This window comes from Lactuca virosa, chromosome 9, assembly GCF_052849685.1.
Source record: "Lactuca virosa cultivar CGN04683 chromosome 9, Lactuca_virosa_CGN04683_v6, whole genome shotgun sequence".
Classification (NCBI taxonomy): domain Eukaryota; kingdom Viridiplantae; phylum Streptophyta; class Magnoliopsida; order Asterales; family Asteraceae; genus Lactuca; species Lactuca virosa.
In genome coordinates, this window is record NC_136434.1 from 131,778,241 (window position 1) to 131,922,419 (window position 144,179).

General features: G+C 34.5%; 6 protein-coding genes, 1 long non-coding RNA gene and 2 other non-coding genes across 11 annotated transcripts; 5 read left to right on the forward strand and 4 right to left on the reverse strand.

Annotated features, from left to right (window-relative positions):
- The first annotated feature begins 29,455 nt into the window (after window positions 1-29,455).
- Window positions 29,456-31,399, forward strand: LOC145138296 (serine/threonine-protein phosphatase PP1 isozyme 3). 2 transcript variants are annotated; one of them, XM_079072392.1, is made up of 4 exons: window positions 29,457-29,884; window positions 30,087-30,646; window positions 30,758-30,991; window positions 31,101-31,399. In XM_079072392.1, exons 1-3 carry the CDS (start codon window positions 29,707-29,709, stop codon window positions 30,944-30,946), a joined length of 927 nt encoding a protein of 308 aa, XP_078928518.1. In that variant the 5' UTR covers window positions 29,457-29,706; the 3' UTR covers window positions 30,947-30,991; window positions 31,101-31,399. The 2 variants fall into 2 exon arrangements, with proteins under 2 accessions (XP_078928519.1, XP_078928518.1); XM_079072393.1 differs by lacking the exon at window positions 31,101-31,399 and having other exon boundaries at window positions 29,456-29,884; window positions 30,087-30,678; window positions 30,758-30,867.
- A 382-nt stretch (window positions 31,400-31,781) lies between these two features.
- LOC145138295 (folylpolyglutamate synthase-like) lies at window positions 31,782-36,375 on the reverse strand. Its single transcript, XM_079072391.1, has 16 exons — window positions 36,103-36,375; window positions 35,749-35,894; window positions 35,577-35,642; window positions 35,361-35,470; window positions 35,179-35,239; window positions 34,918-35,007; window positions 34,755-34,811; window positions 34,579-34,639; window positions 34,450-34,496; window positions 34,269-34,346; window positions 34,021-34,185; window positions 32,832-33,083; window positions 32,680-32,758; window positions 32,439-32,597; window positions 32,213-32,358; window positions 31,782-32,101 (listed from the first exon to the last, which is right to left on the reverse strand). Exons 1-16 carry the CDS (start codon window positions 36,110-36,112, stop codon window positions 32,042-32,044), a joined length of 1,587 nt encoding a protein of 528 aa, XP_078928517.1. The 5' UTR covers window positions 36,113-36,375; the 3' UTR covers window positions 31,782-32,041.
- A 2,334-nt stretch (window positions 36,376-38,709) lies between these two features.
- Window positions 38,710-38,783, forward strand: TRNAV-CAC (transfer RNA valine (anticodon CAC)). The gene has a single exon. It is a non-coding gene; the product is annotated as a tRNA-Val (tRNA).
- A 500-nt stretch (window positions 38,784-39,283) lies between these two features.
- Window positions 39,284-40,415, forward strand: LOC145136292 (uncharacterized). The gene has a single exon (XM_079070436.1). The coding sequence runs from the start codon at window positions 39,335-39,337 to the stop codon at window positions 40,262-40,264; it is 930 nt and encodes a 309-aa protein (XP_078926562.1). The 5' UTR covers window positions 39,284-39,334; the 3' UTR covers window positions 40,265-40,415.
- Window positions 40,416-45,916: 5,501 nt separating this feature from the next.
- Window positions 45,917-45,990, forward strand: TRNAV-CAC (transfer RNA valine (anticodon CAC)). Its single transcript has one exon. It is a non-coding gene; the product is annotated as a tRNA-Val (tRNA).
- Window positions 45,991-46,821: 831 nt separating this feature from the next.
- On the forward strand, window positions 46,822-51,431 carry LOC145136620 (delta-1-pyrroline-5-carboxylate synthase-like). 2 transcript variants are annotated; one of them, XM_079070730.1, is made up of 20 exons: window positions 46,823-47,023; window positions 47,481-47,552; window positions 47,649-47,752; window positions 47,860-47,962; window positions 48,053-48,214; window positions 48,305-48,582; window positions 48,666-48,816; window positions 49,017-49,181; window positions 49,292-49,369; window positions 49,459-49,548; window positions 49,659-49,745; window positions 49,829-49,915; window positions 49,984-50,080; window positions 50,162-50,265; window positions 50,353-50,428; window positions 50,493-50,643; window positions 50,721-50,789; window positions 50,883-50,949; window positions 51,037-51,107; window positions 51,241-51,431. In XM_079070730.1, exons 1-20 carry the CDS (start codon window positions 46,964-46,966, stop codon window positions 51,320-51,322), a joined length of 2,154 nt encoding a protein of 717 aa, XP_078926856.1. In that variant the 5' UTR covers window positions 46,823-46,963; the 3' UTR covers window positions 51,323-51,431. The 2 variants fall into 2 exon arrangements, with proteins under 2 accessions (XP_078926857.1, XP_078926856.1); XM_079070731.1 differs by lacking the exons at window positions 51,037-51,107; window positions 51,241-51,431 and having other exon boundaries at window positions 46,822-47,023; window positions 50,747-50,789; window positions 50,883-50,945.
- A 640-nt stretch (window positions 51,432-52,071) lies between these two features.
- LOC145141005 (uncharacterized protein At2g39795, mitochondrial-like) lies at window positions 52,072-53,675 on the reverse strand. Its single transcript, XM_079074369.1, has 3 exons — window positions 53,299-53,675; window positions 52,483-52,829; window positions 52,072-52,411 (listed from the first exon to the last, which is right to left on the reverse strand). The coding sequence occupies exons 1-3, from the start codon at window positions 53,578-53,580 to the stop codon at window positions 52,252-52,254; spliced, it is 789 nt and encodes a 262-aa protein (XP_078930495.1). The 5' UTR covers window positions 53,581-53,675; the 3' UTR covers window positions 52,072-52,251.
- A 38,926-nt stretch (window positions 53,676-92,601) lies between these two features.
- On the reverse strand, window positions 92,602-96,651 carry LOC145136937 (mannose-1-phosphate guanylyltransferase 1-like). The gene is made up of 5 exons (XM_079071050.1): window positions 96,514-96,651; window positions 95,123-95,248; window positions 94,967-95,029; window positions 94,549-94,788; window positions 92,602-93,502 (listed from the first exon to the last, which is right to left on the reverse strand). The coding sequence occupies exons 2-5, from the start codon at window positions 95,231-95,233 to the stop codon at window positions 92,831-92,833; spliced, it is 1,086 nt and encodes a 361-aa protein (XP_078927176.1). The 5' UTR covers window positions 95,234-95,248; window positions 96,514-96,651; the 3' UTR covers window positions 92,602-92,830.
- An 11,310-nt stretch (window positions 96,652-107,961) lies between these two features.
- Window positions 107,962-108,282, reverse strand: LOC145136494 (uncharacterized). The gene is made up of 3 exons (XR_013720489.1): window positions 108,209-108,282; window positions 108,085-108,142; window positions 107,962-107,978 (listed from the first exon to the last, which is right to left on the reverse strand). It is a non-coding gene; the product is annotated as an uncharacterized LOC145136494 (long non-coding RNA).
- Window positions 108,283-144,179: the final 35,897 nt, after the last annotated feature.

A 144,179-nucleotide genomic window follows, 5' to 3' on the forward strand; every position in this document is an offset into this window, starting at 1 on the left:
TTAGACACCTAATCCAACAGGTTTCTCCCAAGAGGTTGTAGATATGATGGAGGCTAAGAACATATCCTAAACCATGAATCCTTACCTTTAAATACCTTGAAAACTCTAAAAAATCTATGGGCTTTGGGCTGCATAGTTCTCACATTGTGAGAATATATTCTCACCTTGTAAGGACTTTCACGCCGTGAGAATTACTTCTCACCTCGTGAGAATGGGTTTTTACCAAATTTCATTCCAACTTCAAACAATCATAACTTCTTCGTTTCAACTCTATTTTCGGCGTTCTTTATATGCACAGAATGGTATTAAGGAGCCCCACAATTCTATCTAATTACATTTGACTTAAAACACATCGAACTAAAATCTTTAATTCATGAAAGAAGTCTGAAACATCACTACTCCCATTTGACCCTTTGACTCCAAGACACAAACAAAGGGCTTAGATCGCATAATCAATATTATCAACATCCAATAGGGCCTAAACCCTATTCCCTTGAAGCACAATGCCTTTACTTGATCCATTTATTGTCCACAATCACGAAATAAGAAACTTCTCGAAATAGTATTAAGATATATTAATTAGACTAATCAATAATCACCCACAGACCCTCATCAAACATGACAAGTATGCATGAAATAACACATAATTTTTATTTTGCAACTTAGTAAATAATATATTCTTACATTTGTATTCAAAGGTCATGTTTTATTTAGTTTTTCAGAAAAAAAAACATTTTTGTTTCAAAATATTACTACTTGAAATGTTCTCATATGAAATAAAAAGAAATAACTTTAGGTTTGAAATTAAATGTAACGACCCAATTTTTTTCAAAGAAAATTTTCATTTTTGAATAATTAAACACATTTCCAATATCAAGACATCCAGTTATAATTGTTTTCAAAACATAATTCAAACACAACTTTTATTCCAAACATCAGAGTGTCCCACAAAAGTACGAGAGAGTGCATGCCGCGCCATCAAGCTTTGCCCTTGCCCTTGGGCTCCAATGTACCTGAAACAAATCCACAAACTATAAGTTGATGCTTAGTGAGTTCCCCAAAGCATACCACACACAAACCACATACACCACATCATACTAGCTATAGCAGCTATACATATCACATAAGCCATGCATACAACCGATAAGGATGTCGTGGGCTCGTCCCTAGGGTCTTACACCAGGATGCCATGGGCTCTCCACATGGTCTTACACCTAAGTGCCATGAGCTCTCCCATGGTCTTTGATAGGAAAGCCATGGGCTCTCCACATGGTCTTACATCCAAGTGTCATGGGCTCTCCCATGGTCTTCCATACAACATACCACATATATCAATCGCATACTTCCTATCTCATGCCAACTAACACGTCACATAATGAAATCTCATCTAAGATACGACACATCATAAAATGGGCCGGCCTTGGTGCCTTAGACCCATTGGTATGGCGAGGAGATTCACCTCTCAAAGGCTGAATTGGTAAGCTGAAGTCAAATATATCCCACACACTGCTCCTTATCAACTGCCTATAATCATCCAGTGATTAACTTAACACCATCCCATAAATACTCCCAGATCAACCCTGGTCAAAATCAAGGTCAAGGTTAAAGTTCACAGTCAAGGTCAACAGTTCATGTTAACGTCGACTAGCCGAGTCACTAGAGTGACTCGTCGAGTTCCCCCCCGATGTTTGCGGTCGTGAACCCTCAGTCGCGAACTCCTGACCGCAAACCCATCCAGTCGTAAACCCCTTGGTCGTAAACTCCTTGACCGACTCGTCGAGTTGATAGGGAAACTCGTCGAGTCCCCCTTCCTGTTTGCTGGACGTGATCATACAGGGATTCCAGGGCTTAGATCTGAAGCCCTAAGGTGCTTAGAAGGATAAAGTTTTCAACTTTACCTTCTAGAACCATTGCAAACGCTCTAAGGTCCTTAATAAAGGTTGGAAAGCTCCAAAGCTTTGCCATATGATCCAAAACTCTAGGGATCTGAAATCCCTCCTTTCCAGAAAGGTTCCTAGTCCTCAAAACGTCCTAAAGATGGAAGCTTTATGGACATGCATGTCCAATACATGTCCCTAAGTCAAGATGGCCAAAAAGAGGGAAATATGACCTAAAACCCTTACATGGCGTCCTTACACGACCAAAAGCCATATCTAGCCCACCTTGGGACCATTTTGCTCTGGAGATTCATAAAGTTGCCAACTTTATGAATCCCATGCATGCATTCAACAAGAAGGGTAGGAAATGAGGAGTAAACTAAAGATCTAGCCTTATTCTTTGATAAAAATCGAGTCTTGAAGACTTACAACAGTCCCCAAGATGATTAAGCTCAAGGATAGGTGCTTGCCTTGCTGGATCTCCTCACTATCTCCTTCTTCTTGAGCTTCAAAGGTTACTCTAGCTCACAAAATGGAAGAGAATGGGGATTAGGGTTAGCACCGACGTTCTTAGCGTTTGGAGGCTGATGGGAGGTCAGCCTCAAGGCTCATAAGGAGATTATATAGGGTGCACACCCTAAAATTAGGGTTTTGTCTTAACAACGCCTACTCGCCGAGTCGAAATTCCAACTCGTCGAGTAGGGTGTAGATCCCGCGATCCTGAAATGACTTCTACTCGATGAGTTGGACTCCCAACTCGCCGAGTCCACACACCAAAACCCTAGATCTTACATAAATTAAGTAATACCTGGAACAGGTGTTACATTAAAACTTATAAAAGAAATAAGGCTAGACAAAGACGTCTCAACAGTACCTCGGCAAGAGTAAGGTGGACTCGGTAAACGCCCTTCCGTGAACTCGACATGTCGAGCCTGAAGCCCAAACTCGGTAATGGCAAGTCGAGTCTTTTTCTTCTTCCTCTCTTCATCACCATTTCTTCTCCCCCACTCAGCAACCCACACTCTCTCTTCTTCTTCCTTCATTCTTCCCCTCGTTCTTCTTTGTTGAAGCTAAGGTGGAGCTTGGTTTGGCTGACACCACTCCCCTCAGCCTTAAAAGTCCAAGACTTATTTGATTTGATTATGTACGGAATATGATTGTCTATATTTTGTATTATACAAAATCTAAAATAATGGTTTTCGATAACGAGAAGATTATGATAATAACTTCCCTTTAAGAAACGAACCCTTCAAAATAAAAAACGGACCTTTAAAAGTTGCTAAATTTCAAAAAAGAATGAATATTTTTTAATAACAAATTTCAAGGTATTAATTAAATTATAATATTATTTTTAAAATAACTGAAAAATATATATTTGATTATAATCTATTTTAATTTTTAATAAACATCATTAAGTTTACTTTTTTATTTTTGTACATTATTTTTTTGATAATTATAATCAGCTAATGTATAAAGTAGAGTTACAATTATAATTTATAATTGTATCTGTTAATGTTAGAAAATGGTTATTAATAAATTTGTTTTTAAGTAATTAATTTTTTAATTGTATTTAATAGACCTATAAATTTTTCTATATATTATATTATATTATTATAGTGGTTTCAACATTATATGGCGTTAACTGTGGGGTTGTTATTATCGAGTTTTGATATGTCCTAAAAAGGATAAAACGATTACATGAATATAAAGGAACAAATTCTATCATATTGATACCGTTGTGGACACAACACAAGATCTTTAATACCATGTTACCAGGACGAAATCTACTCAAATGATGTAATCAAACACATAATAAAGATTATTAGCATGTGAATACAAAGTAGGAGCAATTACTAATCTAGTCAAATTAAGGAAGTGATTAGCAATTTTTAGCCAAAAATTAGTAAATGTCCAAATATAGCCCACGAAACCGTAGGTTCTATATTCGTCTACTGTTTCGCCAATTCGTCTATTGTTTCGTGTTTTGTATAAATTTTTTTTTTTTTCATTTCTAAGATACAAAACTGTAGGTTTTTTTAAAACCTACGGTTTCCTCTCGTTTTAGCTACGGTTTGGGTACGGTTTCCCAAACCGTAGCCTACGGTTTTGGGTAAAAAATCCGTTTTTTTTTTTTTTTTTTTTTTAAGTCTACAGTTTTGTCAAAAAAGCTACGGTTTTTTTTTTTTTTTTTTTTTTGTGATATAGAGTATTAAAAAAAGTGTTTATAAAATGTAGAATTATTTTAACAATTATTTTATTAAAATTTGTTGAGAATTCAAAACAATACACTTGAAAAAAAAAACGTATTTTTTTCCCAAATCCTTAGGCTACGGTTTGGGAAACCGTAGCTAAAACGAGAGGAAACCGTAGGTTTTAAAAAACCTACAGGTTTGTATCTTAGAAATGAAATATATATATATATATATATATATATATATATATATATATATATATATATACAAAACACGAAACAGTAGACGAATTAGCGAAACAATAGATGAATTACCACAAAAGAGTAGTCAACGCCCGTTGACTACTATAGTCAACGGGCGTTGACTACTCTTTTGTGGGCTATTTTTGGCTAAGAGATTTTTTTGGCTATTATATGATAAGTAATTAGCAATTATGGCTAGTATTTGATAAGTATTTTCCCTACAAAGAATTAGCTACTCAATTATGGTTGGAGTTATTTGTTTCAGAATCACTTTCCGATTCCTTTGATGCAGATTTTATTGTCAAGCTCCTTGATAATGTTTTTTTATTTATTTATTTATTTATTTATTTTTTTTTATTAAATAAACTTAATCTTTCAATCGTTAAAAAAAGGATGAGCCGCTTGAAAAAACAAATTGAAAGTTATTGGTTGTATTTATATGACATTAACCCATCACTTTAGGATATAAAAATTCATGTGAATTTAGTCATTCTTAACAAATAACCCAAACATAACCATCGAATATAAAAACTCAAACTCTTTCTATTATCATATCCATTCCTTTTCCAGCTCCATTCCATCTAACTAAAAAGTAAAAACCCACTTTCCAACCTCTTACATTCAAAGTTAAACTTTCTTTAATTTAAGTTGCATTTTATGCTTCTTTACACTATGTTTACATATTTATCAATTTATGGGCCCCGTTTGTAGTTGCACCCTACCTAATGAATCTCCGAATATTTTGCTATAGAACATGTGGTGCGTGTTCTTATGTGTTTATGAAGTTGTTGAAATGAAACTATCATCTATTATTATTATCTAAATGATAATGAAACCAACACCTATGGCATATTTTTACACATAACACCTATTATTATTTAACAAAATTGTAATTACTAGTTGAAATTACTTATTTGTCCATGATCATGAACTTGTTCCATATTATTATTCAAATACTTTCATGTTACCCAAACTGCCAAACCTTCCTTCCTTATGGTGCTTTTGATTTTATAGAATTTTTGTAAGGTCTAATTGATTTTCAATTTTCAAAGAAGAAAAGTAAAGACGTTGAAGACGAAGATAAAGTTGCATAAGTGAGAATATCACCTTTGTCTGGTTGCATCATGGCATATTGGCATGTTGCCATTAACAAGACACATGGCTTTTTAAATAGTTATTTTTAAACAAATAAAATAAAAACAATATGAAATGATTGTTTAAATTAAAGTTGCAAAATGTTCTCAACGTAATACAAGCTTTTCAATTTACATTTCGTTTTTCTAAAGTTGCAAGATTTGTTTTGTCTAAGTTATTTAAGAGGGAAATCTACAGAAAAGTTCTAAATTTTTAGGAAAAGTTTTAAAAAAGTCTTATTATTATTTTTTTTTTAATAGAAAAGTCTTATTATTATGAGAAAATCACATAATCTGTCATTTGCTGTTCAAATATAAAAAATGATTTTTTCGTTAATTTTGGCAAAATGTTAAATAATCGGGACTTTTCTGTTAAAAAAAACTTTTAGAACTTTATTAAAAAATTTCCTAAAATAATGGGACTTTTCTGCATTAATCTCTTATTTAAGAATGCAACATATTTCTTGAAAAAGTATTTCGTGGATTTGTCTGTTCACGATTAACAATTATTGCAACGCATTGATGATGTAATTTTTTAAATTATCAAATGTTAATCCAAGATTGACTATATTTTGATGGAATTCTAAACTACATGTACGGATGCAAAAGGAACCGACAAAAACCGAGCATTAAACGGATGAAGTAAAGTTTAAGAAGTATTGTCTGACATTTTAAGAGTTGTTCTATAGGACGTCTTAGACCCTGATGTCAAACTTTGGTGAAAGGATGAAAAAATGTTTTGAATATCACGAGTAAACCATAGAGAGAAGAGATTGCACAAGAAGCTCATTATATGATGTTGAGTTGCTATATATGAATCTGTATGATATGAAGCAATTGTTTATTTTTATTTATTTATTTACTTTTTTTGTGAAAAGATGTAAATTGTAAGGAGTATAGAGAAATTTAGGGTAACGTTACAAAAATATTGAAAGAGTACATTCCATGTATCGAAAGCAGCTATGGAATTGACAAAAACATAACGGAGTTGAAAGTTTCATTGTAGAAGTATAGAGAATTTTAGGGTAACGTTAGAAAAATATTGAAAGATTACATTCCATGTATCGAAAGCAGCTATGGAATTGGCAAAAAAACATAACGGAGTTGAAAGTTTCATTGTAGAAGCACCAAATACTACAATGTGTGTGTTGGAAATCATAACAATGGAACTATTACGAGGGAACTAGAACTTGATATTATCTATACATAAGAAGAAGTAAAGAAGATTCTCAAGTTGTCAAAGAACTCAAAAGTTTGATGATTTTGCTCTACATTACATGATAAATATGGTTTTAAGTGTTAAAAACTCGGATACATGTATAGTAATATGATTACTCATTGGTATAACTCTACTTTGAACATAAACTCAAGTGAATGGATCAAGGGATATAACAAGGTTCAAGGTTGTAGATTATTATGGATGTATATGTTTTTACTTAGGGATGGTGTAGTGAATTATGAGCATTTGATTTGACATGCAGAATTGTAAGAACACAATGAACATGGTGATTTGGGTGCTAAAAGATGTATTCGATTATCATGAGGAGATTGCAAAAATGAACTAGATCTAGTCTACATAATTAACTCACTCAAAACTCTCTATGAACTACATCTCTCAAGCACACTCTACTAGTGGTATGCAACCCATTATTTATAGAGGTGCTAACAAGTCTCTCTCTCTCTATCTCTCTCTCTCTCTCTCTCTCTCTATATATATATATATATATATATATATATATATATATATATCATGTCACAAGGCTCCAATCCCACATGCAAGTGGGTCTTCTCAAGTCAATCCATTACAAAGTCAATCTATGAATAACTTTGCACCCTAACAGATGGAGTGTTGAGAACGATGTTAGGCCCTAAATGGAATTATCCAATCATAAAATATCATCTAGTTGCTTCTAGAATCTCTAACCTTGAAGGTGTAACGTCCCAAAATTTCCAGCGAGAATTTTCTTTTTAAAAAATTAGAAGTAAACAAACTAAAACCCATTTCATAAATAGTTTAGGAAAACATCCTTCAAATCAAAACCATGAATCATGTCAAATGTATATCAAAATTGCAGGAAAACAAAACATAACGATCGAATGTGAATACAATCACGGCACACCCTTCCTTTTATCACTTGAAGCCTGAAGATATTTAATTGTAAAGAGTAAGCACAAACCTTACTGACTTCCCCAAGATACCACATATTCCATTATACATACAATGTATACCACCTAATGGATCATGGCCTCACATCGTTCTGCCAGACTCATAGTCTCACATTGTTCTGTCAACACGTAAAGACTCTCGGCCTCACACCAATCTGTCAATAGGTCAACGCACTCGAATCCTCAAGAAATCAACTACAAAAACCACCTAGATCAACCAAAGACCAGTCCTCAATCTAACATTCAAATCCATCAAAGTTTGACCAAAAGTCAAATCGGTCAAAAGGTCAATATGTTAACGCACCGCGACCCAACTCCTGGTCACTCCACGATCAGTAAGCGACAAAATAGTTGTGAATGACCTTCAAGCTTTGTGTCGCAACCATGACTTGACCGTGTCGCGCTTTCTGGGCAGATGTAAATCCTTTATCAAAGCACTTAATCCATAAAGATAGAGACCAATACTTCCAAGACCTCTTCAAATTAGTGACCTAGTGGATAAAGTTTCCAACTTTATCCATGTACTAGTCCCCAAACATCCAAACCACAACCCTAGATCCAAAAAGAGCCCTAAATGGATTGATTCCTTAGCATGGCTCCAAGGGAGACCAAACATGCACTCAAATAACCAAAAAAACGTCCAGAAACCATCCATGGACAAGTATAATGTTATGGATTTCTCCAAACTCCAAGAGTGTCATGAAAAGGGATCCTAAAAGACCAAAAACACATCCAACCTATGGATCTATGAATGAATCAACATAAATGGGAAACTTTAAGAATTACAAAGCTTGCAATTGGTTTAGAAGGTGGAATCTTCTGCTAGAATGAGCCATACAATGCACCAAAGGCTTCATTCTTCACCAAGAATCACTCAAAAGCTCAAAAACACACAGTGGGCTAGGGTTTTCTATAACATCCTGATGTAAAGGGAATCCTATTTCCAGTCCTTTAATTTAATTATATTTAAATTGGTCTTAAAGTTCAAGAGTTATAAGCATAAGGGCCTTAATGGCATTATGGTAATTATGGCTTCGGAGTACGTCATGCATACGAGGTGTACGCTAAGCGTTCTAGGGCGCGCCCTAGTATGATAGGCGTACATCTTGGTACGCTGAGCATACTTCCTAAAAGTGGAAACCTTAATTTTTAGGGTTTGGCAAGTATTTAAACATCCTTAAGTCTCATTTCTTCCATACTTTTCAGTCTGCATTAGCAAAAGTCGATTTCCTTGCATCCCTAGCCTCTCTTGATCCCTTGGAAGGTTGAGTGTGAGTTTGTGAGTGCTCCATATGAAGAAGAAGGTGGTGATAAAGCTTGGAAGCTTGAAGCAAGCTTTGGATTTGGAAGTTTTGCTCCTTTTTCCATCATCTCAAGGTATAAAGTTCATACATTGATGACTTGTTTGCTAGATCTCATTTTGGGTGTTTATGTTACTTTTTGGTCCCAAAAGTCCCATCTTGAGCATGACATATTCTAGATGTTTTGAGTTGTCCTTTCAGATCCTATGAGGGGTCCTTAGTCATAAAAATGAAGTCCATTTGGTTAGAACTGCTCCATGCATCTTGTAGAAGGTCTTAATGGATTAAGACCTTGTGTTAAGCACTTTATGGGCTTGTAAAGTCATAAAGTAGGAAACTATATGACTCTAGGGTGCATTCGGACCGTAGATCTGAAGTATGGGCTTAAGTGCTTAAGCCATTAAGCACTAAATGGAGATTGAAGGGTGCGAGGGTACGTCCCGTGTAGGTGGGAGTACGCCCCGCGTACTCGGTCAGCCACCCCATAAGGTGGTCAATGCGAGGCTTCGTGTACGCTAAGCGTACCTTTGGGTTACGCCCTGCGTACTCGCATGGGTCAGCCCTTGTTGAGTTGACTCGATTGAGTTGACTCGGCTGGGTTGACTCGGTTGGTTTAGTGGGTTTGACCAGTTGACTTTGACCTAGTTTGACTTTGAGGGCATTTTGGGTATTTTGGGATTTTGATGGAATTGGTCACTTGGTGGATATAGGTATTGTGTAGAGAGCTGAGATTTGGAGTCGGGCCTCATCAGTTCTGTTCAGTTGCGAGGTGAGTTTTCCTCACTGTACTTATGGGTCGAAGGCATCAAGGCCGACCCATTGGTTTGATAACATGATATTCGTTGGTATGTTGAGTATGGATAGATATGCATGCTAGTTCTGATATACTAGGTTGTAGATCTATAGGACTAGTTGTGGTATTGTTTGTATGATTATATGTATATGGTATTATCTGTTATATGTCGACATATTGTGCGGGTTGGGTTGAGGTTGTACTGCTTCGTGCGGTAGCCAACAAACCCTGGAGCAATCTAGATATGAGCTGAGGGTCGGGTAGGTCATGCCAGACTCATACTGAGGGGTCATGTGTATTCCAGATACGATCTGAGGGCTGGGTAAGGCAATCAAAACTCGTACTGAGGGCTCAGTAGTATTCAGTCCAGGGACTGATCTAGTCGGGGAGCAAGCCAGACATAAGTCGTGGGCCTGAGGGCAATCCAGACTTATGATGTGGGCTCAGGGGTAATCCAGTATGTTAGTTATAGACTCATTGCATGATGTTATTGTATATGTTTTATTTGTTGTGTGTTGGTGTTTTGGAGGAAATCACTAAGCTTTGTGCTTACAGTTTTAGGTTATGTTTCGGGTACTTCAGATGATTGCAGGAAGGCAAAGGCGTGATCGTGCACCTCCTCGTGTTTTGTTTTATGATTTTGGGAAAACTCTGATAATAAACATGTTTTGAAAACTATTTTGTAAACAATGATGGTTGTGGATTGGTTTTAAAAGTTTAAAATTTTTCATGAATTTTATCGACGTTACAAGTTGGGATCAAAGCCTTGGTTTGAGTGAATTGGGGGAACACTCATGTGAATCAAGTCTCAAACTAAGGAAAAAGATTTTAAAAACGATTTTTCAAATGGATTTCAAAATAATCAAGGAGGATGCGATGTGTACGATCAGTCGGAGCCAGTAAGTAGACCCCAAAATACCACACTGTTATTTGCTTTTGTGATATATTCGAAAAGCATGCTAGTGATAGGCTAGATATCTTCAGGAATTTGCATGATAGAATTGCCTGATTATATGATGACTGATAGCCTAGGGTTCGTCTTCAATGGAATTAACATCATTACTGTAGTTGCTTAGTGTATGCATCATGGTTATACATAACTAAGATTTTATAGCCTAAGAATGTTTGGTTTTGCCTTATTTTTTGTTCTTGTTTGATGAATGGATTAGAGTAGGATCAGATATTCGACTGTCTATAGGATCCAGTGTTATGTATGATTAGCATACACGAGTGCTGCAGGGCTGGTGGAAGTTTCATGGATGAGTTATGTGGGGTCAACCGGCCAGTTTCGAGATTATTATCCTTTCCGCTAGGGAGTGAGTATTGAATGTATGATTATGCTAGTGTGTATTGATAAGGTTGTTGTGATGATCCTCTGAGATAAATACGAGTAGGTGTGGAAGGTAGTATGGGTCCGTAATACTTAAAGCACAGGACCCGTACGCGTAACAGGGAAGTCACAACCCCTAGGGCTTTGTTAGGAGTTAGTTTCCCTGATATGATATGTGTTTTATCTGATATCCCCCTAGTTTATCTTCAGTATGGTGACGACGAGACGATTCGAGGCTGGGTCCGGATCGGGATCGGGAGCTGGCAGTTAGGTTGGGTCAGCTGTGTTGGATGACAGGATTAGGGAGATCCTACAAGAGGAAGTTTTTTCTCACTTCCGATCTCAGTTGCCAGAGATGTTTGGGTCTATTAAGACCACCATGATAGAGTACTTTGATGAGTGTTATGCTGCCTTGTCTGAGGCTGCTGCTGCAGCCGTTGCGGCTGCAGGGGTTCAATCGGGTCGGGTTTTTCAGTATCGGGACTTCGACAATACGAAGCCCCCGACTTTCGATGGAGTGCAGGATCCGATAATAGCCATGAGGTGGTTGTCTGATGTTGAGGGATTCTTTTTCACATGTTCTTGCCTAGCTGACCAGAAGTCTAGGTGCGCTCTGAACCTTCTAAGGTCCGGAGCGAAGGATTGGTGGAGACTTGCTACTAGTTCATTTTCTGCTGAGCAGAGAGCTGTTGTGTCTTGGGAGCAGTTCTCAAAGATGTTTCACGCTGGATATGTGCTTTTGGTGGAGCGTGAGAGGTTGGCCCAGGAGTACCTGGATTTGAGGCAGGGGACATAGATGGTGACGGAGATCACCAAGATATTCACGGAAAGGGCCATGTTTTGTCCTGAGTTTGTCGCTTCTGAGCAAGCTCAGATTACCCGTTAATTGAGCATGCTCAAGACGGAGATCCGTCACTTTGTATCCACCTAGCGCTGTGGTTCCTTGTTGGATTTGCAAGAGGCTGCTAGGTGGCGTGAGATTGAGATGGAACTGCAGACGAGAGAGCAGAGATCGGCCCCGACGCAGTCGCAGTATGCGCCGAAGCGGTTCAAGGCCGCTGATGTCAGATTTGGTGGTCGGAAGGGCCGCACTTGTGGGAAGTGTGGCAAGGCTCATGAGGGTTCTTGACGATCATCTTATGGGTGCCAGAATTGTGGCTAGCAGGGCCATATGACAAGGGATTGCCGCCAGTAGGCCCCAACACTCAGCTCTAGGATTTGTTATCATTGCAACCAGGTTGGCCATGTGAAGGCCAACTGTCCCTCGCTTGCTGCTAGGCAGGCTCAGGCTCCAACGTCGGCTACTTTGAGGATCACTGATGGGAGTCAGGGCAAGGTGGAGCCCCCGAGGGCTCGAGGTCGCACTTTCCAGCTCACTGTCGAGGAGGCCAGAGCAGCTCCAGATGTTGTGACTGGTATGTTTCTATCCATTATTTTGTTGATTATGTTTTATGTTATGCTTATTTATGTGTCTCTGTTAGATACATTCCTGGTGTACTCTTTGCCTGCTCTAGTGTTGTTTGACTCAGGTGTGAGTCGGTCCTTTATATCTCGATCGTTCAGTAGAGAGTTTGATATACCCATTGGGGAGTTAGAGTGTCTGTTGCGAGTTTCTATCACCAATGAACACAGAGTTTCTGCATCATCAGTGTATCAGGTTTGTGTTAATTATTGACATCTTCGGGGTGCCTTATCCGATCGATTTGGTCCCTATCCCTATGGGGGATATTTGCGTGATTATGGGTATGGATTGGCTGAGCTGGTTCGGTGCTATGATTGATTGTGAGGGCCAGCGCGTGGTAGTTTGAACCCCAAGTGGGGGAGAACTGATTATCTATGGAGAGGGCATCGAGATAGGTTTAGGGTTTTGTTTTGAAGCTAGGTTTGGACGATATATTCAGCATGGGTGTGCGAGCTACTTGGCTTATGTGGTGGATACGCATGTTGGGGATCAAACTTCAGTTTCAGAGGTCCCGGTTGTCAGGGAGTTCGCAGATGTGTTTCTGGAGGAGTTACCCGATGTGCCTCCGAGAGATAGGTCGATTTCAGGATCAACCTTGTGCCAGGTGCGGCCCCTATTTCCAAGGCGCCATACCGCTTGGAACCACCTGAGATGCAGGAGTTGTCATCTCAGCTGCAGGAGCTTCTAGGCAAGCAAATTATTAAACCGAGCAGTTCTCCGTGGGGAGCGCCGATTTTGTTCGTCAAGAAGAAGGATGGCTCACACCAGATGTGCATTGATTACCAGGAATTAAACAAGCTAACTGTGAAGAACCATTATCCCCTCCCGCAGATTGATGACCTCTTTCATCAGTTGCAGGGTGCATCTTGGTTCTCCAAGATATATCTGAGGTCTGGGTATCATCATGTCAGAGTGAGAGAGGATGACGTGGAGAAGACCGCGTTTCGGACTTGTTATGGGCATTACGAGTTCGTGGTGATGCCATTTGGGTTCACCAATGCGCCTGCAGTATTCATGGATTTGATGAATCGGGTATGCAGGCTGATGCTTGATCGTTTCGTTATTGTGTTCATTGATGATATCCTGGTGTATTCCAAGACCAGAGAGCAGCATGAGGAGCATTTCCGTGAGCTTCTAGGGGTTTTGAGGAGATAACGACTTTATGCTAAGTTCTCGAAGTGCGAGTTTTGGTTACGAGAGGTTCAGTTCCTTGGACACCTCGTTAACCAGAATGGGATATTGGTCGATCCGGCCAAGATCGAGGCCGTGATGCAGTGGGAGGTTCCGAAATCTCCCTTGGATATAAGGAGTTTCTTGGGTTTGGCAGGGTACTATAGGAGATTCATTCAGGATTTCTCCAAGATTGCAGTGCCCCTCACTCGTTTGACGAGGAAGCGGGTGGATTTCTGATGGGGCCCTGAGTAACAATCTGTATTTGAGACCCTTCGACAGAGATTATGCGAGGCCCCAGTATTGACCCTCCCGAAGGGAATTGAGGATTTTGTGGTATTCTGTGATGCATCCATCACTGGTTTGTGGGTGGTCCTCATGCAGAGAGGAAGGGTGATAGCTTATTCTTCGCGGCAGCTGAAGCCGCACAAGAAACGATATCCCACACATGATCGGGAGTTGGGGGCAGTGGTTTTTGCCCTCAAGATTTGGAGGCACTATCTTTATGGGGTTCGTTGTACTATCTACACGGATCACAAGAGTCTGATGCATATTATGGATCAGCCGAACCTGAACATGAGGCAACGTAGGTGGATGGACGTAGTCAAGGATTATGACTACGAGATCACCATCCGGGTAAAGCAAATGTAGTGGTGGATGCTTTGAGCCGCAAGTCAGCCAGGTCTTCAGATAGGGTGATGTGTATGAGGATATCAGTCGATTCCCCGCTTTTGGGATTCATCAAGGAGGCTCATACCGAGGGAGTTCGGAAATAGAACTAGAAGTAGGATAGGATCAGAGGTGAGATTTATAGGCTTGTCACGGATAGTCGTGGTCTGTTGGCCCTGTGTGGTCGGGTCTAGGTTCCAGTTTCTGGTGGGATCCGGCAGGCTGTGTTGGAGGAGGCTCATTAGTCTCATTTTTCCATTCATATGGGGGCCACCAAGATGTATCAATATTTGAGATTGAGCTATTGGTGGCCATGTATAAAGAGGGAGATAGCCTGGTATGTGGAGAGATGCTTGACCTGCAGGATGGTTAAGGCTGAGCATCAGAGGCCACATGGCAAGTTGCAGCCTCTGGAGGTTCCCATGTAGAAATGAGAGCAGATATCGATGGATTTTATCACCAATTTGCCAAAGACGACAAAGGGTTGTGATGCTATATGGGTCATCGTAGATCAATTGACCAAGAGTGACCACTTTCTGGCGATTCGGGAGAGTTCTTCGGCCGAGAAGTTGGCCGACGTGTATGTCCGCGAGATCGTTGCTCACCATAGGGTTCTGGTCTCCATTGTTTCAGACCGTGATGTTAGGTTCACCTCCCGTTTCTGGCAGAAGTTCCATGAGGAACTGGGTACGAGGTTGCACTTCCGCACAGCTTATCATCTGCAAACCTATGGCCATAGTGAGCGGATGATATAGACCCTTGAGGATATGTTGTGGCCCTGTGTTATCAATTTCAGTGGGAGCTGGGACTCCTACCTACCTCTTGTAGAGTTTTCCTACAACAACAGTTATCATCCCAGCATTGGTGCTCCGCCTTTCGATCTCTTATATGGGCGGAGATATCGTACCCCGGTTTGTTGGGGCTAGGTTGGTCACAGGTTTATGGGGCGGATTGAGGTGGTCCTTTAGACCACAGAGCTTATTCAGTAGATCCGGAAGAGACTACAGACTACTCAGAGTCGGCAGAAGAGCTATGCCGACCGGCACCGATCCGAGTTGGAGTTTCAGGTCGGCGATATGGTATTACTGAAGGTCTCGCCTTGGAAAGGTGTGATACGCTTTAGAAAGAGGGGGAAGTTGGGTCCCCGTTTTATTGGGCCTTTTGGGGTGATTGTCAGGGTTGGCAAGGTTTCTTACAGATTGGACCTTCCTGAGGAGCTCAATCAGATTCACATCACTTTCCATGTCTTGTAGTTGCGAAAGTGCGTAGTGGATGAGGATGCAGTGGTTTCCTTGGATGATATTCAGGTCGATGAGTGCCTGAACTATGTTGAGAGGCTGGTGGCTATCCTGGAGAGGAAAATAAAGGTTTTGCGCAACAAGGAGATACCTTTGGTAAAGGTATGGTGGCAACACCAGAGGTGATCCGAGTGGACCTGGGAGCCGGAGGCGGAGATGCGAGAGCATTATCTTGCATTGTTCACCGCAGCAGACTTCGAGGACGAAGTCTAAATCAAGTAGGGAAGAATTGTAACATCATGAGGTCAAGGTAATCCTATTTCCAGTCCTTTAATTTAATTATATTGCAATTGGTCTTAAAGTTCAAGAGTTATAAGAATACAATTATGGCTTCGGAGTACGTCATGCGTACGAGGTGTATGTTAAGCGTACTAGGGCGCGGACTAGTACGATGGGCGTACATCTTGGTATGCTGGGCGTACTTCCTAAAAGTGGAAACACTAATTTTTAGGGTTTGACAAGTATTTAAACATCCTTAAGTCTCATTTCTTCCATACTTTTCAGTCTGCATTAGCAAAAATCGATTTCCTTGCATCCCTAGCCTCTCTTGATCCCTTGGAAGGTTGAGTGTGAGTTTATGAGTGCTCCATAAGAAGAAGAAGGTGGTGATAAAGCTTGGATGCTTGAAGCAAGCTTTGGATTTGGAAGTTTTGCTCCTTTTTCCATCATCTCAAGGTATAAAGTTCATACCTTGATGACTTGTTTGCTAAATCTCATTTTGGGTGTTTATGTTACATTTTGGTCCCAAAAGTCCCATCTTGAGCATGACATATTCTAGATGTTTTGAGTTGTCCTTTCAGATCCTATGAGGGGTCCTTAGTCATAAAAATGAAGTCCATTTGGTTAGAACTGCTCCATGCATCTTGTAGAAGGTCTTAATGGATTAAGACCTTGTGTTAAGCACTTTATGGGCTTGTAAAGTCATAAAGTAGGAAACTATATGACTCTAGGGTGCATTCGGACCGTAGATCTGAAGTATGGGCTTAAGTGCTTAATCCATTAAGCACTAAATGGAGATTGAAGGGTGCGAGGGTACCCCCCACGTAGGTGGGAGTACGCCCCGCGTACTCGGTTAGCCACCCCGTAAGCTAGTCAGTGAGAGGATTCGTGTACGCTAAGCGTACCTCTGGGTTACGCCCCACGTACTCACATGAGTCAGTCCTTGTTGAGTTGACTCGGTTGGGTGACTTAGTTGGTTTAGTGGGTTTGACAAGTTGACTTTGACTTTGACCAAGTTTGACTTTGAGGTTATGTTGGGTTTTTTGGGATTTTGATGGAATTGGTCACTTGGTGGATATAGGTATTGTGTAGAGAGCTGAGATTCAGATTCAGGCCTCATTAGTTCTGTTCAGTTGTGAGGTGAATTTTCCTCACTGTACTTACGGGTCGAAGGCACCAAGGCCGACCCATTGGTTTGATAACTTGATATTCGTTGTTATGTTGAGTATGGATAGATATGCATGCTAGTTCTGATATGCTAGTTGGTAGATCTGTAGGACTACCTATGATATTGTTTGTATGATTATCTGTATATGGTATTATCTGTTATATGTCGACATGTTGTGTGGGTTGGGTTGAGGTTGTACTACTTTGTGCGGTAACCAACAAACCCTGGAGCAATCCATAATTGAGTTGAGGGTCGGGTAGGGAATGCAAGACTCATACTGAGGGCTCATGTCCATTCCAAATACAAGCTGAGGGTCGGGTAGGGCAATCCAGACTCGTACTTGGGGCTCAGTAGTATTCAGTCCAGGGACTGATCCGGTCGGGGAGCAAGACATAAGTTGTAGGCCCGAGGGCAAGCCAAACTTACATTGTGGGCTCAGGGGTAATCCAATATGTTAGTTATGGACCCATTGCATGCTGTTATTGTATATGTGTTATTTGCTGTGTGTTGGTGTTTTGGGGGAAATCACTAAGCTTTGGGCTTACAGTTTAAGGTTATGTTTCAGGTACTTCAGATGATCGTTGGAAGGCAAAGGAGTGATCGTGCACCTCCTCGTGTTTTGTATTATGATTTTGGGAAAACTCTGATAATAAACATGTTTTGAAAACTATTTTGTAAACAATGATGGTTGTGGATTGGTTTTAAAAGTTTAAAAATTTTCATGAATTTTATGAATGTTACATTTTCTCTATAATGGTGGAAACTAGAGAAAATGACCAACCATAGAAGTTAGTGCCTTTAAATAGGGCTTAAGGACCGATATTAAATTATGGTCTGATTGTGACGGCGTATCACGTCCCATACATGGTCGCATCACGAATTGTGATGTGGCACACCCCGTGTTTATCCCTTAAGCTCTCTACGAACTAGGGTTTTCTCAAAAAGTCTTTTACTCATTTTATTTTGAATTATTAATTAAACACATATAGAAAACAAGCGTTACAGAGGGATATGCATGGCCCCCTGCCATTCACCCAGGCAACATAATCTCCATGCACATGCATATTCACCCTACATGGAACGCATTACCCAAAAGGAGGAGCGCATTCAGCATCATAACAACATATCCTTGAGCCTCCATGATCAACACGGTGCATTCTCTGACCCAGCACCACATTCTCCACATCAGGAGCGCATTCTCCATGTCAGCAACATATTCTCCAAAGGAATGAGCGCATTCTCCATGCTTCGGCGCATTATCATCATGAGTAGTACATTCACCACGGGGGATCTCCTTTACCAAGTTCCCATAGTGCATTATGGACTTAGAATTATTTCATCAATGGAGAATTCTCTCTCTAGCCATTCACTTACCATGAGAGAATTCTCTCTCTGACCATTCTGATCAAGTCTTCACACCCTAAAATCTCCTACTAAGGACTTTCTTCATCTCAATAGTTCTTTTTATTAAGGACTTTCTTCAGCCCAACAACCTTTAGGTTCACCATCTTGAACTTTCTGGACAACTGCATCTTAAGCATGCAAATATTTTTCATATCACAACCATCAATCAATACATTGCCAATATTCATCATGAGGATGATGTAAGAGGAGCTAAAAGTATTCAACAGTTCTCTGTACTAAGGACTTTCTTCAGCTCAATAACCTTTAGGTTTACCATCTTGAACTTTCTGGACAACTGCATCTTAAGCGCGCCGATCTTTTTCAGTTCAGAACCATCAATCAATATGTTATCACTATTCAACATGAGGATGATGTAGGACGAGCTAAAAGTAATTAGGTAAAAATAGTGATCCATCCCACGTGTCGTGTACCTACTCCTCTTCATGAAGTTATCGAACTCTAAGTATCAATGCTTAGAAGTTTGCTTCATGCCATACAAACTTCTCTTCTTCTTGCACACCATATTTTTCTTATAAAATGTAGTAAAACCCTCTAGTTGTGTCGTTTAGGTTATCTTCCAGGTTATCATGGAGAAAGGTTGTATTCATAATTATCCGCTCTAGATTGAGGTTTTTAAAGGCTACCATATTAAGGACTTATCTGATTGTAGTTGTATTTGAAACTAGAGAATCAATATTTCCCTTTTGTTAGGATCCCTTGACCATCAAACTTGTCTCGAATGTCTTACTGAGCTCTTGATCAAGGACCTAATCTAGTTCTTGTCAAGTAAGCTCAACTCGTCTTCCATTACCTTTTCCTACTATCTGAAGTCTTATCCTTTCCCCACTATATGGAGTCTTCCATCATCAAGGCATCTGGATCTGACTCAAGTACACAATTCTCAGACAACAACAAATAATCAGTTGATGGAGAGTATCTGACTAGAGAACTTTGTTCTATAGTGGATATTTATATTGTAGGAATTTCAATCTCTTCATCATATATAACTTCACCCTCTGAACTACTATCACCTATGCTACCACTATCTCCAGGTTTATCGAAGCTCCTACTACTTCATGAACTTTCACTTATGTCTAGAGTAGTGACAGGTTTTACAATATCATCATCTAAGATATCTTCGAACTCAACTTGATTTTTTTCTTTCTCTTGTTGCTTATTTCTTCCAGATCATTCTGCAAGTCTTTCCTTATACAAGACACTCGTGTTGATGACACAATCCCAACTTTTGATAACCCTCTGATTTTTGTTATCACATAAGAAGTACCCATTGTCATCCAAGCCATAGCCTATAAAGGTGCGCTTCCTTCCCTTCACCTATAACTTGTATATCTATGAATCTTTAACCTTGGCATACGAGACACAACCAAAAACCTTCAAGTATCTAAGTGAAATCTCACGACCTTGCCATTTATCTTCTCAAATTTTGAACCCTATGGGAAATGAGGGTTCCTTGTTGATTAAATACATTGTTGTGTTGACCGGATTTTCCCAAAACATATTTGGTAAATCTTCATGAAATCTTATGCTCTTCGCCCTCTCGTTCAATGCACAGTTTATCATCTTAGCTGCTCCATTTTGCTAAGGTTTCTTTGAAACCAACCTTTGCATTTTGATTCCCTGGTCAGCACAATAATCAACAAACACTTTACTGCTATATTCTCCCCTATTGTCTGAACCGAAACACTTGACCCTTAATTTTGTTTCATTCTCCATAGAAGACTTCCATTTCTTGAATGCTAAAACCTCAAACTTTTTCTTAAAGAAATAAGCCCAAACCTTTCATGTGTAAAAGTACCATAGTACCGAGATCTCTTAATGAATAAACTGAAATGGGATCGTAAACACATGAATGAACTAATTATTAGGATTTTTATGCATCTAAACACATGATCATGGTGCAACAAAAATAAATCAAAATCCTATGTGTTCATGCAACCTAAGGATCTAAGTTTCATGTTATTACTGCTACCCTATTAAAATATAAAGAAGGAATAACTACATACCTCTTTTCCAGATAGTGACATCTTTTCTTGAGACCTTGTGCATGCCACCTTGTTTGGATGTAAGGATCCAAACCAGAATCCCTCTCTTGGTTCACACCCAATGAACTCCAAAGAGCATAATAAGATTAACTAAAGGGAGGATCCAATTCACAAACCCCAGGAGGGAGAGTAAACCGTCTACTATAGAGGGAGGAATAGAGTTGGCAAATTTGTTAATCCAATGTGCAAGGAATTATGAGATACCTAGAGCCCTATTTATAGCCTTGGATCCTTTCCTTAGATTTGTCTTCCATCTCATGTGGGATGGAGGACAAATTCGAATTTCACCTCCCATCCCATATGGGATGGAGTGAATTTCGTCCAACCCTATTTCCTTAAGGGTTCTGGAACATTCTAATTAACCAACTATTAATTAATTAATATTCAACCCTTTTAATTAATTAATCAGGATTCATCCCTCATATAAGTTATCAACTATTCCTCCATTTTACAAGACATATGTATGAATTTGAGACATGGATAATGATCAATCTTAGAATTCAAGATTATGTTTCCCGATAAAGATTTGTGATGACTATATCTGACTACAAAATTGAAGACATCAATTTCATTCAGGACCCGACCAGGTACTTAAGATGACTGCTTGATGAACAGGGTATTATCAATTGCACCTTATCAGTATCTGTTCTGAATAAGATAATTTGCCAGTGTATCATAACATGCTATGCGAGCTTGCTTTTGTCCATAGACTGCCTTGTCCAGACTATAAACATGATTAGGAAATTTATCAATTTCGAAACCAGGGGGTTGCTTAAGAAACACTTCTTCATGGAGATCCCCGTGTAGAAAAGCAGTCTTGACGTCCATTTGATACACTGTGAATTTCATATAGGATGCATAAGCAAGAAAGAGACGGATTGCTTCGAGTTTAGCAACAGTGGTAAACGTTTCATCGTAGTCTAGTCCTTCTAATTGGGTAAACCCTTGAGCCACCAAACGTGCCTTATTTCTTGTAACAATACCATCTTCATCCTCCTTTTTGCGAAACATCCAACGTGTGTCGATGATTGTTTTTTCTCAGGACGAGGAACAAGAGTCCATACTCTACGTTGTTCAAACACATTTAATTCATATTTCATCGCCTTAATCTAATCTACATCTTTGAGAGCTTCATTGACCTTCTTGGGCTCAATTAGTGAGAAAAAGTTGACAAACAAGCAAAATTTTTGTATCACTTGTCTTTGAGTGCGAACGCCTTCTGAGATATTTCTAATTGAGTAAACCCTTGAGCCACTAAATGTGCCTTATTTCTTGTAACAATACCATCTTCATCCACATTTTTGCAAAAACATCCAACGTGTGTCGATGATTGTTTTTTTTCTCAAGATGAGGAACAAGAGTCCATAATCCATGTCGTTCAAATGCATTTAATTCATCTTGCATCGCCTTGATCCATTCCACATCTTTGAGAGCTTCATTGACCTTCTTGGGCTCAATTAGTGAGACAAAGTTGACAAACAAGCAAAAGTTTTGTGTCACTTGTCTTTGAGTGCGAACGCCTTTTGAGATATTTCCAATGATTTGGTTACCAGTGTAACCAAGAATAATATGTAGATTAATCACCGATGAAGAACCTCTACTTGACTCCCTAGGAAGTTCTTCATCTTCACCTACAACAAGAGGAACATAGTCACTTATTTCTTCAACAACATATTCTTTAATTGGGGTAACGTATTTAGAGGGGCCAGATGATGAAGGAAGGAGATCAACGTCAAATGAAATAACTGGATTAGTGATCTCATAGTCTATAGATGGAAAGTGAGTGAGCTCTTCTAGAATAGATGTTGGATTATCATTCGGATCATTTTTACAAGTGTTATCATCAAACATGACATGGATTGATTATTTAGTGGTCTTGGAATTTATGTTGAACACTCCGAAGGCTTTAGACTCATTCAAATATACAAAAAAGAAACCTTCATCAGCTTTTGCTTCAAACTTCGAACGTTGATCCTTTTGATTTCGGATATAGCATATACACCCAAAAACATGGAAATAAGAGATATTTATCTTTCTTCTTTTAAGCATCTTATAGGATGTCTTCCCATGACGCTTAAAAATTATCGATTGGTCTTGAGAGTAGCATGTTGTGTTGACTGCTTCTGCCCAAAAGGAGAGTGGTAGACCAGCTTCTAAAACCATGGTGAGACCAACTTCTATCAACTTGCGATTACGTCTTTCAGTAATTCCATTTTATCGTGGAGTTCGGACAACCGAGAAGTTTTGAGTAATGCCCTTATCATCACAAATTTCCTCTAGTATGGAGTTTCTAAACTCAGTACCATGATCACTTCAGAGCTGCCTTATCTTTTGATCATATATTACTTCATTCCTTTTAACGAACGACATGATTTCATCAACGACATGACTCTTTTTCTGAAGAAACAACACCTAAGTAAATCTTGAGAACTCATCAACAATCACCAGTGTGAACCTTTTGCCAGACCTAGACTTGATTAGGACAGGGCCAAACAAATCAATGTGAAGAAGTTAAAATGGGTCAGTGATAGAGAAACATGGCCTTGTATTAAAGAAGGACTTGGTTTGTTTTCCTTTCACACACGTTAAGCAAAGCTTGTCCTTGTTGAATTTCATCTTAGGCATTCCTCTAACAAGCTGATCACCAGAAATCTTTGACAATGCTTTAAAATTCAGATGAGACAACTTCTTATGCCACAACCAATTCAAATGGGCTTGAGAACGAGAAAATAAGCAATGTATGAGAGCTGAATTAGCATAAAACATATCCAACACATAGATGCCATTTTTCCGGTTGGCAGTGAGTACGGTTGATTTCTTTGAATCAATGATGCTCCCTTCCTTCTTGTTGAAGTGAATGTCATAATCAGTGTCACAAAGTTGACTGATTGATATTAGGTTATGTCCGAGTCCCTTTATGTATGATACATTCTTGTATTCCACAGTCTTGCACTTTATCATTCCATATCCTTTAATTTTTCCCTTGTTATCGTCTCCGTAAGTCACCATATGGCCATCCCTTTTAACAAAATCATCCATGAGAGACTTAAATCATGTCATATGCTTGGAGCACCCACTATCAAGATACCCAACATGCTCTTGACCCTGCAGTGCTAAGAAAACAAATTGGAACACACTGGCCCATTTTTCAATGGTCTTTTCACTAAGGGTTTATCATTAAAAATGTTATAACAATCAACACAGATACAATTCAGAGAATTATTTTTTAAGCAATTTATTATTTCTTATACGAACATTTTCAACTCTTTTAGTGTTTTTTTTTTCAAATATACAGTCACTGATTTTATGAGATGTATATCCACATCGATAGCAAACTCATATACCATAATTTTTATTACACGTGTTTGTGTTTTTCAAAAATTTAGGTTTCCAGGGACTTAAAATTTTTTCATGTATCTTGTGAGCTTTTGAAAATACTCTAGAAGCAAATGATTTATCAGCGTGACACGTTGTGGAGATAGATGACTGATACATTGACGTACACAAAGATTCATCAGTGTCAAAAGAGATAGAGTCATCAATGTCACAGTCGCTAACAATACAATTTGGAGATACATTGAGTATTTTATGTGTGGAGTTAAATTCACAATTTGATATAGGATATTTAAGATACATGTCAGTTGTAGGAGTTGGATATTCAAAAGCAGGATTTTTAACAGTTGGATCCAAGACAGTTAAGCGAGTAGTACATACAGTGAGACTAGTGAGACTATCAGGGTTTGTTATGTAATGTTTATCTATGAGATTTTATTTTATGTATTTATTGTTGGGTTAGGATTAAATATGAATCACAACTACTGTGTGAATGTATGACCATTTTTGTTACATTAGATCAAAAAATGAATGGTTATTATGAATAATGGCATGATGTGAATTAATTGGAAAAATTTAATTCTTATCTATATTAAAAAACCAATAATGGTAAATTAAACAATTTGTTTCAAAACAAATTAGGAAGTTTTGGATATGAATGGATACATACCAAAATTTCAGGAAAATTTTTAAATCAAATTTTTAAAAAGAAATACAAATTAACATTTTTAAAAGTTAACTTTTCATGAACGTTTTCCAATAATACAATTAACTTTCATTCGTATCATTTTTTCTTATTCTTGAAGAATAAGACATAAATTAAAATTTCAAAACTAAAATTCTTTAAGAGTAATATTAACATTATTAAAATAAGAAAAGACATTCTTGAAAAATAAGTAATTAATTACAAATGCATAACTTAGATTTTTAAAGAATAATTTAACATTCTTAAAAAAATATAAAACATTCTTAAAAAATGGGACATGAAATAAACAAGAAGCTAAATTTCAAGTACAAAAACAAGACATTCTTGTAAGAATGAACATAAATTACAAGTGCAAAAATGATATTCTCATGAGAATTATACATAAATTACTAGTTCAATGAAATGAAACATTCTTTGAGAATGACATTGTGAAATTGACATTCTGTGAGAAAGTATGCAACGGAATCAAACTTTAAGGCTTCTTTCTTAAAGAGCATTGTTCATCGTCTTCTCCAAATGAATCTAATAACGTCGTCACCAAAAGCTTCCAAGATCATTGTTCTCTCCTTTTCCATTTTTCCTTTTACACAAATAAAAGTACTATTAGAAATTCAACATCAACATCATATAAATTAGAAAGTCACATTGTAAATAACAAAAGCGAAAACAAGTCAACAATTCAATGCATAAACATTACAAAAAGAAAGTCAATGATTAAATAATAAACTATTAAAGAATTGAACAAATTAAGCAACTAAGCAACAAAGCCATTAAGCAACTAAGCAACAAAGTGATTAAGACAAACAATTAAAGAATGTACAAAGTTAACCAACTAAGCAACAAAACCATTAAACCACTCAATAAGTCAACTGACTGTGAAGTATGAACAGACCAACATGCAACAACCTAAATTTCATATTAGTAGTTAACTATAAAATCACACTTCTTGTAAATTCCCATCGAAAGTGAATAGTCATTTTCAGAGGAATATGACCTTTCAGAACATGTTCAGTAAGCTTTTTAAGTTTGGCCTGAAATTTATCATTGTAACATTTCATGTAAGAAGACAGACTTGAGGATCACTGGAAATCACTAAATACAGGTAGGTAGCATGTTATAATTATAGGCCAGATATCTTAAAACGTTGGCCAACATATAAAGCCCAAACCTCCCTAATAGTAAATTCCTTGACCTTGGAGGAAACTTTGATGTAAGCTTCACAAGATTACAAACAAATGAGCATTAGAAACTTGGCAAAAAATGTAACTAGCACAAAACTTAATTTTTCTAAAACAATTAGCATATTAAACTAACTTGTAACAAGCACGTTAACATAATTTCCCAAACAAAATATATAATATATAATATGGATCCATCAAGCTATCATATGTTTCCATGATGTATTATGCATAAACGGATAATACACCTATAAAAAAATATCGACAATGAATCTAATTTATGAAGAAAAAATACATTTATTTATACTTATTAAAAAGGATAATTTCTGGAGGCATATTATGTCTTGGTTCAGTCCCATGAGCATTCTCATTGCCTTCCTTGGCTCATTGTGTAAGTAATATGTCAAGGTTGTATTCCTGATAAGCCTCTGTTTGTTGGCTCATGGATCAACTCATCATTAGTCTTAGCAAAAATTCCAACATATCTCTGGGTGTTCTTGGTAACTCGTCCTACATACTCCTTGTCTAAATCCTTCTACTGATCCAAAAGAATATGAAAAGGGTTTTAAGCATCAAATAGTAAAACTAACGTCGTAATTTACATCTAACATGTCAGCAATGTCAATTTTGATTGCTTTGACTATGTCATTCGTGACATTTTGGTGTGTAGTAAAAAAACAAAGGAAATAAGTATATAAAAATTCAAATAAATAATTATTTGCCCTAGACAATATGAAGAAACCTATAAGGATGTTAAATATATTTGGCTTCTCCCTCTCCATTAACAAACTTTTGAAGAAAATCTTTCTCTATTGAATTCGTTTAACAAATGCATCTCCCTCATGCATATGAAATTTCGGTGTTAAAAGGTTACAAATGCAAATCACCGTATAAAAACTTGCATCAATTTGGAACTATAAAGTATGAACAACGAAATGAGGGACGACCTCGCCTGCCCCCTTCTCGCTTTGTTGCTATCGGTGCATATGGTGGCGATGAACGACAAATACGAATGGTTTGAATGGCATATTGGTTCCCTAGATAACTAATTATAGGTGTCAATAACCCGTTACCTTAAATTTAGGAAAGCTTAAATCAGATAATAATTAATTTATTTATTAAAACTCCAAAATTACTCCTATAAAATGATTGGTCTAGAATCCACCATACATTCACACAATAATTAAAGATTATATATGATCCTAAATCATGTATTGTTAACAAACCTAGATTTAAAGTCATCTTCAAAATCACTAAGTGTAGAAAAATTTGGCTCAACTTCAATTTGTTTATAGATTTCTACGGCCTCATCAATCTTTCCACAAAGGATTTTCTCACAACGATCAGGTATCTGGGCATCAATTATTTTGTTTAGCTTATGTTGAGAGTGAGCCCAATTATTAACTATACCTTGTAATTCATTTTCATGCAATTCAGTGTTATCCTTTTTAGAGTGAAGGTCGATATTTGTAAGAGATACACTCGTGACATTAATGTTTGTTAGGGCAAGAATTTTCTCAGTTATATCAATTTATTTGTCAGTGTCTCAATTTCTAGTCTAAGTGAGTGATTTTCTTGGTTAACATTCATGAGATGAAGACACAAATAATCAAATATCATGCATTTTTCATTATTAGAATAGTTGGCAAATTTGTTGACCTGATACAGAGATGACGAGTCCCAATCTAGCATCTTTGAATCTTTAGTAGCTTTAGCAAGATCCGCTTCAAATGAACTTGAGTCGATGCTCCCTTCATCAGTGAAAAATGCATCAGTGTGTGCTATCAAACACTTGTCCTTTCCTTCATCTTCATCAAGTGATTCTTCATCATCCACCCGGTTTTCCACTTCTACTACCGACATTTTCACATCAATGTTTTTCCTCTTAGAGGGGCCAACAACTTCTTATACTTCACTTTATAATCTGCATTCGCGTCCACCTTCTTGGACTTGTACTCCATGGTGAAGTGATCAGTGCCTACAGAGTTGAAACACTTTGGTCCTTCCTTCTTCTCAACAATTGTCTTCTTACCAGCGACATAGCCTTTAGATGCCGATGAGTCAAACTTTGGTGGAAACCTTTTGGATCCAAATGGTTTCTTGTCACTTCGGCTAATTAACGTTTTACTATCAAAGTTTCACCTTTGGATTCATCAGAAAATTTGTTGTCACTATTAGGGAGTGACTTCTTTGAGTAGATGGCCACATATCTGTTCATGTGAGTGTCTCGCATAATTTCCTTGCATAAGAGCTTCGTTTCTTCATAGTTACGAAGATTGCCAAACAATGAAAATAGATCCATGGTTGCAATCTTCTCATTGCTCTTTAGAACATCAACATGATGTTCCTAGCTATCACTCAGTGAGTCCAGAAACTTGAGAACCAAGGAGTTTCTAGTTTTATTTATTCACCAAGCAATTAAAGCGATTGAAAGCTTGAGTAAGAGATTCATTTTTCTGCTGGAAAAAGTGCTCGTATCGTTGGTTTAGATTGTGTTGTTGACAGCCTTAACTTCATCAGTTCCTTCATACACTACTGTCAACGTATCCATCATCTCCTTGGTAGATTTGCAATTTTGAACAAAATGGTAGATGTCATAGGGAAGAGCGTTACCTATGGCAACACGAGCTTTGACGTCAAGAGCAACCAGACGCTTGTCGTCTTCATTGAACCCATGAGCAGGTTTTTCGACTTCTTCACCTTCCTTAATGTTATCCTTCATGGGCTGATACATAGGAACATGAGGATCGTATTTGATGATATCCATCATGGAATAGTTCATGGTTTCAAGGATCATCATGGATTTTGACTTCACATGGTGAAGTTTTTCTCATTAAACTGTGGGATTTATGACCAGAAGTGGTTTTAGAGTAACTGGATGAAGAAGAAGACATTGTTAATCGATATCAATGAACTGTTGTAATACCAGTTGTGAGATCCCCAATCAAGATCGATTAACAGAAAAGACAAAGAACAAAGGGTTTATCACAAATGTTTTTCACTAAGAATGTTCTCACCAAGAGAACAAGCACAAAGCTAGGGTTCGTGAATTGGTAAATTACATGAACCATGAATACATGATTTTATAGTAATAACTAGTCGGTGAAAATCCCTACAAATTAGGGATTTAACCTAATCTATGTAAATACAGAGTATATCTGATATCCCGAAGATATCAGATATGCTAACTAACTATATACGTATACATCTATAAAACATCATCATGCTGAAATTGGCTATGTCGGTTAAGTCTTCATGTTGGCGCTGATGAGACGCTTGCACTGATGGAAGTCAGCGTGACCTGGTTTTACCTCATCAGATTCTAAGGTTCGACTTTACAATAATGATGTGGAGTAGTTTTTTTTTTTTGAACGACAAATATAATATACTCATAAACTACTCCTTAAATCTACATATGTCAACGACGAGACTTGAACCCTCAACCTCAAGAACGAGGGCAACACCTGATACCTTTGGGCCAGAAGCCATTTGGTGATGTGGGGTAGTTAGTATGCCAAATTGGTAAAGTATGGGCGTTGTGATAAAATAAATCAATGACAATGTTTTGGTGTAATTGTATGGTGGATATACCTATGGCCTAAGAATTTCTCCTATATGATATAAAAGAGAGGCATGTGTAATTTTCTCAAAGTTTAGGGTAGTCTTTGAAATATTGACATATTATTTTAAAGGATCTAAATTTGCACGAAATAATCAACTACTACCCTCTTATATTTATATAACCAGTCACATCATGGCACACTTTTGTTGGCGAAGCCGTCACATTTGAGTCTCACCCTTCCTCAACTTGTTTCGTAAAATGGAGCGATAGTCGTCTTCTTCTTCTTCCACCTCTCTCTCACAACACAATTATCTACCAATTTCTTCGTCATTCTTAGATTAAACAAATTCAATTTCTAGTTGACCCGTTTCGATTCACGCAGTCTTTCAGCATTTCAAAGAAAATTTCTAGGGTTTTGATTCTTAAACAAACTTTTGATAATGGACCCGGTAGCCCTCGATAGGATAATCGAACGGTTAATTGAAGTTCGATCGACTAAACCAGGGAAGTTGGTGCAGCTCTCAGAGGCTGAAATCAAGCAGCTTTGTGTTGCCTCTCGTGAAATCTTTATGAAACAACCTAATCTTCTTGAACTCGAAGCCCCTATCAAGATTTGTGGTATTTTCTGAATCCATTTCTTTAATGCTCAAGCGTTTAATCATTCAACCGATCTTTGTTGTTTCCTTTTCTTAATTTTGTTTTTGATGCTTTGACTTTGCTTTACGCTTTATCTGATCGAGTGTTCGATTGAGGGTTTTCCGCTAAATGGGGGGATTTTATTTCTAACCCATAATTAACCCCCTTTTGTTTCTGGTTTCAGGCGACATTCATGGACAATACAGCGACCTATTACGACTCTTCGAATACGGAGGCTTTCCTCCCCAATCCAATTACCTTTTTCTCGGCGATTATGTCGATCGAGGCAAACAAAGTCTGGAAACAATATGTCTTTTGCTTGCTTACAAAATCCGGTACCCTGAAAACTTCTTTCTTCTCCGAGGAAACCATGAATGCGCTTCAATAAACCGGATTTATGGGTTTTACGATGAATGTAAGCGCCGATTCAATGTGAAGCTATGGAAAGCTTTCACAGAATGCTTCAACTGTCTCCCTGTCGCTGCACTTGTCGATGATAAGATCTTGTGTATGCATGGTGGACTCTCCCCCGATCTTTCCGATTTGGATCAAATCAGAAACTTACAGCGACCAACTGCCATTCCCGACACTGGATTGCTTTGTGATTTATTGTGGTCGGATCCTAGTAAAGATGTGAAAGGATGGGGGATGAATGATCGTGGGGTTTCTTATACTTTTGGTCCCGATAAGGTGTCAGAATTTTTGACAAAACATGATCTTGATCTTGTTTGTCGTGCTCACCAGGTTTTGTAGCTCATTCGTCTTTTGACTTATAGGTTAAATCAAGAAACATCAATTCATAAACATTTATTTGTTTATTCTGATTTGTTGAGTAAAAGTGTTATGGTGTTTTAGGTTGTGGAAGATGGGTATGAATTTTTTGCTGATAGGCAACTTGTTACAATATTTTCGGCTCCAAATTATTGTGGGGAGTTTGATAATGCGGGTGCAATGATGAGTGTGGATGAGAATTTGATGTGTTCATTTCAAATCCTTAAGCCAGCTGAAAAGAAAAACAAGTTCTTGATGTCTACAAAGATGTAAAATTCTTGCATTATTTCACTTCAATTGCCTAGTGTATTTCCCAAGGTTAGCTCAAATCTCAAATCTTATATCTTTTATAGTGTTAAGTGTTGGTTTTTGTTAGTATAAATAAAGTGGTGGAGATGATATGTTTAATTGAATTATGTTTTGGCAGATAATGTGTTGGTTTTAGAGAAGAAAAACAAAAAGTGGGTGTTGCTTTTAGTTTTAAGAAGATTCAATCAACCGTTGCATTTTATTTGTGTTGAAGCTTGAAAGAAATCATGAAGAATGAGGGAGAAGAGGAGAAAATTTGTGTTTTAAAATGCTACTACTTACTTTTACTCTATTGAATGTGTCTGTCTATATTTAGCTTTAGTAGACATTGTGAATGCTTTCATCATTTTGGAAAATTGCCATTAAAACCAACTTGTAGTTGTTTCATAAACTAATTCAGAGAGGGCAATTTGGGTATTCTTGGTTTATGTCATCTTGATTTTGTTCAATCTTTTGGGTACACCAAATAATAGGTTTTAAACTAAATCGAAAAGCTAATACAAAATATTCTATCCAATTCACAATAAAATTTATGATAAATACCAAAATGAAATTTTCCATAAATAAATATCACAAAAGACCGTTATTTTCCAAACAAGCCAAAATGACCATTTTCGAACTTCGTTACGAGTTAGTTACAAACTCAATGATTCTTTTAACAAAAAGCATGTCGAAAAATTGTTTTTTCTGACAGGATTTGAAAATTTGAATTCAAATATTAGTATCGAATCTACTTTTTTGACTCCAAAATTACAAAAAAAAAAAAAATTGAAAGAATTCTTTTTTCTTGCCAACCAAATTCAAATTCCCAGTAGATTTCAATTCATTCAAAATCAAATGTTACAGTAACAATTCAAATTTAATCTTACAACTTACAACAGCAATTCAAAGTTAAAAACAACAAGAACACGAAACTACCAATAAAAAAACCCCATCTTATACATGACATATATATAATAACTTTCAAAATCGTCCTTTTGCTGTGTATGTTTTTTCTCTCGAATAATTACCAAGTCTGTTAGAATTAAACATATGGAGACAACAAAAGCTTGTGAAAACTCATTTCTTGAGTAATTTAATGACGTCACCCACCAAATGCAATGAACCAGTTACAAGAACCTGATACACCCACAATACACATATTCAATCAATCGATCATTTTTTTATTATATATATATATATATATATATATATATATATATATATATATATATATATATATCTTATTACCTTGAGTCGAACAGATTTATTGTGTTTAGCAGTGTCTCTTAACCACTTAATAGCCAATGGAAGAGATGCAAACACCACACTATTTTCACAGCTTTTAACAACACTTATTTCACTATACTCCGCATTATCTGTAACACTACTATTCCCTGAGAATATCATCATTAATAAGAGCACAGTGGCATTTAAGTAATTTTCAAAACAATCAACTTTGTAAATGATATAATACCTCTTTCACTAGATACAATGTTTTCCCATACTCTTTGAAGTGTTAACTGCCATGACACATCCACTAGAGATTCGGTTTGTGGGAATGAAGAGGTGGTGGACCCCACTTTGGTGTAAAGTGACATATTTGGGACAAATAGCGCCTTATTGAAGTTGATACCTGAATATATCAACCTACTTTACTCTCTTTTTTTTTTCATCTACAAATAATGATTTTTAAGACAGAAAATTAAAATTATTACCATGACCAACACATGTTTTCAATAGTCGAGGAAGTAGCAACTGTGGGTCCCTCACTGACATACAATTGAACAATAATATCTGCATTTTTTTTATATGAGTTAAATATTTTTCAACAAATCAACAAATAAAATATTGTCATTTGTCACTTAACCTGTGCTGAGTTTTCACTAGGATTGATAGGGACAGTTTCAGCATTATTATTTTTCAACAAATTAGGTTCTTTGATTGCAAGAGAAAACCAATTTCCACAAGCTTCCATGCTTTCAGGGCTGTGGGCCCCATCCAAATAAAACACAATTGATCCCGGATTCTCAAAGTCAAGTGACGGGTCCTGCATGATCTGGGCCCGTCCTTGTAGGGTTGCGGTTGTCAGCCCTTTGATGAACTGTTGAGGGAGTGAACTCTGTATATCCAAACATAAATAATTGATTTTTTTTTTTGTAATAAAAAGGGTGAATCTCATAAAAGATCTTTTATTTTGTGCTTTTTTTCCGAATTAAACCTCAAATCTATTTTTTCTTGAAAAATACCTTGCATTTTTTCATTTTTTTTTACCCCGGTTAATCTCATAAAAGACCTTATATTTTGTGTTTTTTTTTTCTGGATTAAACCTCAAATTCATTTTTTACCAAAAAAAGACCTTGCATTTTTTTCATTTTTTCCAAAAAAGCCCTCAATCTTCTCAATGCTTCCAAATAAAACCTCAACTTTTTTAGTTTTCTCGAAAAACCCCTCACATTTTACAATTTTTTTTTGGGGGTAATCTAAAAAAAACGTATATTTTGTGTTTTTTCCGGATTAAACCTCAAATTTATTTTTTGCCTGAAAAGACCTTGCATTTTTTCATTTTTTCCAAAAAAGCCCTTAACTTTGTATTTTTTTCCAAAAAAAACGTTCAACCTTCTAAATGCTTCCAAATAAACCCTCAACTTTTTTAATTTTTCTTGAAAAAACCCTCACATTTTACAATTTTTTTCAGGCAAAAAATAAATTTGAGGTGTAATTTGGAAAAAACACAAAATATAAGGTCTTTTATGAGATTAACCATTTTTTTCGATTTGACCCTTTTAGTCATTTTTTTCTGAAAAAACTTGTAAAATGTGAGGTTTATTTTCGGAAAAAAACTAAAAAAGTTGAGGGTTTTTTCGGAAACAGTTACAAGGTTTTGGGTTTTTTTCGAAAATAATAATAATAATAATAATAATGTTTTTTTCAGAAAAAATGAAAAAATACAAGGTTTTTTTCAGGAAAAAATAAAGTTTAATCCAGAAAAAACATAAAATATAAGAGATTAACCGAAATAAAAAGCCCTAAACCCTGAACCCTAAAATCAGACTTACAGTCTGGTCAATGGAATCGAATTCCAAATGACCGGTTCTTTGGAGCCACGTTGAACATAACTTGATGGCAAGTCCAGCATTCAAATACTGGTGATCGCCTACAAGCCCAAGATCTAATCCATTCAATAACTTAACATCCAATGGATTTGCTACTTCAAGTGCCACCTGTTGTAATACCAATCAACTTTCATATTACATCCATAATTTCAAGTTTTAAATATGAAATATAAAAGATAGTATAAAATTACATCCAGCTGTGAAGCCTTTTCTATAAGTACTTCCATAGCTTCATCTGGTTGTGGAACAGTAAAAGCAGGAACACCTTTCTGCATAAAATAAGTACAGATTCAACTGTCAGCATCATGTTAGATGTAAATCAGGTACACAGTGGCCTGTTAGCTGACAAATGAATGAAAATTTGGGAAGTACCTTGAAGATACCAGCTTTTTCCCCTGCTATTAGTGCAAGAGTATCTCCTACTCAAATTTAATAAGACACATTTAATATGTATGTAGTATTTAAATTGAGGAATAAAATTAAAAAATGTCAAAAACTAACCTAGAATTTCAGTGTGGTCATACCCTAGAGATGAAATACCACATACAATTGGGTTTTGAACCTGAAAAGTGAAAAGTCATGTACCATATTTGGATTAGATTTTTACATGTATCTATTTATAACAAATCCCTTTTCAGTATTTAAAGTTTAAAGTTAGCATCTAAAAGAGTGCATACCACATTTGTTGCATCAAATTTTCCACCTAGTCCAACCTCCATAATGGCAACATCCACCTGGCATTCAAATGCAAGTTTTTGAGTATGAAATTATTATTTTTTGAAGTTGTTCTTTTGTTCTAGAAAAGGAATGGAGTTGATAAAAAAAAAAAAAGCTACCTACTTGTTCTGCTGCAAAAATCTTGAAACCAAGTAAAGCAAGAAAACGGAATAGATTTGGCATTGGTATATCCATATCATCATTGCATTTTTCCTGCATATATAAAACAGAATAAATTAAGAAAGAATTTGAGAAGAGAAGGGTACAGATAATGAAAGAATAAAGTAACTGGAACCATTAATAAAGGTCTGAAGAAGCAGAATGAGTAGTTAATATAAGATATAAATAATTACATTCAGAATGTTTATGAATCAGAAATCATGCCTTCAGTCTATCCCAACACCACCAGAAGTATGCCAAAAACTTCTCTTCAGATATGTCCACTCTGAAGCATATGACCAAAAATTATAAGTTAAAGAGATATAGAAGAAAAAAAAAAGCTTATACATTATAAGTTTATATCTGTGTGATGACTATTATGGAGTTGAAAAACTTGAAAAACTCACCCATCCAGCCGAAATCTTTCTCTAACATCAATAAGGTGTGGAGATGTGAAAAGCCCTGTTCTAAACCCACAATTGCGTAGTATTGCTTCAGTAAATGTGCATGTTGATCCCTACAGAAATTCCAAATATACACCAGCATTATTGATAAAATCGACCTTACATCTACTTTGAATTGGAGAAATTTTCAAAGTAAAATGGTTAATGATCAAAGATTACCTTTCCTTTTGTGCCTGCTACATGGATGATCTTCATCTTTGAAATTGACTCCTCCAAATCCAGAATCTGTAAGAGAAATCAGATTGCCTTAAATCAGGAGTGCTAATAAGTAATTAAACAGTAATTTCATATTCCAAAACGAATTTATGTGTTAGTAGCAACTAATATCCACCTTGACGTAATCGAAGAGTAGCTCAAATCTATGGCCGCTGTTGCTCGTATCAGCACGACTTTTCTGAGTAATCAGAGACGATAAAGCGTCCATTGCTTCATCATAAGCTGAGACGCTACTCGCTTCATTGGATCCACATTCACCATCTTCACCGACACCAAATAGTAAAACTTTTACTAACAACTCAAAAAATCATATAATTTTAAATCTAAAATTTTGAAATTGACAAAGTGTGGGATCGAAAACTCGACTTGATTTGCTAATTCGTCAACTGAATACATGTATTCAAATTGAAGGCTACAGCGATTGAATATCGAACAAATGAAGTGCGTAAGAACGAGATAGATAAATTACCTTGTGCCATGTTTGATTGGGCACTGGCTGAGCTTCCGAAACCTGGATTAAGAACAGAGTGATGTGATTCTGCTGATAATATATGCGAAGAGAGGAATTAATGGAAGTGAAGATAGGGAAATCAATGGAGGTGGAAGAGGAGAAGACTAGAGTGATAACAGAAACAAGACGACGATGAGATGTAGGGGTAAGACTGGTTGGTGGGTGGCTAGATTGCGGTTAGGGTGGTGGAAGATTGGCTTGGTGTGGAAGAGAGGAAGGAACGCACTTTATTTGTCCACTACCAAAATATAAAATTGTCACTTTGGATCCATAATGCTACAAAAAGTAGCAGAATTAACCCTAAAGTCCCTTTTTTTAATCAACAAAGTAAGGTAGCCACTTGTTTGGAACGAATATTTTACACATCAATAACCATTTTATGTTTCAAAAAAAATAATAATAACCATTTTATGTACTATCAAAGCTGGATTTTAGGTAGTGTTATTTGTATAGTTATAAGTTGTTATAAAACGAAATCTAGAATACACAGTGTTATGAGAGAAAATTGGTAATGATATTTAATATTTATTAAGATAAAAGCAAATATATATAGTCAAAATTTTAGTAGAATAAAAAAAAACCATAACTATAAACCCTAAATGAAAGGAATTTGGGCTTGACAATTAACCAAAAAAACTATAGGTTGCTTGTCATATCATTTAGCTCGACAAGACAAGTCATGTGGACATGTATAAAATATTAGTCTTGGGACTAGTCCAAAATACTGCATATGGACTAAACAAGTTATAAATTGGTCCAAACTGTCGATCAGATGTAGTCCAACATTTTTCAGAGTTTGTGAGCCCTAAGCCAGTCCCAATTCGTGGTATTCAGGTCTCAAACTAGAGTTGGTTGCAGCATGTGGTCCAAACTTGTCATAGACCGGTCCAAAATGTAAGAAATCAACAAGATTAGGCGGTCTGAACCGGCCTAAACCGATTGCTAATTAGCAAAGCATCAGCCAAGCCCAACGTCTCTCTACCTCTTGTCCTCTTCCAACTGCTAGTAGTTGAATTTATTTGTTTTTTTCCTTCTTTTTTCTTCCAAACTTCACCTATAAATATCCACCGCTACACAACTTATTTCTCGACACAATCTCTATTTCTCTAGAGGATCCTCTTTAAATCTCTCTGAAATTCCATCAACTTCTCTAAATTTCTCTACAATTCCATCGAAAAAATGCCATGGGTACAAGTGGTAAGTTTTTATCACGGACATCACCGTATGAGGGAGTTAGCTCATGATTTATAAATGTATGTATATGTAGGAAAATAGGAAAAAACTTGAAAAATATAAAAACCGGTTGACCAGGCGGTCGAACCAGAACCAGTCACCATACCGGTTCAACTAAAAAACCCGATTTTTAAAACATTGCAAACAAGTGACATGACCTTAAAACGCATTACAGTGAAAAATTAACAAAAAACCATGGGAATATTAGGAGTTCTTTGCTAGATTTGCGGGTAGAGTCTCATTAACTGATTAACTCCCGATGTTCGGACCGCTCCACAAAGTGTTGGCGTATCATATATTTGCATCATGGTACATTGCATCAATCTAAATATATGGTTAATGCCAAAACACATTTTTGCTTTTGAAACAGTCCCTTAGATGCACGTTGGTGACAAATATATGAGATTTTAATTAAAATAATGAACAGTTAAGCATGAAATATAAAATGCTTTCTATAACACATGAAAATGCTAATAATGATACTAACGTAAAGACCACGAGATTGGACAAAAAAATATAAAATGTTTTCTATAACTCATTCATATGAAGTCGGAATTACTTGATTTTTTTTATCATGTAATTTAGTGTTTGTACTTCAATTTAAAATGTAAAAAGTCACAATTTGGTTAAATATTAAATCATTTACAGGCTCCGGAAGATAACATATCATCTACAACATTTCAACTGATTTTAGCTTGAAAAATAACCGAAAAACCGGTACGGGAACTAGAACCGGCGCTAGAACCGACGGTTCGGTTCCCGATTCTTATAATATAAGAAAACCGGTCCGGTTCTAAAGCTCATCCTACAATCAACCCAAAATTGTTGACCGGACCCGGTCAGCCTTATATTAAACAACCCCTAAACTTAGTTGGATAGCTTCAAAATCCAACTCTTGTTTTTTTTTCTTTGGAATGGCTTATCTCTTGCTATTTTGTCATGTAATGTTTTGTATTCTTTATATAACACTTGCTAGTTAATAAAACTTCTATCCTTAAAAAACACAAATTCTTAAAGTAACAATGAACCAAAATTTAATGAGATTTAATAGCACAATGTTAGTTCAATACATAATTCAAAAACCAAAATAACACCTTATTTTTATTATCTTATTGGCTTTTGATGGAAGAAAAACGTTACATGGGGATTGGAGTGAAAACTGAAAAGTCTTTTAAACGATCATACATATAGTATAATGTAAGCAAATTATTGTATTTACTAAAGATATAAAACTTATAGTTATAGCCCAACAAACTAAGTGATTTTGACTTTTGATTTTATTTCTAACGATTGATCAAACAATATTGTATGACACAAACTAAATAACAAATTGTCTGGGTGGTGTAGTCGGTTATCACGCTAGTCTCACACACTAGAGGTCCCCGGTTCGAACCCGGGCTCAGACAAATGTTTTTACCATTTTTTAATTTAAATACTCAACCAATTCATCGACTAGATATTATTCAGTTTTTTAATTTTGATAACCATTTTGTTGACTACATATACTCTGATTGAGTGATTTCATTTTCGTATATATTCGAAAAAGACATTAACATGACTAGATCAAATGTTCCTACATTTTGTTTTTTTTTTCATTGACCTTGATTTACCATACATCACAAGTTGAGGAGTTGCTTTCACCCAATGCTTACACAAGTCGTCTATCAAAAAGTCCACCATTCAATTCCCAATAAATATATGAATAAATTTAAGGATATAATCTAAACCATAAATAATAAAATCAATTAAATGGATAATTTTCCTTTTTGGTTTTTCCTTGACCAAATCAATGTCTACTAGTCTACTACAATTGTATACTCCCTCATGCAATTAAACTAATCATTACATACGATTTGTACCACATGCATAAAGATTTGTATCTTCTTTTAAGTAATAAACCAACTTTTCATACATCATTTCCATAATTAGCATTCATCTTGCAGTCGAGAACAAAGATATGGCGCCATTGCAGAGATCGACGTCGGCAATCGCACCTCAACCTCAACGTCAACCCGATCAACTTCAGATCCACCACTTTACCCATCAACACCCTGTTCACAAACTATTCATGGCCTTCGAATTCACCTGCGACGGCTGCAAGACGCGAGGATACGGCGTAAGATACCGATGCTCCGCCTGCAATTTTGACCTCCATGAACATTGCGCCACCGCGCCCTACCGTCTCCAATCCCACGTCCACCCTCACCACCAGATCGTCCTCGTAAACCGCCCAGGAACCTCACACTTCTGCGACGTCTGCAAAGGCTTCACCGACGGGCTTAGCTACACCTGTCAGACGTGTGAGTTTGACGTTCACACACTCTGTACCCAGATCCCGGTGGCCACCGGAGTCCCGAAGTTGAAGGTGGATCCGTGTCAGCAGCAGCAAGGAGGCGTGCAGTGGGCCCAACCTACGACGGCGTTTGGTGGTCATCATCAAAATCAACCGGTGGTGATAATGAACCAGCATCAGCAAGGAGTACCTGCGTCGACGACGGCGTTTGTTGATTATCATGGAACGAATAATGGTAAACCTGTGCAGATGATGAACCACCAACAGTATCACCACCACCAGCAGCTGCAGCAACAAGGTGCATCTACGCCGGCGTTTGGTGGATATCAAGGAGTGAATAATAATAATCAAGCTGTGATGATCAACCACCACCACCAGCAACAACTGCAACAGCAGCAACAACAGCAGGCGTTTGGTGGTTATCAGAATCAGCAGTTCGGTGGTTATAATAATCAACCGGTGATGATCAATCAGCAGCAGCAGCAACAGCAAGGGAATAAGTCTAGTACTTTTGCGAATGTGGGGAAAATTGCTGCTAATGTTCTTATGACTTCTCTTATTGGTGTTCCTATAAATTTTAACTCGAGAAAGTGATCAGCTTTTGCGATGTTTAAGTCTATCGGAAGAGAGTTTTCATTGTAATTTCATTTACATTATTGAATGATCAATTGTATATCTGATAATCTGAATATCTATCGTAAGGTGTGACTGAACTTTTCATTTATTTTCACACTTTATCATCAAATATCACTGATTTATGATGAAATAATTCAACTGCTTCTTTTATAGTTTAATAAACTTGTTTCTTCATGTAATTACAGTAGAGTCGAGACCTGTAAAGATTTTGTGCTTGTAGCTGTTTTAAATTTGGACAATCTTTTGACATACTTGGAGGGTTACATAGCATTATGAAGATAGTTGAAGGTTACCTGACCTTTTATGAAATATAGAGGTGCTGGTTATGTAAATCGTTGTGATATAGATATGATCATATGAGCCTTCACCTAGGGTTTGGAAGATTAATAAGTTCTTCTCTCTTCACAAACCTAAATCTATCGGTTATGTTCTCTGTACTTTCTTGTCAGGTTCTTTCAGAAACTTTAAGTTTGTAACTTTTGAGAGATAGGTTAGTTTGATGTATAGGTTAGAGTGAGTTTTTCTGATTTGTAATTGTATCCAAGAATTCTTGACATAATATGAGAGTGTTTTTTTCTTCTTATTTATGGGTTGATTTTATGCATTTTGACAGATACCAATAGCGATCATCACACAAGATTGATCTCGAGTGTACGTATTATTAATCATTGGAGGGTTTCCGACTTGGTAACTGATAAGTACACATAAAATAGAGATTGTTAAGGTCGTCCCTTCTGAGAATAGCCTCCAACAATCAAATTAAATCACGTCTCTCTAGTGGGAGGGAGTCTCCCAGGGAGAAGTATGTATACGAGAGAGAGAGACTTGAATGACGAATAGAATTAAGTTTAGTGACAAAATCAAATTGACAACAAAATAGTTCGTTACCCAAATTGGAATGAATTGTTTAGTATCCTATCAAGAAAAAACAAATAATTTGTTAGCCTAATTTTGAACCAAACAATAGTTGTTACAACGAATGTGCTTGATAATAACTTATAAGTTTAATAACGTAACACTGGTTTGTGGGAGTAGGAGCTCTCGGTTGGAGAGGTTAGGTGCTATATTGATGCGGGTCGACTTTATCCACTCTTGACTTGACAGCTACCGCCTACCAGGTGGAACCGATACGTACCTATAAAAATCAATGTGTTACTGTGGCGGCTTTTGTTTAGACTAGTGGGTGTGGCAATTAGTTAATAGATGTTATTACACCTAAACATTGTCACCACATGTCATGTCACCCAATGTTGTTATAATACCAAGTGAGGAAATGGACAACATGTTATAACACTCCACTAATTTCCAATTTTCCATGTCTACGTTTATTTTCGATTTTTTTTCTTTTTTCAATTTTTTTTCAATTTTTCCAATTTGTTTTTTTTATTTACGTTATAATATTTATAAAAAAAATAAGAGATACAATTTAATTAAATCCTAAATTAAAACATAACATTTAAAAACTAAAAATAACATTTAAAAAAAACATTAAACGAAAAAATACGATAGTCCTAATTTAAAAACATAAAAACAATACAATAGTCATAATCCAAATATTTATTCTCAATCCTCTCATTCATCTTTCGGAGCACTTGCACTTGACGTTGTCTCATATTTTCCTCGCTAGTCTGAATAATTGTTAAATTCTTCGTCATTTGAACTTCCTGCGCTTGCTTACGAACGAACTCCAAGTGTTCACGTTGCATTTCAACCTTTTGTTGTGCGATTAGATTGTGTTGGTCGAACTTTTTCTTTCATATCCGCCAACTCTTATGCCCTTCCCCCGACTTTGTCTGTGTGTCGTTGAGTGCGTTTTGCTTTGTTGCGCCCAACCGGTCGACGTGGTGGTGGGGGGAGACTCTTCGATGTCGTTGGTGATGTCATTCGTGTCGACATTGAGGTCGATGTTAGTTCGTGCGTCGAAAACGTCAAACGAACTAGAATTGAGAGACCTCTTTAATTATGCCTCCAACGATGTTTGCGCTTTAATCTATTTTAGATTTTTTTCTCAAAATCTCTCATATTTTTCAAACTCGGAAGCGTGTCCCATTTCAACGTGATATTGTTCCCCCGCGGATTTGAACACGTCGAAATCATTCGCGTCACTTTGCTTTTGCGAAGAAATTCTCATGAAAATCCATTAAATTTGGTGCACTGACGACTGACTGAAGTCCACTTTCTACTAAGCATATCGACATTGTGATATGGTTGTTTCTTCAAAATCGCGTGAAATTTTCCGAGCACGACTTCCTAAAAACCAACTCTCCGCATATCATTTCCTACAGTTGGATTTTTTGAAGTCCCACAACACGCCACCGCCAACGCATACTCCTCCTCCGGTGTCCACCATAGTGTAGGTTCTTCTTCACTTTTCGTGATCGCTTTCCCTTTCCTTTTCCCTTTCCCCTGACCTTTTCGACTACCTCCCGCTTGCGTATCTTGCGTTGGTTGTGTAGTTGTTTGTGGCATGGAAGCAAATATAGTAAAAAGATTTTGTTGAAGGTTTGAGTTTTGTTACATGTAGGGTGATGTAGGAAATCGCATTGTGGTGAGGTGGGATTGAACAAGTTTCCTTAAAATGGTATTTGTGGTGAGTTTTATGAGTTAAGGAGGTTCATATATCCTTCGTATGCCGCGAAACCCGTCGGAGCGGATGTGCTTTTGTTTGGTGGAAGGGTGTTTTGCTTTTGCTCCATATCTTGGATTCAAAGAAAACGTGGTTGATTTTTTTTAGTAAAATAGAATGAGTGATTGGTGTAGTAAAATGTTTTGTGTATGTATGTGAACTTATAATAGGCAAATAGGTAAAAAAAATTAATTTATTACACGAATCGTCCCTCGTGTAGGTGTCAAAATACATGTCCAGTCTCTATTTTCAAAAATTAACTCGGACCGTCCCTGAGTTGTCATTTCCTTACACGGTTAGTCCCTATCGTCGTTGGCCGTTAGTGGTTGCCGTTTAAATTTTCGCACATGTCATGCACGCTTGCTAGGATCGTCCCTCGTTTGTTTAAAACTTGCATGTTTCATCCCTCGTATGTTTAAAACTTGCACGTTTCATCCCTCGTTTGTTTAAATATGCATATTGTATCCTTAATAGACATAAAAAGACTATATTATCCTCACTATTTTATTTTTAATATAATTATAATTTACCGTGTATTCACCACAAATTAGATTCCACCCCCACTCCACCGACCCTAAAATTCTATCCCAATATATTTTTGTCCCTTTTTTTCTCAAAGATCAACTCCTAAAAAGCTCTAACATTACTATTACTCTGACAACCCGAAATTTTTTTATTCTCGTTAAGTCAACGTTGGTCAAACTTAATCCTTCCATGGTCTTAAATTAGATGGTTTATTGGGTTATAAGTGTTGAAGCCTAGTTAACTAAGAGTATTAAGGTTTGGAAGAGAAAAGCTTTAAAAGAACCAAGAACCTTCGCATGGCCGCAAACTCCTCGCAGCCGTAAACCTTGCAGCCGTGAACACTGAGCCGTAAACCTGCGAGCCGTAAACCACTTCGGACCGTGAACCCTCGGTTCACGGCCGTAAACGAGGCTTCAGCCGTGAACTCCTCGGCCGCAATCACTTCTCTATATGGATATATTTACTTCATTATTTCTTCATTTCTTACTTCTTCCAACCAAGAACTCCCATTCTCTCTCAAGTATCATCAGGGATATCGTCCTTGATCTTCAAAAGTGCAAGTTATTCTTCCATATTTACTTGATATCCTTCTTAATCAAGTGAAACCCTTTGATTTCATCCGTGAATTCAACTCTTTTGGGTTTAGATCTTCAAATCACCATCTTATTCACCAAGAACACCAAGAACACACACTTGTTCTTGGGTCGTGAACACCCTAAAAGCTTCCAAATTGTAAGTAGCTCTTTCATCTACTTGTTTTCCATTAGAAGCTCTTGATTTCCACCCATGAAACAACCACTTTGTGCAAGATCTTCAAGATCTTGAAGGGTTTACAGCCGTAAACCCTTCATAGGGCCGTAAACCCTTCAAAGGATCTTGGACCGTAAACCCTCCCATGGCCGTGAACTCCTAGATCTCGGCCGTAAACTCCTTGTGATCAATCACATGTGATTCTAACACTCCATTGTGAGTGTTTCCTAGTTCCTAAGGTTGTTTCCCTTCATGATTAGTTGTTTTAAACACTAATTATATACATATATGTATCAATATATGTCATTTAGGACTTGTTTGTGTCTTGTGACTTCATTCGTGGAACTTCTCATCCTTACTCGAATCTGCAAGTTGAATCACCCACATAAGGTGAGTTCATACCCCTATAATCAATTTTTTAAATGTTTTTAAATGCTTTTAACGGGGGAATACAAGTTGAAAACAATGATATTGTGTAAATATTTACCTGTGATAACCATCACATTAAAGGATTTTTTATGCTTTTGTAAGAGATCAAATCTATTCAACAACTCTTTTAAAAAGATGTTAGTTTATTGTTTATAAAACTCCGTTTTAAGGTACATGTTTAACTTGGTAGATAATTGAGTCTTTTCTTCAAGTCAGTAACAGTTCAAACAAGCATACTAGTAAACTATAATATGTATAGTTCTTGGTTGGAGAGGTTAATTAGGTGTCACATTGATGATGACTTTTGATTGGTTTAGCTCAAGGAACAAAAAATTTAACTTCCTTGGATTTCATGGTTACCAAACCCCTTGAATTGTATTAATTATTATGTAATTTTATGCTTGTTAATTGAGTAGTTTCTAATAAAATCTTCCATTTGTTAGAAAAACATGTTTCTAATGAAGCCCATGCGAGATTAACTTGTCACTAACTTTAAAACGGGGCACCTAGACCAAGGGAATTTATTAGTCTGGTCGATGTCGTCTGGCCGAGTCTCTGAAGAGCTAGACAATGAAGGGGATCGTAGAGGGTTAGACACAACTGATCGAGAGCTAGTGTTGTTTCCCTAATGACTAAATGGCATGATGAAATCAGTTTGCATGTGTATGTGAGAGGGCTAGTTTTCGGGTTTTATAAGGGATCTCAGGACGATACATAGTCAAAAAGTAGTGTCGAACTTGACTCTGTGACAACCTAGCTAGAGTAAACGGCTTAAAAAACGGTGTGACGCAAAATGACGATCTGTGCAACTTTTGAAACCAAATGGGTTATAGTCTAGCGGTATCAGGTGATGTACACCCTCTTTGAGGTCGAAGGTTTAAGAGTATATTATATTTGTTGATTAAAAAAAAGGAAAAAAAATTAAGAATGACCCGTATAGCTTTCTAAAACCATGAAAAAATTCTATAAAACAATTTTTGTTTTGGGAAAAGTTATATGAAAACAATTTGATAATAGTTAAATTGCAATATCAATTCTCTTTATATTTTTGTATCCATGGGATTTTGAATTTTGATTGGAACGGATATGTTAAATGGAGTGAAATATTTTTTAACCATCATTATGTAATTTATTTATATAAAAGACCAAACCGAACAAAGTAAGTGATTTTAAGACACTTCCATGATTGCTTTGCATTAGAATTTACTATACATGTAAAAATAAGCGTTACATGTCATACATAAGATTGAGTATGTCACGCTGCTAAAATTAGCAAAACTGTCTGGGTGGTGTAGTTGGTTATCACGCTAGTCTCACACACTAGAGGTCCCCGGTTCGAACCCGGGCTCAGACAAAAAATTTTATTTCTTTTTATATTTCGAATTTTTATTTTTTTAATTTTACTATCGACTTATATATATGTTTTTTTTAAATAACTTTTCAGTTTCTAGATAAAGCTCTTCCACAAAAACATTAACATTACTAAAATCTTATTTATTTATTTTGTATTTAAGGCTAATGGGTCATCGTATATATTTTCAGCTGCTTTAACAATTGCTTTCATCATATTGTTTGCGTAAGTCTTCTATCAAAAAGTCTACCATATAATTCCCAATAAATTTTTAAATAAGATGAAATAAATTTGAGAATAAAATCAAAATCGTTAATATTAAAACAACAAATTGCTAGAAAATAAATAAATTAAATAAAATTTAAAATTTTACTTTAAAGTTTTTTCCTTGACCAAGTCCATGTCTACCTACAACTTCGTGCTCCCTCATGCAAAAGAGCACCTATCTCGATTTGTATAACATTCATAAATAGTTGTACTGTTTTTAACCAAAAAAAAAAATTTAGCTGTTTTTTGCACCAAAAAAAAAAAAACTGCTTTTTTGAATAGGAAAAAGAAAAGAAAAAGAAAAACATAACTTTGAGTGATTTAAAGGAAAAAAAAAAATCCCGGTTCCAAAATATAAACTTGCGCTGCACGTTGAAGTGTTAGAACCAAAAAATAAACGACAAAAAGAACAAAAATAAATCCCTCCTTTTTTCCTTCACATTACCATATCATGTCCACGTCAGATATATCTTGAGATGACTCATCTTCTCTTTGGTCAACTCCGACAGCTGTATCTGTTTCAGTTGTACTCCTAACCCCCATATAATTTTATTTGAGCACACGACTCAGAGTCAGAGCTTGCCCCCATTTTCATGGTTTTCTTCTCTGCTCTCTCTCTATATAAATACCTGCCTCTGTAACTATACGCGGGAAACTACTACAAACCCTACGACAAGAGCTACTTGTATACGAGCTTAACCTCTTGACAATGGAGGCGGTTGATCCAACTCGTGCTTTTCTTAAGGATGTTAAGCGAATCGTCATCAAGGTCACCATTAACTAATTACATTCATTTTCGCCTCAATTTATATATGATTCTTAAATTACATAAGTTTTTCACGTAATGTTCGTCAAATTTGTTACCTGTGGCTGTTTTTATTTCATTTTGTGTGTGTGTGTGTGTGAATTCTATAGCAATGTAAGTTTCTATTAGCGGATATAGGTTTATTTCTTCCGTGTTTCAAGTTAAGAAGTTTTCGTTCTCGTGTTTAGTGTTGAATTGAGATGAAGAATCTACTGAAAATGACTATGGGGATGTGAAATAAGACCTTGAAATTGGGTTAATCGTGAAATTTTCTGATGGATTTGACTTCAAAATTTTCCTATTTTTGTCCTCTATTTCAGATTTTGATTGTCTACAACTCTTCTAACATTAATGTGTTTACATATTCATATATTCTTAAAGAATTTTGAAAATTATGAACTGATTATGGTTTGGAATTAAGGTGGGGACTGCTGTTGTCACCCAAAATGATGGAAGACTTGCACTTGGAAGATTAGGGGCACTCTGTGAGCAGGTTATTAACTTATAATCAACATTCCTTTAAAATTTCCATTTTCTTTCTAAAAGCTCTTAGAAAATACTCATGTGATTTATCAAATCCTAACTTCAGATTCAAGCACTAAACTCTCAAGGATTTGAGGTTATTTTGGTCTCATCAGGTGCTGTTGGAGCTGGTAGACAACGCCTTAAACACAGAAAATTAATCAACAGCAGGTACTTATAACTTACTATTTTTCACTAATTTATTTTACTATCTATCACCTTATTGTATTATCAATATGTAAATCTTTTGGATCTTTTACATTTCTTCTTTCTTAAAGGTTTGGTGAGATTCAGAAGCCACAAGTTGAAATTGATGGAAAGGCATGTGCAGCTGTTGGACAAAATGGTCTCATGGCTTTTTATGATACATTTTTTAGCCAGGTCAATTCTATTTCTCCATTTTATTTTCTTTTATTACTAACTTATGATATATACAATACAACAACTTGAGAAGAACTTACACTTTTACAGCTAGATGTGACACCAGCTCAGCTTCTTGTCACTGATAACGACTTTAGAAACCCAGAATTTAGAAATCAACTTACAGAAACCGTTATTTCTTTATTATCTTTAAAAGTTATTCCCATATTTAATGAAAACGACGCCGTTAGCACCAGAAAAGCTCCATACGAGGTACACTGTTCTGTTCAAAACCCTAAACCCTAAACCCTGAACTCTGACGGTGACAGTTTTCTTTATGTATGTGAAATTATTTTCTTGTAGGATTCTTCTGGTATATTCTGGGATAATGATAGTTTAGCAGCTTTATTATCTTTGGAGCTAAAAGCCGATCTTCTTGTGTTGTTAAGTGATGTAGATGGTTTGTATAGTGGGCCCCCTAGTGACCCTAAGTCAAAGTTGATCCATACATACATTAAAGAGAAACTTGAAAACACAATTACATTTGGTGATAAGTCAAGGTTGGGAAGAGGTGGCATGATTGCTAAAGTCAAAGCTGCTGTCTATGCCTCCAATGGTGGCATCCCTGTTGTTATAACTAGGTTTATTCTTGTTTTTTTTTTAAACTCATAACCAAAAAGTATTTAATTACTTATATAATTATATTATTATAATGTCTTTGAAGTGGGTTTTCGGGAGATAATATTGTTAAAGTTCTAAGAGGACAAAAAATTGGAACACTCTTCCATAAAGATGCTCATACATGGGTGTCAAGTAAAGAGCTAAATGCACGTGAGATAGCAATTTCAGCAAGAGATAGTTCTAGGCGCCTTCAGGTGGGCCCCACAATTGGTTAAGGGTTTGAGTCTCAGCAGTTGCGGTAATAATAGTTTTAATTCCAATGTGGATATTGAGCCATCTAATGGGCCACTGTGTATCTGATCTACATCTCACATGATGCTCCTGTTGACATGACAGGACAGTGTGGGCCAGGGGTTGCTCGGAGAATAACTTTTTGTCACGTTTTTAATTGCAGGCTATTTCTTCAGAAGAAAGGAGCAAGATTTTATTGGATATAGCGGATGCTTTAGAGGCAAATGAGAAAGTGATTATAAATGAAAATAAAGCCGATATAAATAGTGCAAAAGATTTTGGATATGAAACATCATTGATCTCTCGATTGGCTTTGAAGCCTAGAAAGGTAAGTCATGACTGAATTTTTTATACATATTTTTTTTAATGAAAACTCTAATATTGTTATATTCCTTCTCTTTTGAATCTTGAAGAATAAATTTATAAATTTTTTTATAGGTTGGTAGTCTTGCAAATGCAATACGCGTGCTTGCAAATATGGAAGAACCAATTGGACAAATATTAAAAAGGACAGAGGTATAAAATTGGTATTCTGGTTTCTATAAAAATAAGGAAACATATTTTACTTTATGCATTTTAAATATTGTTTGCTACTCAAAATTTAGATTTCAGATGGATTTATCTTGGAAAAGACGACATCGCCCTTGGGGGTTCTTCTTGTTATCTTCGAGTCTCGCCCTGAGGCACTAGTCCAGGTATTATTATTATATAAATGGAAGCCCTTTTCTATGTTAATAATTTTCCAATTATTTCACTTATAATAATTCAAGTCTTTGATTTTTTATTTTTTATATAATTTTAACAGATAGCATCATTGGCTATTAGAACCGGAAATGGGCTTCTACTTAAAGGGGGAAAAGAAGCCAAACGATCCAATGCTATCTTGCACAAGGTTACTTTAGTAAATTCAATCAATCTAAATTTATCAACTCATTGTTGCTAATTTCTTTTTCTTTTTTTTTTTCAAATTTCAAGATTATTACTTCAGTAATCCCAGAAACAATTGGAAAAGAGCTTATTGGACTTGTGACTTCTCGCGAACAGATTCCTCAACTCCTTAAGGTTTGAAATACACGATTCTGATTCCGATTCCGATTCCGATTCCGATTCTGATTCCGATTCCACTGCAGCTTGATGATGTAATCGATCTTGTGATTCCAAGAGGCAGCAACAAACTTGTTTCCCAAATTAAATCTTCAACCAAAATTCCTGTTCTAGGTCATGCTGGTGAGATGATCTTAAATCTTAATTTCTAATGATGACGGCATCGATGATGTCATAAATCTTTTTTATTTTTTAAACTTTCAGATGGAATTTGTCATGTCTATCTTGACAAATCTGCCGATATAGAAATGGCAGAAAACGTAGTTTTGGATTCAAAAACAGATTACCCATCTGCATGTAACGCTATGGTATTACCGTATTACTATTCATTTTTAAAAAAAACATTGTATGATGTTTTCTATTTTCTATTTTTTATTTTTTATTTTTTAAAACAGGAAACACTTCTTCTTCATAAGGATTTGTTCGAAGATGGTATTGCTAATCAGCTTATGAAAGATCTTTACACAAAAGGTAAACCTTATAATTTTAATTATTATTAATGATTTTAGTTTAATCATATGATTATATATTTCAGGTATTAATATTTATGGAGGTCCAAAAGCAAGGTTGTTGCTAGATCTTCCAGAAGCTTCTTCACTTCATCATGAATACAGTTCAATGTCTTGCACAATTGAAGTTGTGGATGACGTGGATGCTGCCATTCATCATATAAACAAACATGGAAGGCATGTAACTTTTTTTCTAATCAAAATCTTTTTTCGTATTCTTAATATAATATAATATTATATTTAATATTTTGTAGTGCACATACTGATTGTATTGTCACAGAAGACCATAAAGCTGCAGATACTTTTCTTCGTCAAGTTGATAGGTATAATAAATTAATAATAATATAAAGAAATTAAAAAAATATATTATAATGGAGAAAAAAAAATGAAAGTAAATTGTTATTTTTGTCTTGAAGTGCGGTTGTGTTTCACAATGCAAGTACGAGATTTAGTGATGGGTTTCGTTTTGGACTTGGTGCTGAGGTATTAAAAATTAATAATTTATAATAAGTTAATAATATTTTCTTTTTTTGAAATATGATTTTTTTAATTTTTTTTTATTGTAAACAGGTTGGTATAAGTACAAGCAGGATTCATGCTCGTGGACCTGTGGGAGTTGAAGGGTTGCTAACAACAAGATGGTATATACATACATATATATATATAACGTTGATTCTTTTTTTTTTTTTTTTTTTTTTTTTGGAAAAGAATGTTTTGAGAGTTTTCATGATGTAAATGTAATGAAGTGATGATTTTTTGTTTTTATGTTTTTAGGATTGGAAGGGGAAGTGGGCAAGTGGTGGATAGTGATAAAGGGGTTGTCTATACCCATAAAGACCTTACTCAAAAAACTTAACATTTGGTATATGTTACACTCAAATTGGGGAAAAAATGTATGTTTTTTTTTGTTGAAAATGAGTTGTACCATTTTAAGCATTTAATGTTAGAAATGTTATTTGGAACTATGTTATTTTGTAATTTTCTTTTCTTATCAAATGTAGTAATTTCATTAATCGATTTTACAATCGCTTGAGTTTTAGGTTTCATCAACAGGAATAGGATTTGTGTGTGTTTATATCTAGGAAAAAGTTTAAAAAGATTAGGCTAATTTTTTCTTTTTCTATTCTATTTCACTCGGTGAACTTAATTTTTCTTTTAAAATTTTTAACTAACACACCCTGTGATATATATATATATATATATATATATATATATATATATATATATATATATATATATATATATATATATATATATATATATATATATATACCTTACAAACTACAACAAAATCGATAAGCCCTTTACTTTAGTTGGACTTAGTTAGAAAGTCATCCTGTGTTTTGAAGATAAAAGACGTATCTCTCTTTTCTTAAGGGTCATGAGCGTTTTGAAGATGAAAAAGGTAACAAGACAACGTGGGTTTCATGTTTCAAGTTTCTCTCTCAACGTATTACATTTCATTTAATTTGTTTTCTTCCCAACATTAATTTGATAATTTATACATAATAATTGTTATGTGAATTTAACATCATTTGAACTCATGTTAAATGGGTTTGTGAAAATGTTTATATAAAATGGTTTATTCAGGTAAAAATAGCCAAATGTCAAAAGACAATCCCAACCACTGAATATTTATGATCCACATTTAACTTACATGATATGAGAGTTCAAATATTCAATCACTCATAATCATCTTTATATCCTCATATTCTAATAAGAACAATTCATCCATAAGACTAAAACCCTTCAAAATCAAAAATAGATTCAAAAGAAACATACTCTTTATGCCTCTACAAACTTCTTAAGATTCTTGAGCCAATTTGTGTACTCTCTGTGCTCCTTGTTCACCATATACTCATGCAAAAAATTTGTCACACTTGGCTTAATCCCTCTAATCTCCAAATACTTATGAAACGCCTTCTGTAAATTCTCATCCAATTCACTACACACAAAAAAAACAATCTTAGAAACCAATGAAGATACTTATACCCACAAAAAGAAACAAACACTTACTCGAATCTTGGCCCTTCATAAGGAAGTTGATCATCAGCCATGTCTGGATCTTTGACTGATAAGCTATCGATCACAATCTCATCAGCATAAGCAGTGACACCAAATTCCAAGCATGGCCCACCTGTTTTGGAGACTTTTACAACCATTGGGATACTTGATTGATTGTCGTTTTCAGTATCATTGTCATCTTTATCATCATCTTCATCGTCTTCCTGACCTGTAACAAGGCTTGATGGTTCAACTTCAACAAGGATGGCTTCTCCTTGGTATTCTCTGCTTAGAGATACTGTTTGTTGCCCAGGGTTATCGTTAAGTTCAAAAGGGAATCCATCTGGAACACCTTCACCCTGTAGAACACATGTTATGTTTCATTATGCAAGCGTCTTTGATGTGTTGTGAACTGAAAATGTTAGGAGTTTGAATGTTTATCCTTGATTTGAGATATCACTCGAATTGCTCAAACATTGAAGCTAGCTATTATTAGGGTTACTAGAACACTAATTAGTTCTTGAGTTTCGTCTACTAACTTGAAATCTCAGAATCGAAAGAGATGTCTAATTCTGGAAGAAGGAAGCATGTATCACTAAAATTTTTGTAAGAAATCAGTTTTTGATTTGCAAATTGATTTAATTTCGACATAACGTACACCAATTGATTTGGAAAATATAATCTCTTCCGTAAGTTATAAGAAAAGTCTACAACTGAACGCAAAATAGTATGGATTTGATTCCTACATGAGCTCGAGAAGGATTGTTGATTAATAAACAATTTATAGCATAAGTGTGGAAATTATAAAAGTAAGATGCGAAAACTGACCTCCTCGAAGCTCTCTTCGGAGCATTTGATCTCAGATTCAATAACGCGGAGGAGTGACTCATCGGAGCTCGGGCGTTTCAGAGCAGGAGAAGCCGAGTAAGAAAAGCGAGAAACAGCAGGAACCAAAAAGTTATTATCGGAAATGATATTCCGAGTGTGATTGACGGCGGTGAACAGAGCGCCACCACAGTGGTGGTGGAAGTTTCTTTGACTGCCCAAAAATCGAGCGGCGATCGGCGTGACTGATGAAGCTGATCGGCGAAGTATAGTGTTGAGAGCCATTTTTTCAAGGTTTTCGTGACAATGGGGTTTTGGAATTGGGGGTTTAACGATGTTAGGGTTTTACGAGGGTGCGGCGCTTCTATAAGTCCTCCAGTTCCTTCGGGTATATTCCACTGAAAATCCAAGCCGTTAGATTTTATTTTTTAATATAAAAATTTTTAATTTTTTTTTTTATGAACCACTTAGACTATAAGATGTGGTAAAATTTTTACCTAATGCCACCTAGATTTCTTCATCGACAATGAATTTATGTATTTATGTTGTTGTGAAGTAGTTTTGAGAAACTAACTCAGCCATCAGAAACCCAGGGCTTCTGCTCTGCTTGTGAAGAAACAAAGGGAATCTCCACCTTGTTAGGGTCACTTACCCATGGATAGACCTACGCCTGACAATCGGGTTGAGTTTGGGTTGACGGGTCAAAAAGTATAAACTCAATCCAATCCATATAATATATGGGTTGACGGGTCACGGGTTGGTGGGTTGGAAACCTCAACCCAATCCAACACATATAATCCGTTTAAGTATATGAGTTTGCGGGTTCACAAGTTAGTGGGTCGAATCCAACCCATATAACTCGTTTAATAAATAAGCAACACATTTTAAAAAATAAGGTTTTTTCAACATAAAGTCATAAAGTGATGAAAGTAATTGGGAAAATGACACTGTAGCACATTAAAGTTTTGACATTTGTCCGATTTGATCACTAAACTTTTTTTTTGCACATTAGACCACTAAACTCGTATTTGACATTTTAATTTAGTCATTTTCCCCGAATTTAGCAGGTTATCAGGTTACAAGGCTGATATGACATTTATAATTAATTTATCTTTATAACTTGGGTGCCACGTTGTAAATCCAACGTGGAATACTGACCGGTTAATTGTAGGTTTTCTAGATTGAAAAGCAACAAGAACACACACGAATCATGAGTATTAACCACTATTGCTTTCGATTTTAAAGATCAAACCAAGAAACCATTGATTTTAAAGATCAGACTCTTGTTGGGTTTCAAAATCTAGTTTTAAAGTGGAATCGTTTGTTTCCTTTGTTTGTAGATCTTGGAGATAAAGACGAAATCAGTACAAAAAGGAACCCAAAGTTCTTAGAGCTTAATCATATGAGAACTTGGGATGGATCTAAGTAAGAACAAGGGATCTGCAGGTGGGTTTTTATGTGGGTTTTCCGGTGAAGACAGACAAAAGTTATAGAGGATAACAATGGAGGTGGCGGTGGTTGATTGCAGTGGTTGTTAATGACAGAGGTGGTGGTTAAAATATTTCTTTGTTTACATCAGGATGATACTTCAAAGTTACAAGCTTTTGGGGGTGTTCATGGTTACTAACCTTTGTCGATTTTCTCAAAGGTATCGGCTTTAATGGGTCTCCAACCGTTGATACCTTCTTCGGCGACCGTAGATAGCCAAGCTGGCCAGCCAACGACGACTTGTCCCTGCAACAAAGCCGAACAGTTCATCTTCCCCGATCCATAAACCTGGACAACGCCGCTTGCAACATTTTCTTATCAAACACCTTCCATGGCTTCAGAATGACTCAGATTCACAGTATTGTTAGCAAAATTCGGACCCAAATTTGTCAACTATAGAGTATAAATACCTTTAAACCAACCCAGAAATATCATTTGCACCTGCTAATTTGAGCAAATTCGAGCATTTCAATAGAGCCCTAAAATTCAAATCGTGGTTTGCAGAGGTTGAATGTTCTTCAATTCAGTTTTGTGTAATCGATGTTTCTTTAAATTGATGTTCCTCAATTCATGGATTTGGCCGATAGATGTTATTCAAATCATGGTTTGTAGAGGCATCCTTAGAACCAACAAATCGAAGATGAAATATAAATCTGATGATATGAACATAAGAAGCAGGGAGGAGGCAGGAAGATGAAATAAAATTCCGATGATATGAAAGGTTAATTAAATTTTTCTAAATATTTTAAAAATATATATATTCTTATATATGTGGATTGTACAACCTAACACCCAATTTATGATGATAAATTAATTATAAATGTCACATCAACCTTGTTACCTAATAACCTGCTAAATTCGGGGAAAATAACTAAATTAAAATGTCAAATATGAGTTTAGTGGTCTAATGTGCAAAAAAAAAAAAATTTAGTGACCAAATCGGATAAATGCAAAAACTTTAATATGCTACATTGTCATTTTCCCAAAGTAATTAACATAAAAAAGAGGTTTTTAACATAAATTCATAAAGTCATTAACATCCAAATAAAATTGAAAACTAAAAACATTCATACAAAGTGGATGCGTTCTTCGTTCGTGATTCGTGAGTATCTAAAAATGACGACATGTGTTTTTTTTATTAGGTGTGACAACCCGAAAATTTTTGCCTTGTAAAGTCAGTACAATCAACCTTAAGTCAGACTCGCTCCTGCTATCTTTTAGCACTGTTTTGAGTCTGTTTGAGTGTTCTAAGCCTAGTACATTCAAGGAATGAGTGTTAGGAAGTACCTGCTGGAGACACTGTACAACATTCAAGCCTAAGCACCACCAAAAAGGAGTTCACGGCCAAGGCACATGAGTTTACGGCCGTAAACTCAAGGCTGGCCGTAAACCCCCCCTTTAAGACTCACATCCTTCACTTTTCATTCATTATTACACTTTCAACTCAATAAAACTTCCATTCTCTCTCAAGTATCATCGAGTTCTTCACTTTGATCTTCAAAAACGTAAGTGTTTCTTCCATCTATTTGTTGATATCCTTCTCAATCTAGTACATCCCTTTGATTTCATCCATGGAAATCCTCTTTTGGCTAGATCTTCAACTTTCACCAAGAACACCAAGAACACACACTTGTTCTTGGTGGCCAAAAACTCCTCAAAGGCCCTCAAAAGAGTGAGTATTCCATCTATCATCTAGTTGGGCATGTTAATCATTAGATCATAGTCTTGAATCATCCATCTAGCCATAAATACCAAGAGTTTACGGCCATGGAATCTCCCTTGGCCGTAAACCCTTGTTTTGGTCATGTAATGAGCCCTAAACACTTCTAGCCTCTTACTATCCATTAGAACACATGAACCATTGAGAACCCTTTCCTTTAGGACCCAAAATGCCACCATTTGGAGAGTTTACGGCCATACACTTTTGGTGTGGCCGTAAACACCTCAACACCTCCCAATAAGTTAGTTTTGCTCATCCTCTTGTAGAGCAATGGTCCCACAAGTTTCCCTAGCATTCAAACACCCTCTTATGTACCTTTTACCATGATTTTACGACCGTAAACTCCATGGCCGTAAACCCATGGCCGTAAACACCAAATGGTGGCCTTAAACATCCCTTAGATGAATCACATCTGATTCTAACACTTGGTCAAAGTGTTTCCTAGTCCCTAAGGGTGTTTCCTTGCATTTTAGTTGCTTATAAACACTATATCAATGCAAATACATGCCATATATGTCATTTAGGACTCATTTGCGTTTCGGGACTTCCTTCGTGGAACTTCTCATCCTTACGCGCATATTCGTTTGAATCACTCACATAAGGTGAGTCCATACCCCTATAATGAATCTTTCAACTGTTTTAAATGCTTTTAGGGGGGGGATACAAGTTGAACACACATGATAATTGTGTAAATTTTTGTTATAAACATCTTTCAAAAGATTGCTTATGTCTTTTATAAGTGATCAAAACATTTCAGAAACTCTTTTCAAGTTATGTTACTTTATAGTTTAACAAAACTCCGTTTTTAAAGTACAAGCATAACTTAGTAGAAAAATGAGTCTTTTCAATAACAGTTCAAGTAAAATACTAGTAAACTATAAGGGGTATAGTTTAGAGTTTCAGTTCATACTAGATGCTAGAACATTCTATAAAGACAAACAGGGAGGTAGAAATAATACACGATAACATATAGATCATACTATAAAGAGAAACAGGGAGGTAGATACAATACATCAGAGAGACATACTATACACTACACAAAGAGAACATACTAAGATACTATAACAGAACGAACATACTAAGATGCTATAGCATAAGAACACTAAAGGATCTAATTATACCAATAATCACTAACTCATTGTTCTAAACAAAAGGTGATAGTAAATTGGGTATACATGATCATATAACTTTAATGTGAATTTACACGTCCTAGCAATTTGTTTGCGGAAGTCGCGTTTGGTCCCCATAATCTCTTGTAGGGAGAGCGTATAGTTGATGGGTTATGAGCATTCTAACACTCCTAAGTGTACATGCAACCCTAAATACCTTGGATCTATGTTTTCTCTATTATACATACAATTATGAACATCCAAGGTATTATCCTAATCTAGCATACAAAATAATAAATATAACAAGATAGAATACATACCTCTTTGATGTAGAATGTCTTCATGAAGCTTGAGTGCCTAGTGCCCCAAGTGTGACACCTAAAATGGTTCACACAACACCAAATACACTTGGAATAACTTGAGAGAAACTTGAACACTCCTTGAAATCGTCTAGCCCTCACACTCACACATTAGTACACGATTTCTTGAGCCATGGAATTCTTTTATATGGTGGCTATTACGGTTACACCATGTAACTCATAACTTTACCCATTCCTTATGCTCCATGGATTTTAACCTCCATGGAGTATCCATGGGTCACCCCATGGACTTAGTCTAACATAAGGAATCTTGGATCACAAGCCCACATATATAAGAATGAATGATTTACACAATCAACCCATATATTTAATTAGTCTCCTTTTGATCACTTAATTAATTCCAAATTAATTCTTGATCAATACTAATTAAATAACATTATTAATATATTAGAACTTATAATATATTAACCAACCTTAAGTGTTATTTCTCTCATTATAGTCTATCCAAATGCATGATGCCATGCAACCCAAATGGACCATGCCGGGTCGGGTCAAGTCTTACCAATTATAGTTATGGACTTAGACATTAATCCAACAGTCTCCCACTTGGATAAGTCTAAAACTATTATTGCGTATGACTTCAGGAACCGATCAGCAATCGTAGCTCTCAAAAGCTTCTGTCGAACTCTGACCTTGTCGATGAACTCTGACCTTTGTCAATGACTTGTCCATTAGATAAGGGATCATATATTCCTCCATTCTAGATATCATATGGACTGAGACATGGATTATCAATCATTCTCTCTGTCCATTTGTTGTTTCCCGATTTCCGATTCATGATGACTGACTGATTGAACAAATCAAATCAGTCCTGGCTTGGCCAAGCACTCACATGTATCATCTTTAAATCATCGAGGGGCCCACAGATATCGCTTTTATCCCGAAGGTAAAAGGAATGGATAAACTTCGACTCATATGGCTTGTTCTACTACTTGTTGAATCATACACAAAGGCACGTTTTATAACATCGAGTTACCAATGCGTTTTCGTGCCATCAATGTATAACCAACTCATAGTAACAACTCATATCTCTAGATTTGAAGAATATAAGATATTATCGTCTCATGATCACTCGTGATAAAATCCATGAAGTGATTCAAATGAGCGCGGGTTGAATCCAATACTCAGAACTTATGAGCACTCATGAGTGTTGTAGCACCACTTTTTCCACCAACTTGGACCTCTACAAACCAACCCATGACAGTCTTGATTCATATCTACTTCCAACATATGACCGAATGTGGATGGTTTGAATAACTTAATCATTCAGGAAGAGCGACTTAGTTATTCTGGAAGTCAAAACATGCAAAGTGAAACACAAGAATAAATGAATCAAATATGGTATCAAACCCTATGAATATAAATAAACACTTTTATTTATCACCATACTGATTACTCATTATTCATTGTTTCGGTTTTATCAACTTTATACTTGAATTTAAAACAATATTTGTCCCATGCTCCAAGCATGTACACTATGTTTTCTAAACACTAGTCATGCCATACACCAAGTATGCATACTATGTTTGTCTATGATCTTTACTTTGTAAAATAGATCAATTGAACATCACTCCAATGATCCTCTTTTCACAGTTCCAAATCCTTACTGCAAATGCAAGAATTCCAAATTCATGCCATTTACTGAAATCTGTTAGATTTTAAACTTATATGCATTGATCCTCTTAATGATTATGCACGAAGTCAGAAAGACTTGACAACAATCATTACAGAGCATTCCAAAGGAGATCAGCTCCTTGGAAACATCCTTCTTTCATTAAGTTTCCTAATCTTACACAGATTGAATAATTTCTAACTTTGAAACATTTCCATATTCCATTTTGACTATCACTTCTGAACAAGAGTTGCCTCCTTACAGATTATGTCAATATGGTCCTTCCAGAATTAACATTATACTTCCAGTTGTCCTTGAGCAACCAATCTTTGGTAAACCTTAGATTGTCCTCGACAATTTCTTAATCGTTTTAGTCATATCCAATTCTAGACATTTTCCCTTCATAATGCCCCAGACATTTGGAAAATTTTAGAAAAGATGAATATAGCACATGTAATCGATCCTATATCCGAAGCATATGGGACACGATTCATGATGTCTCACATAAAGACTAAACCAGTCTTTTGCTATAATATTTCCATTTCAATTTGCCAAGTTCTCAAAATTCAGATTATGAAAAGGGATGCCGTAATCATAATCGAATTTTAGAACGCAAATAATGGACCCATATATAGAATTTCCTTATGTTGAGCCATTCCAACATGAAATTCATATATATATCCTTGATTAAATACGATTAAAATCTCAATCTAAGCTTTTAGAATTGAAATGAAGTATAATTTCCTCTCCCTTAATTATAGCAAAACAACTTTTTCAACCCCTGCAACCTCACGAATTGAAACTTTTGTTTTCTATAATTAACATTGCTAACTTGCAACCTTTGTCATAATTATCATGCTCCCACTAACATGATGATTATTAGCATAACATTTATGCTCCCACTAGCTTTGACATGTACTCAGAAATCAGCTGACTTTCTTACCAAAGTTCAGATTTCTGATACTAGATTGTTTTGATAAAACTTTATCAAAATCATACACCTCTCTTAGATAGCTCACATGTGTGTCTAAACAATTTTAGAACTATGAAAAGGGATGTCGTAATCATAGTCTCAATTGTTTAGACCTTTGCCAATTTCAAACAATTTTAGAACTAACACTTTACACAATTGGCCTAAGTTGGTCTCTGTTTTATCCAAAACATCACAACTTACCAATTTCAAATGTACAAGAGTAGATAACCTTTTACTCTTACATTTGACTAGTGTTAACAAACCCTCTTTAAGATATGTCACTCAAGTTACAATCTTGGAGTATGACTCTAAGAATTGTTTTGGAACGAAGTATGACTCATCTTTTTGATTTAACCATTTCAACAATTCATGACTCCTCTTCTTAGTCATAAGAATGCACTAAGATGACTTTAGAGGACCAATTGTGATATGGTATCTTAATCATTAAGATGATCATAAACATGATACTAAAGTACTCTCCCATCTTTTCAGATTTGAGAAACTTTTATCTTTCTGCCATACTTTGATTCTTTTTATTCGTTCTGTCTCACATTGAAACTTCTCCAATGCTACAGACTTATACTTAAACTTATAAGTATAACCATATTTACTGAACTTAAGTAAATCACGACGAATAGTCTTCTTGATCTTTTGTGGTGGACTTGACCAGTGCACAAGAATGTGTACTCGATCCCTTAGTCCTTTCCTTATTCACATAAGGAATTAGTCTTAATTTTCCAAGCTGAAAGTTCTCATTCATCATACTATACAACTTGAATGATTCCAAGTTTCGGTCCAATTGAACCTTGGGTGATGAGAATCTTTCCTTATTTGGTAATATTAGACACTACCACAACCGAAAGAATCAAATCCATTTTTCCAATATTGTTATCAATGGAATCTTATAAGCAACAACTTTTCACAGATGCCATTGTAAGAATACTTAAAATAAATAAAATCAAAACCTTTTTCTTTTATTTTAAAACTTTGCGGAAAAACTTATCCTTACAATCCATATGAAAACCTTGTTGTTATCTATTCCTAAGCAATATAAATATCATAACTCTTAAGTAATAGCCCAAAATTCTGATCACCGAACCATGCGATTGAAATCCATCTTCGCGATCAGAATCAGCATGTACTTAATAGAGTTAGACAATGGACTTTACCTGAAGTAGAGCCAAACTTATTGACTTTAACATCCTTAGGTAAATTTGGCAGCTTCGTAACCAATTCCCCTTCCTTTGGAAATAGTTACCTATGGACCCTTGATAATGGGACTATCTCAGACTTCGCCTCTCTCTTTACCATTGGGTCAACCGAGTTGACTATGGCCGATCCCTTTCCATTGGGAAGAGAGAGCTTTACTGGATATCCAATGTCATCATTGTCAATGTCCATAGCGTTTTAGGAAGTTGATCTTAGCAAATAGATAAGATCATTAAGGGTCTTGTCTTAGTCTGTTTCATAGGATTCCCAAAAGAACTCACTATGTGACTTAGAAAGTAGTTGAGCCACCAACTTTCTCAAGACTTTGACACCCAAGTCTCCCGGCTTGTCAATATGTGACTACATCTCCAAGATGTGATCACACCTAGACCTTGCCTTGCCAATAGGGCTTGAGTGACCTTAAACTTTTTAGGAACTTGTGGGTTAGGGAGAATAATTGGAGGAGGTGAAAGAAGTATGATATCCATGGGACATCATCTTCATCTAGGAAAGCTTGTTTCAAGAGATTTGGGAAGATCATAAATGTCTAGACCAGACATCTTTTTGGGAGATATTCAAGATAGTTGATTTAAAGTCCTTAATATGACACCCAATATGAAATATTAAGGCTAGGACCCAACAAACTATTTTATAACTTAGAAGAGGGATGCCGTAATCCAAGCTATAAAATATTTGAAGGTAGGTGAATGACGATTCACCAATTTCCACCATGAAAAATGAAATAATTTATTAGGTTTTAATTGGATTTGAAAGTCCTAGATCTTTGAGATTCATTGAACTGTTCAAAGGCATGTTTCAATCTCGAGTGTGCCCTTCAGGTTTTGTGACTGGGATGCCGAGGATCACAAAACAAGGTGTGAATAACCATGCAAATATACTTGGTACCCTTAATATTTACCCCTTAATCAGTGTGCCGGTTAACCACACACGCTCCACCGATACTATGATAAATATTAAGTTACCCTTTTCCTACCTTGTTAAGTCCAGGTTAGTATGCCGGTTAACCACACACGCTCCACTAACGACTTAAGCAAAGTGCAAAGTGTAATTTCATGGGTTAGCACCAAATTCATATTTTCCTAAGTAACTAAGATTGGGTATTAATAAGAGTTTAGTTACTTAGTATTTATCATTAATACTTTTAATGAAAGGAGAATTATAGTCCTTGTCCTACCCGTTCGGCTAACGACCCTCCACCAGTCAAGGAAGCGGTGGGTGAGAGTGGACACCCATTAAACTGCCATTTTATAGGCAGTAACCTTATACCCCCTTATAGACCGGCTTCGTGAATGAGGCCTACTAACGGTAAGACTGACTTTACTCTTATACATATATATAAATATTATTAACTTATAATATTATAAAGTATAAGGGTTGAATTTTAACGTTTAAAATTCTAAGGGCTAACTTGGAATTAAAGTATTCATAAGTGAAAACTTTTCAAATTCCAAAACTTGAGGGCAAGTTTTGAAACTATTCAAAACTAATTAATTCCATAACTTATGAGTTTAAAGTAGTTTTAATTAAAAAAAAAAAAAAAAAAAAAAAAAAAAAAAAAAAACTCTTCAAGTTCCATAACTTGAGGACAAGTTATGGAAGACTTTAAACTAATTAATAAAAAAAATAACTTTTTTTATTGTAACTTATGGAACTAATTAAGGTTACACTTTTTTTTTTAATTTAATGAAGAGACTCTTGAACCTCCATAACTTGAGGACAAGTTATGGAGTCATAAAACCATTTAATTAGAACTAGACTCTTCATTTTGTAACCTTTGCCAACTTTTATGAGTTTTATGATTCTTAAATGTGACTTTTCATATAACTTGAGGACAAGTTACAAAAACACACTTTGGAATCAACTCTTAGATTAAAATGGATTGAAAACAACTATTTCACACAACTTTTCTATTAATCTAAGAACCTCATAAGAACAAGATAATTCAAATCATTAATCTTCAAGAAATTAGCATGAACATACAAACTAATACAAATCTTGAAATTATGACAATTATCTTAGAAATTGGATTAGCATGAACATTACCACATCAAAAACAAGTTTACAAGTCCAAAAACATCTTAGGGTAATGTTCCTAGTCCAATTCCAGCCAAAACAATCGAATATATGCATCCAACTCGATTTTTCAGCTACTTTTGCAAGTATAACAAGAAAACAAGCCTAGGCTCTGATACCACTGATGAGTTATGAGCATTCTAACACTCCTAAGTGTACATGCAACCCTAAATACCTTGGATCTATGTTTTCTCTATTATACATACAATTATGAACATCCAAGGTATTATCCTAATCTAGCATACAAAATAATAAATATAACAAGATAGAATACATACCTCTTTGATGTAGAATGTCTTCATGAAGCTTGAGTGCCTAGTGCACCAAGTGTGACACCTCAAATGGTTCACACAACACCAAATACACTTGGAATAACTTGAGAGAAACTTGAACACTCCTTGAAATCGTCTAGCCCTCACACTCACACATTAGTACACGATTTCTTGAGCCATGAAATTCTTTTATATGATGGCTATTAGGGTTACACCATGTAACTCATAACTTTACCCATTCCTTATGCTCCATGGATTTTAACCTCCATGGAGTATCCATGGGTCACCCCATGGACTTAGTCCAACATAAGGAATCTTGGATCACAAGCCCACATATATAAGAATGAATGATTTACACAATCAACCCATATATTTAATTAGTCTCCTTTTGATCACTTAATTAATTCCAAATTAATTCGTGATCAATACTAATTAAATAACCTTATTAATATATTAGAACTTATAATATATTAACCAACCTTAAGTGTTATTTCTCTCATTATAGTCTATCCAAATGCATGATGCCATGCAACCCAAATGGACCATGTCGGGTCGGGTCAAGTCTTACCAATTATAGTTATGGACTTAGACATTAATCCAACAATAGTATGGGTACTATCCATCACATTATGACCTTAATAAAACAAACATGTTTTAAGGTAATCAGTACTTCATGTTGTCAATTCAAAAGACAACTGTGTACTTACATTTTCCCATTACTTTCATTTTGTGACAGTTCCACTTGAAAGTCAGTGCAAACTATTTTCGAGTCAAGATAGTTATAGACTAGAGAAAACTTTCATTTTACAAACGACAAACAGAACAGTCGAGTCTAGTACATTCGGTAGAAAGGGGGCCTATAATGCTAATTTTATGATTCCTTAGTATATGCATTCAGAGATATATATTAATCGGGTCCGACAGGTAGTAGGATGTGTGCTTTCCGCTTCATTTCCTGTTCCTTGTTTGGTTGTGGGCTTAGAGAAGATTCACCCAGCCTACTATCTATCTGATCTTAGCTATATATATGTTTCGTATACACCAAGTAATCATAAGGGGTACCAGGTATGGGCCAGGTCATAGGACACTAATTCAATGCACCGTTTTCTAGTACAAAACATACTTTTCAAATAGAACTTTTGGTATACAAAACTAGAAACATACCAGTAAAGGTTTAATATATTTTATTAAACCAGTATAACTTAAAGGACCTTAGGTGATTAATTCCATAATATCTCAGTTTATACATCATAGTTATATATAATTAATATTTGATAGATAGTTGGATGTGTGCTTTCCGCCTCATTCCATGTTCCTTGTTTGGTTGTGGGCTTAGGGCAGATTCACACAATTAACTAATTGTTCGATATTAGATTATATATAGCTAGTATAAACGAAGTGATTATAGAAGGAACCACTATGGTTACCAATTTTACTAAAAGAAATAAGGGTTTTCTTAAAGAATCTTTTCATTAAATATAAAGGAACTATTACAGTTAACTCCGTGAGTACCAAGTGAATACGCCAGGGTTATATACAACGATGATCTAACAAACAATGGGATGTGTGTCTTCCGCATCATTCCCTGTTCCTTGTTTGGTTGTGGGCTTAGGGCAGATACACACAACCGATTGTTTGTTTACTCTGGTTTTTATATAACTTGTATCCATTTAATACTCATAGAAAGGATTGTAGAGTCATTTTTACTTATCTTTCAGCAAAGCAGGAAATATAGGATTTTCTGGAGGAACAGACGAACTTTTCTAAACAGAACTTACAACTTACTACAACTTTCTTACAACTTACATTACATCACTAAAATCTTATGAACTCACCAGCTTAAATGCTGATCTACTCTTTCAAAATAACTTGTATTCTCAGGAGACCAGTAGACAGGTACGCGCACTGGGATTCAGAAGATGGAGCAGTATAGCTTCATGTCTTTTTGTTATTTGCTATGTATTCTATATTATGTGAATCACATACTTTTTAAACAATTTCTTTCTAATGAAATGGTTGTTTATTACTTTGCTTACTATAATGCATGACTTGTGATACTAAACATGACGTCCTCCACCCCATAATGTTTCTGCCGTTCCGGTTTTGGGGTGTGACATTAGGGCACCTCAAACACAAACACACGCTAGCCACATACGAATACGGAAGAAATACAATGATACGAAATATTACGAATACGGAAGAAAATAAGATTTCATTAATAATTAAATATATCTATTTTTTAAATGATATATATATATATATATATATATATATATATATATATATATATATATATATATATATATATAACAAAAGCCATTACTTTACGTTCAGCTAGCACTAAAAAGGCTACTCCTAGTAGAAGAAAGATTCAATCCACTTGTTGGTCTACTTCTATGTCCTGTAGCTTCTAAGAGATCACTTTGATCTCTTGTTTCGGAGAAATCAGTGGCTCATGAGGAATGGACTTTTGAATTGCGAGGTACCATTACGAGCTCAATATATACGAGTGTTATTCCGTGAAAACCTTTAGTTTAGGAGTCATTCAGGCTAGATCTAAAAAAAGAACACACACACACACACACACATATATATATATATATATATATATATATATATATATATATATATATATATATATATATATACGGGTTGGCGAGTTGACTCGCAAACCGAAATAGGTAACCCAACCAAACCCATGAAATAAATAGGTTGGCGGGTCAAAAATTTCAACCCAGACCCGTCTATTTTTGGGTTGGGTCAATGTCACAGGTTACGAGTTGCGTCGAGAGTTGCCACCCTAGGTAGACCTAGGGTAGGAATTACATCTCTAGTTGGAAACTTACTCCCTCATGTTTATTTAAATACAACATCTGTAGTTTTCATTTAAACTCATTATTGATGCTTTACAAACATGATTCACTTAACTTATATGCAAAATTATTTTTAAATGCATCCGACATGTACCTAATCAATCAAGAATTATACACAACAACACATAAATTAGCATAACCCTAAGACTTGTCATGGTGGGGGTAAGTCTTAAGACTAATTTTAAAAAGGTTAGTTTCAAAACCAGCAAGTGCATGTCATCCCTATGGTATGCTCATGCTACCATAAAAATGGATGTAGTTTTGTTAGCAGGTTCACAAGTTACACATGGAAATTGGATCGGCATAAATACAAGACATATGATAAAGTTGATGTTGGTTGTTGATGAACTTCCGGGCATGCCAAGCATTTCGGCAGGTTTTTCAGAGGTGAAATTATTAGAATGGTTTATTCTAAGTGTAGATACTCTTTTATGGTTAAGTATGATAATTCTATGTTTTTAGAATTATGATTGTCGGTTGACAATGATGTTCCTTTTATGTGGTTGTGGTTTTCATTCATTTATCCAAGGTGAAGATTGTTAAGATTGATGGCTAAAAAGTGAATAGTGTCCACATCCCACATTGCTGCAAGGATGAAAGCTTGGGAGGACTCCAAGCTTATAAATAAAGTCCAAGACTTTGGTTTCAAAACACCCCAACCAAAATACACTTGAAGTGTTTAGTTATTTCTTCTTATATTCTTTTTAGAGCGTATAAAGTGTTAGTTACTACTTTGGGAGAGTGTAGTTGTATTTTTGGGGTGGCTTGAGATATTAGTATATGTGACTGTAACAATTTATCATATAGTGGATCTTTCTCTTTAGAGGCCAATGTTTTTTCTTTCTTCTGCATTTAGAGTTTCCACGTATATTCTTGTGTCCAGTTATTTTGTTTATTATTGTTATTAAGAGGATTGTTGGGGATTCTTGAGGCCGTTTTCCCTACAGTATCAAGAGGAGTGCGAAAGCTCTTTGCTTGAAAAATCACCTCGTATAAAACCCTTATGTAAAGAGAAATGATAGAGAAGTGTGAAAGTTTACAAAACAATTTAATTAGTGGGTGACATGTAATATCAAGAGGGGATTATTAAGTTAAACAAATTATTTACATATATACAATATAGTAGACGTCTCATAGCCAAGTGAGGTGTATGGATGGGCGAGTCTACATTTAACTAAGGTGGGTCCAATGAACCAACCTAATTTTTTTAATTTAGCTAAATTTTCTATAGGGAAATTTTAGTGACCTACATTTAAAAAAAAAATTAGGACCTACCTTTCCTATAAGATTTTTGAATTTGTATAGAAGTTTTTTTTATAGAGAAATTAATGAACCATGTGGTTTCCTATTCTTGACTCGCGACTGGGTGTATGGACACCACTCCTTACTCACTACCTCCGACACTGTGTAAGGTAAGGGTGGTGGTGGTGAGGGTGGGTAGGTAGTAATTTATCACATAAAAAACTACAACAAAGATGGGGCTTCTTATGTTCTTTTTGACGAGTTTTCCGACAACCAAATTAAGGATTGCATATCAATGCTATTAAATTATTTTGTTACATGGACAAGCTTTCTTAAGATGTCAGTAACATATGGGGGAGTTTAGGAATGAAAACAATGCATGTATGCAAAAGTTTCAGGGTGAGATGTGTTTGGCAATCATGGCAACATCCTCCTTGTGCAATTAATTTATTGAGTATTTAAAAGCGATATAAATGTTTATTTAATGGCTTACTACTAAAAGAATAAAAGGTACACATTGTATTGCCCTCACGTGTAACTTAAAAGGATATCAATTCATAGCAAGATCTTCAGGGGAATAATAACACAATTGGTGGTGGTCGTCATAAGGATTGACACAACTGAACTGGCAAGGAATCTGAGGAAATAGACCAAGTATGTGTCTATTAACGTAATTCTTGATGTTTTGTCAAGACATTGCTGCTAAACAAGAAATTTTATTGCCAAGACTCAATTGTCAAGGAATGTTACGATTAAATTGTATATTTGGTGTTACAGCTTTGATCAAACATATTAATTTTTTATTGATGAAAATGGAGTTTACATTGTGTGTCACATAGTTATGGTCTAATGCAAGGGCATATATGTAATCTTTCTTAACATCTTGCATGTTTCCTCTCCTTTCATTTTCGGGTTGACAAACACACCCTCGACATTCCAATCTCTCATGAACAAGGTTTTCCACCCTTACCTCAGAAAATTTGTTATTGTCTTTTTTGACGATATTTTGGTTTACGGTATGACGATAAACGAATACCGCAAGTACTTAAATACTATGTTCGATTGTCTAAGGGATGAAAGGTTGTTTTGAAATCGAAAAAAGGTATGTTCGGGTGGACTACTTGGGGACACACTTTCACTAAGGATGGCATGATGGCAGATCCGAGTAAGGTTTCAACTTTCAACTATGTTGGAGTGGTCAATACCAAGGATAGTTTCGGACTTACGTGAGTTCATCAGTTTGACAGGTTACAATCGAAATTTCATACAAGGGTATGACAAGATTGCATGCGCTCTAACTAAACTCCTTAAAAAAGATAAGTTCGCATGGAATGAAGAGGCTACACAAGCCTTCTGCCAGTTACAAAATGCAATGACTCAAGTCCAGGTGTTGGCCTTATCGGATTTCTCTAAAACATTCACAATTGAAACTGACACATATGGACACGGGGTAGGGGCGGTGCTGATGTAAGAGGCCTCCATGTGGCCTATTTTAGCCAGGTGTTAGGAAATAGAGCCCAATTCAAGTTTGTTTATAAGCACAAGTTGATGGCCATTGGGATGGCGGTCCAAAATTGACGCCTATATCTGTTGAGGCATTGATTCACGATGATTACAAAATCAAAAGAGTTTGAAATATTTGCTCGAGCCGCGACCGGTAGCAGGGGAACATCAACGATGGATTTCGAAGTTATCGGGTTATGATTTTGAAATTATTCATCGATCAGGTATGGACAATGGGGTTGTCGACGCCTTATTTAGACGGGGGAGGGGGTCACGCTAGCGGAACTTATGATTTCTGAAATAAGCAACCATAAAGAATTGTTGTCTTCCTTAAGCCAAGACCCAGGATACCAGCCATTCGTGCGGAAATTGAAACTACAATCAAAGTGATGGAGGGTTATGAAATTATAAAGGAATATGCGAGGTATAATGGGAGATTGGTGCTTCCAAGTACATCTAGTTGGGTTTTAGTTGGGTTTTGAGGTTATTCCTCATATCGGGGCAACATGCGATCACAAGGGTACTCAGAAAACAAACATACCAAGACTAGCCATGGATTTTTCTAGTGAGGCATGTGTAAAGATGTTGCAAAGATGGTAGCGGAATGTGCGGTGTGCCAACGTAATAAATAATCAAATTTGTTATTACAAACATTAGAGATTCCTAATCGTATTTGGTAAGATTTAACCATGGATTTTATCGAGGGTTTGCCAAAGTCATCAGTGTATAGCGTTATCTTAGTGGTAGTTGATTGTATCAGCAAGTCATTGTAAGGGTCGAAGTTTAGTTGTAAGGTGTCGAAAGTTTTGTCATGTTATTTACAAAGACAATGTTAGTTTCAAATCTGTTATGTCGAAGTCCTTTGTATTTTTTGTTTGCTTTCTGTTTCCTATAAATAGGGAAGGATACTTAGACTAGATAGAACTTTTCCCATGATTCTGTCTAAACTCTCTCTGTGTCTCGAAAGCATAATTGAGCTGAAACCAGATCTTATTTACTCTCGGTGTTCATACTTCTTGTTAATTTTGATCTCGTTTCATTACTCGATAAATCAAACTACTACAATTGGTATCAGAGCAGGAATCATATTGCAATGATCTGATTTTCATTTTGTATCAATCGTATTTTGAGTCTCATCTTGGATTCAAAAATTTCGGCACCTTTGATACTGAAAATCATCCTTGATCTTCAGTTGTGATTCGATTCTGCAACTAGTTTGTTTAATCGAGTGTTCTTCTTGTTCTTTCTGTTAAATTCATCCATTAATTCTCAAATTTTCTGAAGTTTTTCTGAAAATTCATCCGTATATCGATGGCAAATTTTAACATGAACACGATGACATCGTATTCTCATCTCCTTGGGTTGTCTACGAAGATTCCAATGCTGATTCCAGAGTATTACGATTAGTGGGCTGATCGAATGGAGGATTACTTGAATGGCATAAATGAAGAGCTATGGAACTGTATTACTAATGATGTAATTTCACCTTCTTCTGTTGAAAACATAGGTATTTATTCATCAACTCCAAGTGTTACTGAACAAAATGATAGGTTGAAGAAGTATGAGAAGAAATGCATGAGAGAGATTCGTGGTGCTCTTCCTCCTATGGTGTATAATCATGTTCGAACTTGCACAACTTCAAAAGAGATATGGAATACGTTGAAGGAGAAGTACCAGGGGAGTGAAAAGACCAAAATTAGCTCTGTCAAACAATGTCTGATTGAATTAAGAGAATTCAAGCAGAAAGATGGAGAAACGATTGAAATGTATTACGATCGTCTGAACGAGCTTATCTACAAGTGCACAAGGTATGGAATCAAAAGGACTAACATGGAATACAACATTACTTTTGCTATGGGTCTTCGCAAAGAATTGAGGAGTGTAAGTTTGATGATTAAGACACATCATGGCTTCGATTTTTCTACCTTGAATGATGTTTACAACCAACTAAAAACTCATGAAACTGAAGTGAATGAAATGGCAGAAGAGTCAATGATCAGTCTGGGTGGTCCTTTAGCTCTAGTTTCGAAGGTAAGTGGTAGAGAAAGTGAGAAGGAAGTTGCTGAGAATGAAGGTTCTGAGGAAGAAGGTCTTATTGTCAACTCGGACGATGAAGCTGTTGCATTTTACTCCAACAACAAGGTGAAGAAGTTTTACAAGAAGCCATTTAATGCGAAGATGAAGTCTGGAGAAACGAAGGGAAGTTATTATGGGAAGTTTAGTGAGGAGAAGAGGTTTGATAAGAAAGAGGTAAAGGCTGAGGATTCGAAACAAGAGAAGAAGCTGAAGGGTGATTAAGGGATAGATTGTCATTATTGTCATGGAGCAAACCACATGGCTAATGACTGTATGCTGAGAAAGAAAGAAGAAAAGAATAAAGTAAAGGATGAGGCTTATTACTTTGAGAAGCTGGAAGAAGTCATGACAAAGTCGAAAAATCTTTCACATGTGGCTAGAGGAGAATATTAAGATAAGGGAAAGTATCAGATATGGTCATCGGGGTCTGATGACGAAGAGATGAGAAATCCAACCCATGGGGCCATGTATGTAAGGTACGAGGATATCGAAGAAGAGAATGTGACAGGAAGATGCTTTGTTTCGAAGTCAGGAGATAGTGCACCAATGACTGCGAAGGTATGTTCTCTACTTCAATCCTTTAACATTCCTTCATCTGCATATAACTCTGTATTAATTGATTTTGATGCTTCTGTTACTTATGTGAATAATCTTGGTATTTCTGCTAGCAATGAAGCTAAGAAAGCTAGTACTCAGTTACTAGAAACTTAAAGAATCTTGGAAACAAAGAAGAATAAGATATATTGTTTAGAGTTACAGATTTCAAACATAATGGTTGATAGGGAAAATTTAGATAAAGATGTAAGGATGTTGTTAGCTCAAAGAAACATATATTGTAATTCGGCTAAGCGTTTGTATGCAAAACTAACTGCATTGCATCAATCATCTGACATAAGCAAGGAACAACATAGGAAGTTACTACCTTTTCTAGCTTTCGAAAGAGAGAAGGTTGATAGCATATCATATGATTGTGAGAAAACCATCGCTGAATTTGATAGAATTCCTGATAATAGGTTTGCTTATGGGATTGTGAAAATAGATGAATATCTTGATGCTAATAAATTAGTTGACAATTTGAATGACACCTTAACCAAGGACGAACAACTTAAAATTTTGAAAAGAACTGAGAATTCGAAATCTGACAATCAATCTAATTTTGCTGATATTGAAGATAATTCTGACAATTTTAGCAAAATCAGTGAAATTGAAGATGTCGATTGTTCTCAGTTGTCTATCATTAATGTCACATCTTTGAGTAAAGGAAAAGAAAAATATAATGATTTGTTAGCTAAGACCGACACTGATCAAGCCTCCACTTTGAAAGTTTGTGATTTTGATCTTGTAAGTGTCAGAGATAGTCAAATTGACAGTAGTGATGATGAGGAGGATGATGACGAAATTTTGAAAAACACAACCACAACAAAAGTTGTTTCGAAAGAAAAAGAAATACCAAGAATTGTTGTTGATCAAGTGTATGGTGAAACAGAAAATTTCGACAAAGTGTTAAAAGAAAAGGGTGCTCATTATCTCGAAAAAAATACGGTTGTTTATCCCTATTTCAAGTGTTCTGATGATGTCATTTTTTCAAATCAAGTATTTGTTACTACTGGGAATGTTGATAACATCAAGCCTGAATTTAACAAATTGGTAGAATAAGATAATAAGTAAACTTCGAAAGAAGGTTTTATCTCTAATCAAAGCACTGTTGAAAATAATCTAACAAAGAATTCATATTCTTTTCAAAGACAAAAACCTCAACAAACTTGGGTTGAAAAATCAAAAATTTCAAAAGAAGTTGAAACGCCAGTGGAAGTTGAATCACAAAAAGTGAAAATAAATTCAAAAGAATTTAAAGATCAAATTGACAATTTTTCGAAAGAAAATGGAACTTCAAAGATACAAGCACGAAAGAAAATCTTTTGGCAAATTGTTGAGTCACGAAAGAAACCAAATGATTTGAAAAAGAAAAAAACTGAAAAGACAATGTCTGAAAAGGTTAACACAAAGTCTTCAACAAGTTCAGTTACAAAGAAAAATCCCGCTCTGTCTTAAAAGCATTTGTCTCAATCAACTTCAAACAAAGACTTATCGAAAATTGAAAATCAAAGTTTTTGTCACGAACTCAAAGTCACACATCTCATGAAAAGAAATTTTCAAATTTGACAAATTCATCATCTTTGAAGAAGACTAATTCTAACAATCAAACAAGGTTTCCAATAATGGTTTTTCAAAATCATTTCCATCTAAAACCGATTCATCATCTTTTCAACATCGAAGTTTTGCTCAACAAAGGTTTGAGTCAAAAGTTGAAAATCAAAAGTTTGATCAAGTTCATTAAAAAAGAAATGTCAAATTCACACCACAACAACCAAATTTTCCCAATCCCCCGGTGAAACAAGCTTTCAAAGTTTCGTATATCAAGGGAAGATCAAATGTGCAAAATATCGATAATTGGCTTGAAGGCAAAGGGAGGTCTTATCAAACAGGAAAATACTCTCAACAACAAATCAAAAATGCTTATGAAAAGTATTTGAACGAAATGTCGAATGTCAGTTCATCATCGAAAGACTTGACATCTTCAGTTAAGGCATGGCGTCCTGTTTCGAAAGAAAAGGCAATAAAGCCACAATATGAGAAGACAAAGGTGAAAGTCAGTGAAAGTCCTAAACTTTCGAAATATTATATTTTTGAGCCTTTACCAAATGAAGTGGACTTAATTGATAGTGTTAAATCTAAAGTTCGTAATTGGATTTTAGGATCTTCATTTCACAATGTGTTTCAAACTAATCATAAAGGACCCAAACAACCTTGGGTACCTAAATTTTTTCACTGATTGCAGGTTCTATGTAACGAGCAATATGATGAAAAATGGTATATCGATAGTGGTTTCTCTCATCACATGACTGGAAGGAAAGAGAATTTACGTGATTATCGAAGTTTGGAAAATGTTGGTGTTGTGAAGTTTGGTAACAATCAAAAGTGTCAAGTCAAGGGATATGGTAAAGTCACAAATGGCAAGTTTACTGTAAACCGAGTTGCTTATGTCGAAGGTCTTCAACATAATTTAATTAGTGTTTCGCAACTTGTTGTGGGCACTGGAAATCAAGTGGTGTTTAATGAAGAAGGAATCATTATTTAAAATGTCAATACAAACGAAGTTTTGCTCAAATCCAAAAGAAAGGGAGATATGTTCACTCTTGACATAAAGCCAATTATTGGTGTTCCTTCTGTGTGCTTACTTTCGAAAGCTTCATCAGATGTTAGCTGGCTTTGGCATCGACGTCTTTCTCACTTGAACTTTCGAAATATTAACAAATTGGTGGTAAACGATCTTATTCGAGGCTTACCTGTATTAAAATTTGATAATGATACTTTATGTGCAGCTTGCGAACAAGAGAAATAACATCGTCAAGGACATGCAATTGTCATCGATTCAAAAATTATCGAACCATTGGAACTTCTTCATATTGATCTTTGTGGACCATCAACTGTTGAAACTCTCAACAAGAAACGATACATTTTAGTCATTGTTGATGATTTTTCTCGATTTACTTGGGTTTATTTTCTCAGGTTAAAATCAGAAGTAGCTCAAATAATGATTGATTTTATCAAGAAAATGGAAACAAGTTTAAAGAAGAAAGTTTGAAAAATCAAGAGTGACAATGGTTCCGAATTTAAGAACAATGCTCTTGATTCATTTTTAGTAGAACAAGGAATTTCACATAATTTTTCTTCACCCTACACACCTTAGCAGAATGGGGTGGTTGAAAGGAGAAATCGTTCTCTTTGTGAAGCTGCAAGAACGATGCTCACATATGCGAATCTTCCTCAATATCTTTGGGCTGAAGCAGTTTCTACTGCATGTTTTATACAAAATAGATCGTTCATTCATCGGAGATTCAACATTACTTCTTATGAAATTATCAATAACCGAAAACCTAATGTCAAATTCTTTCATGTTTTTGGTTGCAGGTGTTTTATCATGAATCTCAAGGATAATCTTTCGAAATTTCAGTCCAAAGCTGACGAAGGAATTTTCTTGGGTTATTCTCATAATTCGGTTGCATATCGAGTGTTGAATAGACGAACTCGGAAAATTGAAGAGACATTCAATCTTACTTTGGATGATTATTACATCAAACAAGTTGAAAAGTGTTTCGAACAAAAACCAATAGTTAATGAATCAAAAGATGAATCTGAAAGTATTAATTCATCTGATTTTGATTATGATTTAATTTTTGGTATTCCAGATAGGGATGTTGATGCCGAAGTCAATGCTCAAGATAATCAAATTCTTGAATCATTAAAGCATTCTGACTCTTCGACAATTACTCAAGATGCTGTTGATTTAAACTCGACAACTAGGGATGGCAATGGGTACAGGTATACTGGGTTTCGTGTTCCCCATACCCATACCCGAATCCCCATCCCCATACCCATACCCGAACCCATCCCCATCGGGGATTAAAAATCTATCTCCATCCCCATCCCCAATGGGTAACGGGGATACCCAATGGGTAATCGGAGATTTTTCCCCATTACAAAGTTTTGAACTTTTATGAAAAGTAACTCATAATTATAGATTAACCAACAAAACAAAAACTAACATAATTAATATAAAGCACTATAATCACTGAATGTCTTCAAACACGAACAATAACATTCAAGTTTACAAATTAAACCATTTTTTTGCAAAAAAAAAGACATAAAAAGTATTCTCAAAACTATACGTTTGATTGTTAAAAAACCTTAATTTGTCTACTGAACATTTGCTTATGCATTATTTAAAATAAAAACATAAATAATACTATATATATATATATATATATATATATATATATATATATATATATATATATATATATATATATATATATATATATATATATATATATATATATATATATATATATATATCGGGTACTCATCAGGGCCGGTTTTGGGTACGGGTATGGGTACCCGACAGATAGAACCATCCTCATCCCCATCCCGCTTTTTGCATTCGGGTAATACCCATCCCCGTCCCCGTTCCCGGTCAACTCGGGGATTTACCCGGTCAACTCGGGTTAGGGTTTCGGGTACCCATCGGGTACGGTTTTTTTGCCATCTCTATCGACAACACCTTCTCTTGAAAATAGCGAAAGCATGCACAACGATCAAGTGGACGGGGAGCACTTGAATTCACATTCTCATGTTGAGGGGGAGCATTCTTTCGAGGGGGAGAATAGGAGAATGAATGATGATGTTGAGAGGGAGCAACCAGAAAATGACATTGTCGAAGGGGGGCTAAATGTGTCAAATAATAATCAATATGAAACTTTTCATGATTTAAACGATAATAATTCTGTTGCAGGTTCAGAGAATGAAGAGATGTTCGAAGATGCACCTTTGGATTTTGATCCAGCATATCCACCATTGGAGAAATGGACAAGAAATCATCTAAAAGAACAAGTGCTTGGAAATCCACAAGATGGTGTGTTAACAAAAGCTCAACTTCATGCAAAGAATGAGGTCCTTAATGTTCATCAGGAGTTTTGCATGTTTAATTTCTTTATTTCGAAAATTGAACCAAAATCAGTTAAGGCTGCAATGGAACACTCAGATTGGGTTGTTGCAATGCAATCTGAATTCGAAAGAAACAAGGTTTGGAGATTAATTCCTAAACCAAAAGATGTTTCGATTGTTGGGTTAAAATGGATTTTCAAAAATAAAACAGACAAAGATGGTAATATTGTTCGAAATCAAGCTAGGCTTGTAGTTAAAGGTTATTCGCAACAAGAAGGTATCGACTATGAGGAAACCTTCGCTCATGTCGCAAGACTCGAGGCTGTTCGAATATTTTTGGCCTATGCAGCACACAAAGATTTTGATGTCTATCAGATGGATGTTAAATGTGCTTTTCTCAATGGAGAACTTGAAGAAACAGTTTACGTTGAACAACCTCCAGGTTTTGTTAATGAAGAATTTCCTAATCATTGTTATATCTTAGATAAAGTTGTATATAGGTTAAAGCAAGCACCAAGAGCATGGTATGCAACTCTTACCTCTTTTTTAAAACAATCGAAATTTAAACAAGGATCAGTTGATCCCACACTCTTTCGAAAGAAAGTTGGGGATCATCTTATGCTTGTTCAAATATATGTCGATGATATTATTTTTGGCTCGACTAACCCTGCTTTGTCTAGAGATTTCGAAAATCTGATGAAAAGTTAATTTGAGATGAGCATGATGGGAAAAATAAACAACTTTATAGGATTGAATATTCGTCAAAGCAGAGAAGGAATTTTTATCAATCAAGAAAAATACACAAAGAATCTGCTTGAAAATTTTGGCTTGACGAATAGCACGGAATTACGAGTACCAATGGCGGTTGGAACAAGGCTCTCACCTTCGTTAGATAAACCAGCTGTTGATCTTACATTATACAGAAGCATGATAGGTTCATTACTTTACCTTACGGCAAGTCGACCTGACATTATGTTTTCTGTTTGTAATTGTGCTAGATATCAATCGAATCCCAGAGAACCACACTTAACAGCCGTGAAGAATATTTTTTGATATCTCAAAGGCTCAATTTCGTTAGGATTATGGTATCCTTCGAAAACAAGATTCTTCATACAAGCATTTTCTGATGCTGATTTAGGGGGTTGCAATTTTGATAGAAAAAGCACAAGTGGCGGATGTCAATTACTGGGTGGGAAGTTAGTAAGCTGGCAATCGAAAAAGCAAACATGTGTTTGGATTTCCACAGTAGAAGCAGAGTATGTTGTTGTTGCAGCTTGTACTTCACAAATCATATGGATTCAAAGCCAACTGCGTGATTATGCAATCAATATGAAGAAAATTTTGTTGTATTGTGATTCACAAAGTGCGATACGTATTTGTCACAACTCTGTGCAACATTCGAAAACCAAGCACATTACTCTTCGCTATCACTTTATAAAAGATCATGTTTAGGACGACAATATAGAAGTTCACTTTGTGAAAACCACTGATCAACTGGCTGATATTTTCACAAAGCCTTTAGATGAAAATTCATTCGTGAGAATTTTGGGGGATCTAGGAGTGTTCGAAGGAAATTCAGTTCCTGGGTTAATTTCAAAATAATGACAAGAGAAAAAAGTGCAAAAGTGTCCATTCAGAGGTGCTGAGTGTTCGTTCAGAGGAGATAGCCTGTCATTCAGAGGAAACTGTTCACGTTCAGCGCTTCGACAAGCTTCGATTTCGACATTGAGTATAAACTGCTTAATCACAAATTTTCGTTACTTTTGTACATAATTTTTTCGTTACATTTCTGTCGAAAAATCAAAAACACCAAAAATATTTTCGTTTGTTTTGTTATTTCTCATTTCGAAAAATCCAAAAATATCAAAAAGATTTTCTTATTTTTGTTATTTTCTTTATATAAAACAAAAATTCCAAAAATATTTTTTGTATATTTTTTTTACTCTGTGTAGATGCCGCGAAGTTTCTACTACACCTCCTCACAATTGGAAAGAGTTCGTGGTACTTGCTTGCTGCTTAAGGGAATGTAAACTTTCGAAAACTTTGTACTAGTTAAGGTGTCCCTAGAAGCATGCTGCAACATGTTGACCAAAGCCTCAATAATGCTATGAGTTTTGAAGCCTTAATGGTTTTCTCATTTCGAGAATTCCTTCCCAATTAGGCTATATTCTCATTCATTCAAGAGCTACCTTACTCTTCTCATATGAGTTAAGAGTTTACTGCATGGTCACATTTAAAGCAGAGGTACATTCGTTTCTTTTTACCCAATCTTTTTCATCCCAAAATTCTTACACATCCACACACAATGACATATGTCCAAGAGATCTCCGGTAAAAACTAATCAGGATCTAGACATATAAAAATTCTGTGTTTATGATCTAACATCATGAGACCGTGATGAAAGTGAAACCGTAAATGTCGAACCATTTTAAGGAATTGACGGGGAACTATGTTCCAGAACTCACGAAACCTTTGTTTCAGTACCTATATTCGATACACAAAATCATATTCTTTTCTTGAATAGTAATCTTGATCAAATGTTCGAAACCCACGACATTTGTTTCCCAATAAGACTTAGGTCTAATTTTGGTTTCAAGAATATGATTTCTGTATGAGTATCATTCTCAACTTTCGTTACTTGATACATTTTTCAAAGCTTACTTGTCACTGACTACACTGGTCAAACATGTAGTTTCGTTTACAACGTGTCATACTTATGTTGAGTGTGCATTGTAATGAAATATTAAGCCACCTTTGAAGTCATACTAAAAGAAGCCCTTCGATACTTCTCTTCAAGTATTCGATTGTAATTCACGGGAAACCACACAAGCTGTTGATCATCTCTCTTGATGATTCGCGAAGCAATCTTTGCCCGAGATTTATCTGTCTTTATGTCGAAATTATATTTTTGACATCACAGATCCATATTTTTCTTACTTTGCTTCTTATCTTTTTCCTTGACACACTGCACACACGAAATCCTTGAGGTTCTGAGTATTACCAACTCAGGCTGATGATTTCGAAATTCTGGCACATGACTTCGTTTTCAAACCCAAAAACGAAAGAGCCCAACCTCCATTCCGAAGATTTTAGTCCTTATCCACAAGTACTCACGAAGAGACTTTTGATGCGATGTTTTGGTTACTGTGTGTGTTTATCGGATGTTGTGCCACACACTTTTTCTGACATGGCGTATATGACGGCTAATGGTGCAACTTTCAAGGGCCACGTGTCACGATCATAAATGGTAACCGTTTGAGATTCAAAATAGGGATACATATAAAAGGGGCAATTGGGTCTTCATTCCAATATTACGCGTACTAAAAATTCTCAAGACGATCTGAGCTATTTTTTTCTCTCTGTTCTTCAACGCTATCAAACAAACCCTAATCATGGCTGCTCTTCAATCCAACACTACTGATGACGCATCTTCTCAACCAATCATGAAGATTCAGAGTACCAACTATTAAGTTGATGATGATCTTACTCTGTACCCTGAAGAACTCAAGATACTCATCGTTGCTTTGAAACATTCCGTTTTATCGACTGCGATGTTCAGTTTGTTTAAAGTACCAATGTCTTGGTTATCCATGGCTGGTTCCACTGCTTCTTACAACAAGACGATGGATACAGTAACATTCAATCTTGTGAATGATAAGAAGTTTCGTCTTACCCAGAAGCTGTTTGCTAGGATTCTCGAAATTCCTAATTCTCCACCTTTCTACAAAGTTACTAATGAACAAGTTCTACACATTTTCAATGTGATGGGTTATCAACCCACTCTAACCAAGATAAGCGATTTCAAGAAGTCTGGTCTTCCAAGTTACTGGAATTTTCTTTTTGGAATTTATCTTCGATGTCTCACAGGTCGAAGTGTTGGTTTGGATAAAGGGAGAATGGAGGTATATGCAATGGTAGCAGGTAATACTACGATCTTGCAGTAGACTATGCAACACAAATGTGGAAAGAATTTTTGAAGAGTGTGGATAATACAAATACAGTGGATGGGGTTTCGTGTGCAAGGTATTGGAGTTTAATTCTTTAATATGCATATGCCAAGGAAGGTATTCAGGTTCATGCTGATGAATCAAGGGTGGAGTTTGTGAAGTATCATTATCCAAAAACAATTGAAGATGATATGAGTATATTTCCTTCTGTTTCTTGAATTACATATGGTATGCTCAAGAAAGTTGATCCATCGAATCCAGTGTTAATGGCTTATTTACTCACAATTAGCCTAAATGACAAAACTGGTGTTTTATTGCCAAGGAGTGGTGAAGGTTCTTCGAATAAATCTCAAAAGCCAAAGAATGTTGATGAATCCACCCCTGAGAAACCTATTCAAGAGGCAACCGTCTCTAAGTCACCAAAGAAAAAACCTGCAGAGGGAGCAAGAGTTTCGAAGAAATCAGCAAAGCCTAAAGAGACTGAAATAGTTGATCCAACACAACAACTTATTCCTACGAAGTCTGGTGTGTTAAAGCATCTCAAAAATATGTCTCATCGGTCAAGAAACTCTCTTGAGAGATCATCCAACTTCTCACCTTCAATGATTCGTAAGCCACATGTAACTCGGAAAGGAGTTGTTCTTCGTGAAATTCCTGTACCAATTTCTCCATCCTCGAAGAAGCGAAGGGCTGAGGATGTTGCAAAGCATATTTCCAAGAAGACAAAGAAGAGAAAGTTGATCCTTCCAGAAGATGAACAAGACGAAATCGTTCCTGATTCTCCAATGAGTAATCCTTCACCTCGGAAGAAATCACCTGTCAAATTGACTTTCGAAAAGATAGGAATTTCCAGTAGCACTGTGGAAACTTCGATAGTGGACATATCTACTCTTCATGGTGCCTCCATAACAGTATCGACTCCTATGCAGACTTCAGTCATACCACCCGAGGTTTCGTTAACCAAATCATCTTATGAGGAGGTTCGAACCTTAGGCATTCTTACACACGTATCTAATACGGATGTAAATGTCAATATGGGTGAAGGAGCCTCGAACAATGAACATCCAGTTTCTACTCAAGGTATTTTTGAAACCTCAATCATCACAACCAATACTTCTTTACCACCATTTGTCACCACTGTTCCTACAACCACACATTCCCCAACTTTTGATTTAATCATGAATCAACCCATTACTTCTCTATTTTTGTCTCAATCTACTGACCCACCCAAACCAATGAATGATGATGATACTGATGATGGAGGGTTTGGAGGATCATTTGCTGATTTGGAATTTGATCCCGAAGAATAAAACATTCCAGATCATATGCTTATATCGGGGAAACAATTCAAGATTCTCAACAGAAAGCTTAACTCTTTATTGCAATCACAAGCAGATGCAGGGGGTAGGAATTCTGTTTCTGGTATTAAAGTAGATGTTATGGTCAAAGCCCAAGAGCTTCATCTTTTGAATAAATTGAATGTGTTGATACAAGATTCAGAATCTCGAATTCAAGACAAGCTTGATATTGTGGATAAAAATAATGAGTTAAGAGTGAAGTCTACGTCTTCGACTTTTAATGAGGAGCTCAAGGATTTGAAACGTGTTGACAAGGAACGTCATGTTCTTTTTGTGCAAGATGTAAAAACAGTTCGTGAAAATGTGAATCGAAAGCTTGAAGAGATGAAAGTGAGTGTGTCCACAGAGCTCAGTGAGTTGGATAAAAAGTATTCTTCTATCATTGAGAAAGTTGGTATTATTGTTGCTGGTGTTACTACGTTTGTTCAAACACATCAATCTTTTGTTCCCAAGTTTGATGAGAAAGCAATTGCTGACGTTACCAGTTTTGGTAAACTTAATACCATGCTTGTAGAATTGAAGGAGCTTGTTTCGAAGTCTGGCTCATCATCTATCTTCACTCCTGAGTTTGTAAATCATAAGTTTCGTTCATTCGAGACTGCAATTCAGAACGTGTTGGCTCCATTGTCTCAGTTTATCAATCTCTTACCAACGAATTCCCCGCCTGTTGCCACAGGGGTGCAAGGGGGAGAAAAGAAAGGTGTTGGTAAAGGAGAAAGTGTTTCTGGGAAAACAAATGAAGAAACAAAGGTTGTTGGAAAAGTTTTCAAAACTCAAGTTCCTACAACAAAACCAATATTTTTGAAGGCTGAACCGGTGATGGCAACTACAGTTACTACATGGCCAATTGCTAAAGGCATTGTAATTGAATCTACTGGAGAAGGGAGTTCTTCGAAACCCAAACAAAATGAAAAAGATAAAGGAAAAGGAAAAGGAAAAGGGCTTGTTATAGAAAAGTCTAAGGAAGAAAGAAAAGCTGAAATTGAAGCAGAAATGGAGAAACAACGTCAAATTCAGAGTATCTTGATGCTTTGTAAAAATGATCCTCCTACAATGGACAAAGGTGATCCAAAGAAGTTACACAGTTATGAGAATATTAAAGCCAGAGTTGCTTACAATGAGATGCATGAGTTCAAGAAGAAGCCAAGGAAAAGTAATTCTATCGAGAACTCTGATATGAATCAACTTGATTTTCCAATCAATGAAATGATATTTCTTACTGTTCAGTACAAGATTGTTGATCAATTCAAGGATAAAGATGATTTTATCCATATGAAGTTGAGATTTCATGTTGTGTTAGGAAAAGATCAGGAAGAGGTATGGTCACTTGTGAAAATAGTTCGAGTGATAAGTATAACAAAGGATGTGCTGTTCGAGAATATGCTGCAAAATTTTCGATACCATGTTATGAGGGCAAACAATGTTGCTCCTGACTTCTCGATTGTTGATTTTCCTCTAATGAACTTGAATGATCTGATTTAAGTTGCAAACATACTCAAAGAAATGGATGCTTCGAAACTTCAGGGAACAAGCAAAGACGTTTTACGTCTGGGGTTAAGCCATATTAAGATTTTCATAGACAATTATTATGATTGTCTAGCATTTACTGATGTTGAATTGGCATTATCAATGGGAAAAAAAATCACCGTTCCTCAGTCAGAGTTGAAGAGTAAAGCAGATTTAAAGATGTATGATGATGGTGAGATATGTATGAAGCCATTTGGAGTTGTTTTCGTGGGGAAGAGCAATAGGGGAAAACAAACAAAGTTCTTATTCCAATCAAGTGATGTTGAAAGATACACAACTGCTCACTATACAAACTTAATTGTGCGTATGAACAGTTGTAAGAAGAACAATGAAGGGGATAAGGCAGAGTTGAAGAAGGTCATGAACTGGTATGCGGAGATTCGAAGGACATTACATATGGCTGCTCAAGTTTTGATAACTTGATTTCGACACTGCTTACAAAGGGGGATATTGTAAGGGTCGAAGTTTAGTTGTAAGGTGTCGAAAGTTTTGTAATGTTATTTACAAAGGCAATGTTAGTTTCGAATCTGTTATGTCGAAGTCCTTTGTATTTTTTGTTTGCTTTATGTTTCCTATAAATAGGGAAGGATACTTAGACTAGATAGAACTTTTCCTACGATTCTGTCTAAACTATCTCTGTATCTCAAAAGCATAATTAAGCTAAAACCAGATCTTATTTACTCTCGGTGTTCTTACTTCTTGTTAATTTTGATCTCGTTTCATTACTTGATAAATCAAAGTACTACAGTCATCCCATTTTATCCCTCTCAAACATCCATTTTCGATAACATCGGTGGCAGTGGTTTTTATTCATGAAATAGTTGGCGGCACGAGATTCCTCACTCAATTGTTTCTGAAAAAGATAAGGTGTTTATTAGTCATTTTTTGAGGGAACCGTTAAGTATCAAGGGACCACACTTAAACACAGTACAACTAGGCATGTCAATCGTTTCGTGTTCGGGTTGGCGGGTTAAAATACACTAACCCAAACACGACGCATTTAACTATACATGTCACGGGTTGGCGGGTTTGGAACATAAACCCATATATGACCCGTCGACCCATTTATTTATACGGGTTTACAAGTAGGCGTGTTCATGGGTCAGATGTTCCTAGTATATGGAATTCTACTCAGGCGCCAACTGGAGGTCAATACTCAATCTCAGGTTCTTCGTGAGTTCAGGGCTTTAGGCCCGACTCACATTCAGGGCTTCAGGTATCGGCGTCGTTCGATTCATGTCGCTGTTTTTGTCGTTCATCACAGAGGGGAGACGAGGAGAGGGCTGCTTATTCAATTTTGTTTGTGTATTTTTGAGTATTGAGATTATTTAGGGCAAACGCCAAACAACAAATGTTTTGCACATGTCAAATGATCAATGGCATCCTATCCTAGACGTATAAATTGTATATACTTAAACCTTAATACATTTAAAAAATATATACTTTTTTTTATTAAAATTCTAAACGGGTTGGCGGGTCAACCCGTATATTTGTTGAGAAACCCATATATGACATGTTTAATAAACGGGTTGGCGGGTTGAAAAACTCAACCCAAACCCATTTATTTTGTGTCGTGTTGCGCGTCGTGTCGATAATTGTCAGGCCTAAGTACAACCTATCACCCTCAGACCATCAGTCACTAAAAGAATGGGTGAAATGGCTATCATGGGCGTATAATACATAATATCACTCGTCGATACACATGACTCCTTTTAAAATTTTGTAAGGTCACGATACTCCCGGTCTAATAAGTTATGAACACGATACGACAATCACATTTCAAGTTGATAATTATTTACGGGGTCGGGATGAAGTACTTAAGGAACCTAAGCTACATTTGACTCGAGCATAACAAATTATGAGGGCTCATGCAAACGGGAAATGCATATACATAGAGTTTGAAGTCGGAGAATTATTTTATTTGAAGTTACGATCTTATCAGCAAACCCATGTGGCCAAAAAATAGAACGAGAAGTTGGATCCATGTTTTTATGTTCCATTTAAAGGACTGATATTGATATGAACCAAATAGGAAGGTGGGATCGTGTCTACTTTCGACGCATGAAGAAAACTCAAGAGGGCGCTTAGTAATTTCGTATTACTTATTTTTAATAAGCTATCTTATTTAATTATTATAGTTATTTAGTAGACAGAATTGCAAAAATGGTCCCCATGGTTGCCAAAATCATGTGTTTTTGGTCCAAAAAGGTTTCATGATGAATAAATGGTCCAAAATTAGATTTTATTAGTGTTTTTGGTCCCTCTAGTTAACAACCGCTAGTTGGGCACGTTAGAGAGCAAAGACCACAGGGGCAAATGCGTCTTTCCAAGTACGCTTCTCACATATACTACACCTTAGCGCCATTTCAAGTAAGGTCATCTCCAATGAGAGTTGAATGAGGAGTTGAATCCCATTAAAATCAAAATCCCCATTGTCGATTAATGACATGGCATTCAATAGAATAGGAAGTTCAATCCAAATTGAACTCTACACTCTTTCTCCTCACACACACATATAATGAGTGGAATGTACATGTGTCAATCCATTAAACTTATATGAGTTTAATGGAGTGTAGAGTTTAATAGGTAAAATTATATAGTGAGTGAAATATATATGTGTAAATCTATTGAACTCATATGAGTTCAATGCATTGGATATGGCCTAAGAACTCGTCTTCCCCAAGTTACAGATTCTTCACTTTCTACATAAAACCCTATTCTCACTGAATAAACCCTAATCGTTCCTCCACATGTGCGTTTGATCATCAAAGGGATTTCGAATATTGTTGGCTGAGAAATTTTTGAATGTGGAAGATTAGGTCAACCACATTCAAAAATTTGACTTCCATGTCTACCGTGTCGAAGGTGTTCCTCGACACAATAATGTACTCTGTTTCTCCACTTCCATGTCTATTCTTCTTCTTTGGGCTTAATAGCTTAACTATGATGCCTAAATCGATTCTATTTTATATATAAAAAAAGATATAAATCACAATTATTCAAGTTCGTAATTATAAGTTTCTTTAAAATGTGAAAACAGAAGCCTTTTTTCTGCAATCCTCGTACAATGTCGATTATTTTGGATGAGAAAAACGTGATGTTACACAATTGTACTCTGTTACCACACATTCTTAATAAAATCATTTAAATATATGTAATTCATTGATCGTTTTGTGTCTTGTATTGTTTCAGGTATCACATTCCACCATATGAAAGTTTGTTAACTTTTTTTAACATGAAAAAACACGGGCTGTTAACTTTTTTGAGATCAATCCTATAAAACTTGTTAACTTTTTTGTCAAATGAAACGAAAATTATAACTAATGATAATTGTTATTATATTATAATATTGGTTGTGCTCATTTTTGTACAGAAGGGTATCCCACCTTATTGACTAAGAATGTTTCGAATGTGGGTGACTTTGATCCTTTCTTTGGGGAAGAAACGATAAAGCTTCATCTAAGTATAGGGCAAGGTGGACTGGGACTTCAAAGTTTGAGGTTTATGGACCATGGCATGAACAGCATGTGTTTGACATGAAGGAGATGGAATGTTCTTGTAGAAGGTCGGAGTTAACTGGTATTCCCTGTAAATATGCAATAGCTACAATAAATGAACTAAATGATAATGGGGAGAGAGTTGGAGAGCTTTACACTTATGTCAACAAAGTATACTTTCTTGACACTTGGAAGGAAGCTTATTCTAACAAGGTGGGCCCCATAAAGGGCAGGGCTATGTGGCCAAAAAATGCATGCCCCTTTAAATTAACACCACCACCACATCACACTCAACCTGGTAGACCAAAGACTAAAAGAAGGCGTACTGCAAATGAAAGGAGCCAAAGCCAGGGTCAATCTCGAACTCAAAGACTAACCAGAAAGTTTATAAGTAATTGATGTTTATTAATGTCTTAGGAACTTATGTAACAACCCGTTATTTTCAAATCTGTAAAAGTCAATAAAAGTCAAAATTGCTAAATAAAAGTTAAATTTTTTGAATTGCAATTTATTAAGGCTAAATTAATAATTTAATTTATAGAAATTCATTTTTATTAAAGTGTTGCAAAAATTGAAAATTTAAAACATAAAATCCAAGAACCCTCGCAAGTCTTACCCCTCCTCGCACCGAAAACAGATTTCGGTTAAGACCGAAATCATGCCCCACCGAAAACACTCGCATTAGCCACTTGTCTCGGACCGAAAACTCCTCTGACCGCAATCACTTCGGACCGCAAACAGCTTGGACCGAAATCCCTCTTTCTCGGGTAGAGTTCCACACCGAAGACCCTGACCGAAATCAGGGTGATTCAGACGAAGACTCCTTTTTCTCGGATTGTGTTCATGGCCGAAATCCCTTAAATATCTAGATATTTTGCTATTAATCGCCTATATTTTCTTCATATGTAAGTCACATTTCGATCATATATCACACTTTTTCACCTCCATAATCAAAATTATCCTCATTCCCTCTCAAGTTTCCTTTCATTTCCAAGAACAAAATCAACTTCAAGAAACATTTTCGCTTCCATTATCCTTACAAGTTTTGGTAAGTTTTATTTATAAAACTTATGCTATACAAACACATATATTACTTGTGTCATTTTAATCACACTTTATTATGTGATTCAAATCATTAGGATACGATATCCTTCCCGTGTCCTAGCCCGAAGTCACCGTTTTCTACCCGTTAGCAAAACCGTTATCACACAAAAGGTGAGTTCATACCCCTACGTTTTTATGATTTTTCACTGTTTTCGGGGGGAATACAAGTGTAATACAAGAAAATTTGTGTTAATATCTAAATGTTTTCAATATTTATTAATCGTTGTCGTTATTAAAATTATATATATATATATATATATATATATATATATATATATATATATATATATATATATATAAATTATATAATAGGATTCAACAGGCTTAGAATTGATAAATTTGGCTCTATTTCATGTTCCTTGTTTGGTTGTGGGCTTGGGGTAGAATTATTTATTCGACTGTCTATTTAATCATAATTATATAAATACGGAGTATTATATTTATATAAGTATAAAATGATTTAAAACTTGTTAAACAAAAATATAATTTTTTGCAAATTATCTTAATACCATTCGGGTATAAATGTTGAATTTCACGGGACAACCGTATCACCGAATTTTCGATTTAAAGTTACCAAATTATTAACAATACAAAGGTTTTCATTTTAGTAAAACACAAACATATAAACTATAATAGGTATAGTTTATGGAACATACATGTTGCTTTTCAAAGTTCAGATTACAATACGGAAAACAAACATATAAACTATAATAGGTATAGTTTATGGATCATATATACTACTTTACATATTCAGAATAACTTACAGAAAACAAACATATAAACTATATTAAATATAGTTTATGAGATATATACTTACAGTTTATTTATTACAAAGTAACTTTTCATTATTCTACACATAACCGTCAATATAGCATTTGTGAGACACACTTCACGTACTAATTTAAGTACCAACCAAGTCCTGAAATTATAACCAGAGTCTCGTGGAGGGAGAACGTGACACTTGTGTATAGATCTATACGGGACTGACAATCCCGCACCTGAGCTGCTTGCAACAACTAGGCCGGCAGGCCTGTGGTGACAAATGTCGTACCGATTTCGACGCCTGATGAACGTCGTGTTCAGGCCATCTTAGGTCATCAAGCATGGTTATGATAACTCACAATTTGGTATTGAACAATACGATTAGTGTAAGAATAAGTAAACATCTTCACATAGTTTTATTAAATAATAAAACTATAATACAATATTTTACAAGTACAGATGGTAAACCAGACATTTACAATTACACAGTTTTCACACAAGTACAAATACATAATACTATTCCAGTATAGAGAAGAACATACTTTTCATGGTTTTATATGAATCAAACTACATTTTTCTATCTCAGAGTACAATAACATTTATACATTTTGATTACAATATATTACAACAGAAAATATAGGATTTTCTTGGAAAACATACTTACATTTTCAAGGAACAAATAACAGATTTCAATTACATACATACTTATGAACTCACTAACTTAATTGTTGACACTCTTTTTAAAACTACTTGTATTCTCAGGAAATCAGTAAACAGGTATCCACGGGTTTTGAGAAGACGGAGCTTCATTGAATCATGTCTTTTAACTTTTGCTATACATTTTGGTGTCAAGTATACATTGATTTGAACACGAATGTAAAACTATACTTTATCAATGTAATGGTTGTACTTTAGTTACTATTATGCAATTGTTGTGATATTGTACATGACGTCCTCTGCCCGCGAATGTTTCCGTCGTTCCGGTTTGGGGGTGTGACAACTTATTTTTTAGTTATTAGTTATGCTTGTATGCAGCCCTAAGCAGTTCACATTGGGTATTTTTGGTCATTTCTATGTTTGTCAACAATTTTATTGGGATGGTATTCCTAAACTAGCATTCTACTTTTACTTATGGCTTGAAAGTTCTGTAAACAACCATTTGTTAATTTGGTTTTGGTACCATATGTTTTAATATTTTGGTGCTTTGTATGGCTTAAAAAGTTGTTACCATCTGTTTTAGTAGTATCTGTTCAAATTAATTATGTTCAAAATGTATGCAAGAAAGTTATATAAATTAAAATGCATCTGTATGGTTTAGCATTCTCTAATATCGTACATAAATGGTCCCTGTAATATCATGTAAAAACGGTCCCTGTAATGTTCTAAAATATTATGCAAAATGGTCCCTGTGACTTGGAAAGATGCATTTGTCCCTGTGGTCTTTGCTCTCTAACGTGCCCTACTAACGGGTGTTAGCTAGAGGGACCAAAAACACAAATAAAATCCATTTTTTTGACCATTTATGCACCATGAAACCTTTTTGGACCAAAAACACATGATTTTAGCAACCACATGGACCATTTTTGTAATTTTGTCTATTTGGTATTTATGGATCCTGAGATTTGTTTTGGAAATTGCCTACTTTAGTAGATAGAGTTTATTATAAATATGGGTGAGAGTCGGCCTTAGGAGGCGGACACATTTTGGTGTTTGGTTTTTGTAGAGATACCTTTGTATCTCGAATTACGAGGATGTTTGGGCTTGCTTTAAAAATGACTTTTGAAATTTTTATTTTTTCAAAAAGTTCAAAAGATGTTTGTGAAGTTGAAAACTTCTTTTTAAAACAACTTTTAGGCACAGGAAAAAATTTGATTCTAAAAGTCACAAAATTGTGACTTTTGTGACTTTTGTAGCTCTTAAAAGCAACTTTTATCTTTTCAAATACATTTTAAACCATTATTTTTGGAAAAAGACATTTTACAAAAAATTCTTTTATAAAAAAAACTTTAAAGCTAAAAAAGTTATCCCAAAACACCCACTACATGCCCTATCGTTTTATTTGCAAGCATCAAGTTAAGAGTAATTTGATTCTCAACTCTATTATGTAATTTTCTCCCACTTGCAAAAAAGTTTAGAAAAATGACTTTCGAGATAATTAAATTGTCAAAGGCTCGTATGGCCATCAATTACATTTTTTTTGAGTAATTTTAAGTCCAAAATATATTACATACGACAATTTCCATTCAATTAGATTGGTGCAACCCACCCCACCCCAAACACACATATACCAACCCCTCAAAATTTGCGGTTATATTTATTCCCTTTAAAAAAAACCACTTGATTTTTAGAAAAAAAAAAACATATAACTTTATATAAAATAATGCCGGTAAGAAGCTCGAAATTACAAAGCATATTTAAACACGAAAAAAACTTACAACTCAGACAGCCACTTGAGTTAATAAACATTTTCTTACCTTAAAGTTATGGTCTTTACTCATTCTAATGTCAATCGTTGCATTATCTGTTATTTTGAACATGTTTTTGAAAGGAAATAGTGTGTGGATATCTCTACACTTCGTGTTATTTGAAATGTGACATGTTTTCTAATATTTAAACTATATACCCAAAGGTCTAAACCCAAAATGCTAAACTATAAACGATAAACCTAAACTATAAACCAACACTCAAAGAAAACTATTTGCTAATGCATTATTTCTAGTTTATAATATGAGATTTTACAAAAGAAACTATTCATCAAACCCTTGAAGTTCTACCTATCTTTATCTTTCGATCAGATTTTAAGTCGAACTAATTTGTTGGGTAAATAGTTTCGACTTTGTATCTTTGGTTAGTTTTAATACATTTGTTATTATATATTTTTTGTTTTGTTTTTTTGTTATATTTTTGTTTTGTTCACACTAAACGATACAAAATGGGTATTACTCTAATTGTTTTAAATGATTGATACACAATAAATCATCCTCAATACATTTACATATATTTCTTTGAGTAAATATGTATTGGAACAATAAACTAAGGTTTGTAAACTTTAAAATAAAAGAACAAGATCTCATCTTTAAAATTGGTTCATAAACCTTATGCAACAAGAACCTAAATAACTCACCCAACCATTTATTCTATTTACACCACAAAATTACACATCAAAACACAACCCATACCCTTACCAATAACACCAAATTAAAAAAACTTAATAACAAAAAACACACTTCAAAACAACACAAAGTAAAAAACATAAACACAATAAAATTACAAATCTTCTTCATTCACATAACGATCTCCGGCTTCAAGATACTAGCCTTAATCTCCTTATGTGGCAAAACCACACCACCATTACTATAAACCTCATCACACACATGAACATCTTCCCCCAAAATCGTCATATTCTCAACCCGGGCCCACATCCCAACCGTTGAATGCCACCCAATAATACTACTCGATATACACGCATGCATCTTCACGCGGACCCCACGCATCACAGTGCACCTAGACAACCGCACCCCAGACTCCACCACACACCCGGGCCCAATTGCAACATCGGGCCCAATCAAACACCCTTCACCAATCTTAGCACTTTCATGAACCAAAACATTTCCGATTATGTGGGGCCCGTTTGCTAATTTTGGTGATGATTTTTTTCTTAGGGAGTCTAGGTATAGTTTTAATCCGGTTATGTAATCTTTTGGTTGACCAATGTCCATCCAAAAGCCGGGTAAGACCATTGCGAATAGGAGATTTGATGATGCGATTTTTGGGAAGATTTCTTTTTCGATTGATGTGGGTTTGGGTTCGATTCGGTTGAGAATTGAGGGGTTTAAAAGGTAAATTCCCGCGTTGATTTTGTTGCCCACGAATATTTTTGGTTTTTCAACAAATCTTTCGACTCGTCCGGTTGATTCTTCCATTACCACCACACCGTATTTTGACGGTTCGTCCACCTACAAAGAGTCAGTAAAAAAGTAAAAAAGTCAGTTTCTTTTTTATTTGGGCTGTATTTGGCACGCCACATTTAGCTGATAAGCTAGCTTATTTTTTAAGCTTTTTTAAGTTGTCATGTTTGGCAAGCCAAAAAGTAGCTTATAAGCTAGTTTTTTGAAAAGCTACTTAGACTAGCTTTTTAGGATTTTTTTTTTTTCAAATATACCCCTTAATTAATTATAGAAACACATCTTTTAAATGTCATTTTATATCTTTTCAGCTAGTTTTACCAAACGTTATTTTTTATCAACTAGTTTTTCAGCAACCGACTAACTTTTTATTTTACAGCTAGCTTTTCAGCTTGTATGCCAAACATAGTCTTAGACTAGCCTTTTATGAGCTTTTTAAAATTTTTCCATATATACCCCTTTGTTAATTTTAGAAACACATTCTTTTAAATACCTTTTTATGTCATTTTATACCTTTCAGCTAGTTTTACCAAACGTCATCTTTTATCGGCTAGCTTTTCAACTATCAACAGCTCTTTTATTTAACAGCTGACTTTTCGTCTATCAACTAGATTTTTCAGCTAACAGCTAGCAGCTTTTCAGCTAGTACCGAACATAGCCTTAATGGACTTAATAAGTACACTGTACTTGAGTACTTGATCTCATAAGCTATATATAAATGCTACTTTTTGACTTAATGAGGAAAGAATGAGAAAAGTACTAAAAGAGCTCTACCTAATTATAGCAGTGTCTCAACTTATATAATTTTGTCAATTATTCAAAGTACAAGGTTACGATTTAGTAGGTTTTTTAATTTATAATGTCTTAATAGGACAAAAGTTGAAAGTACAATGTTGTAATTAAAATAGATGATAGCAAGATACTATATATAGTAAGCAAATATATATTAAAGTATGTTGCTAGTTCTTGCATTTACCCCTTTATTTTTCCCCCATTTGTCACTTTCTTGAATATTTCTTGAACTTCATTTATTCAAGTGAAGTACCCGAAATACATGAATAAAAAAAAACTATTTAAGTAAAGTATTTAGTATTTACCTTGGTGACCATTATTGAAGCTTCACCACCATGGGATTTGTGAAATGCAATCATTTCTTTGAGTGGATATTCACTTATAACATCACTATTAAGCACAAAAAAAGGTTCTCCAGATCCATCATCCAATTTATCTCTAGCCAGAGCTAGTGGGCCCGCAGTTCCAAGTGGCTCAGTCTCTTGTGAGCATGTGATCTTTATCCCAAGTTTCGTTTCAAAATCCTTCAAAAAGTTAAGCATAACCTACAAAAACAAAAATTTATAAAAATCCATATATCTTTGTAGAAACAAAAGAAAGAGTGTGAGAGTTTGAATTCCAATGTGGATCAGACCCCTTGTGGGCCCCACCCTGACAGACACTGTGTACCTGATTTACACCTCACATAATGTTCTGACAGTGTGAAACATAATAAAACTTTACCTCGGGTTGGTAATTGATAGCAAGAACTACTTCGGTGACTCCTATAGCCTTGAGAGCTTCAATCTAATAAAAAAAATAATTTTTAGCTACTTTTTTTATAAAAAAAAAAAAAGAAAAAGAAAAGAGGAGGATGAAGGTTATAATGTTATATTATACCTGGTGAAGGATCATGGGTTTGTTGGCAAAGTCAACAAGGGGTTTTGGGAAGCTGAGAGTCAAAGGCCTCAACCGAGTTCCAAATCCTCCAACAAGAATAAGAGCTTTCATGGTGGAAAGGAAGATCTGGAAATTCAAGAAAGTATAAGAATCTTGAAATTGAGAATGTGTGTTGAAAGATACTTCGTTTCTTTCTATTTAAAGACTAAGAAAGATGTGGAATCATGGAACTCTTTGTTGACATTTTTGCATGTCATAAAAGCAAGCAATTCCACTTCAAAAAGATGAAAATGTCGGTGTGCTTTTTATGCTAAAAATAGATATGAGTATATCAACAATCACACACAATAATAATAATAACTGCTGGAAAATGAAAAATCAAAGCCAAAATCTTTACATTGTGTTAACAATTTTCATATTGTACTATCTAAATTGAGCTTCATATCCAAAAATTCTTGGTGGAGTTAATAAAGAAGATGACTTTTGAAGCAGATGTGATGTGAAACAACCGATTTCTTTGATACGTGTCATCATGTGAGTAAGATGACTGAAATAGGAAACAAATCCAGCTTGCTACAGGCTGGAATGGAATTCTTTATATAGCTTTAGTTGTACTCATTTCTATTTTTTCTTCCTTTTTGACAATTTAAAGAACTTCTACTTCGATTTTGATATGATTTATGATGATCTTATACAACTAACTGGAGTGAGTGGCAAGAGCAATTTAAGATTTTCTAAATATAAGAAAGCTTCCCAACAAGATATAAATGCTGCTTTTAAGGTAGATGATGAATTGATGATAAGGCAACATGTTGTTTTCAAGTTTTATGTATGAAATTAATGGTGGTTTGTTTAAGATTTTAGTCTTTTGTTGAACTCCAAACATATCAAATCAAAATTAAACTTCATTGCAGTTTGCAGAATGTAATCCAGTTCAGGTAAGTATCTCAAACTCACTAGAAGGGTGAGATCAAGGAATGGAATCTGGATCTATTCATAACTCAATGAAACGACTATTATTAGCCATTGATGAGCTACAACTGATGACATAAGAACAAAGAATCAGAATGATCTCTCTATTTATAGTAGTAATTCAATGCTAGACTTCACCGAAACAATACATTATGCAAAATTTACCATGAAAATATGTATAAAACAGAATAAGCCAATCAATACCCACCAGATCTATTCATTAATCAAATGAAAAGCATATGAATTTCATAAAATAAGCAACTTCGGTAATCAAAATTCACAATGACAGAAAGGATCTAAAGCAAATAGCCATTTGATTAGCAATCATTAACCACGTATAAACCCTAATACTTACCTAAATCTTTCAAATTCGGCATATAATGGGGCATAATTAAAGAAGCGAAAGGAGAGAAGATTACCTGAGCGACAAAAGAGCTTCACTTGGTGAAGGATTAGTCGTTGGGAGTATCTTTTACATGTGCAAATTGGTATAGAGAGGAATGGGGATTATATATGCAAATGTAACGAGGAAGGAAGGAGAATTGAGTTGGCGGAAATCCAACATCAAAAAGGGGAATGAGCTGTATTGTTACAGATTTAAGTTATCTTTTCACCTTCAAGCTTCTGATTGAGGCTACGCTTTATCTTTTCTTTGTATCGTAATTTTGTAATCAACAAGAACAAATCCATACCAAATTGGTATCAACTATCAAGATAAAATCGTATTGTTATCTCTAAATATTATTAAAAGAGAAATTTATGACATCATTTTAAACACCTATTTCAATCCTATGTTTTCTACCCTTAGATCAAATTGATACATCATCTTTCCCAAATGGAATATATTTAATTCAAATAAAATCTTCCTATATTTTAAATCTTGTATTTCCGGTTATAAAGCTTTTTAATATGGTCAACTTTAAAAACATATTAGTATCAAATCATTTCAATTAAGGCATTAATATCAACCATTAATATAAATTTGTTTATATTAATAAAGCATTAATATAAAATCTATTTTTATTAGGAAACCATTAATACCAAAAAATCAGATTCAAATTATCACATACATATACGATTCATCATTGAATTTGCAGCTCACACTTATTTTCAATCGTTGCTTTTCTTCAAACATTCTTCTACAACATCATTCTTATTGTTTATAACTTTCATCATCATTCTCTGCCTCAAACCTTCGTTGTTGTGCAGTAGAAGGTCAGTACATTTTTTTCGTTTTTTATATTTTTTTTGATTATTTTTTTGCTCCTATATCAAATATATGTATTCATATATTTCGATTTTTTGTCACAAATTACATGAAATCGGTTAACTACTTTTCTGAAACTTTTCAAATAATCAGGAAAAGATATTACGTACCTTTAACAAAACAGAAATTAACTATCTTTGGAATTGACACTAATTAGGAAAATTTTATTTTTATATATTAGAGATGATTATGATTTTTTTAATTATTATGTCATAAGAATCCAGTTAATTTTGGTATGATTTTAAAATATTTTGGTATGATCGTATTACAATTTTAGGTTGATTTAATTGGAAATAATATATAATCTATTTATGCATCCTTTGAAATTAAGTATGAAAACAATTTTGTTGACAACTATAATAGCTTTCATATATCTTTATAAATCATACCTCTTTATAGATAAATACATTGTATACATCCCTTTTATTTCATATAAAAGTACTTTCTAATTCTAATTGTTTTCTCTTTCATTTTATACCCATGGCACAAAACCTGAAACATTCATGTTCAAGTACTCTTGCTTTGGAAGCAAACTTAAAAAACAACCCAAACATGTTCAACAGCTTTGACATGATTTTAATTGACGAGTAGGTACAATTTTTTCTTTTTATTATTATATTGCTTTTAATTTATAAAATTTTAAACTTAACCAATTTTTTTTTTCACTTACATGGCACTAAAATACAAGCAACAATAAAAAAATCTCATTAATTCGTTTGAAGCCCTCTTTGTTGAAGGATCTGTAAGGGAAATTAGTAGTTTTGGTATGGCCAGAAATGAAGGAGATTACATGGTGGTTGATCATAATCATAAGAATAATTTCTACAAAACAACCAAAGTTCGTGTATCAAATGATTTTGCTGTTATGGTGGATCCTTATAATTTTGTGACTTTCCAGGATTTGATAGCCAGGAATCTCGACACTCGTGTTGCATTTGGTAAGATTTTATTTACATTCTACCTTATCTACATGTAAATATTTATTGTATTACATATCTATAATACAACAACCGTTTATTTATATTTTTTGTTCCAGATTTTCTTGGTCATGTTGTGTCGACTAATCCCATGAAAGTGATTATTGAAAATTCAAGGGAGAAACGGTTGATGAACCTGGTTGATGAGGATCTAAGTTAAGTATATGTGTTTAAAACATTTTATTTTCTAAAGTATTTTTCTACATGATACCATAAAACATGTCGTTTGCATGAAAATGACATGTTCATCTACACTTCAATATACATGTTTATTTTAGCATTACTTAAAACATTTCGAATCCACTAATTATATAATTCACCTTTTGTCATACAGGAAATAATTTGTTGATCATTATAGGAGGGTCCATTTATGATCTTCTCACTAACAAATTGGTCAAATGTTGTTAGAGCTCTTTCACACATTTTTTTTATCATATGTCTTCATACTTTTAACTTTTAAATTTTCATCTTCAAATTCCATTTTTTAGTTACATACGTTCATTGGATTTTTTTAACATACCAACCTACTTTGTTTTATCTTTATATAGTAACAATAAAATTTATAAATTTACACAATAATATACATATTTCGAATTTTGTCATAGTATTATACTTTACAAAATATACAATCTCTCCAAAATAATTTTCGTCAGTAATTTCATCCATAATTTCACCCAATTTAAATTTGTATTTTCTTTATATAATTTTTTTTAATGATCCCGATTTTCTTCTCCAAAAGTATATCAAACATTTATGTCTTAGATAATGTTGCCCCATTATAATTATTACTTACCAAAATATATCCGTTTAATGAGGAATTTAATTTAGTGAAGGAAGTAAATGTTAATTCAAACAAGATATATATTCCATAATTATTAGACGAGTTTATTAAAAAAATATCAAGATGTAAATAATAAACATTTTTAAAATGAAATATCAGAATACATACAAACGATGATGTTGTATAATGAAATATAAAATTGAATAGACTGAAAAAAATAACTATTAAGACTGTCAATCTTGAAAATAATATAGTTATGAAAAATTATATAGTAAGATAAAAATTATAAGATATTAAGAGATTTGTAAGTACAATTAGTAAAAACGTTACGATTAGCACTTATATTCATAATCAATTTAAAATAAGAACAAACATAAAAGTTAGCACTTATATTCATAATCAATTTAAAATAAACCAATCATGATTTAAAAAAGAATTTTCATTGATGATATACTAAAATTAAATCTATATAACATTTAATATTCCATAAATTATACTCTATGATTTGATTTGAATACATGAAATAGTTGTCAATATTTAATACAATGAAAAAAAACGGTATATTGTTGTCAATATAGGCTTAAATTAAGTAACTTTCTTATGGAATGAACGTCTAATTAGAATACTTATGCTTATATAACAATATCATAACCATATGTGACGAGGAATGTCATTCAACTAATAAAACAAAAAATGTTGTATACAACGAAGTCCTTCAATGATTATAGATATTTATCGATTTCAATGTATCTTCTATACATTTCAATAATACCAATAACCATATTTTTTCTTTTTATAATTATTATGCAATATCTGTAGACATTTATATGTTTTTTATGCGTTCCCCGCGTTTAACGCGGGTTATAATCTAGTTAGGTATTCAAAGAAAAAGGTTATTATTGTATGTTTATACTTAATAGTTTATTATAATGATCAAATACTTACGATATTTTTAAGAGAACAAGACAAATTTAGACAAATTTATTAATTTAATAAGCCAAAATTTAGACAAATATTAACCAAAAGATTCCGATGGCAATTATTTTTACAGGCTCAGATCTTCCTCCCAAATGGGCGCAAGCCGGTTGGTCCAATTATTTAAACCCTCCCCCAAAAAAACTCATATATATATATATATATATATATATATATATATATATATATATATATATATATATATATATATATATATATATATATATATAATTTTTTCTTTTTTCAGTTTTTTACTTAAAAACGTTTTAAAAAACGAAAGTAAACTTGTTAAATGTTTTGCAAAACATTTTCCATTTTTTTTATTTTGTATTTTCATAAGACTCGGTTTTGATAGATTATGTATATAAGCAATAGAGGTTGCAAACGAATTTGAATAAGTAGAATAGGCAAAATCTGACAGTTGGGTAGTTGATGATGATGTGTGTAGCATGAAATGGAACATCAAATGCAATGAAATCAACGTAAATACCGAAAGGATTAATAGCCTGAAGATCTGACATTGTCAAGTCATGTAACTGAATGGGAATAGAGAACAGAATATGCTCCAAGAAAGTGACATGACATGAGACATATAGTTTTTGACTTACCATATCAAAACAACGATATTCTTTATGGCCAACATCATATCCCATATCCCATAAAGACACATCCCTGAATTTTATAAAGAATGGATTTGATTGATCATTCAAACAACATTTAGGAGTGCTTCTCCCCGGAAAGAACCAGGAACCTTAAAAGATATTAACAATATGTTGATGTTTTCTTTACGTAACACCATTTCGTTAAGGCATGTTAGTACAAGGTTATTGGAGTATGATGCAATCAAATGCAAATAGTTGTGCCAAAATATTTAGACTAAGTGTTCAGTAGTGATCTTAAACTTCTCTTGCTATATCATATTTCCAACTAAATGCCAACTGACTGGATCACTAAATTCTTGATCCAAGTTTTAATTTTCAAATTACCAACCTCTCATATATCAGGAAAAGTTGCATAATTGGTTGCCTTCCCATCACTAGGTTTACCAAAAAGTGTTAGTAACATTTCCCCATGTATGTTTCCCATGCAAAAAATTCTTCATCACATAACTAATATCTCCAATAAACATAATTTTTGCCCAAGTTGAGTACTAGTACACTAAAGAGTCCTCCTTACAAGCCATATTAACAGTGATCAAAACAAATAATAACATCAGAAGTTACGAGCAAATACCAACAATAATCGAAATAAACAAATAGCAGAAGCAAGTATAAATAGGGGTTAAACGAAAAAAGATGAACAATTCAATCCACGCAACTATTGATTGCAAATCAAAAAGCATGGATCAAATAGAACTATGATACCATGATAACTAATAACAATTTAGAGAAAAAAACTTCTAGGGTTTCATTATTGTAATCAGACTCAATTATAAAAAAATAAAAAAATAAAGAATATAAATAGAAAAACAATCTAAGATTAAACTAGCTAAAACCCTAAATAAAAATCCAATAGAAAACGAGCCAATAAATCTAATTATTCTAACAATTAACACATAAAATAGAAAAACATTTCATTATATTTTAGTCTCCACATGTTTAATCTATATATAGTGTCTCACATTCAATCATATAATGACTTCTTTGCACCAAGGACAATGCGACTTACATTTTCCGTATTGACATTTGATATTGATCGGTTAGAATGTATATAGTTTAACTTTTATCATTTCTTCATTTTTTTTTTCCAGTTTTCTTTTTCACTTGCATAAATTTTAAATAGATTTTTTATGTTGTGAAAATTGCGACTTATTTTTAGTTAGATACATTTCATTTGAAATTTAATAATTTTCTGTTCAGTATATATGGATTTATGAAAATATGTTCATAAAATATCTAACAATTAATCCAATTATTATCTTTTATATATATATATATATATATATATATATATATATATATATATATATATATATATATATATATATATATATATATATATATATATATATATAGCCCCATTAAAAGAAAGTCTTTGACTTCAAAACCGGAGTACCAAAAATCCGATTTCAAGTTGCAAGAGTTTCATGAGAAGGGCCTAAAATTAGGCGTTGACTTCTTTTGAGAATGGGCCATTTGAGTTGGAGCTACGCATACATCTTAGATTTGTTTGAAGATAATTATAACAACACCCTTATAATATTCTATTTGAGGTATAATTCTATTTTATTAGACAAATAATAATAAAAATCCGAAAAGTTTTATGAATCAAAACTAAAGCTAACAATATTTCAAAATTTTAATTAGTTAAGAAATACTTTGACCCAATACTTGCTAACAAAATATTGTAACTATCTTGAGGAAGAGAATGCTATATTTGATGAGTTGTTATTTAGCATTTGGTATTCGAGACATAACGGGATTAGATATAGGTCGAGACATAACTAATTATTTGTGTAGCTTTCATACTTCAGATATGTCTAACAAAATTACAAAACGTTAAAGTAACTAAATTGTCCTTAAAACAACATATAATAGGATAATCATAAATCATGGTATAGTCTTGATTTTTTCTTTTTAAAGTGTGTATTGTTGCTAGCGTTTGGTAAGATTCATATTTTAGACATGTCTAACAAAACACGTTAAAGTAACTCAATTGTCCTTAGAACAACATTTAATAGGATAATCATAAATCATGGTATTGTCTTGATCTTTTCTTTTTAAATTGTGTATTGTTGGTATAAAACTTGTGCTAGTAGTATATTTCATACCAACAATTATTCAAGAGCTTGGATGTGAGATATTATCATATTATTGTTGTGATTGTGGTTGCAATGTCGTAATGCAATATTTATGCTTTCACGGTTAGAGTTTATAGAGGAATATTTTTTAAAAATAGTAGGTTTGTATAGAAATAAAATATTGCAATTTAAATATCAAGTGTTTGCCAATGTTAGGTGTACAAGGTGAGTAAACAATATTTTGTCCTTTGTAAGATTTTTGTTGTTCGCAAAAATATGTCTTATAGCATTATGATTTAATGTCATTTAGAGATTTGTAACTTCAATCATATCTCCATTTTCAAAGAAATTGTAAAGCCAGACTGTGTGTTTTCTTCAGGCGAGTTCATTATAATAGAACCGCTCGCATAACCATTTCAGGGAATTGTGGCATTTCGTCGAACAGCTGGAGTGCACAACTCTTCACTACACTTTTTACTGCTTACGTTAGATACATCCTTCTTTCGACACTCCAATTCAGTAAATTGTTTTGATTCAAACTGTTGATTGTAGCCGATTTGTTTTGATGATGGGTAACAATGATTAGATAGAGGCATTTCAACAAATGGTTGGTGTGCCCCTCGTATGGTGAATTGCAATCTCAGAAGTTCACAATGGTGAACTGTAACTTGTCACAATATTTGATCTGTTTTATTGTGAAGGTTGATTGTTTTGCGCTCATGTCTAAACCAAGGTAGTACTATGATACTATGTTCTTTTTGTGTAACTTTGGTTAATACATGATGATGCAATCTAGTGGATGTTGGGAATATTAGGGTTTGTAGTGCAGATCTGGATACCGACTTGGATCGTGATATCACTTTCCGAACTGATATTTCTACCCTATGCCTGGGTTACAAGAAATTCAGCCTAGGATAATCCAAGTGGACACTTACGATTCTAGGCACAAAAATCGTAAGCCAATATGCTAGAGGATTCTGTGAAAGTGTGATGAAAAACGAGAACTTAAGATCGTCACCCTCTTCTGAAAAGAATAGCCGTTTATATAATAAACGATATTAGAGTTTCATTAGGTTGGGCCGTCATTAGTTGCTTTGGAAGCAAGTAATATTAATCCGAATTTAATGAGGATTTAGGGTTCCCAAAACTAACGAGTTTCGTTAGTTTTACCATAAACACCCTCAAGAAGTTGACCCCAGGCAGGGGCTCTGCCCCTTGGACCCCGCTAGGGGCGCTGCCCCTAGACCCCGCCAAAGGGGCGCTACCCCCGGACCCCCGACTAGTCGTCGAACCGGCTTCTAATCCGATCTTATACATGCGTGCACTCCGCACAACCCCGTACATATAATAGAGTACAATTTATGAAGCCTCTTAGCTCATATGTTAGTTCCAGTTACTTAAAATGACATGGTGACACTAAAATCACCAACAGTGGACCCACCATCTTCCTCAAAAGTATAAACAATAACGTCCAAAGATCCTTGCATCGATGCAAATGGTTAGTAAACATTTATGAAACGTTGATTATCTTTCTTTATACTCCCAAAGAGGCAAAGAGATTAAAAATCAAGAGAATTTGTATTTTTCAAAGGGAAAAATCTTATAAAAACCTAACATATTTTCATCAAAATTTTAAAAAAACCAATATATATATATATATATATATATATATATATATATATATATATATGGATGAAATCGGTTGAGAACTCATAGTTTCCCAAAAACCTGAAAACTAAAGTTGGAGCGTTAGATCAAAATTAACTCATAAAGGGCATGATCGTAATCTTACCGATCTCATTTAATGTTTATTTTTTTTGTGTTATTGGACAAAATTAACATAATAAATCAAATTACGGAATTTTTTTAATAATTTTTTTTTTAAAATGGAGTTTTTTTTAACTTTTTTTTCAGAAAACATGAATTTAAAAAAAAATGAAAAAATGTAATTTTTTAAAAAAGCTGCAAAATTTTAAAAAAAAACTGCAATTTTTTTAAAAGGCTGATTTTTTTAAATAAAAAAAAGCTTTATTTTTTTTCAAAAAAAAAAACTGTAATTTAAAAAAAAACTGCAATTTTTTTATAAAAAAAACTGCATTTAAAAAAAATGCTATTTTTTCAAAAAAAACCTGCAATTTTTTTATAAAAGACTGCATTTTTTTTTAAAATACTGCAATTTTTTCAAAAAAAAAAAACTCCAATTTTTTAAAAAAAACCGCATTTTTGAAAAAGTAAAATTTTAAAAATCAGTAAATTTTAAAAAAAACCTAGAATATTTAAAAAAAATCTAATTTTTTTAACAAAAAAACTCAATATTTTTTTCGTAAGTAAATCATAAAAGATCTTATTTTTATTAATCAATCTATAAACATTATGGTACAAGTATTTTGTTCGATACAAAATAATATATAAAAATAAAAAAGCTACAAAGATTCACAATGTTATCATTTCTTCATATCAAGATTTTCATATTTTCTTCAATTTATCACTTTTTGCATCTTTAAATTTTCCACAAATTCTTTCAAATCTACAAGAAAATAAAAAAAAATGATTAATGCAAGAACACTCACAAAAATGCATATGTATATATCATGTAAGATTCACATTCGATTATATAATGTGATATTCACATGTGATTGTATCTTTTAAATTCAAATGTGAAATTCACAAGAAAATAAAAACGAACAACACTCACACAAAATGCATGTGTGCATATAAACGTAATTTATATGTGATTCACTTGTGACCTACATATGAATTACATGTGATTCATATGTGAATTAAATGTGATTTATATGTGAATCACATGTGATTTATATGTGAATCACATGTAATTCATATTTGATTCACTTGTGAATTACATGTGATTCATATGTGAATTACATATGAAGCACATGTAACTCATATGTGATTCACTTGCGATTTACATGTGAATTACATGTGAATCACATGTAATTCATATGTGAATCACTTGTGATTTACTTGTGAATCACTTGTGATTTACTTGTGAATTACATATGATTCGTATGTAAATTACATATGAATCACATGTAACTCATATGTGATTCACTTATGATTTACATGTGAATCACATGTAATTCATATGTGAATCACTTGTGATTTACTTGTGAATTACATGTGATTCATATGTAAATTACATACGAATCAGATGTAACTCATATATGATTTACATGTGAATCACATGTAATTCATATGTGAATCACTTGTGATTTACTATTGAATTGCATGTGATTCATATGTAAATTACATATGAATCACATGTACCTCATATGTGATTCACTTGTGATTTACATGTGAATTATATGTAATTTATACATGATTCCCATGTGATTTACATGTGAATTTAAGGGTGGTATATAGTTAAATTAAAGATTGGAAAATTGTTATGATTGGAATACTACAAATGTAAATATGTAAATTCAAGATTGGAATTGGAAGTGAAATCAGAATGTGAAATTTTGGTTGGCGGAATGGAATTCAATAATAAAAATGAAATCTTTATTTATATTTAAATATTTTTTGTTTATTGTAAATGCATAAAAGTAAATTTTTTATTTTTATTTATTTCTGTATATGTAATGAGAGCATTTTGGTCTTTAATAAAAAAGAAAAAATGGAAATATTGAGTACCTTTGATGGAAGCAGTCATGACCATGAAAGTCTGTTCCACATTGGTGGAATCTTTTGAACTGGTTTCCAGGAAAGGAATTCCAAGCTCAATTCACTGGAAACAAAGAACAAAAAAAAATTGAATTTATAAATTACTTTTTCTTTGTGTTTTTTTCTATAATGAAGATGAATAATAATTAAATTAAAAAGATTTTGAATATTATATGTAGCAATTAGTACAATAGTGAGCTTCTTAAAAAATTATGTTGGTTTTTGCCAATATCTTGTCTACCTTTGACAACTTTCTTTTTCCCATTTCACATAAAAGTTTTCATTATCATTAGTTAAAGCTGATTTCGAGTACAATTACAAATGATTAGTGAGGGTGAATATACAGTACCAACCTTACCAACATCAATTGATGTCCCTAGAGCATCAAGTTGTTCATCAAAACTAACTGGCCTATATTGCCTGATAGGATCATAATCAGTTTCTCCAAAAATTGGAACATATCTACATCAAACAATTTCAAAGAAAACAAAACACTAGGAACCAAACCATATATGTATTGTATACACACTACACAACTTCATGTTAATGGGGTTATATTAAAGGGGCAACAAACCTATCAGGTCGGTAGAGTTGATAAAGATCAATATAGTCAGTATGTAGCCTCAGCAAACTGCAACATTTGAATAATATAATCACTCAAACTTTTGAATGGCATAAACACAGGGGAAAGAATGGAATAAACAGTGTAGATTGGAGTATCTGTCCTTTAACACAGGGGCAAGAATGGAATAAACATGGTATTTGTCCTTCGTAATTTCTTTTCCTTAATTTTCATGTTCCTGAACTTTATGTTTTTGTATCCTCAAACTTAGAATATTGATTTGTTTGCTTTTGATCATTTATATACTTATTTGCTATTTACAAAAACAAAAAAAAAAAAAAAACTCATAACCCAATAAATCGATATGGAGGGCCCATCAATTGGAGTAGAGGAATCTATAAAGGGAAATTAAAAGGTGTAATGATTGCCACCTGAAAGAGATAATATTGTGATTTTACATCTTCAAATCCCATGTAGTTGAGATTCTAAAAAAATGACTAAATAAATCTGTGAAAAAGAATCTTACAGGTCCATAAGGCCAGCGGAAACCATGACTTTGTTGACCAAGATGATTCCCAGGAAATCCAAAGGACCTTGCTAGGAAACGTACCTGTTAATGTTAAACATGCAGATTTGGAATCAATTCAGGAAGATTGTATTTGTATGTGTCATGCCTAAAAATACATAAATGCAGATGATAAAACACTAACAACAACGGGTGATTTTACATGAACCATTTACATCTCCAGAAGAATTTCAAACCCTAGAATAGATAACTATCATGTACCTGATCACCAGATAAGTTCTCTAGAAACTTCCCTATAGCATACACTTCACCAAGAGCCTACTGATAACTCTTAGGTGCAACCCTCTATATTAACTTGGCAAAGAAATCAGAAACCTGAATAGATAGAAAAAATGCAAAACCATTATAAACAAATGAAAAAATAAATAAATTGAATAGACAAATATCCATGCACTTTGTTTTCTCAATATAAATGATGTACCTCAGGAAGGGCAAGCATATGGCCTGCTTTTGCAGATATGTCCCCATACAAAAGGTATCTGTAAAAAAAATATAATCAGATAAATGTTAAATTTACATTGATAATCAGAGGACAGCGTGCAAACCTTTCTGGGGATTTAAATGGGTTGTGCATGCCATGTTTTGGACACTTGGACAAGCTTTCTACAAAAGGCTGCATAATTTATTAACTAATAAGTCAAACTATATCTTCTGATAAGACAACTAAAGGGCATATGAAGAAAAAGTACATTTAATACATTCAAGAATCAAGATACATACCTGGATTCCACTTTCATCTTCTTCTGAGACTTTGATAAATGATTCTCCAAAGTTACTGTTTATATTAAGTCCACAATGAATTGATCTTCATATAGAGTTAACGAATTGTTATATTTCACATAACTCATAATTTTGTGTTTCATACAATACGGCTGAACTGTAAAAAGTTCAATGTAAAATTACCAAAGAACAAAAAAATGAATTTAGAAATTAAAACCTTAGGGAAGGGGAGTCGAGATCCTCTTTAGCAGAAGAAATATCATCAAATTTGAAATATGAAGTCGTCCACAGCTTAACAAAATTCTTAAGTCATCACTTGTTCAAATCAGTTTAGGAATTCACGATCGAGGCTCTTATGATACACTCTGGTCATCAATTCCATATTCAGAATCAACAAATGATACGATGGAAAACTGAACAGAAAAAAGTCAAAACCTCACAATAATTTACAAGTATATTCAATAATCTGAGCATAAGATAGAACTTTTTGGACCTGTTTCACGAATTCGGTGATCTCAAGATCGATACCCTCGCCATGGAAGAGAGTGGCGCAGATCATAATGGAGCAAGAAAAATACTTCCAATTTATGATGAATCGATACCTAAATGAATTTCCATGGTCATATGCTTGACTTTTTGATCCCAGGAGCTGATCAATGATGACAAATTGATGCTTACAAAAACTTGAGAGATCATTGTTGATCGATCTCGATGAATCGATGATCATGAATCGGGCGATTTAGGGCTTCAAATATCGCAATCGAAGGTGAACACGAACATTGTCGATCTATAGGTTCGTAAATTCTTCACCGATGATCTGGATATGAAAGATTGTTGATTGGTAGCCGACGTTCATTGTCGACGGATATAGAGGTGGACCGATTAAGGGAGGATGGAGACGAGGGGAAGAGATACGGTGGAGAGAGAGTGAGACAGACAGATAGATAGATAGATAGATAGATAGAAAGAGAGAGAGAGAGAGAGAGATCTGATAATGAATGGTGATCAGGAGACGTATGTGTATGGGTCAATTTCTATAACCCCAAAATGCCCCTAATTTCATTTAATTCTGATGCCCCTGTTCCTTTATTTTTCCACTTATTTACAAAAATGTCACAGTGCATCTTGACCATCCCTTTTTTTGATCCAACGCTCCACTTTTAGTTATCGGGTTCTCGGGAAACTATGAGTTCTCAAATGATCCTTCCTATATATATATATATATATATATATATATATATATATATATATATATATAAAGTTAAAACCCTTATATTTTTTAAAATGTATCATTTAAGGCATTGAGCTCGGTAAATTCTAAAGAACTGAAAAGGCTAGGTAATCGATTCTCAACGTTTTGATTCTACAACTCATTAGATTAAAAATTTTCAAAACATATAAAGGTTTAAATGCACTAAAAAAATATAATTGTGTTTTTAATTCTTTCATGAAAATATTAGGCTTTTCTAAGGTCAGAAAACCTTAAATAAGAACTTCAGAAAATATAAGGGTTTTAATACACTAAAAAATAATATAATGGTTTTTTTAAGCATTTGATAAAAATACGTTAGGTTTTTCTGAAGTTTTTCGTTTTCACACACATCTTACAAATCTAGTTACCAAAGATACAACTATGATGCAAGTAATGAATTTGAGACGGTTCTTAGATATGTTACATGCTCTATTTTTACTGTTGAATCATACTATTTTATCCCTCATGGACTTTTTTTTAAAGAAAGAACAATATTATTTATATATTACAACTTTAGTTGCATGAGGTATCGCAATAATATGCACTATTGTCTACAATTTGTTGATCTAATGAGTTTTATGTGAAAGTTTATCAAAAGGACACAATAATAGTAGAAAGGGATAATCATTTGAAAAGATAACAAAATTTTAAATTTGTTCATATTTACGCATTTAATTTTTTTTTCGTGTTTGATTTATCATTTTTTTTCATGTTTAAATAATTTACCAATAAATTATTTAAAACTGTTCATATTTTATCATTTTGATTATTTACAACCAGTCATAAGAATAAAATATGAATAATTTTAAATAATTAATTAGTAAATCAAACATGAAAAAAGTTTGGTGATTAAATATGAACAAATTTGAAACCATGTTTTTGTTAAGTGAGTGTTCAAATTTGTTGCAAACATTGGCCTCAGAGTCCTCCAAGTATGGAAGTGAAACCTTTTGGTTTGTAACATTTGATTTTTCTAACAACACGTATGAGTGACATGTTATGTGTTGTAAATATTTGAGTAAAAATGATTTTACTATAGTATTGGTATGATCATTTTCTCATCTCGTTTTTATATTTTTTTTTTATTTCTGTAAAGACACTAATATAACTAATATAACATTATACGTTACAAAGTAACAATGTTGAACAAGAACAATGTATCTATGATGTATGTAATATTAGAATATTTAACATTATAATACATATGAGGTGTAGCGATCAAAAATATTATCATGATGTTTTAAAATTATGATAAATAAATTATATGGAGTAAATATAAATATGTAATAATTAGGTTTGCAACAAATTTCAACACATACAAAACAAAATATGGTTGAAATTGTTTAAAATAAATAGGGACATAAGATATATGATAACTAACTTTCAATTTTGTTTATATTTAGTTACTGAATTTTTTTTATGTTTGATTTATTTATGAATTATTTAAAATTGTTCATATTTTATCCTTATGATTGTTATTGACGGTCATAATGATAAAATATTACCAATTTCAAATGATTATTAACTCAAACACGAAAAAATCAATAACTAAATATAGAAAAGCTAAAGTCATTATTTAAATAGAAATATATAAGAGTTTCAACAATGCATTCCGGTAAACAGACACTATAACTAGGGGTGTTCAAAAATAACCGACTCCGAAAATCCGATCCAAAAATTTCGAAAAACCGATCCGAATTTATCCGAAAATCCGGGTATCTGAAATTTCGGATATCCGAAAATCGGATATCCGGTTTTTCGGATTCGGATACGGATAAGGATTTCAAAGACTTTTAGATATTCCGGATATCCTATATCTGAAATTTATATTTTTTAATTACTTTTATATTTTATATATTAATTAATAATGGAAATTTCCACTTTGTTTAGCTTTGTAGAGTTAGAAAATCATTATGAATTCATACGGGATACTTGCCACTTTCAAATTCTCAATTGCATATTTCATACTACATCCGTCCCATATTTATTGTTCACGTTTGACTTTTGAAGTCTTTATTCTTCAACTTTGATCTTAAATATTTTTGTTTTAGATATATAATACATTAATACTTGATGCAAAATATATGAATTTATTGTATTTCAAATATTTTTTCATTGTTATAAGCTTTATCAAGTAATACATAACACAAATAAAAATATTTAAGTTCAAAGTTGATGAATAAATATTTAAAAAGTTAAAAGTGGACAATAATTATGGGATGGATGAAGTATTTTCTTTTCAAAGTGTGATCCAATACGCGATATTATGAATGTTTCCCTTTATTAACATTAATGTAGTCATACTAGACGATACAATTCTTACAACTCCTATTGCATACAAACTAAGCTACTCTAAGTTAGTTTTATAGAGTTCATGTTGATTTCTTGTTTCAAAGATGAAACTTACCAACCGTTGACCTTTGTTTGTTCTAAATTTATAGATTGCACCATTCTAAACAAGGACTTAATTAAATTACTTTGCCTAATAAATTAATTTCGGATACTGATTTGGATATTGAAATGCATCATCCGAAAATTTCGGATATCCGAAATTAAACACCCCTAACTATAATATGTGTAGGGTCATAGGGGTCCTTGGTAAGAACGTGTTCATTTTTTTATATATAAAAGAACAAAATATACTTCCTACTTGTTGATGATTTTTGCATGGTTTAAAAAGAAGTTAGTTAGTGGATTCCCACGAAAAGAAAATAAATAATGTCATATTTTATTTTTATGGATAGAAAAGATAACAAATTAATTTGTTATTTTTTTATGATGGGATAATGACTTAAAGGGTAATAAATTTTTAATTTTGTTTATATTTAATCATTATCTTTTTTCATGTTTGATTTACTTCTGAATTATTTGAAACTGTTCATATTTTATCTTTATGACTGGTTACAGCTTGTCATAAGGATAAAATGGGAATAATTTTAAATAATTTAGAGATAAATCAAGCACGAAAAAAGGTTTAATGTCTAAACGTAAACATAATTGAAATTTCGTTATCTTTTCAAGTCATTATCCATTTTATAATCATCCTTTAGTTTATTTTCCTTATTGGTAGCAATTAATTAGATTAATAATTTTGATTTCAATCATTACATTTGTTTTGTGTTATGTTTCTAAGAAGCATTGCAAAATAAAATGTGTACCACATAACCATGTTTAGTTCATGGCTTTATCCTAGTCCATACAATAAACTTTTAACTATAGTTTCTTTATTCATTTCATGTTTTATGCTTCTATTTATAATTATAATTTTATATGTTATAATGATATATCCTTATCAAACCACATATTACAATAAATTTTTTACTTATATATATATATATATATATATATATATATATATATATATATATATATATATTACAAACTATTATGCTATTTACGAAGAAGTATCCTGAACGCAATACTACTTGTGCACATTATATATAAGATATCAATTTCAAGTTATATAAAGAGATATAAGTACGAAAAATTTCTAACTAAACATTATTAATGACATATTAGTTGCAGTATGTCACCACTAAAGGTATTTACGTAAATTCTTTATATCTTTGGTGGCGAAATATATCACTCGTTATGCCCTTAAATGTTATAATGAAAGCAAATATATTATTTAAATCTTAAACGTTAAACTTTGCACCAATATAAAATAATATAATAAAATTCATTAAGAAGTCCTAAAATGGAGAACATAACATTGTGATTTACCAAGTTACAAGAATTTATTTGTGAGATAATGACTTGAACGGATAATGAACTTTTAATTTTATTCATATTTAATCATTGAATTTTTTTCATGTTCGATTTACCTATAAATTAGTTGAAATTATTCACATTTTATTTTTATTATCGGTTGTAACCGATCACAAAGGTAAATATAAACAATTTCAAATAATTTATAAGTAAATCATACACAAAAAAATCACTAAATGTGATCCATTTTTTATATATAAAAGAACAAAATATCCTAACTACTCGTTGATAATTTTTGTGTGGTTTAAGAAGTTTGGTGGTTGATCCCTACAAAAAGGAAATAAATAATGCCGTATTTTCTTTATTTTTTTTATGGGAAAATCTTCAGAAAAGTCCCAATATTTATGGAAAAGTTACACTTTAGTCCAAAAATTTTTTTTTGAACAAAAAAGTCCTGAAAACCGGTAAAATTTTACAGTTTGACCCCTTTTGACCGGTTGAAACCGGTACCAAATTATTTTGGGACTATTTCATAAACTAACCCAAAATATTTGGACTTTTCTGTAAACAAAAAATATTAGGACTTTTCTGTAAACAAAAATATTAGGACTTTTTCTACAAACAAAACTCTTATTATTATTATTATTATTATTATTATTATTATTATTATTATTATTATTATTATTAAAAACATAAATAAGAATACTATTTTTTGAACTTGTTATTATTAATATTGTTACTAATACATATAAATGCATTTAAATGTTTGTAGTGGATCTGTTGGATTTGGAAAGTAATTCTTCTGCCTTAAACATTTTTATATACAAAGTGAGAAATCTTTCTACCTTAAACTATTTATAAACAATTTTAAAAATATGCAACTTCTTTTAAATTGTTAAGTATTAGTATTCTGAATTGAAAACAATAATAACAAATGTGAAATGACCATATACAAAGTAAAAATATACAAACAAACATTCATGATTTCAATGCTAAAAACATCATCATCTCCTCCACCTCCACCCATAAATAATGTCATTAATATTATTTTTTCATTTAAATGCATTTACATGTATTAGTAACAATATTAATAATAACAAGTTCAATAAATAGTATTCTTATTTATATTTTTAATAATAATAATAATAATAATAATAATAATAATAATAATATAATAATAATAATAAGAGTTTTGTTTGTAGAAAAGTCCTAATATTTTTGTTTACAGAAAAGTCCTAATATTTTTTGTTTACAGAAAAGTCTAAATATTTTGGGTTAGTTTACGAAATAGTTCTAAAATAATTTGGTACCGGTTTCAACCGGTCAAAAAGGGTCAAACTGCAAATTTTTGTCGGTTTTCAGGATTTTTTCGTTCAAAAAAAAAATCTTGAGACTAAAGTGTAATTTTTCTGTAAATATTGGGACTTTGTTGAAGATTTCCTCTTTTTATGGATAGAAAAGATAGGATGTGGGATATTTTTGAGATGCCGGCATGGGCTGGACCTTTTTTTTCCTACCAAGTCAATTTCAAATGAAAAAAATACTGTGTATAGGAGGACACATATAAGAAAATTTTATGTTATATCACACCCATCAAACGATTATATACAAAGGGCTTTTAGCCCAGTGGTATTTGGTGTTGCCCTTCCTCTTTGAGGTTCAGGGTTCAAGTCTCATCTCGTGGACATAGGTGGAGTTTAGGAGTAGGTTAGATTTGCTGTTTTTTTATCTATTGATATTTTTCTTTTTAAATATTAAATAAAAATGTTTTTAATGTTTTATCTACGTTATTCTTTAAAATAAATATCAGATCATCATTTTATTTATTTTAACCTCTAATTAAATAGAAGTGAATTTAACGAGTAGTTTAGGAGTAGATAGATTTGCCGTTTCAAAAAAAAAAAAAATCAAACGATTATATGTCTATTGATATTTTTCTTTTTAAATATTAAATAAAAATGTTTTTAATGTTTTATGTAGTTATTCTTTAAAATAAATATCAGATCATCATTTTATTTATTTTAACCTCTAATTAAATAGAATCTCTAATCGTTAACTTGTTATATATATATATATATATATATATATATATATATATATATATATATATATATATATATAAAACCTTCTAGTATATATTGAAGTTTAGTGTAGATATCTTTGTATTTGTTACTATTTGTATTAAAATTTTATTATGATTTGTATTAGGGAAATTTCCAATAAAGTCCCAAAATTTTGGTTCAATTTATGTTTTAGTCATAAATTAATTTTTTTACGAAAAAGTCATAAAAACAGACAAAAATTTGCATTTTGACCCTCTTTGACCGGTTGGAACCGGTAACAAATTAATTTGGGATTATTTCGTAAACTAACAAAAAATATTTAGACTTTTTTGTAAACAAACATATTATGACTTTTCTGTAAACAAAAACATTATTATTATTATTATTATTATTATTATTATTATTATTATTTTATTAAAATATAAATAGGTATACTATTTTTTAAATTCGTTATTATTAATCTTTTTAATAATACATATACACACATAACACACACCCAAATACTAATACATGTGGTAACAACCCCAATCATAATCTTGATCTGATCCCAGTTGCGTCCCCAAATTCAAGAAAATATATATAAGAAATGTCCGCTTACAAGTTGAGAATGGTAAGCAAAAAAAAAAAAAAACAACTAAATGTCCGCTTACAAATTCAAGAAAATAATATTGATAGTCTATGACGCAAAATCACTATTTATAAACAATTTTAAAAATATACAACTTCTTTTAAATTGTTAAGTGTTAATATTATGAATTGAAAACAATAATAACAATTGTGGAATGACCGTATACAAAGTGAAAATATACAAGAAAACATTCATGATTCCATTATTTAAAGTATTATCATCCCCTCCACCTTCACTTTTAAAAATGTCTTTAATATATTATTTTCATTTAAACGTATTTATATGTATTATTATCAATATTAATAATAACGAATTTAAAAAAATGGTATACTTATTTATATTTTTAATAATAATAATAATAATAATAATAATAATAATAATAATACAGTTTTTGTTTGCGAAAAAGTCATAATATATATATTTTTTTTCAGAAAAGTCCAAATATTTTGTGTCAGTTTACGAAATAGTCATAAATTAATTTGTTACCGGTTCTAACCGGTCAAAAAGGGTCAAAATGCAAAGAATCTAAATCCTACCAGTCCCACAACTTCATCACCCAAAATGTTCTCAGATCTTATCGTCATAGCTTGGAGAATTCAGTCCATAAGTTCCAATTCCAATCCCAAAACCTGCATTTAGGGTTCAACTGTTGTCATCGTATAAAAAATCTAAATCCTACCACCACCGCCACCAGTATTAGCAGGAATAACATCGATTGGAGCAAGTGAAGATGATTGTAGTAGTAGAAGATATTGTATGGTTGGAGACGTGATCGACAATGACGATGAAATGTTGTGACTCTGAACCGTCGATGAAAGTTCAGTTAGAGGTCTTGGGTGGTGATGGAGACCTGTTGAGCTATCTTGATGATGTCGACTGTAACATTATAATTTCCAGGTATTTTACTTTTGGCCGTTGTGTTAATTTTATCTGTAAAATGGCCCCATGTGCTTGTTGCAAAACACACGTGTCTGGCTCATTACCCCCGCGTAAGTATGAAGTACGCCCAACATATTGGGTTAAATAAACGCGAGTGACTGAGGCACTACGCCCAGCGTACGTTGACCTACGCCCAACATAATATGTCCAACTTAATCCCTAATTTACGGGGCTTGGACACTATATAATCACACTTATGGCTCATGATACCCTCATTTCTCAGCCTCCACTGACCTTATAGCCTCATTTTGAAATGCTAGACCTTTCCATTGTGTTTTTGAGTTCATTGTGTGCATCTTGGTGTGTTGTGGTTCATAATCAAGAAGAAGGAGTTTGGTGCAAGGTTGTGGATCAAGGAAGAGCTTGTGGATCCTGACTCTCTACTCCATTTCCAGCTTGTTTCAGGTAAAAAGCTATGAACTTGTTCATTAGAAGCTTACCTCTAGTTTATATGGGTTTTGGACCCTTTTGGCCCCATGAATGAGATCTAGTGGTTTGACACCACTCCAGAAGCTATGAGTTGCCACTCTTGGTGTTTCTGAGGTTCAAAGTCCATAAATTTGGCACCTTTAGGGTTGAGAATCACCCATGCATGGGATTATGTCCATTTAGTGAAAGTAGAGTGCCATATCTTGAAGTTGGATCCTTTTGGGGCATGCAAAGTCACCAAGTCAGTGAATTTATGGTTCTAGACGCTTATTAAGGGCTAGATATGTGGTTTGGACTTCTGGTCTTAAGCATTAAGTGCTTAAAGTGAGTTTTGGCTAAATGGATTAGTACGCACGCCATATATAACGCATACTCAGTCTGTTGGGCTTAGCGTTTTGGGCTTCAATTTTGGGCCATTCTATTGGGCTTAGATGCTTAGGGTGTTGTTGGGCCATCTGAGTGCAAGTGTTTTGGACTAGGAGAATTGTTGGGCCTTAGGGTAAGGCCCATGTAAGGTTTTGGGCCCAATTTGGAAAATTGGACCAAGTATGGGCCTTGAACGGTTAGTTGGTTTTTTGGCCTTTTGGATTATAGGTTTGGGCCTAAGTGTCACACTCCTAAACCAGAACGGCGGAAACGTTCGGGGGCGGAGGACGTCATGCTCAGTATCACAACACATGCATCATAGTAATCAAAGTAACAACAACCATTACATTAATATTAAAGTGTTTACATTGTATTCAATTCACAAAAGATTTACTACAAAAGTAAATAACAAAACAAGGACATGAAGCTACTATGCTCCATCTTCTGAATCCCAGTGCGCGTACCTATCTACTAGTTTCCTGAGAATACAAGTTGTTTTGAAAGAGTAGATCAGCATTTAAGCTGGTGAGTTCATAAGTATTTTTGTTATAAAAAGTATACTCTAAGTTCTTTGGAAAAGTTCGCCCGTTCCTCCAGAAAATCCTATATTTTCTGATGTGATGAATGATAAGTAAAAATGACTCTTACAATTCCTTCTATGAGTACTTAATGAATACAAGTTATATATAATCCAAATCAAACAGACAATGAATTGTGTGGATCTGTCCTAAGCCCACAACCAAACAAGGAACAAGAAATGAGGCGGAAGCCACACATTCCATTGTTTGTTAGATCTTCATTGTATATAACCCCGACGTATTGACCAGGTCATTACGGAGTTAACTGTAATAGTTCTTTGACATTTTATGAAAATATTCTTTAAGAAAATCATATATTTTCTTTAGTAAATTGGTAACCACAATAGTTCCTTCTACAATTGCTTAGTTTATACTAGCTATATAATCTAATATCGAACGGACAGTTAAATGTGTGAATCTGCCCTAAGCCCACAACCAAACAAGGAACAGGAAGTAAGGCGGAAGTCACACATTTCACTACCTATCAGATATTAATTATATATAACCCTGATGTATAAACTAAGGAATTATAGAATTAACCAGTTAAGGTCCTTTATGTTATACTAGTTTAATAAGAAGTATTAAACCTTTTGTAAATAAGTTTCTAGTTTCACTCACTCTAATGTGAAACATTGTTTTCGGTAATAAATGTTATTGTTTTCAGAAAGTTCTATCGAAAACTGTTTACCTTAAAAGAACGATGTTTACCATATAAAATCCTATATTTTCTATAAAACCGACTGGTAGTCTATGTTGTTCCATGATCGAAAAGCACAAGTATAATTACTATACTTACTGTAATGTTATCTAGTTTTGTTGATAAGTTAAACTGGCTGAAGACTGGTTTGTTCTGGAAATCTGATACGACGATACTACCCTCCTATGATCACTTAATACATACGAGTTGTATATAACCGAGATCGGACAGACAGTTGAATGAGTGAATCTGCCCTAAGCCCACAACCAAACAAGGAACAAGAAATGAGGCGGAAGTCACACATTCCATTGTTTATCGGATTTCAATTTTATCTAACCTTATTGTATATACTGAGTATCATATAGTTAATATCCCTTGGGAAAGTTTAGGAAAAGTATATCTTTATGTAAATAATTAGTTAATACTATTGTGAATATTCATTATAACCATACTAATACATAGTTAGTACCGTATAGATCTATACACCAACTCACGCTCTCCCTTAAGGAGACTCTGGTTATAATTAGGATTCTAACGGGTACCATGAGTGGTACATCGAGTGGTTCACAATCCTGTATTAATTAGTTACATAAAGTAATAAAAACCTCTTTTTATAATACAAGTAATTTTGTAAAAAGAGTCATTTGTTCTATAAACTATACATATTATAGTTTATCTCCATGTTTTAACAAGTTTCATGTTTTCATTCACATTAACGGCAAGATAACGAAATAAGTAAAATAACATTTTTTTTAAACACAAGATTTCTTGTGTTTTACTTGTATTCCCCCTAAAAAGCATTTAAAACCATTAAAAAGGTAGATTATGGGGGTATGAACTCACCTTATGTGAGTGATTCTATTGATGACTGGAATAAGGATGTTATACTCACGAACGAAGTCCCGAAGCACAAATGAGTCCTAAATAGTATGCAACGATACATATAGGCATGAAATTAGTGAATCTAACCACAAAGGTGATTAGCAAACAACCTAGGATGAAAGAATAACTCACCAAAGGAGTGTTAGAAGCAAGTTAGGAGGCTGAAAGGGAGTTCATGGCTGGGCTTGATGTGTTCACGGCCTAAGGAGGGTTCACAACCCTTGAAGGTTTGAAGGGTTCACAACCCTTATGAAGGGTTCACGGCCCAAAAGATGTGAAGAACACTTGGAGATCTTGTTGATTGGTGAGTGTTTGAAGGCCTTTCGTGGTATACCAAAGAGATGCAAAAGAAAAGGAGTGTTTAAGGGAAGAAAATGGTGTTCTTGAGTATGATACTTGAGAGAGAAAAGGGGTGGTTCACGGCTAGAAGTGGAGAAGTGAAGTGAAAATCAGTCTAAACTCACATATATATATATATATATATATATATATATATATATATATATATATATATATATATATATATATATATATATATATATATAGGGATGGGAGGTTCACGGCCCAGACCGAGGTTCACGGCCTGAAGGATGATCACGGCCCGAAGCCTGATCACGGCTCGAAGGCTGTTCATGGCCCGAAGGGTCGTTCACGACCCGAAGCCTCGGTCCAAATGGTTTTCTCACTTAACATTCTTCACTTTAGAATACTAGGCATTGAACACACTCGTTTCATTAATCTAATCTAACCATAAGATAATGTTAGAAATAAGTTTGACCTTTATTGGATAGGTTTGACTTTCGTTGACCAAGTTTGACTTTTACAAGATAGAAATTTCGGGTTGTCACACTAAGTCTTGGTCCAAACTAGGTAAGGGGTAAAATAGTATTTTTACCCTAATTATGGATTGATAGTTATGGATTGGAATCCAATTATTAACTGGATTTTATTTGGTATTGATAGCTCGGGGATTCGTCGGATAGCAGCCATAGATTTAGTCGTGTGATTCAGCAGTCATGGTGAGTTTCCTCACTGGATTTAGCGGGTCTAAGGCACCAATGCCGACCCTTATTGTTTATGTTAGGATGCTAGGAGTCTGCATGACCCTTGCATGTGTTATGTGCTGCTATGTATACCGGGCGAGGCCCGATAACTGAATCGTATGCTATTGTTTTATGATAATTGTATGTGTTAGTATGATTATGTGATATATATTGTATGTGTATAGATGGCGGGGTACGATGTCAGGTGGGGCCTAGGAATAACATATCTGTATACTGAGCTGGGCTCGATGCTAGGCGGGGCTGAAGCCGAGTGGGAGTCGATACCGGGAGGGGCCCGATGGAAGGCGGGGGCCCAATATGTGATTTATTGGTATGGGGTAGTTTGGGGAACTCACTAAACTTTGTGCTTACGGTTTTCACTTTATGTTTTAGGTACTTCTGGTTCCAAGGGGAAGAACTCAGGGATGACTGCATTGCACACACCACATAGTTCCGCTTTTGTGATTTACTCTGATTTGAGATGATGTTTGATACACTTATTTTATTTGGATTGTATTGATGATGTTTTTGGAATACTGTTTTTTATTAAATTAAAAATGAAATTTTTGGGTCATTTTTTGGGACGTTACATCGGCACTGAGATACAGAAAAGGGCGGGAAATCTAAGATTGTTTGTCTCAGGAAGATGAGATTCTTCGGCGAACACAATTGATGGAGGTGGAGGTGCTCAGGGGAGAGGACAAGATCAAGTACATAGAGGGAAAGACCGTTGTGTCGCCGAAAAGGGATGGAGATTAACTATGAGGGATACATAAAGTATGTTGGGGGGGGGGGGAGGGGAAGGGGGGTTTGAATATCAACTTTTGCCGGAAAATATCAAAATCTCGCACATAATTACAAAAACATCGTATCATCTCGCGAGATACTGACGATAAATAAAATCAAATCTCCACCGTTTATTTTTTCAATCTTGCGGCAAAAATTTATCCTCGCAGTGACCACTTATTTTTAGGTCCTCATTCAATCCACCTTTTATATATATATATATATATATATATATATATATATATATATATATATATATATATATATAATTTGCAAGTATTAATAATAACATCCGTTGTGATTTATAAAGAAATAACGTGTGTGTATATATATATATATATATATATATATATATATATATATATATATATATATATATATATATATATATATATATATATATATATATTATCGTAAGAGTCTTAGGAACAATTCAAGTATGGAGTTGGTGGTTTTGTAATCTAGTGTATGTAGCTGGTATTGGCTGTGGCCTGCTCAATGGTGCTAGTGAACAGTGAAATCACAGTCATCGACTTATTGCACACGCGTATCCTTCTCTTGTACCACCGCAACCTCCGCCACTCCTTTTCCTCCACCGAGTATCACCGTTTTTAATCTTGTTGTCTCCAAATCCCTCTCAAACCCTTAATGTCTGTCGTTGCGTTTAATTCAATTAACTTGGCGCCACCGTCTATCGAATCTGTAAAAGAAACCCAATCAATGTTTTTTTTTGCTACTTCCAGCTATCATCTTCATTTTCCTTTTATTTCGTCGACCCACATGTTCGAAGCGATGGTCTGCTCAGCGGTAATCCTAGTTCTATAATTATCTAAACCCTAATTATTTCCCTTTTTCTTTCCCAATTTGACAAATTCGTTTTCATGTTGCAGAAAACCCCATCGACATCATCATCACCAACTATAGATACTCGATTTTTGCCTCAGAATTGCATAAGACATTTACAAGCATAAGTATTGATGCATTGTGTGTTGGTATCCAAAAAGTAATTAAAAGATATCAACTACTAGTGATTCAATAGTTGATTATGAGTGTCTTAATTGTCAATCATGTATACTCGATCTCTTCAATTTCTTTTCATGTGTATTTTATATTTGGTGTTTAGGGTTTAGGGTTTTGGATTTAGGAGTTTAATGGCTTCCTAACTTCTTTTTTGCATTGCAATTATAAATGTTTTAGGTCTTTAAGAGAAACAGTCTGTTACCAAGTTAAAGGCACACCGTTCAAAAACCGAGGAGACGCATGACTTTCAGAAAACAAGGTGACAACAAGTTGTTTCATACTCTCCCCGTCACTTGAAGCCTTGAAATCACGAATGTATCATTGTATATCTACATCTATCTAAATTGGTATATGTTTTAATCAATTTCAGGTATGCTTTTGACTTGTAATTTGGTATTAGATTGAGGTTTTTGTAATCCAAATAGTTGTGTTGTTTGCTTTTTAGTTATTAATTGATTCTAAAGCTTGTATTGTGGATTCATTTTCAGGAATGAATTAGGTTATTTGTAATTTAAGTAAAAGGCCTGCAACTTATGAGGTTCGTTGATCCTTTGAGCTACAAATTTTAACTCCCTCAAATTCAGCTGCCATTTACGTAGTGATGGTGGTGACAACATGATTTCGAGGTTAAAGCACCTTCATATTCATGTTGATGATGCTACGTCTGAAGGCGCTTCTTGATGAGAACTTTAATCTTACTCCAATCTTTCTTCTCCATTCCAATGTAAAAGAGCTTTATTTCCCCTTTTATGTTGATTTTGTGAGGTTATATGTATTTCTTTAGAGACGTTTGAAAGTGCATATATATATATTTACAGACTATTTTTACATTCAATGACATCCCCAAAGCTAGAAAATATTTATTTCAAAGACAGATCACCAGTCGGATAATAAAAACCTACAAAGATTTAAGGAATATATATATATATATATATATATATTCCTTAAATCTTTGTAGGTTTTTATTATCCGACTGGTGATCTGTCTTTGAAATAAATATTTTCTAGCTTTGGGGATGTCATTGAATGTAAAAATAGTCTGTAAACTGTGTGTATATTTGTGTGTTTTTGTGTTTATTTCATTGTATATGTGGGTAGCTAAATGTGTATTTGTGTATCTGTATTTATTTGACTATGTGTTGCGGCTCCACACAAGCCATGTCAATTTTGGTCCTTGTGTCGTTAATTTTAACAACACTTTTGGTCAATATGAAAAAGTAGCCATTTTTCTCTTTTTTTTTGTCTTTGGTTTTTTAATGGTTTCCGTACAAAAGATACAAAAGAGAATGGTAAATGGTTAATTTTACAATTTTAACAAAAAAAGGTGTTAAAGTTAAGGCAAAACTGCAAATTTGGTCCTTGTGGTTTGCAAAAACCTTTGGATGGGGTCCAAAAAGTTTCCAGCTTGCACCGCAGGTCCAAAATCAAGGTTTTTCATTGTTTTTGGTCCAAAAAAACTTGAAAAGTCGATTTTACCCTTTTTCATTTCTTTTTTCTATTTTTCTTTATTTATTTTGGTATTTAAATAATTAAGAATAGAAAATAAAATAAACCCCACAACCCCCCCCCTCTCTCTCTCTCATATAGACACACACACAAATAGATATACAGATCGTCTTCATAAAAATGGCTGCCACCATTACTTCAGTAGTCTCAAGCTAGATCGAACATAGAAGCTCAAAGTTTTCGACCAAACAAAAACTGGTGTGAAGGGCCTTGTTGATGCTGGAATCCGCCAAATCCCTCCCATCTTCTGCCAATCACCATAAACATCGCACGAAATCAAGTGATGCAATTGTTGGAGGTTTGCAGAGATATTCAAATCGAGTAATCGAATCAAGTGATGAAATAGGAGGCATACTTTTCCAATTATTCTCAGAGGCCTTGGGATTGAATGCAAATCACCTTGGGGATCTCGATTGTAGCAAGGGGCTTTTGTTCTCCGATCATTAATACCCTGTTTGTTGACAGAAACCCCTAGGGGTTTCATCACAACTTTCACAGCCATCACCGGGGGGGGGGGGGGGGGCTTGAAGATTTTGAAGCGGACTACGTGAAATATGTCAGAAACAATTGAGGGGGGAAACAACAACGAGATCGCTGGTAGGTCTAATTTTGTCGGAGGTGCTACTGTCGGAGACGCTTCTATGGTCACGGAGGTGTTTTCCCGGCGGAGAGGATAAGGCTGGCAGAAGCTTAACGGTACAAATCGGGAGGAAGCAGATGGAGGAAGGAGAAGAATGAAGCAACAAAGGCTACTGTAAGATTGGTCCCTGATGTTGGATTAATGTCTAAGTCCATAACTATAATTGGTAAGACTTGACCCGACCCGGCATGGTCCATTTGGGTTGCATGGCATCATGCATTTGGATAGACTATAATGAGAGAAATAACACTTAAGGTTGGTTAATATATTATAAGTTATAATATATTAATAAGGTTATTTAATTAGTATTGATCAAGAATTAATTTGGAATTAATTAAGTGATCAAAAGGAGACTAATTAAATATATGGGTTGATTGTGTAAATCATTCATTCTTATATATGTGGGCTTGTGATCCAAGATTCCTTATGTTGGACTAAGTCCATGGGGTGACCCATGGATACTCCATGGAGGTTAAAATCCATGGAGCATAAGGAATGGGTAAAGTTATGAGTTACATGGTGTAACCCTAATAGCCACCATATAAAAGAATCTCATGGCTCAAGAAATCGTGCACTAATGTGTGAGTGTGAGGGCTAGACGATTTCAAGGAGTGTTCAAGTTTCTCTCAATTTATTCCAAGTGTATTTGGTGTTGTGTGAACCATTTGAGGTGTCACACTTGGGGCACTAGGCACTCAAGCTTCATGAAGACATTCTACATCAAAGAGGTATGTATTCTATCTTGTTATATTTATTATTTTGTATGCTAGATTAGGATAATACCTTGGATGTTCATAATTGTATGTATAATAGAGAAAACATATATCCAAGGTGTTTAGGGTTGCATGTACACTTAGGAGTGTTAGAATGCTCATAACCCAACAGTGGTATCAGAGCCTGGTTTGTTTTCTTGTTATACTTGCAAAAGTAGCTGAAAAAATCGAGTTGGATGCATATATTCGATTGTTTTGGCTGGAATTGGACTATGAACATTACCCTAAGATGTTTTTGGACTTATAAACTTGTTTTTGATGTGGTAATGTTCATGCTAATCCAATTTCTAAGATAATTGTCATAATTTCAAGATTTGTATTAGTTTGTATGTTCATGCTAATTTCTTGAAGATTGATGATTTGAATTATCTTGTTCTTATGAGGTTCTTAGATTAATAGAAAAGTTGTGTGAAATAGTTGTTTTCAATCCATTTTAATCTAAGAGTTGATTCCAAAGTGTGTTTTTGTAACTTGTCCTCAAGTTATATGAAAAGTCACATTTAAGAATCATAAAACTCATAAAAGCTGGCAAAGGTTACAAAATGAAGAGTCTAGTTCTAATTAAATGGTTTTATGACTCCATAACTTGTCCTCAAGTTATGGAGGTTCAAGAGTCTCTTCATTAAATTAAAAAAAAAGTGTAACCTTAATTAGTTCCATAAGTTACAATAAAAAAAGTTATTTTTTTTATTAATTAGTTTAAAGTCTTCCATAACTTGTCCTCAAGTTATGGAACTTGAAGAGTTTTTTTTTTTTTTTTTTTTTTTTTTTTTTTTTTTTAATTAAAACTACTTTAAACTCATAAGTTATGGAATTAATTAGTTTTGAATAGTTTCAAAACTTGCCCTCAAGTTTTGGAATTTGAAAAGTTTTCACTTATGAATACTTTAATTCCAAGTTAGCCCTTAGAATTTTAAAAGTTAAAATTCAACCCTTATACTTTATAATATTATAAGTTAATAATATTTATATATATGTATAAGAGTAAAGTCAGTCTTACCGTTAGTAGGCCTCATTCACGAAGCCGGTCTATAAGGGGGTATAAGGTTACTGCCTATAAAATGGCAGTTTAATGGGTGTCCACTCTCACCCACCGCTTCCTTGACTGGTGGAGGGTCGTTAGCCGAACGGGTAGGACAAGGACTATAATTCTCCTTTCATTAAAAGTATTAATGATAAATACTAAGTAACTAAACTCTTATTAATACCCAATCTTAGTTACTTAGGAAAATGTGAATTTGGTGCTAACCCATGAAATTACACTTTGCACTTTGCTTAAGTCGTTAGTGGAGCGTGTGTGGTTAACCGGCACACTAACCTGGACTTAACAAGGTAGGCAAAGGGTAACTTAATATTTATCATAGTATCGGTGGAGCATGTGTGGTTAACCGGCACACTGATTAAGGGGTAAATATTAAGGGTACCAAGTATATTTGCATGGTTATTCACACCTTGTTTTGTGATCCTCGGCATCCCAGTCACAAAACCTGAAGGGCACACTCGAGATTGAAACATGCGTTTGAACAGTTCAATGAATCTCAAAGATCTAGGACTTTCAAATCCAATTAAAACCTAATAAATTATTTCGTTTTTCATGGTGGAAATTGGTGAATCGTCATTCACCTAACTTCAAATATTTTATAGCTTGGATTACGGCATCCCTCTTCTAAGTTATAAAATAGTTTGTTGGGTCCTAGCCTTAATATTTCATATTGGGTGTCATATTAAGGACTTTAAATCAACTATCTTGAATATCTCCCAAAAAGATGTCTGGTCTAGACATTTATGATCTTCCCAAATCTCTTGAAACAAGCTTTCCTAAATGAAGATGATGTCCCATGGATATCATACTTCTTTCACCTCCTCCAATTATTCTCCCTAACCCACAAGTTCCTAAAAAGTTTAAGGTCACTCAAGCCCTATTGGCAAGGCAAGGTCTAGGTGTGATCACATCTTGGAGATGTAGTCACATATTGACAAGCCGGGAGAGTTGGGTGTCAAAGTCTTGAGAAAGTTCATATCTTCCATGTCATGCACTTCGAGCGCACCTCTTAATTTTCTATAAAAATTCATATCTTCCTTGTATGAATCTTGTTTCTTACCTTCTTTATAAAGTTGTGTAGCTATCACTGAGTACTAAAACTTTCCTTAAGGTTGCGTTGTCAAATTTTAAGTTTCAGTTTTAATCAGTATTTTAGTTTTTTTCCAAAAATCGTATCTTCTTTATACATACTCCGTTTTTGACCTTTTTCGTTTCAAAGTTCTTATCTCGAGGAGTACTGTGATTTTCCTTTGAATGACTGTAGTCAAAACTCAACCGATTTCTTTATACCATTTTGACGTTAATGACGTTAATTACATGGTTGAATTTTATTTTTTATAAAATCATAACTCCTTCAATCGGGTCAGATTATTACAAAGTTTGTATCATTGGGAGCACGTTGATGTGTACTTTCTAAATACACTAAATTTATCGAGATTTGAGAGACATGGACAACCAGAAGTATAACCTGTGGCAAGATTTGGTGGAGCCACAAATCGTGTGCACGACGCTTACAAGGTGCACAATGCGCACAAGCCCTACAAATAGAGACCTTCACTTTTCAAATTCCACACCTCAAAAACTATCATCTCCACCTCGCCATTCCTTTACTCCTCCTGATGACGTGAAGCTTTGGATGCATTAGCCAAAATATGCAAGATCAAGCTACTAGGATGAGTTTACGACCCCACTTTTATAGTTTTAAATGATTTTACCAGAGGGGGGGGGGATACATGCTTATCAAATTACTTTATAAAAATATATTTTGGTAAATATATCAGTAGTTTATGCAAAACATGAAACGATAGGATAATATGCCGGTAGAAACTCTACCTAGTTTTAAGCAAAGATATTATGCTTAATCATTATGATACCCAATATACTAGGAAAATATTATTCCTAGTTGTTATTCTGGCCGATTTCCTAGGTTAACTTAGTACCTAGAAGTAGTGCTGGCCAAATTTTAGGATATGCATTGTACTTAGCTGTTACTCTGCCCTAATATCATGTTATCCAGATAATCATAATTATTATTATTATTATTATTATTATTATATATATATATATATATATATATATATACATACACACATACAAGATAATTATGGAATATTCATTAATTTTAATTATCTTATATATATATATATATATATATATATATATATATATATATATATATATATATATATATATATATATATAATTATGGGCGTAAACACGAGGATAGGTAATGTACTTAACTGTATCATAATCTATCAAAGAATATTTATAGAAATATAATTATTATATATGGTTAAGTATATATGAATAATTATGGTATCAAAGAAAGACTGAATAACGAAAAGATTAAACGATAATCATCCTTAAGATTAAATACAGTGTTAGTAAGATGTTATTTTTCATCCTTTATCCTGATTAAATTCGGCTAACCCCGAACCTATAATCGTTAATCTTGTGAGAGCTAGAAAGATATGTATAGATATTCACGGGGATGACACCCCAATGTGCGATGCTAGCTACAATCCCAACAGGAAAACTTTCTTAAGTATAAAAATAATATTATTCGACGTCCGATGAAGCATCGTGCGCGGTATATATCAGTCCACAACGTCGATTATAGGGGCTCAAGGTAATACAATTTGGAAAATCTTAATTTAAACTGCCTAGAGGGACGCCTTCAAGTAGTTGTATGATTCAATTAAAAGGGATTGGTTAAAAACTATAAAGTTTTAGGATAGGTATTATATCCTAAAAGACAGAAAGATTGTTAAAGAAAGAAATTTCTAAAATATTAGGATAGATAGTACATCCTAAGGATAAGATTCAAGAAACGAAAGTAGGACTTTGTAGAAGCTACAGATCTGAAAACCTAGGAAATACGGAACTTATGAAAAATAAATAAATTCATAAACAAAGATCCTAAAAGTTTTCAAAGAGTTTTATCGATATTCATAAAGCTTGAGAACTTACCAACATCAAGTTGATATTTTCAAAAATCGTATGTATTCCTAGGATGAAGAGAAGCTCAACGTAAGGAAGGGAAATTTGCACGAAGATAGATGGGTTTTAGTCTAGTCGATGTAATTTATCTTATTAATAAAAGGAAATTTATGTTCTGTGATTTATACACGTCGTCAACCCTTGACGTTTCCGCCGTCGGCTGGGGGTGTGACAGAGTGGTATCAGAGCCGAAGGTTATAACGAATTAGTACTTTCTTAGGATACTACGACTATAGGCTAGGACGTACACTCTGATAAGGTTTGTCCTCAAACGTATAAATAAAAGTATTATTATAAAATTACACTACTGATAGACTACTTACAGGAGAGGTCACTAGTTTGAATTGTCTCTTAGGTTCATGGATTTCAGAACGGCTATATGCTAAAATGGTCTCGCCAGCAAGCACTTCTCATCTGGCCGATCCTTATTTGATAGTATAGAAGTACAAAACAATAAATAGCCAATCAAGAATACATACGTATAAAAATCAAGAACACAAACTATGAAAGTCAATTATCTTAGCTGATTTAGTGTGTAAATGTTGAGTCACAACTAAAAGTAGTCTGATCACCTATGTTTAGTCTTGGTTGAACCAAAGCACCATTTGAATTTAGACTCGGTAATTGATAAAATAAGAACCATACATATATAAACCAAAAATAAAGAGTTTACATACATAAGTGTATCAAAAGATATCATGCCAAACCTATAAAACAAGTATCAAAATACAACATATCATTACTCATCACTACTCTCATACTCCCCTCCTCATCCACCGTATCCTCCTTACTGTCATCATCACCCCTATGATGTGTACAAGAAAGACCCACACCCTCATGACCAGCACCCCTCTGCTGAGCATGAGGAGGATCAACAACATGACATGCTCGTGGAAAAAGGTGGATGATCCATCTGATGGGTTTTGAGCATTCTAACACTCCTAAGGTGTACATGCAACCCTAGAAACCTTGGATCTATGTTTTCTCTAATATTCATGCAAATAAGAATTTTCCAAGGTTTACATCCTAGCTAGCATGGCATGGGGTACTTGTAATATAAAAACTAGTAGAATGACATACCTTTTCTTGTAGCTTGGATTCCTTAAGACCTTATGAGCCTAGCACCCCAAATGTGATGCCTCAAATGTTTCACACAACACCTACAACTCTTGGAATAACTTGAGAGAAGAACACTTTGATCAGAAAATCGGCTAGCCCTCCTTGTCTTATATTTGTGGTCGACTTTAATCCATATGAGGTTCTTTTTATAGTGTGTCACATGTAGGGTTACACCATGTAAACCCTAATGTGCATGGATTTTCATTTCCCCCATGATCCATGGGTTATAACCTCCATGGAGCATCCATGGAGCACCCAATGGGTTCTAGCCCAATCTAGTGAATCATGAACCATAAGCCCACTATACAAGAATAAATGATTTACAAATAAATCCCCATATATTTAATTAGTCTCTTTTTTATCACAAAATTAATTACAAATTAATTCTTGATCAATACTAATTAAATAATATGATTTCATATTAATATATTAGAACTTATAATATATTAACAAATCGTAAGTGTCCTTTTTTCTCATTTTTTCTATCCAATAGTTGTGATGAAGATGCAACCCAAATGGACCATGCCAATCCGGGGTCAAGTACATACTAAATATAGTTATGGACTTAGACACATTATCCAACAGTCTCCCACTTGGATAAGTCTAATAACTATAGTTACATGTATGACTTCAGGAACCGACCAGTAATCGTAGCTCTTTCAAAGGCTCGCGGAACTGAGATGATGATGCGCCATTTAAGATAAGTGATCATATAATCCTATGTTCTAGATATCAGTCGGACAAATACATGGAACAATGTCGTACTTATTGTCTAGCAATTTGTTTCCCGATTTCCGATTTGTTTGACATAAAACTAAACTGAACACATCAATTTGGTTCTGACCGGGCCCGATACATGGGTCAAAACAAAATCATCGAGGGGCCCAGATATCGCTTTTAATCCTCCAAGGACTAAAAGGAACAAATAAACTTTGACTCATATGCTTGTTCTACTACTTGTTGAATTATACACAAATGTACGTTTTATAACATTGAGTTACCAATGCGTTTTCATACAATCAATGTATAACCAACTCATAGTCAACAACTCATATCTCTAGGTTTGAAGACTTATATGATATTACGATCTCACGATCACTTGAGATAAATTCCATGAAGTGATACAAGTGAGCGTGGGTTGAATCCGATACTCAGAACTTATGAGCACTCATGAATGTTGTAGCAACCATTTGCTATGTCTAGCACCTTAGACATCTACAAACCCAATTCATGACAGTCTTGATTCATATCTACTTCAAACATATGACTGACTGTGGAGAGTTTGAATAATCTAGTTATTCGGGAAGTCAAAACATGCAAAGTGAAACACAATAATAATATTAATCCTATGTGGCCCCAAGCACCTTTGAGAGTAAATAAAACACCTTTTATTTAAACACCATATTGATTACTCATTATTCATTGTATAATGTTTCGAATTATCAACCTAATACTTGAATTAAAACAATAGTCATGCCATGCTCCAAGCATGCACACTATGTTTGTCTAAACAATGGTTATGCCATACTCTAAGTATGCACACTATGTTCGTCTATGATTCTTACTTTGTGAAATAGACCACTTGAACATGATTCCAATGATGCTCATTTCACAATCCAAAACCTTATTATAAATGTAAGAATTCCAAATTCCTACCATTTACCGAAATCTGTTAGATTCTAAGCTTATATGCATTGATTCTCTTGTAATGACTATGCACAGAGTCACAAAGACTTGTCAACAGACATTACAGAGTATTCCAATGGATATCAATTCCATGGAAACGAAGTCTCAGATTCAAAGTACATTCATTTGAACATCCTTCCTACTTTAAGTTTTTCTAATCTTATACAGATTTAATGGATAACTTCCACCTATGGAAACATTTCTAGATTCCCATTCTGACTATCACTTCTGAATGAGAGTTGCCTCCTTTCAGAATATGTCAACATGGTCATTTCCAAAAATTTACACCATACTACCAACTATCCATGAGCAACCAATCTTTGGTAAACCTCAGATTATCCTCGACAATTGCTTAATCATTTAAGTCATATCCAATTCTAGACCTTTTCCCCTCTTAATTCCCTAGGCATTTGGAAAATTTAGAAAAAGATAAATATTATAGCACATGTAATCGATCCTATATCCGAAGCATATGGGACACGATTCATGATGTCTCACATAAAGACATGATCCTAGACCAGCCTTTTGCTACAATATTTTTTTATTTGCCATGGTTTCATAATTTGACTATGAAGAGAGATGTCGTAATCATAATCGAATTTTGAGAACGCAATATATATAGAATTTGCTTATGTTGAACCATTCCAACAAAAATTCATATATATATATATATATATATATATATATATATATATATATATATATATATCATTGACTAAAGATGATTAAAATCTCAATATAAGCTTTTAGAATTGAAATGAAGTATATGAAGTATAATTTCCTCTCCCTTAATTATAGCAAAACAACTTTTCAAATCCTGCAAAGTCACGAATTGAGACTTTTGTTTTCTATAATTAACACTTAACATAATAATCATGCTCCCACTAACATGATAATTATTAGCATAACACTTATGCTCCCACTAGCTTTGACATGTATCCAGAAATCAGCTGGACTTTTAGAAATCAATACTTTATTGACTTTCTTACCAAAGTTCAGATTTCTGATACGAGATTCTTTGATAAGACTTTATCAATATCATACACCTTTACTTAGATAGCTCACATGTGTGTCTAAACAATTTTTAGAACTATGAAAAGGGATGCCGTAATCATAGTCTCAATTTTTTAGACCTTTGTCACTTCTCACAAGTCCATGTTAGTGTGCCGGTTACCCACACATGCTCCACTAACGACTTTGAGAATGCAAATATCACAATTGCTATCTACTTAAAAAACTACTTAGTGAAAGCGTTTCCTCACCATCATTTTCATGAATTGGAGAGAAACCTTATGACACTTAGATTTTATGGTGTATGTGTTCCTATCCATGTGAATTTGTCAAAACCATAATCACAAGACAAGGTCAGTGACAAATCCAAACTCATATGGACTGAACTTGTGTAATCTTAACTTCTTGCCACCGGGCAGCACAAAGGCCTACCATTGCTTCCAAGTAGTTATGCAAATATCTGAGATCTCATAGAACTCACATGCATAGTCAACTCTAACTGGAATGGGCACAGAAACAGGAGTATGTCAACACGACAGGTTACAAAACTCAAGTCGTGTGCTAGTGATAAACAATAGTTTTTAATCTTGATTAGTTCTTGAAACTTTTCAAGACCTTTAAGACTCCCACCGACCTCTTGACATATAAGATTCTTTTGTCAAGAACCATTCCTTGAAAAAAAATATTCAAGAGTTAGTGCGAATTCTTATCAAGACAAACACTTCACATAATTGACCTTAGTAGGTCTTTGTTTTATCCAAAACATGACAACTTACCAATTTCAAATGTACAAGAGTAAGAAACATTTTACTCTAAATTTGACAAGTGTTATAAACCTTCTTAAGATTATGTCACTCAAGTTACAATCTTTGAGTATTACTCTAAGACTCAATTCTGGAACGAAATATGATTCATCTTTTGATTTAACCATTTCAACAATCCACGATTCCTCTTCTTAGTCATACGAATGCACTAAGATGTCCTTAGAGGATCAATTGTGATACGATTTCATAATCACTAAGATAATCATAAAACAAGATACTCAAGTACTCTCCCATCTCTTCAGATTGGAGAAACTTTTATCTTTCTGCCTAATTTGATTCTTCTCATTCGTTCTGCCATACATTGTGAAAGACCCTAACTTTCGTATTTCTGAAAGTTGTTACTCCAAAACATGCTACATGCATATTTATAAAACAGTATCTTACATTGATAAAGTGAATACAAAAGATTGGATACAAACCGACTATGTTTTAATATTTTACATAACTACCCAGGATATTGTAATTTTATACAAACATAAACCGAAATACAAAAGTAATATTACAACTATTCTAAATCTTCCAACAGTATATGACTATACTGGTTACTTATCTCCTGCAAATTTGTTAAACATTGAGAGGGTAAGCGGTGACGCTTAGTGAGTTCAATAATAGATACAATATAACGTTATGCCATATATATACTTCAATATGGCAGAAGCAAAGAGGAACAAGGAACAACAAAGGCATATGATAAATCATGTGACAGGATTTTCATATCAATCAATGACTCGATTCAAAGATATACAATCAATGAGATATAACAATTTCAATACTTGATAAACATCAATAATGCTTCGGCCCAAATGGCACTGAAGACAAACAATTTCTGATTAACATTAAGGTAGATTTCAGGTTTTCACGCCCTGTCTAACCTTCTGCCAATGCCATAGAATAGAAGTCATTCTCTTACGGAGACATGCTCTACATGGCCAAAGGTTACATACCAATACCCAAGTGATGCTTATGTCATACACTTCAAGTCAAAGGTATAGCTCCGTTAGTATTCCGTTAGTATACAAATCATGTTTTACATAGCCAAAGGTATAAAACCATAACAATATGAGACATGCTTTACATGGCCAGAGGCTCAAAGCCAATACCAGAAGTGATACGAGACATGCTCTACATGATCAACAGTATAAAATTAAAATAACTCAGGAAAGCATATAGCACATATAACACATAACATACAATTGTTCCTATATATTAAACTCACAGTGAAATAACCGGGGGTTAAAATAGTAATTTGGGCAGCACTTCGTTACTATAATTAGCTTTCTTCGTTGAAAAACCGGGAGTTTTCTTGAAAACCGGGCCCTGCGAGGGTTGGGCTTCAAAACCGAAAAGATAAATTTTTCGGGCTTCTCGGGAACTTCGGGGCGTGTTTCGGGCGTTGAAAATAATCCCAGGGCTTCGGGGGAAGTGGAAATAGCTTAAAAAATGGGTTTAGGGGTCAAAACTGGCAATTTTCCAAATTTACTCGGGAAGGCTCGCAACCTTCTATTTATAGGGGAGGCTTCGGATCCGGAGAGGGCACATGGCTTCGCATGCGAGGTGCCAGACGTCAGCAGCGAAGCGGGCAGGTGGCGGTTGCGAGGGCGAGACACGCGACAGACACAAGTCGGACTCCAGTTGGACCTCCGCTTCGGATGACTCATGGCTCGGACACCTGTGCGACACGAGTCGCTCCTCGGACGCGCCACGAATCGGATGACGCAACTACTTCGGACACGCGGCCAGCTCGGAGCGAGGGTGACGTGGCTGGTCCGGATGAAGCTTATCCATCCAAATTTTCTTGGAAATTGAACCCAAAACTTCTAAAATCCATAACTTTTGCATACGGGCTCCGTTTTTGACGTTATTTATATGCACGCGTAGGCGGGAATATATTCTACAACTTTCATTTAGACCTCGTCGGCTAATTTTGACTTTATTTTTAATATTATTATTTTTAACAGATCGGGACTGGTAAATCAGTTAAAAATTCATAACTTCTTCATCCGACATCCGTTTTCGTCTGTCTTTTTACCGTTATACTACTATTGACGAGACCTTCGATTCTCGTTTAGGTTGTGTCGGCTAAAAATCACTCGATCTTTATTTCGAGTTTTTAGCTGTCTACTGCTATTCCGAAACTTAGAAAAATCATAACTTCCTCATACGAAGTCAGATTTGGACGTTCTTTTTATAGAAATTCTCGGTTTAAAGAATACTACGACTTTCGTTTAGATTACTAAAGCTAAAAAGTAGTTTATCGAAAACTCACTTTTTACGTCATACGGCGTCGTGCTGGTTCTATCGCGAAACTTCAAATAGTCATAACTTCTTCGTTATAACTCGAATTTCGATGAGGTTTTCGCCTAAATGTTTCTAACGGGATTCTCTGCAACTTTCAATAATAAAATTTTACTTATTTCAAATTTTATATTTTCGTTAATTTTCAATATTTGACTTTTGATTGGAATCTCATAAGATTTCCAATATTTTCCGAGTGATTCTAAACATAGTTTTACGTCATTTCTAGTAAAAACTATCTGTTAGAACTCAACGCTCAATTTCATATAGTATTTCATTATATTTTTAACTTTTAAAATTACATAACACGATAACTGAACGTGTATGTTACATATTGAAACTTTTCCAATGTTTCAGAATTACGCTTAAACTTGTAAGTATAACCATATTCACTAAACTTTAGTAAATCATGACGAATAGCCTTATCGATCTTTGTGGTGGACCTTGACCAGTGCACAAGAATGTGTACTCGATCCCTTAGTCCTTCACTTGACTCACATATACATGTGAACAAGGAATTAGTCTTATTTTCCCAAAGATGAAAATTCTCATTCATCATACAATACAAGTTGCATGATTCCAAGTTTCTATCCAACTAAAACTTGGGTGATGAGAATCTTTCCTTATTTGGTAAATTATGACACTACCACAAACGAAAGAATCAAATCCATTTTCCAATATTGATATCAATGGAATCATATAAACAACAAATTTTCACAAATGCCACTGTAAGGATATTTAAAATAAATAAAATTAAAACTTTTCTATTTATTTTGAATCTTTGCGGAAAAAAAACTTATCCTTACAATGCAAATGCATATGAAAACAATGTTGTTATTTATTCCTAGGCAATTTATCACAACTCTTAAGCAACAACTCAAAATTCCATCTTCGCCATCAGAATCAGCATATTCTTCCTTTAAGCTTCCTCTTTTCTTTGATTCTTAAAACATCAACATGCGACCTAGTCACATCATGTAATAAGAATCTCCAAATAGGAACTTAATAGAGTAAGATAGTGGACTTTACCCTAAGTAGAGTAAAACTTTTTGACTTTACCAACCTTATGATCTTTGAGGTAAATAGGGCAGCTTCGCAACCAATGCCCCTTCCTTTGGCAATAGAAACATATGGACTCTTTGGGAATGGTACACGAGACTATCTCAGACTTAGCCTTTCTCTTTACCATTTGGTAAACCGAGTTGACTATGGCCGATCCCTTTCCATTGGGAAGAGAAAGTTTTTTTGGATTTCCAATGTTACCATTGTCAATGTCCATGGAAGTTTGGGAAGTCGATCTTCCAATCAAATTTACTTTACCAGTGCTCCAAATCATTGCTGATTCAGCAGCATCAAGCAAATAGGTAAGATATTTAAGGGTCATGTCATGGTCTGTCATATAGTAGTCCTAAAGGAACTCACTATGTGACTTAGGAAGTGATTGAAGAACCTAGTCAATAACCAACTTCCTCAAGACTTTGACACCCAACTCTCCCGGCTTGTCAATATGTGACTTCATCTTCAAGATGTGAGCATACATAGACTTTGCTTGCCAATAGGGCTTGAGTGACCTTGAACTTTTCAAGAACTTGTGGGTTAGGGAGAATAACTGGAGGAGGTGGAGGAAGAGAAGTATGATTTCCATGATCCAACCACGGGACATCATCTTCATTAGGAAAACTTGTTTCAAGAGATTTAGGAAGATCATAGTTGTCTAAACCAGACATCTATAAGTGGGAGAAATTCAAGTTAGTTGATTTAAGTCCTTAATATAACACACAATATGAAATATTAAGGCTAGGACATAGCACAATATTTTATAACTTGGAAGAGGGATGCCGTAATCCAAGCTACAAAATATTTGAAGGTAGGATAATGACGATTCACCAGTTTCCACCATGAAAAACGAAATGGGAATTAGGTTTTAATTGGATTGAAACTCCTAGATCTTTTGAGATTCATTGAAATTTTCAATGGCATGTTTAAATCTCGATTGTTCCCTCTCAAGTTTGTGACTAGGATGCCGATGATTACAAACAAGGTGTGAATAACCATGCAAATTTACTTGGTACCCTTAATCTTTATCACCTAATCGATGTGCCGGTTACCCACACGCGCTCCACCGATCTATGATAAATATTAAGTCACCCTTTGCCACTCTTACTAGTCCATATTAGTGTGTCGGTTATCCACACACGCTCCACCAACGACTTGGTAAGGTACAAAGTGTAATTTCATGGGATAACACCAATTTCACATTTTCCTAAAGTAACTAAGATTGGGAATTTATAAAAGGTTTAGTTACTTTATATAAATTTCATTATACTTTTAATGAGAATTATAGTCCTTGTCCTACCCGTTCGGCTAACGACCCTCCACCAGTCAAGGAAGCGGTGAGTGAGAGTGGACACCCATTAAGCTACCATTTTTGTAGGCAACAACCTTATACCCCCTTATAGACCGGCTTCGTGAATGAGGCCTACTAACGGTAAAACTGACTTGCTCTTATACATATATATATATTATTAACTGATAATATTATAAAGTATAAGGGTTGAATTTTAACTTTTAAAACTCTAGGGTTTTGAATTAAAGTTTTCTAAAAGACTTTACAAATTCCAAAACTTGATGGCAAGTTTTGAAACTATTCAAAACCTTTCATGTTCATAACCTATGAGTTTAATGGTTTATTAAAATGAAGAGTCTTTACTTTATGTAACCTATGGCCTTTTAATGACAATTTAAAAAAGTGACTTTTGGTAATCCATAACTTGAAGACAAATTATGGACTCCAACAATAGGCATCAAGATCAAGAATTACACTAACAAACACTTTGCAAATAATTCCTATGATCTTCTAAAACTCATAAGTATGAACATTCATATCAACAATTTCAAGAATCATATAAACACATATAAAACTTAAAACTTTGATAATAACCATTGTAAATGGATTAGCATAATCATTACACCAACAAAAACAAGTTTTATAAGTCCAAAACAGTTTAGGATAATGATTCTAGTCCATTTCCAGCAGCAAAACTCGAAATTCTGCACACAGGGGCTCCTACTCGTCGAGTGCAAGAACCTACTCGACGAGTAGGATGCATTTTCACTTGGACTCATCGAGTCCCCCCATAGACTCGGCGAGTTCACTGAACAGTGTGTAGAAAAATCGATTTTTTCAAGCAGTTTGCGTCAAATACAAAGAAAACAAGCCTAGGCTCTGATACCACTGATGGGTTTTGAGCATTCTAACACTCCTAAGGTGTACATGCAACCCTAGAAATCTTGGATCTATGTTTTCTCTAATATTCATGCAAATAAGAATTTTCCAAGGCTTACATCCTAACTAGCATGGCATGGGGTACTTGCAATATAAAAACTAGTAGAATGACATACCTTTTTTTGTAGATTGGATTCCTTAAGACCTTGTGAGCCTAGCACCCCAAATGTGATGCCTTAAATGTTTCACACAACACCTACAACTCTTGGAATAACTTGAGAGAAGAACACTTTGATCACAAAATCGGCTAGCCCTCCTTGTCTTATATTAGTGGCCGACTTTACTCCATATGAGGTTCTTTATATAGTGTGTCACATGTAGGGTTACACCATGTAAACCCTAATGTGCATGGCTTTTCATTTCTCCCATGATCCATGGGTTATAACCTCCATGGAGCATCCATGGAGCACCCAATGGGTTCTAGCCCAATCTAGTGAATCATGAACCATAAGCCCACTATACAAGAATAAATGATTTACAAATCAATCCCCATATATATATTTAATTAGTCTCTTTTTGATCACAAAATTAATTCCAAATTAATTCTTGATCAATACTAATTAAATAATATGATTTCATATTAATATATTAGAACTTATAATATATTAACAAATCGTAAGTGTCCTTTTTCTCATTTTGTCTATCCAACAGTTGTGATGAAGATGCAACCCAAATGGACCATGTCAAGCCGGGTCAAGTACATACTAAATATAGTTATGGACTTAGACACCTTATCCAACACCATCCACTGGAGCTCCATCTTCCTAGAAATCGATGCTATAATCTAGTGATGCTCCTCCTATAGAATATCCAATCGCCACATCACGTCATGTAGAGTCGTATCTCGATCAGACTCTACATATCTAGGTCTCTGTCGCCTCTTGAAAGCAGGGTTAGGATCAGGCTCCATCTTCACCTGGCTGATCAGTGCCATGATGTCATCAACAAGAATCCTTAACCTCTACTCAACTCCTCGTGTCACTGCCCGTATCTTCCCTAGAGTAGTTTTACCCTGCTTCCTAATAGAACATGGAACCATCCCACTAGTATCGACCCCATAAGATCAATCCAAGCGAGTGACCCAATGGCCTCCACAGACCCGCCTCTTCACCGCATGACCTACAACTAAGATAGATAAGTATACAACCAGAGTATAAGGGAGGTTGAGGCAAACCTTAGTACCAGTCAAGCACCACGTCATGAAATGGTCACCTGAGGAACCTTGTCACACTCTTCATGGTGACAGATGGTAGAAGCAACCAGACGATGGAGCAGCCTAAAGATAGGAGATCTAAAATAACTCTCCTTGGCCATCCTAGAGACTTAAATGCCCCTAGCGTGAGCCCAGACCTACAGATGGTCGTACTCTTGGGGTGGAGAAATAAACTTCCTTCCTTCTTTTAGATTCTTCAATTCCATCAAAATGTGATCGTCACATCATGTATTAAAATTTTAAGAATAGGAACTTATGGAGTTAGATAATGGATGTATCTGAAGTAAAGTCACACAAATTGAGTTCCTAATCTTTAAGATCCTCCATGTATTTTGGACAGCTTTGCAACTAATTTCCCTTCAATTGGCAATAGAAACAAATGGACTCTTTGGGTTTTGCACATGGAATGATCCCATAATTAAACTTTCTATTTACCATACGATCAAACGCTTTGATCTTGGATGGCTCCTTTCCATAGGGAAGAGAAATCATTTCTGGGTCACCAATGTTACCATTGTCAACATGCATGGAACTCTTAGAATTAGACCCTTTAAGCAACTCTGCTTCAGATGTGTTCTTAAGAATTTATTCTTCAAAAACTGTCAACATCTCGGTCAAATCAATCAGGTTCACGTTGAGATTCCTCATATGAAAGTTCTCAACGAACTAACCATATGACTTAGGAAACAAAATTTAACAGTCATAAAATCATGATAAATTTAAAATTTTAAAAACCAACCTAATTCACAAATTTTTTACAACATAGTTTCCAAAAGCATTTCAACATCAGATTTTCCCAAAATCATAAGTCAAAACATGAGGATGTGTACGGTCACGCCTTCGCCTTCCCGCAGTCATCTGAAATACCTGAAACAAAATCCAAAACTGTAAGCCAACGCTTAGTGAGTTCCCCAAAGTACAAACACATAACCACATAACATATATACAATAACAACATGTAATGGGTCCACAACTTAAAGATTGAATTACCACCGAGCCCACAATATAAGTTTGGCTTACCCTCGGGCCCACAGGCTATGTCTGGCTTACTCCCTGACCAGTTCAGTCATTAGATTGAAATACTATCAAGCCCTTAGTACGAGTCTGGCATACCGCCCGGTCCTCAACTCGTATATGGAATGCTCATGAGCCCTCAGTATGAGTCTGGCATGCCTTACCCGACCCTCAACTCATATCTGGAATGCTCCAGGGTTTGTTGGCCACCGCCCAGAGCAGTACAACTTCAACCCACCACAATATGGCGACATATAACAGATAATCAGGCAATAGAATAACAGGTAGTCCTACATATCTACCAGTCTAACATATTAATAACTAGCATAACCATGCATATCTATTCCATACTCAACATATCAGTGAATATCAAGATATCAAACCAATGGGCCAGCCTTGGTGCCTTAGACCCATAAGTAGAGTGAGGAAAACTTACCGTGTAAATCTGTAAAGATAGCAGAAAAGAATATCGCTCCACGAGTCAACTCTACAGGTCACACATACACAGGGAGAGACCCAATCCTTAGACTTCATAGAAAAATACCCAAAATGCCCCTAAGGTCAAACTAGGTCAAAAGTCAACGGTCAACGGTCAAAGAAAAGTCAAACCAGCTGAGTATGCCCAACGTACCCAGCTGAAGAGGTGAGGGAAAATGAGGGTATAAGGATGGTTATATATGAGCTCAAACCTAAAATTTAGGGTTTCCAAACCTGGTGAGTACTCCCCGCGTACGCTGATGTACGCCCAGCGTACTAGGGCACGCCCTAGTATGCTAAGCGTACGCATGTACGCATAGCGTACTCCCATTCTCCTCAAATTTACAATTTTGCCACTAGGGCTTCCAATGGACACTTTTCTTCTACTAGGGACTGGAATGCAACATAATTAAATTATAGGGTTGAAATTAGAAGTACTTCGCCATCTGGATGTTACAATTCTCCCCCACTTGATCTAGACTTTGTACTCAAAGTCTGCTGTGGCGAATAACTCTGAATAATGCTCCTGCATCTCAGCCTCCGACTCCTAGGTCTACTCGGAGCCTTTCCGATGCTGCCACCATAACTTTACCAAAGTTATCTCCTTGTTGTGCAAGACCTTCATTTTTCTTTCCAAAATAGCTATCGGTCTCTCAACATTGTTTAGGCGCTCATCAACCTGAATATCGTCCAAGGAAACCATTACATCTTCATCCAATACGCACTTTTGCAGCTGCGAAACATGAAAAGTGTTATGAATCTGACTGAGCTCTTCAGGTAGATCCAATCTGTAAGCCACCTTGCCAACCCTGGTAATCACTCGAAAAGGCCTAATATACCGGGGACCCAACTTCCCCCTCTTCCTGAAGCGTATCACACCTTTCTAAGGTGAGACCTTCAGTAATACCATGTCACCAACCTAAAATTCCAACTTAGATCGGCATCGGTCGTCATAGCTTTTCTGCTGACTCTATGCGGTCTGCAGTCTCTGCCTAATCTGCTGAATAAGTTCTATCGTCTTATGGACTACTTCAGTCCTTCCTATAACCCTATGGCCCACCTCTCCCCAACAAATCGGGGTGCGACATTTCCTCCCGTAGAGGAGCTCGAATGGTGGTGCTCCGATCCTAGAATGATAGCTTTTGCTGTATGAGAACTCAACTAAGGGAAGGTTGGAGTCCCAGCTCCCACCGAAATCTATAACACAGACCCTCAACATGTCCTCTAGGGTCTGGATGGTTCGCTCGCTCTGGCCGTCGGTCTGCACATGATAAGCAGTGCTAAAATGTAGTCTCATACCCAGTTCCTCATTGAACTTCTTGTTGGGTTTTAGTATACTACAACATTCTATGGTACACATACAACCCTGAATGCTTTGGATCTATGTTTTCTCTAATTATACATGCAATATTGTTTCCAAAGCATTAAGCCTACAACTAGCAAACAATTGACATAAACAACATAAAATACTAGTTAGGAGTTTACCTCTTTATGTAGCTTGTAGAACTTGTTGTATTTGG

Coding starts and splice junctions, on each gene's coding strand:
- LOC145136292 (XM_079070436.1), top strand. CDS start 39,335: ATGGCGCCATTGCAGAGATCGACGTCGGCAATCGCACCTCAACCTCAA.
- LOC145138295 (XM_079072391.1), bottom strand. Junction 35,643..35,748: donor TACTCTTCGATTACGTCAAG/GTGGATATTAGT, acceptor TTTCTCTTACAG/ATTCTGGATTTGGAGGAGTC. Junction 33,084..34,020: donor TCGATTCCATTGACCAGACT/GTAAGTCTGATT, acceptor TTGGATATACAG/AGTTCACTCCCTCAACAGTT.
- LOC145141005 (XM_079074369.1), bottom strand. CDS start 53,580: ATGGCTCTCAACACTATACTTCGCCGATCAGCTTCATCAGTCACGCCG. Junction 52,830..53,298: donor CCGAAGAGAGCTTCGAGGAG/GTCAGTTTTCGC, acceptor TGTGTTCTACAG/GGTGAAGGTGTTCCAGATGG. Junction 52,412..52,482: donor TATGAAGGGCCAAGATTCGA/GTAAGTGTTTGT, acceptor TTTTGTGTGTAG/TGAATTGGATGAGAATTTAC.
- LOC145138296 (XM_079072392.1), top strand. CDS start 29,707: ATGGACCCGGTAGCCCTCGATAGGATAATCGAACGGTTAATTGAAGTT. Junction 29,885..30,086: donor AGCCCCTATCAAGATTTGTG/GTATTTTCTGAA, acceptor TTCTGGTTTCAG/GCGACATTCATGGACAATAC. Junction 30,647..30,757: donor TTGTTTGTCGTGCTCACCAG/GTTTTGTAGCTC, acceptor ATGGTGTTTTAG/GTTGTGGAAGATGGGTATGA.
- LOC145136620 (XM_079070730.1), top strand. CDS start 46,964: ATGGAGGCGGTTGATCCAACTCGTGCTTTTCTTAAGGATGTTAAGCGA. Junction 47,753..47,859: donor AGAAAATTAATCAACAGCAG/GTACTTATAACT, acceptor TCTTTCTTAAAG/GTTTGGTGAGATTCAGAAGC. Junction 48,215..48,304: donor CCAGAAAAGCTCCATACGAG/GTACACTGTTCT, acceptor ATTTTCTTGTAG/GATTCTTCTGGTATATTCTG.
- LOC145136937 (XM_079071050.1), bottom strand. CDS start 95,233: ATGAAAGCTCTTATTCTTGTTGGAGGATTTGGAACTCGGTTGAGGCCT. Junction 94,789..94,966: donor CTATCAATTACCAACCCGAG/GTAAAGTTTTAT, acceptor TTGTTTTTGTAG/GTTATGCTTAACTTTTTGAA. Junction 93,503..94,548: donor CTTCAATAATGGTCACCAAG/GTAAATACTAAA, acceptor GACTCTTTGTAG/GTGGACGAACCGTCAAAATA.